Consider the following 129,023-nt stretch of genomic DNA (forward strand, 5'->3'; position numbering starts at 1 on the left):
AAACTTAACAAACGGTGAATGTGGCTCACTATCAGATAGATCCTCCTCAACTTCAAGCATCTGATGTTTGTTTTCCTTGTATTTTGTTTCATATGGATGAGCAAATGGAAGAGGATCACAAAATGCTACGCAGTCAACCAAGTGCTCATCAGTTTGGTACGCAGCAGCTTTTTCCAGCAATGCATCTGACTCGGTATTCTTCTTCATACTTCCACTTACAGCTTTTAGTATGCTGCCTGAATTCTGGCATAAACTAGAAAAATCTGAGTTAGTAAAACTTTCATCATTTGCTTCCAATAGGTTTTGCTCTCCAAGTCTGAGCCCCTCTTTACTGCTGTAAGCTTTGTTAGGAAGTTGTACCAATGATGGAGCAGGTATCAAGCCAGACTCACCTACATTAAAATGGCTTACAGGGGAATCCATGTGACAATTTAAAACTCAAATAGATGAAAGGTTTAGAAAAAATAACCATGAACATTCAATATCCACTCAATATTCACTAAAAATTCGCTCAGTATTCATGGCTTTTTTTCCTACTCATTCAATATTCATTCAATATTCATGATTTGTTTCCCCACTCATTCAATATTCATGCTTTTTTTTTTTTCTACTCATTCAATATTCATTCAATACTCATTCAATATTCATGGCTTTTTCTCCCCCCACTCATTCAATATTCATTCAATATTCATGTCTTTTATTTCCCACTCATTCAATATTCATTCATTACCCATTCAATATTCATGGCTTTTTTTTACCCCACTCATTCAATATTCATGTTTTTTTCCCCACTCATTCAATATTCATTCAATACTCATTCAATATACATAGCTTTTTTTCCCACTCATTCAATATTCTTATTTTTTTTTCCTCTCATTCAATACTCATTCAATATTCATAGCTCTGTTTTTCCCACTCATTCAATATTCATGTTTTTTTTTTCACTCATTCAATATTCATTCAATGCTCATTCAATATTCATGGTTTTTTTTTTCCCCCACTCATTCAATATTCATTCAATTCATTCATTCACAGCATTATAGCCATGTTCTTTAAAGTTTGGAAGATAGTGCCCCAAGTGAATGTTGACCAGGAATTGTCTGATATCAGTGCCACCGCCTGTGAATGACATGATGGCAGCTTACAAAAAAAGATGCTACTTATTATCTAGAATTGAACTACTTCTGTGCTGTATCATTAACTCCACTGAAGGATAAAACCTCTTCCGGTATGATTTCTCTAATGCATTTGAATAACTAAATCATTATTCAGACTTCCAAAGAGACATAACAAAAAACCAAAAAACAATCTTCACATTTACACCATGTATGTGTGTGGCATGATAGGAGGGAAAAGTTGAAAAATTGAATTTCTTTTTCTGATATGTATATAAAAAACATAGAGTATATGTATTTATGCGTGTGTATACGTACATCCGAGCACTATTCCTATGTAACTTTTGTTATTTATAACACCTCTTCTTCTTAAGAATGTATTCAACTTCAGTCCTTGGGCCGTATCTTTACCAGCTTTGATTTCTGTTCACAAAGGTTCCAAACAACAACACGCTATCTTCAGTAAGAAAGGCACACAAATAAAATCACTTAGGAGAGACAACTCTACAGGCCACTTCAGTACCAGCCACTCACCAGAGTTGAGAGGTTGGTAAGGAGTTTGTTCTCACCGAACGATTCCTCAGTCACTTCAATTCAAACAAGCTTGGATTAAGCTAAACAGATTAATAATCAGCTTTTACAGCAAGAATTTGATTTGTCTTTCCTCAGCCTGAGCAGACGTCTAAATCTTCACCATTCCTTTAAAGACTTGAAACATCAGAATTTCCTCAAGCTTTTCATATAAACCCCTTCACAAAACATAAAACTCAATGCTGCTACTCCTCACCCACATCTATACTCCTGAAAAGTATGTATATAAAGACATATTCTGTCTAAAAGTTGAATCTATATTCTTAGCATGGAGTAACTATTACAGAAATGACTAAGGCAAGAAAAAAAAAAATAGGCAGGAATTGTTTGTGTCTCAGTGCATCAAGCACTCGTTAAGAAAAAGAGTACACATACTCAAGCATATGAAAAAAACCCTTCAGTGCTAGCATTTCAAACTAAGTATTTCAAAATTGATGTTGAAATTGGTTATCTCAGCAGTTTCTATCTTTCTTGGTTTTGTGGTGTTGTTTAGGGTCTTTGACCCTGAGGTGTTAACGTGGATTTTCACTCAGTATAGTTCTTTCAATCTTTCCACCTTCAGCGATGACAAAAAGTCACTTAGGTAAGCAGCTTTTATTCACTTACACTTTTCTGTACCTAACTACTGTGTTTTCAACATGCAGCGGCCTGCTCTCTTCTAAATCATTAATTGGACTCTTGTCGTCTTCAGAATATTTGACAGTTTTTGACTTGGGTTCAGAGATTTTAAGTTAACCGTCTGGAACTGAAGCCTTCTTCAACTGCCTGTTCTGCCACCTGATCTATCGTCTTATTTTCTCTTTCCTGTACTCTGTTACTTTCTGATGTCCTTTACAACATGTAATAGCCATCGGTAGATTTACATCGTGATGTTTTCCCTGCGTGTGAGAAATCCTTGCTCTTTTCAAACGGTACTATGAGCGTGTGATACCCCAAATATATATTTAGCATCTGTCCATATCATTAAGGCTCTTGTTAAGGCAGTTATTTCAGCCTTTTGAGGGGAAGCTGCCACAGCTGATGGTTGTGCTCCGATTACCTGGTCAGTAGCAGTTACCGTATATCCTGCCTTACAGCCTCCTCGTCTCACAAAACTGCAGCTGTCGGTAAACCGGGCGTCTTCTGCATCTTCTAAGGGTTCGTCCTTCAGGTCCGACCGACCGGCTGGAATGCGCAGCTTCAGTTGTTTCAAAGCAGTCGTGTAAAACCAGTTCTCCGGGAGTTCTGCTAAGGGAAGATACCGGGTACACAGTATTAGTTACAACTATTACTGCATCACTCTGCTCTACCAAGATGGCCTGCTATTTCGGGGATCTTTGGGGTGAGAGCCAATGTCCCCTATTGCCTCCAATAAAGGAAAGGCTGTATGAGATATTAAAACTGTTATCCTTTGGCTTCAGATAAAAGCACATCAATACATGCAGTTGTGTAACATTTCCTAGATATTTTTAAACAATGTGACTTGTTTTCTTATAAGCTTTTATTCTCAAATGACAGTGATTTCCTGAAGATGCACCCTTAGCAGGTACTGAAATGTAACAAGAACACCCGTGTTACACAATATTAACTGCTGCTTCCCTAATAGAAATAGATCTTTCTAGGATGGTTCACTGTTTCCTTGAATTTACCATCCTGTGGCCATTTTCCCACTATGAGCCAGGATTTCATGTAATATTGGGCCTAATGTCAAGTTAATTGTAATTTTGGTTTGAAATACATTCAATGGCTTTTTTTTTTTTTTCCAGTATAATTTTTGTAACATTTGCATATTTTCATTCTTTCTCCTCTATATCTTTAACTTGTACCAAAGCTTAATCCTTCTTTGGTCAGTTGGGCTTCATTCATTATTTATTCAACATTCATATGTTCTTTCTTCCACGTATTCAATATTCATTCAAAACTCATCAAATATTCATGACTCCCCCCACTCATTCAGTATAAAATACTCATTAAATATTCATGACTTTTCCCACCCACTCGTTAAATATTCATTCAATTCTCATTCAAGATTCATGGATTTTTCCCCACTCATTCAATATTCATGACATTTCCCACCCACTCATTAAAATATCCACCCAGTACTCATTCAATATTCATGGGTACTTTTCCTCACTCATTCCATATTCATGACATTTCCCACCCACTCATTGAATATTCATTCAATACTCATTCAATATTCATGGCTTTTTTTCCCCCACTCTTTCAATATTCATTCAATACTCATTCTATATTCATGTTTTTTTTCCCCCCCACTCATTCAATATTCATTCAGTTCATTCATTCACAGCGTTATAGTCACCTACTTGAAAGTTCCGAAGATACTGCCCTAAGTTAATGTTGACCAAGAATTGTCTGATATCAGTGCCACCGCCTGTGGATGACATGATGGCAGCTTCATTCCAAATATTCCCCCTGACGGTCACATAGAATAAGTCACAACTCTCTTAATTTGTTGTCAGCCAGCCAACAAAAAACACCAGTTTCTCAGAGATAATTCTTTGAGGTTCTTTAGTTCAAACTGTTATTTTGTTGCTCTTGTTCTTTTTTAAAGACTGCAAACCTAGAGAAAATAAAAACAAAATTAGAACAAACAAACGAGGAATATCACTGTATAAAAAGGCTTGACTTCACATTAGTCTTGGATAATATTCTGAAAAGCTCCTTGCCATTTGCACAGTAATTTAAAACTTACTTAACTATGAAAACTTCAAGCAGGTTAGATGGCATAACCTCTCCCTTCTTGTATAATCAGCTCTATGAAGAAGACGACTTAAACAGCAAGCTGAAAGTAAAGGTATTACATATACCTTATTATCCAAAATATTCTCTTACAAAAAAAAAAAAAAAAAAAAAAAAAAAAAAAAGACGCTACTTATTATCTAGAATTGAATCACTTCTGTGCTGTATCATTACCTCCACTGAAGGATAAAACCTCTTCCGGTATGATTTCTCTAATGCATTTGAATAAGTAAACCATTATTTTGACTTTCAAATAGATATAACAAAAAACCAAAACACAATCTTCACATTTACACCATGTATGAGTGTGGCATGATAAGAGGAAAAAGAGAAGTTGAACAAAGCGAATGTTTTTTTTTTTCCTGAAATGTATATAAAAACATAGATTGTATATATATATGTATGTGTGTGTATACGTATATCAGAGAACTATTCTTATGTAAGTTTCTTTATTTATAACACCTCTCTACATTCTTAAGAATGTATTCAACTTCAGTCCTTGGGCCCTATCTTTAACAGCTTTGATTTCTGTTCACAAAGGTTCCGAGCAGCAACACGCCATCTTCGGTAAGAAAGGCACACAACTAAAATCGCTTAGGAGATACACCAAATGATTCCTCAGTCATTTCAAATCCAACAAGCTTCGATTGAGCTAGAAAGATTAATAAACGGCTTTTAGAACAAGAACTTGATTTGTCCTTCGTCTGCCTAAGTGGACTTCTAAATCTTCACCATTCCATTGTAGACTTCAAACATCAGAAACTCCTCAAGCTTTTCATAAAAAGCCCTTCACAAAACATAAAACTCAACGCTACTGCCCCTCACCCACATCTATACTCCTGAAAAGTATGGATATAAAGACATATTCTGTCTAAAAGTTGAATCTATATTCTTAGCATGGAGTAACTATTACAGAAATGACTAAGGCAAGAAAAAAAAATAGGCAGGAATTGTTTGTGTCTCAGTGCATCAAGCACTTGTTAAGAAAAAGAGTACACATACTCAAGCATATGAAAAAAAACCCTTCAGTGCTAGCATTTCAAACTAAGTATTTCAAAATTGATGTTGAAATTGGTTATCTCAGCAGTTTCTATCTTTCTTGGTTTTGTGGTGTTGTTTTAGGGTCTTTGACCCTGAGGTGTTAACGTGGATTTTCACTCAGTATAGTTCTTTCAATCTTTCCACCTTCAGCGATGACAAAAAGTCACTTAGGTAAGCAGCTTTTATTCACTTACACTTTTCGGTACCTAACTACTGTGTTTTCAACATGCAGCGGCCTGCTCTCTTCTCTTCTAAATCATTAATTGGACTCTTGTCGTCTTCAGAATATTTGACAGTTTTTGACTTGGGTTCAGAGATTTTAAGTTAACCGTCTGGAACTGAAGCCTTCTTCAACTGCCTGTTCTGCCACCTGATCTATCGTCTTATTTTCTGTTTCCTGTACTCTGTTACTTTCTGATGTCCTTTACAACATGTAATAGCCATCGGTAGATTTACATCGTGATGTTTTCCTTGCGTGTGAGAAATCCTTGCTCTTTTCAAACGGTACTATGAGCGTGTGGTGCCCCAAATATATATTTAGCATCTGTCCATATCATTAAGGCTCTTGTTAAGGCAGTTATTTCAGCCTTTTGAGGGGAAGCCCCCACAGCTGATGGTTGTGCTCCGATTACCTGGTCAGTAGCAGTTACCGTATATCCTGCCTTACAGCCTCCTCGTCTCACAAAACTGCAGCTGTCGGTAAACCGGGCGTCTTCTGCATCTTCTAAGGGATCGTCCTTCAGGTCCGACCGACCGGCTGGAATGCGCAGCTTCAGTTGTTTCAAAGCAGTCACGGAATACCAGTTCTCCGGGAGTTCTGCTAAGGAAAGATACCGGATAGACAGTATTAGTTACAATTATTACTGCATCACTCTGCTCTACCAAGATGGCCTGCTATTTCGGGGATCTTTGGGATGAGAGCCAATGTCCCCCTATTGCCTCCAATAAAGGAAAGGCTGTATGAGATATTAAAACTGTTATCCTTTGGCTTCAGATAAAAGCGCATTAATACATGCAGTTGTGTAACATTTCCTAGATATTTTTAAACAATGTGACTTGTTTTCTTATAAGCTTTTATTTTCAAATGACAGTGATTTCCTGAAGATGCACCCTTAGCAGGTACTGAAATGTAACAAGAACACCCGTGTTACACAATATTAACTGTTGCTTCCCTAATACAAATAGATCTTTCTAGGATGGCTCACCGTTTTCTTAAATTTACCATCCTGTGGCCATTTTCCCACTATGAGCCAGGATTTCATGTAATATTGGGCCTAATGTCAAGTTAATTGTAATTTTGGTTTGAAATACATTCAATGGCTTTTCTGGTTTTTTTCCAGTATAATTTTTGTAACATTTGCATATTTTCATTCTTTCTCCTCTATATCTTAGATACAGAAGTGCTACATTTACATAGCAGGCTTTATTTATATCTAAGAGCATATAGATTCTTAAGAGCATATAGATATGGTCTAACAAATACCTGATACGATTAGTTTTCATGTGGTTATTTCTAAAGCTATAAGGACTCATTTCTTTGGAAATAAGTGGAGGCACAGATGATCACAGAGACTATAATGCATATGATTCTGGTTTCCCTAAAATTCTCATTTGTGCTTTTAACTTGTACCAAAGCTTAATCCTTCTTTGGTTAGCTGGGCTTTATTCATTCCAGATGCACTATATATACAACACAATAAATAAATAAATAATCCACAAAAAGACCTCTTACCCCTACTCTTCGCATCAAAACCATCCCATAACTTCTATGAGGAAAACAACTCATCACTAAAAGGGAACAGCAATTACCTTGATGAAGTTTCAACTTTGCTTGACTCAAAGATTTCTGGTACCGGTCGATACCTTAATATAAAAGATCGACTTGTTCCTGGAAATACTGTCACACAATTCTGTGTACAAGAAACATAGGAGTCATTGTCTGTCATTTCTCCTTTAAACTTAACAAACGGTGAATGTGGCTCACTATCAGATAGATCCTCCTCAGCTGCAAGCATCCGATGTTTGTTTTCCTTGTATTTTGTTTCATATGGATGAGCAAATGGAAGAGGATCACAAAATGCTACACAGTCAACCAAGTGCTCATCAGTTTGGTACGCAGCAGCTTTTTCCAGCAATGCATCTGACTCGGTATTCTTCTTCATACTTCCACTTACAGCTTTTAGTATGCTGCCTGAATTCTGGCATAAACTAGAAAAATCTGAGTTAGTAAAACTTTCATCATTTGCTTCCAATAGGTTTTGCTCTCCAAGTCTGAGCCCCTCTTTACTGGCGTAAGCTTTGTTAGGAAGTTGTACCAGTGACATAGCAGGTATCAAGCCAGACTCACCTACATTAAAATGGCTTACAGGGGAATCCATGTGACAATTTAAAACTCAAATAGATGAAAGGTTTAGAAAAAATAACCATGAACATTCAATATCCACTCAATATTCACTAAAAATTCACTCAGTATTCATGGCTTTTTTTCCTACTCATTCAATATTCATTCAATATTCATGATTTGTTTCCCCACTCATTCAATATTAATGCTTTTTTTTCCCTACTCATTCAATATTCATTCAATACTCATTCAATATTCATGGCTTTTTCTCCCCCCACTCATTCAATATTCATTCAATATTCATGCTTTTTCTTTCCCACTCATTCAATATTCATTCATTACCCATTCAATATTCATGGCTATTTTTCCCCACTCATTCAATATTCATGCCTTTTCTTTCCCACTCATTCAATATTCATTCAATACTCATTCAATATACATAGCTTTTTTTCCCACTCATTCAATATTCATATTTTTTTTCCTCTCATTCAATACTCATTCAATATTCATAGCTCTGTTTTTCCCACTCATTCAATATTCATGTTTTTTTTTTTTCACTCATTCAATATTCATTCAATGCTCATTCTATATTCATGTTTTTTTTTCCCCCACTCATTCAATATTCATTCAATTCATTCATTCACAGCATTATAGCCATGTTCTTTAAAGTTTGGAAGATAGTGCCCCAAGTGAATGTTGACCAGGAATTGTCTGATATCAGTGCCACCGCCTGTGGCTGACATGATGGCAGCTTACAAAAAAAGATGCTACTTATTATCTAGAATTGAACTACTTCTGTGCTGTATCATTAACTCCACTGAAGGATAAAACCTCTTCCGGTATGATTTCTCTAATGCATTTGAATAACTAAATCATTATTCAGACTTCCAAAGAGACATAACAAAAAAACAAAAAACAATCTTCACATTTACACCATGTATGTGTGTGGCATGATAGGAGGGAAAAGAAAAGTTGAACAAATTGAATTTTTTTTTCTGAAATGTATATAAAAAACATAGATTATATGTATATGTAGTTATGTGTGTGTATACGTATATCAGAGCACTATTCTTATATAAGTTTCGTTATTTATAACACCTCTCTACATTCTTAAGAATGTATTCAACTTCAGTCCTTGGGCCCTATCTTTACCAGCTTTGATTTCTGTTCACAAAGGTTCCAAGCAACAACACGCTATCTTCAGTAAGAAAGGCACACAAAATCGCTTAGGAGAGACAACTCTACATGCCACTTCAATACCAGCCACTCACCAAAAATGAGAGGTCGGTAAGGAGTTTGTTCTTACAGAATGATTCCTCAGTCACTTCATTTCAAACAGGCTTAGATTGAGCTAGAAAGATTAATAATCAGCTTTTACAGCAAGAATTTGATTTGTCCTTCCTCAGCCTGAGCAGACATCTAAATCTTCACCATTCCTTTAAAGACTTCAAACATCAGAATTTCCTCAAGCTTTTCATATAAACCCCTTCACAAAACATAAAACTCAACACTACTGCCCCTCACCCACATCTGTACTCCTGAAAAATATCTACACAAAGACATATTCTGCCTAAAAGTTGAATCTATATTCTTAGCATGGAGTAACTACTACAGAAATGACTAAGGCAAGCAAAAAAACCAAAAAACAAACAAAAAAGAATAGGCAGGAACTATTTGTGTCTCGGTGCTTCATGTACTCATTAATAAAAAAAGTAGATGTACTCAAGCATATGAAAAAAAACCCTTCAGTACTAGCATTTAAAACTAAGTATTTCAAAATTGATGTTGAAATTGGTTATCTCAGGAGTTTCCATCTTCCTTGGTTTTGTGGTGTTGTTTAGGGTCTTTGACCCTGAGGTGTTAACATGGATTTTCACTCAGTATAGTTCTTTCAATCTTTCCACCTTCAGCGATGACAAAAAGTCACTTAGGTAAGCAGCTTTTATTTACTTACACTTGTCTGTACCTAAGTACTGTGTTTCCTACATGCAGTGTCTCTGCCCATGCCTTCTGCCAGAACACCTCCAGTTCTGTTTCTTCAGGAACTCCAGCAACCACATATCATCAGTTACTTGGATCCATCTCTATACAAACCACAACACACTAGATTATCTGCTACACAAACTCTGCTTCCACATTTGTACAACATTATTTCTTTTTGCCCCACATTTTGCAACATAGTACACAGCAAACCGACAGAGGAAGAAGTTCCTTGTTGAGAACCACAAAATGACAGCAATGCTAGGAGGTGAAGGCCAAGGCCATTCTCCGATTAAGCAGTCATCTCCAGCTAAAGCCCTTTTAAAGAAATCGTACAAATCTGGCCTACCAGTACAGCTTGTTAAGTAGCGAGTTCACTGTCATGTGTCGGTGTATCCGTGAAGAGGATTCTGTTTATTTTGGTATAACTGCTCTCAGATGATGCTGCAAGCAACATAGAACTAAATAAACCTACAAACAGGTGTGTGATTATATCACAGGCCAAAGAATAAATAGTAAATCATTTCTTATGTTGCAATGTTTTAGCCTGAAAAGCATACAGAAAAAAATGGAACCCAAGGACCACCTCACCCAAAACATTTAAAAGTATTTAAAAGTAATGACAATCATTGAAAAAGAATGCATTGGCCCAGTCTTTAACTGCCGCAACAGCGGGGTTTTTAGGAAGATTTTCTAACCCCTTTTTAATCCATTATGGGGTCCTTTTTCACTCTTCACTCACTCAATGTCACAAGAAATTTTTAATGTGACACAATTAACTTCACATTCATTTCAGAAAGCAAAACGTGTTAAGGACCTGAAGTAGCATCACCTGTAGGTCTGCAGAGGTTGGAATTCCCTTACGCATCAGCTGCTTCCAGTAAAATCTCTTAGCTTAAGAAACAGAGACAGAATAGATCCTTGTGCCTCCCCACCGCATTTTAAAATACAACACACCTATGAACGCTTCCAGCAACGTAACAAAATTATGCTTTGTGAAATATTAAGGTCAAAACAATATAGGTACACTTTCCTTAAAAATAAAGGTGCATCCTCCTAACTTTAACCTCGTCCGTTTCAGGTCACAAAAAGCATAGATCAACACTTCTTCCAGGACATGCGAAGGGAAGCTTGTAAATTTTGTATTCCTGCAAGGACTTCACAGCAAATCACGGACAGTAGTAGAGAATTGCTAAGCAACCTTTGGAAGAACGAACACCTAAATGTATCGCTGTCCTTGGACATGTTCTGGTGCCTTAGTTGTGAAAAATCCAACAAACAGAAAACATTTATCAGCTCGGTTCTCACAAACTATTCTCTCCACATTTTTTCCTTATCCTCTCAAAAGCTTGGATGACCTTACAAAAACTAAACAAGAACAGAACAGTAAAAGCTGTGAATGAAAACTCAAAAAAAAAAAAAAAAAAAAAAAAAAAAAAGGTCTAGCATTTAGCTGAACACTGAAAAAGTGCAATGGAAGATGAAATCAGCAAAAGCGTTCCTAAAAGTGAGGCAACTTAACTGGCAGAAAACCTAAACCACGGCCAGCTTGACAAAGGACGTGAACAGATTATGGGAAGAGCTGGGCCGTATCGGTAACCACTGCACCCCAAATAAAGGCCACCAAAACCTGCAGCTGACAAAAAAGGATCTGCCCTATGCATGGAAGAAAGAAGCAACTGGCTAGCGGCAATCCAACCACTAAGAAGCAGCTCCATGCAAACAGCAACAGAATGTATTACCAAAATTCAAAGAAGTTAAGAGATTAAAGGCAGATATCATTATAAAAACCAAGCAGACAAATTTTATTCTCAAAGGCCCATAGCAACAGTAAGGAGCTAACAAGCAATACATACATGACAACTGTGACTCCACAACAAAAAAAAAGTTTACTGAAACAAAATGACAGTTAACAGCAATATCATCTAGCTTGCTCCTGCCTCCAGGTCCTCCTCACAGTTTTTTCAGTCTTCCGCAGCAGCTTCTGAAACATTAGCGGGGACACCATTAGTCATGCGAAGTACCAAGCCCCCCCACCTGAAGGAAAAGGGAAACTCCACATTGCAAAGGAACTCGGCACGCGACCATGCGGCCAGTAACAGACATGAACCCCCCACACCTCCCAAAATCATGACGACAAAAACTGCTTTGAGCAACTTTTCTCACCTCTTTGACTCACGGCGAACTTCCAGCCGGTGCTGCGGGGGATCACAGAGGCGGGCAGACTGGGCAAATTGGGCCGGGCACACAAAAAGCAGCGGCCAAAGAGTCAGCTTCCCCGCTTACGGGGGACCCCCAGCCACTGCCTCCATTGCAAAGGGCCCGGGACTGCGGGGCACGCTTGCTCCCTGAGTTACAGGGCAGCCCCCATCCCTACGGCCGAGGGAGGCTCCTTCTCCCCCAGGTCCGGGGCAGAAACCCCACACAGGCTGCCAGCAGAGCACTAACGCTCACGCACCCAGAGCCTGATTACAGGCGGGTGGACAACACCCCTGGAGCCACAGAGCCCGGTTTTCCCCCCAGCGGCAGGAACAACTCTCAGAAGCCAGGCAGCGGGGCAAAAAGGGTAAAGGCTGCAGTCAGGATCCCAGGTCCAATTCCAGGGAGGGCGCAACGCCCAACCCCACATCTCGCAGCCCCGTGCCTCTGAAAGGCCGGGGCCACCTTCCCGCCCGAGTACGGGGGGTCTCTCAGAACGCAGCTCACCAAGCACGCACACGGGGGGCACGCACAGCCCTGCCTACAGGACGGTACCCCCACATCCCACCCTCCCCGTGAAGCCCCGGGGAGCGCGAGGCTCCCGCCAGCGCCTGAGTTACAGGCCGGCCCGCCCGGCAGCAGCAGCAGAACACCACCAACGTCATGCGTCACGTTTTAGGGAGCCAAGGGACCGGCCTCGACCCGCCGAGCGGGGAGGTCACCCCACACACAAACTATACCTCAACCTGCACCCTCTGACGGGACAGGGAGGGGTCATTCCCACCAACTGGATGACTAAAGCAGCCGGCTGCAACGCGGCAGCCTGCCCACGCCTGATTACAGGGGGGGCCGGCCGCTTGGGGGACAGGGGGCTTCGTGGCTTGGGACTCGCACAAGGACAGGCCCGAGCCCTGGCTACAGGGCGGCCTCGGCCACTGGACTACCGTGTGGCTCTGACCCGCACTAAGTAAAAAGGAGGGAGACGGGACACTCGCTGCGCTCGTGGCACTAAGAGGGAACACCCCATCTGTGGCATGCACCAAAGTCCTCCGATCCCCCCCAGGAAGTCGAAGCTAAGCTGCAGCCATCTTTGTGGAGGCCTAAAGGGAAAGGTCAGTCGCTCAGTCACTCCGCAAACACAAGCAAGGAAAGGGAGGGGAACACGCTCACACAGATGCGACTTTCCAGAAGGGAAGGACAACAAGGCGCAGCCGATACCTGGGAATAAACCCGCAACCACGAGCAACACACGAGAGCCTGTGACCCGGCCCTAGGCTGCACGGAGGCCACAGACCTCAACGTGCCAAGGGGCTTCCCAGCTACGGCCAAGGGCCAAATGCCCTGACGCACACCCCGAGTACGGGGCCGTCGCACTGACACGCCACCTCCAGGCAACGATGCCGAGGGGCTACGGGAGGAAGAGGGGCAGGGAAGAGGCACTACCCTGCTTACAGAGTTGCCTCGGGGTCCGGCGGGCTCCATTTCCCACTCAGGTGCGGAGAGGTGGCTGTCGCCCTCCGTTACAGGGGGCCACGCTCCCCAGGCAGACCAAGGAGCAGCAAGGCAAAAGGCCAAATACTGAAAAAGACCCGAGCCCTGATTACAGGGAGGGAACCCAGCACATAGCCGGCCTGGACACCTATGGCGCCGGCAACGCTCGACTCAAATGTGACTATGCCCCCGCTAACGGGACAGGTGCTTTGCCCAGGGTGCCTTTCTCCTTCCCCCCCTCGTCTGCACGCTTCGGATTCCTCTTCTTGCTCGCTCCTGCCTCCAGGTCCCTGGCACCGCCTCTTCTTTCTTCCACAGCAGCTCCTGAAACAAAAGCAAGGAGAACATTGCACCAGCAGAGCGGCAAGCCCCCCACCTGAAGGCAAAGGTAAACTTGACTACAAAGAGGAACTCAGCACTTGATCACCTAGCCAAGGAATGCTCTCCATTCCGCCCTTGCACTGTTTTTATTGGAAGAACTGTAAACCTCAATACAGTAATTGTTTTGTGCCATGTCAATCACTCTGCTATCTTGGATCTACTGAATTGTGATAGTGACCCTTTTACAGGGAGAGTTCTCATGTTCCTCTCCTCATCTGGTTGATGTGAGATTCACATTCACATAAACTCACCTTATTTCTCATTTAGTAGTTCATGACAACATTCCAGCATGAAGTTACAAGGAAGATTTCCCACTTGTTTCATCTATTACCATGGATCATCTTAAAGAACTATATAAAATTTGACATTCAAGCATCAAGTTTTCTCTGAACATTCTCCCTTTTTGTACTATAGAGCTTTTTTACCCATTTATCTTCTTATACCCAGGAGCCCCTTCCTCTTCATCATCAGTGCACATCTCGTGTTTCCCCCCATTCCTAACTCCCCATTACTGAGAAGGAAAGAAGAAAAAAAACAAACAAACAAACAAAAAAAAAAAACAGAAAAAGAAAAAAATCAGAAAAAAAAAAATCAGAAAAATAAAGTTTGTTTCAACACGGAGACAGGAGTTGATATTGCTTTATTTTTGCTGCTCACTGTTGCTTCAAAGTATTTTCTTCCACATGGCAGCGTGCCACTCTTACTGTGCCTTCGTCCTTCCTCTTAGAGCCCTTTCAGAGGTCGCTCCCCTCGGAGCCCGTCCAGACGCCCCGTCCCCTGCTCCGGCCTTGTCCGCCCACCCACCCGCAGTCAGAGAGCATGAGACGGGCTCGGACTCAGCTCCTTCCACTCACCAGCCATCGGAGCCCGCGTGGCTGCCCTGGCCCCGGCCCGCCTCGTCGCGGCCCCGGCCCGCCTCGTCGCGGCCCCGGCCCGCCTCGTCGCGGCCCCGGCCCGCCTCGTCGCGGCCCCGGCCCGCCTCGTCGCGGCCCCGGCCCGCCTCGTCGCGGCCCCGGCCCGCCTCGTCGCGGCCCCGGCCCGCCTCGTCGCGGCCCCGGCCCGCCTCGTCGCGGCCCCGGCCCGCCTCGTCGCGGCCCCGGCCCGCCTCGTCGCGGCCCCGGCCCGCCTCGTCGCGGCCCCGGCCCGCCTCGTCGCGGCCCCGGCCCGCCTCGCCGCGGCCCCGGCCCGCCTCGTCGCGGCCCCGGCCCGCCTCGTCGCGGCCCCGGCCCGCCTCGTCGCGGCCCCGGCCCGCCTCGTCGCGGCCCCGGCCCGCCTCGTCGCGGCCCCGGCCCGCCTCGTCGCGGCCCCGGCCCGCCTCGTCGCGGCCCCGGCCCGCCTCGTCGCGGCCCGGCCGGTGCCCCCCATCCCCGCCTCACCTCGGCTTTGGAGAGCGCTTGCCGCCCGTGCCGCCTCCTCCACCGCCTCCGCCGCTGCCGCCGCCTTTTCCTCACAGCACCCAGCTCCTTCTCACACGCTGAGGAGAACGCCTCACTCAGCTGCCAGCGCGCGCACCTTTTATAGCTGTCCCTCATGGGCGCGCCAACCAATCAGAACCCGAAATGCCGCTGTCGCCTCGCGCCGCTTTTCTTCCCGCCTCTTTCTCTCCCCCTCCGCGTTCCCGCCCTTTCCAGCTGCGGGCAGCCATGCCGGGGTCACCCGCAGGTCACCTGTGGGTCCCGGCCCCACTCGCGGCCGTTGCCGCCCGCCCCCTCATGGCAGAGCAACCCCACAGGTGCTCTCACTCACCGCCCCAGCACCTGGCAGAGCTGGCTGCGGGGAAATCAGTCCTTCACTTTCGGTGTTCCTTTTAGCAGCCAGTAATGCTTTAGGTGTTCCTTCCTGAGTTGAATGCAGCCGCAAACATGACTGAAATAAATATATATTTTAAAGGAGCTCTTCACCATCACACCTCCCCCCTCTGTCCCCACAGCAAAAAAAAAAAAAAAAAAAAAAAAAAAAAAAAAAAAAGTTATAGAAACTTCCTTGACTATTCTATAGCTTACCTGTTTACAGAAGAAAATATACGTGTTGTATGTGCCATTTAAAAATATTAGCTGTATATAAGCTCCTTGCCCTATGCAAGCTGTTTTTCCGCCTTGAAGCAGAGTGCACCTTCACAGCACAGAGCATCTTTAAGGGAATATTGTGTGAATACATCAGCATCCTTTATGCTCAACGAGTATCACCTCCTGTCGTTTTATGTGCTAACTGCAGAACTGAACAGTTTTCCCACTAACAATACCAATTCTCCCTAAAGGACATAAAAATCAAAATCATCAGTTGTCAAAGCCACAGCTATTTGAAATCCACATAAATGTTGGGGTTTTGTTTGTTTGTTTTGTCTTTCTCCAAGAAAAATAAGAATAATTAGAACAAACACTGACCTTCAGGGGGATTACAGACCAAAGTAAAACACAGGGCTGGCAAAATCGTGGTACTTCACGTTCTTAATTTTATAAAACAATAGTAGAATCCACTTGAGTAGCATGAAATTCAAAAGCCTTCTGTCATACTGGATCATCGTGCACTGGCTGGCACACGTTTGGAAAGATACTAAGATGTAACTCTGTGTTAAACACTGTTAATATACAATGTGACAGCCAACTGGATGAGGAAGAGAATGTAAACACTCAGAAGGAACAGACCCAGGACAGCACAGCTGGGTTTGGGTTAGGCATTGAGAGAATGTTCAGACAATATTTATACCTACTTTTAATATTCAAATTAATTTCCATGAGGACATCACTTAATTAAGGTGAGCTGTACAGAAGTCATCTCATTTCCATTTATATTCCATCCCATATTTAATATACGTTCTAAGAGACACTGCACTATGCTGCATTACTTTAATCGATGTCCTTTCCTGTTGTATTCAGGACTGTTCAAGTCTATAACTGTCATGTAGATCAGCTTAACTTCAGCCCACATAACCTTTAGAATACCTTAAGCTGTAACCTAATTCTCAAAGGTTTGTTGCGATGTATTCTAGTACCATTCGTTGCCTACTTACCACAGAGATACTCTTTGTGAAGGGTGTGCCCCAGACTTATTTCCACTAAAAAACAGAGAAACCGACCTCAAATTTCCCTCTCACCAACTCATTTCACAGCCATGCCTGTAAACGACAGTACAAACAAAGTGCTCGATGGGATAAGAAGCTGGAGAAGTGTCTTCAAATCTAGGAGACATGGAGCAGCATGCCCTCAGACATGCAGCACTACAAGCCCTGCGCATCCCAGAAGGCCTGCAGCGAGGTGAGCATTACCCACACAACAGTGGCTGTTCTAGGCCCTGATGTCTCAGTCAGACGATGTGGTAGGATCAGGGAGGGTGCATTTCTGGAATTCCTCCTTTGGGAATGAGCTTCCACCCATCATTGCACGTGTTTGCAGGCAACCGTGTGACTGCTGTCCCCTTGAGATGCTGCAGCTTCAGGATGAGTCTTCTCAGAAATCACAGGTGGCTTTGAGGCTGCATCTGAAAAGCACTTCTCCAGAAGCAGCTGCTTCAGCTGAATAGCCTTGGCAACAAGCACTGGCACTACTCGATAGGAAGGGGACTTGAAAATGAGTCTGAGCTGAGATCGCTGTGACTATCAGCCTTCCCAGTTCAAGAAAGGCTGTAGAGGACACACAGTATGAAACACTGCTGGGAAGCGCAGTCACAATTTGGCTATGCATTTATCTAAGCCAAAGACCCTCTCTTTCGAGCAACTTCCCTCTGCTTTACTGTGCAATGCCTCTGCTTCCTGCTCCCTTTCCTTGGATAGAAGTCAAAAACTGGCTTGCCCTTGGCAAACTAGTCAGAATTGATGTGTTGTAAATGGCCCATTGCACATAAAAATCTGGCAAAACACTCCACAGCTCCAAGGCTTTACATAAAATAAATGGGATGCAGGAGCATTCTTCACCATCCTCTTAAGCCTGCCATCTGTACAGACTAAAAATAAAGTGGCAGCTTAAGGAAAAGGCTGATAAAACGCATCTGAGAAACGCACAGAAAAGAGCTGTGGCTCCTGTGCTGAGCTAAGCTGGGGTCTACAGCCAGTATGGGGAGAGAAGTACTCAGGAGGGATGGAGGATGCACAGCACACAGGGAACACTGGGCAATAAATGTATCTCACTTCTGTAAGATTTTCCCCGCATCTCACATAAACACCTTTCAAACTACAGCCTTCTCTCCTTGTTATCGTTAGCAATTACTGCAGAAATAGAAAATTATAAGAAACTAGAAAATACTTATATAAACACTTTTTTGACTGTTCTTACTACACGCTTATATTACAATTGGAAGAATGACATTGAGAAGTGTAAAATCATTGAATAAGAAATCAATGAAGTCAGTGCACTGCTGTCTTCCATTACTCAAAATCTGAACACGATGAGCAGCAACAACTGCATCACATTAAGGCATGAACAGGTTCAAGGCTCACCCATCCCATTAGCAGAAATAAACAGGGCTTGCTTTCTCCTCACATCCATTACACACAAAACCCCCATCTCCCTACTGTGAGAGTCATGGTTTTATGGAGTAAGAATAAATGACAAAGCTACTGTGTTTCTGAGGAAAGGAATTACCCAGAAGGCAGTGGCAACCTAGAAGAACATAGGTGCCCTTCACTACAGTACCAAGCACCACGCAGCAGCTCTCCGTAGGAAGCATCCGTTGTACTCACGTTGGTCCCAGATGCAGATTGATGATGGGATGAACTACCTGTAACGAACTAACAAAGGGACTTAAAAACACAAAGATATTACATGCAAATGGTTCAAAAAGTTTATTGAAGATTTAATTTACAAAAATCATATCTCCCCTATGTGGTGTTCTATGCAAAATTGGATAAAATAAATTGCATATAAAACCCAACCCTAGTAATGCAAATACAACAGAGAAATGAGACCATGGAAAGGAAAAATATATATATAATCATGACGTACACATGACATTCATTAAGGATTGTCCCAACCATCCAAGAATTGGTTCAACACAATGCCTTCCAAGATACATTATATATTTTACCATTTTATACAGGTCTCCTATATTCCATTGGTCCAAAGTTACAGTTTAAAAAACCCCTTTGCATTCTTTCTTAGCTACCGTATCAGTTCTGCTTTTCTCATTGGATCAGAAGGTGGAAACAGACGGTACGTACATTTAACATGTGCACTACTAGATGCAATTTACTATCTTTGGTAGGGACCCTAAACCTGCAGAGAAATCAGCTTTCTAGAAGGACAGAAAGTTTGGTTTTAGTTTTGGCAAAGAACAGGTTTAAACCCATTGTTTAGTAGAACGCTACTGGCAGTTTCTGCTGAGCATACAAAAAGTACAGATGTCTCTTGCATGGCTTAAAAATTAAGATGATTTATAAGGGTTTCAAATCAAATTATTCGTATTAATATTCTTCAACTCAAATATGGTTATGTAAAATGTTACTACTGCACAGCAGGCCCGCCTGTTTCATTGTATGAACAAAGGATGCACTGTACACAAAATGACCGCGATTCCGTCTTGCCTTCTTTCCTCCCCTTTAAAGAAATGAGACTATTCCTTGTCACACACAATTGGATGCCAGTTTCCCTTTCAGCAAGTAGGAATTTCACTGAGTAACTCAACACTCGTACAGTAATTTTTTCAAGTTTTCCCGTGAAAGAGGGGGGAGGAATTGCAACAGAAAGCAAATAAATTGAAGACAATCAGTATTAAGAGTGTTTTGCTGTCCTCCTCTGGGATAACATGAAGAGAGGGAGCAAGATGAGAGAAAAAAAATAGAAAGAAACCAATGCAATATCCTAGAAACCTCACTTTAAAAGAGAAGGAAAAAGTAACCGGACTGTTTCCTTCGTAACATTAATATTCAGTAAATATCGGAGAGTACTCAATTAATTGCCATTAGCTGTAACTTTCAAGCATCCTCTTCGCTTTTCCACATACTATCAAGAAAACAAAAGGAAGAAATTATGCCCCTTCCCAGTCCTGCCCACCCCATTTGCTTAGTGGAAATGCAACTAACCTGCACAGCCATGATTTTCCGAGCTGAAAACACTTAGTGGAAGACTAACTAGACTTAAACACTAGGTAAATCTGCTCACTTATGAGTAAAACATGCAATCTTATGACAGACAGCTAATTGTCCTTGGAAAGGCTTTTTATGACAATCGCTAATTTGGCAGAGAATGTTTCCAAATGCATGAAAATCATTTTAAGAGCCTTAGTGAAGAACAGAGTAGTTACAATATATTAGCAACTTCTGTGGCATAAACATTTTAAAAAGCATCGGCAAAGTATTAAATATAAAAGCAATATGTATATACCCCTCCATTCTCAGAAAAGCATCATGATTTGTAGTGTATTAAGTCAGATTTATTGACTGGGGGATTAAGGCATAACCAGCAGACAACAGTCTCTATTGTCTCAGCTCCACGTAATTTGCTGGGAACAACCCGTATCGGCCTTTGCAGACACCCCTCCACCAGCCATCATCTATCATCTCTATGTTTGTAATGATGTCATCTGGATCAAAGGAGATCTCGTCATCACCCGCTGGAGAGAAAGCAGAAGAAGCTCAGTGTTCGCATAGGACTGGTCCCACTATACTCTCATTTATAGCCCACTAAAGATGCCACGAACACCCAACACCGTCCCGCCACCCACCAGGGCTGTGAAACAGGGCACTGGACAAAGACAAGCAGTACAGACAGCTGCTTTCTCATCCTCAGCGCTGACACCACTGTTGGCTCCCACCCGCTGCATTTTAGGTACACTTCTAACTCAGAGCAACAATCACTACATAACACCCTGAAAACCACTCTTTCTTGAGCTCTCCCCAGATTTAACCAGAGGAAATCTTAACTACTCACACCAAGGCTATAATATGAATGTTAACGCTTACTCAAAAAGATTTTTTTTAAACCTCTGTAATTTCTAGAAGCAGTGGATGGCAGTTTTCAGAAACATCTCAACGTTGCTGTTAAATCACTAACTGTCCTCTTTCTTATTAAACATTCCTAATGCTTCATCTCTTCACACATTGATACAAAAGACTACAAAGTGGTAGGAAAGGAAAAAGATCTTGACTCAGCTTTCCAAAATAAGAGTTTTTACAAGATGAACAAGAGCTGTGCTTACCAGCCTGATAATCGTAAAGGGCTATGGCTGTAATTCCAAGTTCATTTTCATATTCATCGTAAGTATTTTCTTCTGAGGGAGAGAGAGAGAAAAAAAATTAAAAGCATAAAGCATACCACCTATCATCCTGAGGTTTTTTTTTCTGTGGTATTCCTCTTGTCATTCTAATTCTAATGGCACACAGAAAGAAGGGAACAAACTGATGTACCTTCTGAGATGGATTATTTTTTCCTAAACCACATTCAATTTAATCCTGACAGGAAGCATTCTCACCTAGGCGTTTCATACAGTATAAAAAATAAAAATTATTATTAGCTTTATAGCACTTAAGAATGTGACAGACCAACAACTGAGCACAACATCCGCATGTAAGAATATTTAATACAAATTGTTACACATGCGTGTTTGGGGGTGTGTTTAATGAAGTGATGTGTACAGAATTTCCAGAGCAAATATAATTTTAGTAACCAGAAGAGATGAAAAAAACAGGAATTCAAAAGACCTGTATTCTTTTAGTGCCACTAGCTTATTAGTTTTATCTTCATCTCCTAACTGATGTTTGTTGGTGGGGGATCCTCAAAGCCTCAGCAGACAACGACTTCAGAAAATGAGGACTGTGCGATACTGACACAACTATCCATTGGGTCACTCCCCAAGGAACTAAGTCTTCATCATCAAAGGTTTCACATCAGAAACGAATACTTTACCTGCTTGGTAATGGTCTCCTGCTCCTGCCACTTCATAGACTGTCTCTGGTTCATATTCTGCCTCTCGCTGACTCACTGCTTCTTGATAGTCTGACTCTGTAGTTTTGTAGCCGGATTCTGGCTCATGTGCAGCTGAGTATGCTGTGCTAGAGTTCTTGTAGGCAGACTCTGCATCATAGGAAACTGCATCCTGCAATAAACAATTGTTGAGGTTGATCAGGATTTTGTTAAGAGGTTCCTACGCTTTGGATCAAAAACTAGGAGGGATGGTAACAAACCTGGTAGACTGGGCTTGAGGGTGTCTTCGTTTCAGCTGGTTGTGTGGTAGGGGATGGTGGTGGAGTTTGTTTTTTGGCTTTAGCTTGCTCCTTAAACAAAGAGAAAGAAAAGCTTCAGCATAGCTCAGTCACTTTTTGACAATCCTCAAATAACAGAGATAAATGTCGTATTCTGAAATAAACTGGAGCAAGAAGCAGAACAGAGCTGGACTGACTGCATCATTAGACCTGCATGGGGTTTAAAATGGTTATAAAAAAAGCCTCAGAAATACTGCAAAGCAGAGGAGAAAAAAAAATGTGGAACCAAGCACTGCACAGAATGTATGGATACATGAATTTAAAAACGAGTACACAATGTTCTCTGGCACATTTCCACAGGAGCTGCAGGGTTTCTGTGCTCAATACATTCACACTGTTCATTATCTGATTGGGTCTCACGTACCATTTTAGCGCAAACCTATGGAACTTGGAGCCCCCATGTTCTAATTATATTACTGATTTATTGTCCTTGATGAGAAATGATCCTGTAAACTCTTGCAGGTATGCCAAAAGCCTGCCAAATGGAAAGACTGAATAGCACATGCAAAATTAAATTCTATATACTGACAATGAGGGGGTTTGAATGTTCAGAAGAGTTCCATGTATTAGAAATGAGGTGGAGAACGTGACTGCTGAGAATAAGGAAAAGGCTGAGGTTCTCATATGTCATCACCTCATAAGAAGTAAAGTTCCAATCTCCAGAGCAAGAAGTGGTACGCAGCTGCTCTCCTCCTCCTGATAGTGGAGCCATGGTGCAATGGAATTACATGGCATTTCCTAAACCTAGAGGAATATACTGATTTTCCTACTTATCAAGCCAGAGGAAACATGAAGGGCACTCCACTACAGATGCAGTTGCCACCATACGTTAAGGACTTCCTTCTACCTTAAGGAATGGTAACCTGCTTGTGGCAAAGGTACAGAGCAAAATCATGCATAAAGCACAAAAAAGGATCAGTATGAAGTAACAAAGTCATGTGCCCTAAAGAGAGCGCCACATTCTTTAGACTATTGCATAAGAGGTGAAGCATTGTGTTAAGAATAACAAGTCTTCTGGGACACTAGTAAGAGTGATCCTTCCATTTCACAGTAGGCAATTGCTCTGAGATAATGAGTGAAGTTTTTGACTTGATACCCAGGTGTTCAAGGATGGGCTGCATTACCTATAAGGACTTAAGTGTAGAATCCCCTAGAAACAATGAAATATAAGTAAGGAAATAACAGTCCTCAGTCATAAATGCTGTCTAACAACTACTTCTGATATCTTGTTGATGATCAACAAAGCTTCAAACAGGCTAACTGTAAAGACCTAAAGATACCCAATCACCTTTTTCTGAGAATAAAGCAAAAGTAGTGATGACGGAAGGCAGTTATTGCCAGGTGATAAGATATTCCTTAGAGAGAACAGTGGCGGAATAGGATAAAAACCCAAGAAAGTCAATTTTTCTAGGAACTGATGTTTCTTAGCAGTTCTCAGCAGTAACTGGGAGCAAGGGCTCTCCAAAGTGATTCCATAGATACAGATTAGCCTTATCAACAGTGAAACACTTGCAACATCCATCACCTGGCTTCACTGTTCTTCCTTATCAGCAGAACTGTAAAATATCTACCACATTATATCCTGCAAGGAAAACAGTGTTGCTGCAAGTCATGAACTGTAACACTGCCCAGATCCAATGTGGAAGAAGGTAAGTGAAAAGAAAAGCAAGATCTCCTGAAGAAGAAAGAAGCTGCTCTTTTCAAGAGCAACTTACACCCCTCAAGGCTGCCTCCAGGCTGTTTCCAACAAGTGTTGACACCAGAGTTGACAGACTAAAGCCCTCTGACTGCAATTGTTGTACTGACGGCATGGACAAAGACTCAGGAGGATGAGGAGTGAAAAATCACATTGCTGGGGGGAAAAAACAGATGCCAGATCTAGACATTGGTGATGCATAAGCTTAAATACACTGGAGCATGGTGACAGTAGTTCAGGAGCACTGACAGTCTGCCAATGGCTAGAGGAGCTGTGGGGCTACCAGCTCAACAGCTACACCAGAAAACAGTGGCGATGTACTGACAGCACTATGCAATCATTTCAGTGAGCAAATGCCAAGGCATTCAGCTTTTCTCATCTGAAGAGCTCCCTTAACAACTGCTCAGATTGACACATCTCAGCTTCACTGCTCCCAGGGGAAATGAGAGACTCTCCTCAAGGAAAGCATTCAACCTCTCTTTTGCACGGTTGAGTGCCAGAGACTGGTGCCAATGCTGAGAACGACACAGTCTGAGCTGCCTAATGCTCAAAGAGGTGCCCCAGAGCAGGCTTCATGATCTTATCAAAAGAAAGGACTGACTTCTCAACTTCAGATCTTTCTTTTGTCTCCTCACAGCTTTAAGAAATTGGCAGATGCTGTGTTGATGGTGTTACATGTTTTTCCCAAGAATAGTAAAGAAACTGAAACAGTGCTGTGGGAAGGTATTTAAATTTCATAGCACAGAGAGATGGAGGGCAGCATTAAAAGAAATCACTGATACACAAAGATCAATTCCCACTCATTTTCTGATAAACATATGCAGTGACTACATGCTTTCGCTGTGCATCTTGAAGCCATAAAGTAAAAGAGGTCATAAATGAAAAGAAGGAGGAAAAAAAAGCAGCAATTGCTTTGACTGGAGAAACCTGATCCATCCTACAAAGCTAGAATTTGCCCAATTTCAAACAGAAGTCAAAAGGGAGTTAGCAGCTTTTCAAAGTCAAGCACCAAACAAAATACACAAGTCATGCTGTTTCAGCACAGGAAAACTACAAAGCTATTTCAGAAGCATTACTGGTCTGCATACCTGCGAGTAGCAGAGCTATGAAAACAATCATCAAATCAGGCAAGGTTAAATAGATATTTTATTTGGTACTATTAATTTTCTGCTATTGTGTAGTCATGTAACTGCCTTGCTGGCATAGGGGATAAAGTGGCTCAGTAGTGCTGATAAACAGATAAGCTATGCTGCTTTAGGCTAGTTTAATTGATGTGAAATACACACAGGTTTTAGTGCAGTTGCATTTTTCTTAGTCTAGGAATATCTGAGCTACATCATGCAGTTTTTCACACATATAAAACAAATTATTTACACCACGGTTAAAGCGGTGATGAATCAGACCATGCTGCTGCAGTGGGACGAACAACACATGCTCGCTTGCATCCTGTAACAGCTTCCTGCTCAGGGAAGTAGCTGCCACGTGTGACAAAGCAGTCACTGTAGCACTTATTATTAAATGAAGGACTGAACAGATTTGAGAAAACAGCTGACAGTCAGTCCTGGATTTCATGTGTCACACTGAGGATGCTGAGACAATTTCATATGCAAGAGAATTTGTTACTGAACTGTGTGGTGGACGGCATCCATTGACTCTAAACAAGAGTTACTTTTGAGGAAAAGTTTAAAAATAAACGAGGGGAGAAAATGAGAACTGGGAGGAGTGGGCGGAACTCTCTAATAGGCAGCTGAGAAGAGCAGTGATGAGGATCTCAAAGAAGTGTTCACTCTGCAGTGTCTCCTCAACATAAAAAGTGGCAACACTGAAGATGATGAGGATGATAGTTTTCGCTGTTCACCTCCCTGAGTTGTAAATACTTTTGACCAAAATCCATTCAATCTGTCTGCTAGTCATTCCTGCTTGTTGACACTACTAGCTCTAGCTGGAGCATGCTAGTTGAGCATCAGTACTGCCTACAAGTTCACTGTTAAATCCCAGTACAGGGAAATGGCTAGGTAGCGTTTACCCAGTGTTTAAAAGACCACTGTTTTTTGTGTGCTGTTCTTAGTCTTCTATTTCTATGAAGCAAGAAGTGAAGGAGAAAAGAAGGACTATTATAATGCTACTAACAGCTGCTTCCCAGCCCATGCCACGACAGTAAGTATGTATACTTTTAAGCAGGAGGTCATGAAATGAGAACAACAGCATGTATCCGAGGGGGAAACTGCCACAGTGGCTCTGGACAAATGCTGCTAACACAGCTTGCATGAAAGGTTAGAGCTGCAAACAGCCAGTCCTCAGTATTACTGACGCTGAGGCACCTCAGGCATCACAAAACACAGCTAAGGAACTAGATACAAAAGACTAGTCTTTCCACCTAGCAGCAGAATTTCAGTACACATGCAGATTCTATAAAGCAGATAATACAAACCTTCTGACTAAGCCATCCCCTGGAATTACTTTGCTTATGATTTACATGCAAAACACTAACCATCGTGCTTAAGCATGATGATGCCAAAAGTCATTTTCTGAATTCCCAAACCAAGATTTATTTAACCTCCGGAACACTATCTCCCCTCATCTCATGAGTGTGGAACACCAATGGGCGAGAATCACCTTCATCTTTGACAATACTGGTTCCAAAGAAACAGCATCACTGTCATCAGACTACCAGCAGTTAAGTGACAACATGTCTCTCTCCCTTACAAACTCCTTCATGCCCAATGGAAAGTTGTATTACTGAAAGGCAGAAGTACAGCAAGGCTAGACTACAGATATTAGCAGCCAAGACTAGCATGCTTCTTTTGGAATAGGCTAGATACAAAAATGACACACAATTAAGTATTACTCCATCACCACATTTGATGTCTGATATATACACAGTGCATGTTAATAGATGATTGGTTCTGCAAACAGACAAAGCACAGGCAGAAACACACACAGACCTCTAGAGCCTAGCTGTAACAAGGGAAAATATATTTACTTAAAATATGTTTTTCTCCCAACTTTACACCGAAACACACCAGACATGCTATTCAAATAGGATTTAAGACCTACTGACCTCCAGTTTCCTTCGAGCCTCTTCCTGTTCTTGTTTCTCCCTTGCCATTCTTTGTGCTCTCTCAGCTTCTGCCTTCCTTCGGTCTTCCTGTTCTTTCTCCTTGGCGAGGTTTTCAAAGTTAGCTCTAATGCTACTTGTTTTATTAGCAACTGTAACATTAGAAATAAAACACATTGTTGCTTAAAGTTCTCCGTAATAGAATGAATTTATGGTAAAATTTCTGTGAGGATTAACTATGTTTCTATAGCTTCTTCTCTTTGAGCTCACGGCTGATTTAGGAAAGTCATTCTATCTCTCTCCTCCTCTTCTTTCCTTCCAAACCCAAACCCCCTGTGCAACACATCTATTTACAAATCTCTGCAACAATTTTCCTTCCCTTCCTTTATGGTACAGTCTTCTTCCACTCTGCTTCCCTACTCAGTCTTATCTCCACTCTGATACTCAGCATTTTCTCCTCTTCAACTATATCAACGCTCAAAGATAAAATAAAACATTAACTTCTGACAGAAGGCAGCCACTAGCTGAAGTTGCCAGAGATCTGCAAATACAGCAGTTCTTTCCTCACTCACAATTACATCAGCAGTACAGCCTGGACTTCTGAAGATCATCACCTTCAGAAGGATATGGGTACTATGTCTTACCAGCTTCTACCGGCTTTGTTTTCTGATATGATGAGGTTGGTTTCTCAATATCTTCAAAAGTTGCTGCATTCTATCGTTAAAGAGAAAAAAAGTAAGTTTAAAAAGATACAAATTCATAAAGACGTTTCAGACAACTTCAACCTCGTCCTATTCTTTCATTAAAATTTTGCTTCATTTAGGAAAATCCATCTTCATGCTTCAGCTTTCCATACTTCATATATCTATAAATATTTATGTATACATATATCCACACACACTACATATATGTACGCATACATATGTGCATAAACCACCTGAACACTACAGATTTAACCATACTAACTTTTCATCCCTACAGGCTATTTAAGTCATTGCTATTTTAACCAACGTACCTTATCCATCCGATCTTTCTGTACGCCATACTTCCCACCAAATCCTTTTGAATAATCTAAAAAGCAGGAGAAAAGGGTCAGCATGGCGAGTTTTCCCATCCCCTTCAGCCAAATGCAAATAGCCATTTCAAATGCAAATAGCCATTTCAGCTGCATGCAAAGACAAAGTGACAGCCGCCAAAGAAAATGCAACTTGTTTTTTGATGCAGAAAGGATACATAACCACAAGAGCCTTCAGGTACACCAGCAGATGAGAGACTGCGGGCCACATGCATTCTTTGAGTAAACATGAAGCTGAGGACTGATAAGGTATCAAGCAAGGAGTAAGGGATGAGCCCTTCTAATGCATCACTTCTGTAACACAGCCTTTCACAGCACCAACTTTTAGCCTTCTGCAGTGATCGTATACCCTAAGTCACTTCTGCTTTGCTCAAAGAGTGACATCCAGTCTTTGCTGACCACAGAGGTGGCTTTTTTTAATTCCTTAACTTCTTAAATTCTACATACAGCAGGAAAATTTAACAAATCTCACGTTTGGAAGTTTTGGTTATGATATCCAACTGATGAATATTCATGTTATTGGTAATAACTCCTGCTATCCCTATGGAGAGGGGCAGTTCCACGAGACAGCACAACTATGACAACTCACCACCGAAGAACACGGTGGCCCTGCTGCTCTGTACCACCTGTGAGCTGCACACTCTTACTCTTACCCAATGCTGACTCCAGCACTTGTTCCACTCCAGAAGTGGCTAATTGACTAGTGTCATAAAAAGAAAGAAGTGCTAACAAGAGTAGCTTTGCACTGTTTCTAGAGAATTGTACTTAGAGAAACAACCAAGCACCAGAGCCAGTGCAGTAGAAGAAGCAAGAGTGTGCGGCTGAGAAACCACCTCTTTCTGGTGGCAATGAGCTGTTGAACTGTCTGTAGGAACAAGCACCAGACTCTGCAGATGGACAGGCTTTCCTATACATCCCTAAAATAAAATTACAACTACTGCTCTTCCTGTCAGCCCCAACATTGCTGGGGACTCCTAACCAGCTATTTGAGCGTAGTACTTGGGGTCAGCTAACAGCACATTGGACAAAGTTCGAATTTGTGTCACTATAGCACAGGAAAATATTGATTATCGGAATGAACAACCTCATTCTCTTCAGCTTTGTATGTATTTTCAGCCAGAATAAATATACTACACTTACATTTTCCTGATCCAGACTTCTCACTTTAAGATAACGGAAAACCAGGAATTCATGGTTTGTACCCCAACTATTTCACAATGAATAAAGAGAGCATTATAACAGTATTTGCTCACCCAAGAACCACAAACATCCCCTACTTCTTGTTTTAAAGACTACAATTACACAATCTTGCTAAAATCCACTGCTCGTTAAGGATTACATGCACGGTCCTTATCTGAATATTTTTCTACCAATTTATCCAAGCAAAATTTCACACTTAGGCTTTAGATCTGGTAAGCATATCATTTACACCATACTAATTATTATGTTGTCATTATCACACTGTATGTATAGTCATTAACTAAATGCATAATGTTTTAGAGCTGTTAACTAAACACTGGATATCCGTTCCTGAATACAGGCTTGTTTTGTGTAACATTTTAAGAATAAAACGGAAGAACACTGCTAGATCATGTAGGAACAGAAGCGCAAGAAAGTGCCTGCACATTACTAGCATCGATCTACAAAGAGAACTATTGAAGACTGTGTGAGAAGTGGCTGCACTATTGAGAAAGTAACAAGTGAAAACGGTGCCTTGTTGAGATTCATGCTTGGCTAGTTTCTCCTTGTAATCAAACCCCACAGCAGATGGGTCCTGCCTTTCTGTCTGTACACCAAATTTCCCTCCGAAACCACTCTTATAGTCTGAAAAAGCCACATGGTAATACATTAACATGAAAGGAGGAAAATAAAAGAAGTTTAGTCAGAGACACTCAAAGATCTTTTTTTTGCAATATTTCTCAATTACCAATAATTTCAAATGGTTAAAAAATGGTTAAAAATTTCTCAATACGCTTTTGTACAAATAAATTCAGAAGTTTCCACTTGAGACTAGGAAGAGATCAATGTAATTTATCACACATTGGAACACAATTCTGCAGTCACAGAAAAACAGCAATTCCAAACATTTTTCATACATACTGCATAATGCACTTGCATTTGATCAACATTCTGAACACAGACACACACATTATATTTACCAAAACAAAACAAGATACAAGAGGATTAGCAGTTAAGGATGAAATGAGCTTCCTTCATCACCATGGTTAATGCCTGAGCACTACACATCTGACTGTTTAAAGATGTGTTTAAATAGCATCCACAGACACTAGACATCAGATATCCCTGCACAGCAGTGTTTGAAGGAAGGAGCAATATTCCTGCTGTCACAGCAGCTGGAGGAAATTCTCACCTAAGAGCTATGACCATTTTCTACTGCTGCCTTAAAACAGCCATTTTAATGAACGATATAAAATGAGGGCAGAAAGCCAGGGATTCAGGTAATAACCCTCTAGCAACAAATCTAGAGCACCCAACTGAATAATACTTTGAGGATTGCTTTTAATTAAAGAACCTTTAGCTTAATGAATGTAAATTCTTTAAGTTAAAGACTAATTATAGGTGGGGAAACAACAGTTGGTCTGGAGCTTTTCATCTGGGTACCAACCTTCCATGAGAATAAATATCTCACAGACAATGAGATAGGACAGTATTAGATATTAGATTTCCTCTGCATGGAAAGTGGGGTGTGCAGATCCCAAACCAAAAAGGCAGATTATTTGGGAAGGCTTTCATGGAAGGCACAGTGAATTTGTGGCTTGAACAAATGAACTGATAAAGTAAAAAAAAAAGTAATCCAGGCTACCTGCAGACTTGTAAGGCTTCTCCAGTGAGAACTTAACTAAGTCCGAATTGTCAGGGACTCTGAAGCAGATGTGTTTAACCTGCTTGGCAGACACCAGTACAACCATTACACAGCAACAGTTCAAACACAGAAAAAGGAGATTCGTGTTAGCACTGTAGGACTGTAGCTAAAGATACCAGAGGAGGAGGGTTCACACAGGGGAAAGTGGATATCAGGGTAAATGAAAGGAGAGGCTAAGAATCTTGAACTGATATACCTTTCTGGGATTCGTGCAGCTGCACTTTCTCCTGGTGATCCCAGCCAAGCGCACATTTGTCTTGTCTGTCTGTCTGCACACCAAACTTGCCTCCAAACCCCTTCACATAATCTGTATGCGTGAAGTTTCAGAAAACATTAATACAGTTTATGACTGCAAGCAGTACTTAGAAAAAAATGGCAGATATGCTAATGGGTATGTTGCCCTATTGCTAACAATGCTTTCATTATTTTCCCCCTGATAAAGAAAACAACACCCATCTGGTAACTCTAGGACCGCAGTGCAAGGACGCACCAAAAATTCAGTGCAGATTACAGCATATAGACTCAATAATATTCAGAAACTTAAAGAATTTGATGTACTTTCTATCTAAAGCCATAAAATACACACATATATGTGCACAACGCAGATATATAAATAATGAAGGATTTGACACTGCCTCTGAAGACCATAGATCTGTACAGTTACACACTTATTTCAATAATACCCATGTGGATATAAGATCCTTTGGAATTCAGATCGTGAAACTCAGGGACAGTTTCCAATGCCTTCTTCTACATCTAAAGGAAACAGATCTACACACACAAAAGGCAAACACACATTTACTACCAACAATAAAAATCACGTCTTCCTAGATTGGAAAGGCTGATTGTTTTGAACCAGTATTTTTAAATAAGATAATAAAAACCTTTCTGTGATTCATGTTTTTCCGTTTTGCCTTGATATTCAAAGCCAACAGCACTTTTGTCCACTTTGTCCTTGTCAACACCATATTTACCACCAAAGCCCTTGGAATAATCTAGAGATAAGAGTGAAGAGTTTTGTTTGTAAGCGTTCAACAACAAAATGTTACCTTGAAAAATTGTCACAATCAGCTGAGCTAACATTAAATTACATATTAAAAGAAGTACTGACATCCCCTGTTAATTTTGATTCAGGACACTTGAAGTCATAAATTCTTCAGAACACATTCTCTCAGACGGAAAATAAAGTGTCAAGTGTATTTCAACTATAAGGCGATAGCAGCAGTTCTGTTACTGGACTCCCTGACAAAATTCTTAAGACACTCATAGGAAAAGTGAACTTCAAGAACCAATCAGCAACAGCACGTCTGCTTTTAAACAAACACCGCTCGCTTCTTCTCAGTTTTTCTAGAGTGCAATTATTTCTTTGAGATAAACAAAAAACAGATGACAAAAACATCAATTTTTCAATAAAATACTTGATTTTTGGATCAGATATGCCTAGACACGTGATTAGCAACCCAGTGTTCATTCCAAACACTGCTGACTCTGAACAATGTTTCATTACACCAACAGATGATACTTTTAGAAACACCCTGCTGTGGTTAAACTGCTCGCAGTCTCAGTATTTTAACCCATAGCTTTCCAAGTAGCAAAAAACTGTTGACAAACCTATGTGCCCTGCCTCCAACCTCATGTCAGAAGGATCATCACTTAAGACGAGTGAGAAACTGTTTTAGACTTCTTCATGAGAGACTGAAGTTTTCAGCAACATAAACTGTATAAAGTGATAATTTCCAGCAGGCTATGAGTACAACAGATGGAGGAAAAAAAATTTACAACACTGCCTGCCACGAATGCCTACCATGTCAGGATATGAATCCACGCTCACCTTTTTGTGACTCATGCTTCTCAGTTTTACCCTGGTAATCAAACCCCACTGCACTCTTGTCCACCCTGTCAGCTTGCACTCCGTATTTTCCACCAAAACCACTCGAGTAGTCTGCATTGAGAGGAAAGAACAAGAAAAATGAAATGAAGAAGCTTCCAATAACCAGCATATTCTAGAAATTAATGGGGGGGGAAGCCTGTTCTTTCAGCACTGAAATATTACTCTTTGGTACAGGAAATTAAGTTTATAAGCACAGCAAATAAGGAATACAGCAGCCCTGTGGTTTAAAAAACCTCCTCTTAAACCAAAGTTCAATAAAGTGAAGAACAATTGCTACTTTAAAATGTTCCAGAACCTTGCTTCTACAAGAGAAGTAAGACTCACAATGACGCACTATTTCCTTTCATTAAAACCTCACAAACTCATGAAATTACCTTAAAACTCATTCTGTCATCTTCTCTTCCTTCTAAATCTCCCAATATTTGATTAATCGACAATGATATATTGAGGCCTCGCTAAACAAGGCTCTTCACAAACAATAGAAGAATGAACATCTATTCAAATGATTTTTAAAACATGTATTACAGAGGCAATCACCTCACCACTTTACCTTTTTGGGAGGCATGTTTCTCAGTCTTCCCCTGGTACTCAAACCCAACAGCTGACTGGAAGAGAAATTAAAATGCACAATAACAAAGTATTAGACATTTGGAGAAAAAATGCTTGCACTTCAGTGAATAAACAGCGTGGAAAGTTCCTGTGTCTTTCCATACTGTTCTGACCTTTTGGATTGGGTACACAAAAACCCACTTAAAATATACAGGCTATATTCAATTACGCCACAATCAATACACACTTTTGTTTTTGTCATTCATTGCCAAAATAAAAATTTCCCAGCCAAATACTGTTGTCTTGCCAGGTTCAGCAATTTATTACAACAGAAGTTCCAAACAATAGATACGCAGCATTTCTACACAAGGGCTGTTATGCACTCTTGGCATGACATACCAGTGATCTTGCACAGTAGTTCACATTGCAATGCAAGACAAAGCTTCCCCGAGGCCTTCCATCTCTAGCAGTCACATTGATTTCACCCTCACCAAAAGAGCACAGACCAGCCAAAAGCCAGTTGTATGTTAACATCTCCATTCCCATGCTATTTCCCATGCTTTTGTTTTGCTTTAAGCAGAAATTTATCTCCTTAACAGTCCGTGATAGCTTACTGCTAAGCTTCAAACAACAGGGAGAACAGACATTGCAGTTTTTCAGCTGTATATACCAACTCATATACTCAGCTAATGTGTGAGCAGCTGTAGTACCAACAGAAATTGCTTACCTGGTCAACTCTGTCAGTTTGTACTCCAAACTTGCCTCCAAATCCTTTCACAGAATCCACTTGGGAGCAATGCTTAGAAAGCTTTGACTGGTACTCGTGTCCAACAGCTGACTAAAAGAAAGGGGAAAGTTCAGAAACAGGCAGCAGTTCTGTACAGTCCTGTATGTAGGAGAAAACGTGGCAATGGGTGACCTGAGGTAACAAACATGCAACTCTTCCTGCTGAAATCACAGTCCTTGTAAATCACTGGTCACTGAGGAGCCTGTAGGAGACTGTCACCATGCTACCTACCCAACACAATCAAGGGAAGTTCCCAGAGTTTGACAGCAATGACTGTATTTTATGGATGCTGTTTTACACTCTGCATTTTTACCTCAAACCACGGGCATGAAAAAAAAGAAAGATACAGGCAAAATCTCGATGGTGTCATCCAAAATTTAAATCAAGGATCATCTGCAGATATAACAGCCATGTTCCAGGCCCACTGCCTCCACCTGTGGCTGGAATGCAAGCTGAATGCAGCAACTGCAGGAGCAGTCGTGTTATGCTGCCACTAGCTTCAGGTAGGGCAAGAGGATATGTAATTACACACTTGAAAGCGCATCCTCCCCTGCTCACAGATAACACTTTCTAGTGTTACCTTAACCTAGAGCTTGGGTGCTCTCTTAGCTCCTGGGATCAGGGCTGGAGCCATGCACCTTGGGGGTGCTACATCCCACAGGAAGGTGCTCTCTTCAATGTCCGGTGCCAAAGCTGAGCACCAGCCAGAGAAACATGCACTTTGTCACTTAAATCTGACACTCGAGGCTGCTGCTCACATGTGTACAACCACCGTGTCTAAAATCCACGTGTAACTTAAAGGGGGAAGAAAGAGAGAGAAAGAGAGAGAGAGAGAGAGAGAATTTACACTGACAAATTGAGGCAGATAAGGCTAACGATGTTTTCATCACATGACACCAGAAAAAAGAATTCCTCACGGCATTTCATTAAATATAAAGCATCATAACACATCCCTTTTTCCAAAGTAAATAAATAAACTAGGAAAAAAAACAACATTTTTCTTCCAAGTTTGTATTTCAGAGTAAACTGTGCACTTAATTCCCAAGTACAAAACTCTGCAATCTTTTAAATCAGTGATGGAGTCCTGGCATATGGTGTTACATAGCTTTTCATTTTAGGACTGTGTCATGGTTTTGTACAGCAGCAAAAAGCCTTCCCTCCATGGGAAGTGATGAGATTTTCTAACTACAGCTGCAAGTAAGACAGCTTCATTTATTAAAATCTAAATTATGAATGCCTCCCACCGATACCATTTATATGGACACAACCATCAAGTTTTTCCTGATGGTTTATTTTAGCCTATGGGAAACAGTACTTCCTTTTGTTGTTTTTTTCTTTTCCTTTTTTTTCCCCATCAACATGGGAGAAGGATAAACTGCTGACAACAGTTTGAAGTTGCAGAATAGGCCTCAGGATTGAATCTGGTGATCGGTTCCTTTCTCAGATTCACTGGTTAGATTAGCCTATTTCAAAGGCAAAGGCCCTCGTATTACTTGCCAGTGTTCACATTTTATCACTGTTTAAGAGAGCTACCCTCTAATTGAAAAGAAGCAGCACACCCTTTTCTTCGCTCTGTGGCAACCTCAACGTGCATACAGCAGCTAGCACAGCAATGAAATTAAAACAATGCTAGATATATTCATGCATGAGGTTCTTTCTTAAGTTAGAAACACACATTTAGAAACCTGAATCTTGACTCCAAGCAAATCCTCCCAGGATGTAAGAACGCAGACTTGCTCTAACAACAGGGTAAGCAACACTCACACACGTGGATGTTGTGCACTTCCTAGAACTTTCATCATTCACAGATTCCTAATTTGCTACCTGAAATAGGTGTTCCTGGAACACCGTATGCTTCAGCTCACCTTGTTCTGTAGTAGAATCTTGACTAACATAAGAGAGACCACAATGTTGTGCCAGCCTTGGGTGGTTGCGGTCACATGTGGCCATGTTACAGCACTACGAAGTGACCTCAAAAATCAGCCACTGCTGTTTACAGCTTATACCACGTTCAACGATACTGGCAAAGCAGGAACAACAGCCTTCACCTTCAACCAGCTTAACTCATGTACGTGGCTGATCACTGACAAGGTGAAGCAAGGCTTAGACCGTCATCCTCATGATCCAGGAAATGATGTAGACTTACTTTATCCATGCGATCTTGTTCAACGCCAAATTTCCCTCCATAGCCATGGGAAGCTTTTGGTCCTGTTTCAAGCTCCTTCTCTTTGATGGTTTGGTGTTCTTGGAATACATTCTCTCTCAGCTGATGAATACTTTAAAGACAGGCAATTAGACAGCAAGATTTACAAAGAAAGGTCCAGAAGATAATTTCAAGAAGATGCAAAATAAATAATAAGTAGCTAGTTTACAAGTCAGACAATTTATATTTTTGAAGCTCTTCCCATTTTTCAATTCACAGAGCACTTCATATTCTGAGAATCAGAATTTATACCAGCGTAGAACACTGCCTGAAAAGAAGCAATGGTTTTAAGACTGTCACATAAAAGAGTATTTTGCTATTTGAAAAACCTTTAAATTCAATGCCATGAATTCATACATGCCTCAAATGCATCTTCTTATGTCCTAATTTAAATTCTTCCTAGTGCTTTTTACTTACATGGCAACTTTTCAGAATAGGGAACATCTCTTACACAGTCCCTATGGTAACGGGACTCTGATTCCAAACAAGCATTTTGGATGTAACTGCAACACCAAATAAGGATGCAAGGAGACATTCACCTCTTCTTCTTCAGGTGTCCTCTTGCAATGCAGGAACTTAAACTGTGGTAGCACAGATTATGCACAAGAAGGACAAACCCAGATGAATCTGTATATTAAAGCATTTCCGACCTGAGACTAAAGTGTCCCCAGCACAACTCAGCCAGCAGGTGTCAGCACTGCTCTCCACAGAAGGCAGAGCACAGCCACACTCATGACATTCATTCTCAGCTTTAAAACATGGGGCTGGATACCCAAGAAACAGAAAAGGAAAACAGAATCGAGGAGCACAGTCATGTATTTCCTAAATCACACATATCATAAATTGTTCTTAAGTCACAGGCACTTTTCATAATGGAATTCGGAAGAGGGACTGTTTGTTTCAGGTTGCATTCATTTTTTGAGTCTGTCACATGAGTCCATCTGTTAATTTGCCAGAATTTTTTCAGTTTGGTGGCAGTTTTCTAAACAAAGCTTGAGAACTAAGAGACTAAATCTGCCCTTAAAGTGTCAAATGCAGCTGCTCAGATCACCCAACACAAACCACTGGCAGCACTGGCTCTCGGGCCCAAAAATAACAAAGAAACTTTCCAGACACAAAGAAGCAGACACAACATCACAGCCAGTTAAAAAGCAAGATTGAAGAGTTCTTACATCACAGTTCTGATCTTAATTTCAGTTTTGAAAGTGCTGACGTAGATGAAAAACTAGTAATGTGGCAAATAATCAGTCTTCTACAGACAGTCTTGTTTTAATTATGAGGAGAACATGAAATGATTAAGAGTTGCCTGGGATTGTGGCTATTAATAGATTTCAAAAAGAGCTGCTTTACTTGATGTGCTCTTGATGGCCGGATCCTTTCACAGTTTTAGCCCCCCAGCGCTGCTCTTTCTCACTCACGTCATTCTGCGAAGGACACACAAAAAGCATTAAAAACCCAAAGATGTTACCGGTTATTCACAGCAAAACCTGCCAGAAATCGGCAAGATCCAAGAGTCAGAAAACCAACCACTTCTGCTTTCACTCCTTTACTTCTGCAAGCTCTGTGCATTTCCCATTGCAGAAAGCACTTTTTACCCAAAGAAGCTGCTGCTTCAAATCAGTCTCATGCACAAGTGCTGATTTAAATCACTTCCATGCAGGCTTCCTTGCAGCATCCAAGCAAGACAAGATAGCTTTGTTCATCCCACACAGAAAATCCTAATTCTCTCCTCTTTTGGGAAGACGTTCCTACCAGTTTGTCTTGCTTAGATAGACCCAGCCCTCCCACCCCCCAGTGCAGAATTTCAGCACGTTACATCACATGGTTGCAGTGAATTGATGAGATCTGAGAGCCATACCACGAAGTCGGGATCTGTCTCCCAGTCATCTGCTCCATCATCCTGGCTGACAGCAATGGCGTGGCCTGCGGTAGCCTTCCACATCTGCAACACCACCAGAAGCAACACCGTCACACTCCCACTGTGCAGAAACTCATTCTACCTTCTGTGTATACTGACAGAAGCACAACCCAAAGTTTCCAGCAGAGGATACAAACATCAGCCATCTCTGCAGTCGCTGGCTCTCAGGCTGTTCGAACCACCACATCCTTAATTTTTCTACTGGTACTGCACAAAGATTAGCAGCAAACAAAGACGAAATTTGAAAGAGACCAAGGAAGCCTCTCCTTGCCCAAATTAACGCGTGGTTTTTCTTTACACACTGATAGCGCCCTCCATACCTCTGCACTGAGGACTTTTGTTCAGGCAGCTTTCCCACTCCACATCCCCTCTGAAGCGTGCTGCTAATTCTGGACCCTGTGCACATGCTTCGAGTGTAGCAATAGCTGTTTTCCACCAGCCATTCGTAATGGTGAGCACAATACAGTGCTCCACGTGCTGCCTCAGATGTACAATGAGTTACAAGAAATCCAAACAACTTCAAGACCTTGCATATAATCTAGACACCCGTCCACTTGCCTGCAACAACACTGTATGCAAGTTGCTGCATTTCTTAGATAATCCCCCGTGAAATGTGCAAAACTCAGTGTCCCAGCCGACTTCAGGAGGAATAGAGGGCGAGTGTTGGTGTGATGACAATAGGAAGCAAAAGGCAAGCGATAACAACCTGAAACAACAGCCAGAGCACTCTGGGTATCTGTCTTTCTGAAATACTATACCCAGTAGCGTATCAGGTTGGGCACTTTAAATTAACACTTCTTAACATGACCAGGGAGCAGAGTATATCAACCTACCTGGTACAAGTGGCTGTATTTTACAGAGCTTATTCTAAAAAAGTTTTTTATATATATATATATATATATAAAGCTTTCTGTTCTCCCAGCTTTTCCAGGTTCATGAGTCAGAGAAAGGACTTCTTCCTGCATTCCTGTGCCACTAGAGTACTGTTCTTGGACATTCCATCATCCTGTCTACTTACCTTTACTAACGTGGACTATCTCTTTCACACAAACGTAACTCAGAAGGTAGAATGGAAATTCCCTTTTAAATATGTAACTTACAATTTGCAGTACAGTTTATACTACAACAACAAAAACCCTGCTTGCTCTGCAGTCTAACAGAATGATCCAGTGAGCCAGTTTTACTGAGCACATCAGAAATGCCAGGACTGGAAATAAGAACAAAAGTGACTGAGAAATAATCAAATCAACAACAGCAAACCACAAATTGCTCCGGGAGGGGTGTGAGAGAAGAACAGCGCACACCCTGACAAAGCAGCAGGTAAGCTTCCACTTCCTCTTGTTCAGGTCTCCCACCTCCAAATTCTTATGGCAGCTAAGAACTACCATTTGATGAACGACTTAATATCTAGAAACCTTATAAGACCAAGTATTTACAGTGAGAACCTTTAGAACGTTGGGTTTTTGTCCTTCTCCTCAGCTTCTCCCACTCTTCACGTGATCTTAACTAAAATCAAATTTCTCTCCAATAAGGAGCTGGAAAGCAGAACCACTCAGTCAGTGATGGAGCTTGTCGTGAGACACAAGCTCTCACCCACAGCCCAGTGCAAACACCAGTTCCCTTCCACCACACCCTGCCACACCACACACACGGTTGGTTCCTCAGTGTTGGGATCTGCAGTGTCCTGTACATATGTGTAGGGCTTCTCTCCTTCTCCAGGACAGCTTCCTTCCCCCGGTGTGCAGTTCAAGTACTCATTTGACTTTTCATCTTTTCTAATTCAGCTGCACTTGGTAGCAAGCACAAGGGATAGATCTTCAGGTCAGGATTTCTCTACCTCCTCAGATTCTGACAGACAGTAGCTGAAGAATAAAGGACTTCACACACACACCCTCATTGAGCCCAGCACCGCCAGGTTTTGGACTAAGCCATGCACAGAGGCACAAACACCTGCCCCCAGCCCATCCCTGCACGTCTCATGGCAGGAGCCTCGCTCGAGAACGAGCCAGCGGGATCAGGCCCAGTTTCCACAGCAGCCCACTGCTGCTCTAGCATCTCTTCCAAAGCAGGATGTGGACGAACATGATCTGTCTGTGAGTCAGCGACTCACATGGGCAAATTACTGAAGGAAAACCAGAATATTAGGTTCCCAACGGACCGAGGCTAGAAATAAGTTCCGAACCCACCGGATCAGCTCCATCCTTCGCCCTGCCGTAACCAATGGGAGCAGCTGGGCCCCCCAGCACCCTCCGAGCAGCGACCATCGGCAGGGCCGCGCCGGCACCGATGGAGCAGGGCGGGCAGTCTGCGGGCACCGAGGGGCCGCACAGCTCCGCGGGGCCTTTCAGGGGATGCCCGGACCGGCAGAACCCACCCCGCCCCGGCGGGCCGCACGTCCCAGCGACGGACCCTCACCCACCGTTCTCCGGGCAGCCGAGGGCCCTGGGCGACTCCCACCGCAGAGCCCGGCACCCTCCACCCTCCCTTACCCTGCTGGCTGCCGGCTGCCGCAGCCCTGGCTCCCGCGGTGCTTCCCGGGCGGACGGCGGCGGCGATTTCCGCTTCTCCCGAGCTCCCACTTCCTCTTCCCGCACGGCGGGGCGGCTCCAGGTGGGAGATGGCCGCCTGCACCGCCCCGCCCCGCGCCGGGAGCCGGGCGCTTCCTTGGCATAGGATCCTCGTTAAGCAGCGCAAATCAAACGAGGGTGGGCTGCGGCTTCGAAAAGGGCCTGTCAGGAATTTTCAAATCACATTCCAAATTGGTTTAGTTATAACGCTGCCTCTTGAGGGGCTTCCCTTCTCCCGGGGCAAGAGGCCCACACGTGATTGTTCACAGGGTCTCTGCATCCTATAGGTGCTGGAAAAAAGGCCCAAACCTCGTGTTTTAGGTCTGAAAGCAAGACACCGCCTTCCTGACAGTTAACTATTTACCCATCATTTGTAATCTTTTGGGGAGGGGGAAACAGGAGGAATGACATACCCAGTGGTGAAAAAAAATACACGTCTATACGCACACAATGTGAGATTGTGAAGTAATCCAACAGAGCTTGCAAGAATTCGGAGGCAGGAGCGTGACTTACCAGCTCCTCCAGTCATGTGAAGGCAGAGTCTGCTCAGCGTCAACAGGCTCGGTTCTTCCTGTGTGAAATAGAACTTACTCTATATTCAGAGTTAAAAACTGGGCTAACGTTACTGTAAGATACACGGAGGAGTATCAGTGCAGCACTTCATTCCTATAAGAATGTCCTATAAGACCAGGTGCTTCTACCTAAGTTAGACTCCAATTGCCACACTATGCAAACAACCACCATAAGTAAAACTGAGAACGCCCCTACTCGAGGTTAGCCAGTACACTTAAACCACGACCTTGAAAAATGAAATACATCATCCACTTGAAGGCAAAGTAGTTTCTGTGTTCAACAAAAGCATAAGCCCTCAACTAATTCTTCAAATCTAACAGCGTACCTGAAAATTAGTCCTGCTTCCTTCCAGACTACTAAGTTCCAACAGATCCCGTAGCAGCGCCTGCTCTTTTGAAGGCAAGAATCATTTTAAAGGAGGCCAAATTCATCAGGACTTCAAGCAGGCATAGGCCAAGCAAAAACTCAGCTTTGAATCATCTCCTTTCTGTCATGATAAATTACTGCTGTCCATCAGACACTGCAAAATTAACTTCTTGTCTTCTAAAAGTGGTTAGAAAAGACAGAGATGAACTCAGACTATCTGTTCTGATATTACCTGCCTTCTAAACTTGAAACAAACATTGAAAGTTTAAAGTTCTCAGATAACTAAAAAGTCTCTTTATTGCAGATAAAAAAAAAGAAGGGTTTTCACATTTTCAAACACACGTTTTCATAGCACTTCACAACCGAGGCCTTTAAAGACATTTGGCATGTACAGAAAAAATCACCGAATTGAGATTTATAAAGGTAATTCCATGTGCCTTTTACACACGCAGTCACAACATCTTTCTCAGTGGGGCATCATTAAAACAAAGTAGTGTTTTTCTCAACTTCTCCGGCATAGGAATAGCTTTTTGCCTTGTAATTCAAAGGAAACCAACACACAGTTTTTCAATTTTGTGAAAGCTTTTTCTATTTCACTCATTTATTCCAGCTCTCATGTTGATTCCATTGTTCCGTAACAGTCAGGGTTCACAGCCTTAAAGTAATAACCATATTTTCCCATTTCACCAGTCTATTCTGCATTTTCACTTTCGAGAAGCAACAGCACAGGACTTCAAACACATCTACCACCACACTAGTGACCAGAGATACAACAGTACTTTTTTTACCTGTTCAGCTAAACAGTGAGTCAAGATTTCTTTCCGCTGTTTCATCTTAGTTTTTTTTCCCTGGAAAGATAGCTTTTTAGAAAATATCAAAGTCAGGTACCAAAACAAACAGTCATTACTGAACAACGTTGACAGCATTGATCACAGTATTTCCATTCCAGGCATTCCACATCCTGCTCTGGATCTAGAGGTCGTGATGAAATATGCTGCAGTTACTCAGCAAGTTTATTTGTCTTCTCTTATACACAAGAAATAGCTTATGATACATCTTAATTGAAAGAAGCAGCCCTACTACGACCCAGGTTTCCATCGGTTCCCTGGACTCCCCAGATATCACTACTATCTATTTCATTTTATAAACAAAACAGCAATCGCTGCTATATGTAACAGCACTTCAATTTTCATCACACTGACCAAAATACACTGAAATTATATCAGAGTTTCATTGGAGGGGAGGAGGGCATTGTGGGGTGGGAAAAAAAGAAGTGTAAATCATAGCTCTAAGTACCGGCAGAGTAGGCAGTAATGCAATTTTCTTCTGAAAACTGTCAAGAAACTCTCAACACAAACTTGAACAATTCCCAAGCGAGTCACTTCTAATGCAAGTTTCTTCCTGCTGGAGAAGAGAAAAATCTTCATGTGAAACAAGATCTACAGGGCAGCAAGGAGTCATTAAGATGCTTTATTGACAAATATCCACTCACCGCAAAAAAGTATCTGCCTGCATACAATTAGATTTTTAGCTTTTCAATAGTGTTTTATTGGCAGTGGAAAATGCATCAGTACTTTATTGAAAGAAAGCAATAAATAATACTGTGATAAAAATAGTTCAAAAGTAGACTGTACATATTGTTACATAATCTGAAAATACACAAAAGATTAATAGAAAAACAGAACAGTAACAATGAATTTGTTTTACAAGCAAGTTAAAAGTGGAAAACAAAATAAGAAAAAAAAAAGACATGCTATATATATATTGTTGCATAATAAATAATGCACCATCTGAACAGAATCTTGCTGGCTTTTTAATATGCCATTGACAAGTGTTGGATACATTTTTCTACTCATACAGTCCAAAATGGCTACAACCGTTCAAACTAAAGTCCAGACAACTCTTTAGAACAAGTTTACAAAACACAAAATACAATTTACATAAGAAAAGTAAGGCCTTGATTAGGAGTTGCACTGCTTTAGTTCTCAGCACACTGTACCTTCATTTTCACTAGTCATTTGATGTGAGACTGCAGTGCTTCATGACTGGTCCATTAAAATTAGTTTTACCAGCATCTTTCTACAAGCGTTTTCAGTCAAAAAACTGATCTAGCACAAAAGCACTCGCTGTGGCCTGTGGATTACAACCAGGAATTACTGTGAAGTCTATCTTCCTCAGTTAAGAAAAACAGTTCTTGGTTTATGGCTTGTTCTCAGTCACTGTGAAGACATGCTATACAAATACAGCAGAGACAGAAGTTATGACCGAGTCAATCACTTGCAAAATGTGTTCCGTAGTGTTCGAGTTCTTCTCAGCTTTTCAAACAATTTATATTTTAAATAAAGACAAATTCCCACTACTTGACAATCCCTCTGTGGAAAGGTACGCTTCCAAAACGAAGAACAATTATGTACCATACCTTCAACAACAACATATGCTTGTCTGAAAAAAAGCTGGACTTGTTTTCAGATCTAGCTAACATTTCCAAAAGGCAAAATATATACTGCTTGGTGTCGTGATACTTTTACAAAGGTATTAAAATTCTTTTCACCTTCAGTTTCATTATTAAAAAACAATGATAATTACAGTAACTGCATAATTTACAAAAACCCTACATTATTTATAGGGACATATACATACAAGCATTACAGTACATTCAGTTGGAAAGACTAAAATTAGATTAAAAATCAGCAATGATTCATTGTAGACTGAATAGAAACAGAAAAAAAAGTAAGTAACTATATAAATGAAAAGTCACATAAATATAAGAAACATTTAGATTCTAAAATATTTTCTCTATAGTACTCATGAATTTATTCGCTAATTAAAAACTCTGTAATAAAATATCTCAAAGTGTCCATTTAAGAAGTATTAACAGGTTACGGTTTCCAAATGTTCAAAATGCTGCATATCACCGGTAGAAATAGTGTGGGTAAACTGCAAAATAAAGAAATAATCTGATTAGAACAAAATGTTGTTTACAAAAAAAAAACCAACAAACCCATTTGTTAAGTTCCTCACCAACATCTCAGTAGTGCAGCAGTCATGCACCGAATTATTGCCATGCCACGACACACACCATTTCATTGCAAATTATTAATTTCACTTGCAAAGTAAAGCACATGAGGTCAAGTACTTTTACTTCGTAGATTTTCATTCGAGGTCATCCGGATTATAATCCTCTGCACTGTTTCAGAATTTTCTAGCCTGTATATGGGTGAAGACTCTAAGCCTGGGTGTCTTAAAACTAAGAACATTAAGATAACCCCTGAGATTATATATACCGACAGATCCACATTGTCGTGAGTTGCTGGGAACTCTTTAGAGCTAAACTTGTATATTAAACAAAGGCTCAGGATTTGAAGAAAAGGCAGCAGCTATACATGAGTTGGTAGGGATGTTACTGGTGGAAAGAAAGAAGCTGTACACAGAAGAGACAGAGATGGACAATTTATTGCCCGTAGGTATCTGCTACCGACAGTAAGAATATTTGTTCATTGGATTTCTTCTGTATCCAACAGACAAAAAAATGTTAGTTTCCAAACTTGTTTGTAAAATAAGATTGTTTGATGAAAAAATATAGCAGAGGCTGCTGAAGAAAAATCAACCCAAATCCTCATGTAAAACAGAACGGAATATGTATTCACTGTTCAGAATACATCCATTTTTTGTTTAAATATCCTTTGTTATCAAGCTGCTGCTTCACTGTCACCACTGTTCCACAATTACCCAAATTTTGGACTGCAGGTAACTAAATCCAACCAAACTAAATAATCACAGTAGTATGGAGCATCTGAGAACCAGAAATCAATGTAGTTACCCTATAAAAATTCCATATAGAAGTATAGTGCAGTATATTTCACCAAGCAAAGACCGAAAGAATCTGAATCACAATACCACAAACTGAGTTTTCTTTCCGCTATATCCCTAATTTAGTTCCCTTCCTCCCCACTTTTGCTTCTTGTTTCATTTCACCTTTTGACTTCAAAGCTTTCTACAAAGTTACTTAGCATGAGTTACTTTCTGAGGTGGCTGAGAAAAAACAACTGAGGAATACAGCAGTGTACAAAAGTAAATGCTGAAACTCAGTTGTCCTGGTAAGAAATAAGCTGTGTTCAAAATGCAATCCACTCTCCAAATCTTAAAGCCTTTACAATTCATTCTATTAAAACACCTGACACTTTACTCGTAAATAGCTGCTTTACTATTACACCTATCAACTTTACTCACCAGGAGAAGGCTTTAACAGGAGTAGGTCCTTACTGTAGCAGAATCCAATCTTTGTGTTCCTGATACACTGCCTATTTCAAGAAGCATGGGAAAACATGCAGAACACAGCATGCATGTTAGTTTACAAAAAACATCACAGCAGTGTGATTATAGCTACTACACTCATTTAACTCAAAGGTTACAAGTTAGAAAACCTAAATTCACCGTACAGTTTATATATTAATCACTTCTAGTTTCTGCGGCTATCGAAAAGAATCCCCCAAAAAACCTGCATGCCAACTGGCACACAATCTTTAATGTAAACCAACTGACACTTTAGGTAGTAAAGGTAGTATCATCAGGTGTAAAGGTTGATTCTTTGACCTTTACTCCAATACACTCCTCAGAACTTGAGACAACTCGGACAGACTGTGAGGAAACTCACACCCTATCTATTCCAATCAAATATATTTTCAATCTGTTTTTCGCTTGTTTCATAAGAAAAAGAGAATTTTATTCTCATGCTATTAGACAGACTGCTTTTAAACTGACAATATAATTAGTATGACAGGCAATCGATTCTCACTTCCAAGTGCTGTTTCTTTTTCTTTTCGTACATTTTTTTGTTGCTCTCTCTTTTACTTTTCCCTTCACATAGAGAGAAGGGACGACCATCCATACATGTAAATTGTTTTAATAAACAAATTTAAAATAGCAGTTACAAATAAGCTCAATAGTTAAATGACCTCTGGGGGAGGGAGGGAAGGAAATGCACCTTTTTTCTCAAGTTGTAATATTCTCAAGATTATCTGAGAATGTTTATTCATAACATTTCCTGAATGCATTTCACTGCATTTCAGATGTGGGACCAGTTACATTGGTCTAATTGCTACTAATTCAAAACCACGCGTCATGTTACAAGACTCCTACCTAAATTTTCTCAGCTTAATATAAGTTCCTAAATAAAATTATCACTGTTATTCCAATGAAGTAAAAAGAACCTCCTTATCTAGTACAGTTCCTGAAATTACAATGCACTCTGTGGTTAAACAGTGTTACAAATACAACCATGCACAAGGCAGATGCTTTGACGGAGCAAAAAAAGCTAATTTGAACTTCATTTCCCTGTAATCTCAAGCAAGAAAGCACATCATGCTTAAAATAATCCAAAGTAAATACCATCAATCTGCATCTTCTTTGGCTGCATAGAGGGTGAAGACATTGAGGTTGTAACTCTGAAATTTGCAGGAAGAGTCTCTGCTGATCCAGCAGCTAAACCTCTTATGTCCTTTGGTCTAAACTTCTTTCTCCACGAAGGTGCTCGCCTAAAGCTCTTATCATCATCCTGTTAAAATGATAAACATGAGCAGTTCAAAAATTTAGGATTGTTACCAACATTAAAAGGATTACTGACAATTTAGGTAAATACACCATCATTGAAAGGCCTCATTTTCAACAGCGCAGGTGCAGCTGGTCACTGTTTTCAACAATATGTGCTCATTTGCTGGAGTGTAGGCTCTTCATCTAATTATGCCAATTCATGTGTTCGGTACATCTAGGAGACCCTTGCAGGTCTAATGTTTTTACTTCCTGATTTGGATTAATTTGTGTCATATCAAGCTAAGAATGAGTGATATGAAAAGGAACGTATCGTAAAAGAACACTTTAAGAACACTTCAGCTTAAGCTGAACAGTTGTTTGTAATTTTATATTTTGTTTTACAGGAGCGATGATACAACTACAGCATTTTCTCATGCTACACATTGCAGGTAATCATAGTGAGGAGAAAAGACAACTGAATGTAGTAATTACTGCTGTTCAGAGCTTTGGTTTAGCACTTTGGTAATTACAAGTTAAAGATTCCCAAATGATTTTTTTCTGCATTCACATATCTGAATCCTTCAGAAACACTTCACTATATTTAAATACAACAGTTTAATTAGCTCTGCCAAAAATGCCTTTTGCAACAAATGTCAATGCACAACATCCATTGTGATTTCTTGTCTATTTCACCTTTAGAAACAATTCTATCCTTTGACGGCTATTTTATATAATGTGTCGCATTTTATAATTAAAATTAGGAGACACATGCCTGCATTACTTGGAAAGTAATAATAAAATACTTTTGCTGCTCACTGTAACCAGAATAGAACACCCCTCCCACAAAGCTTCATCTCCTGCAGAGAGAAATCACTACTGAAAAGTAACTCAGAAAACTTTCAAGCTGTTTTCTGTTGATATTATTAAAAACTTCGCACAGATATATACTAGGCTATCAGGATGTGCCATACAAGGGCTACAAGTCTAGGTTCATATCTTTAAATTCTGGTACCCAAAACTGCACAAGACTCTTGAGGTAAGGCCACACCAACACAGTTTCTCATACATGGCTTGTTAGAACTTTATACTTGTCACATTAGAATGATGCTTGTATACTGTAAATCACTGTCTAATAAGAATTACTTTGATGAGCAAACATTCCTGGTCATCATCCCATACTGCTATTAGTAGACAGCAACTCAAGCCTTCATGAAATACAATCATCTGAAATACTGTTTACTATTAACTATGCAAAATACAGATAAACTTGCAAATCATCTCATGCCTTCACATTCAAAGTTACCTTACCAAAACACACAAAAACTGCCATATTCAGAAATTCACAAAGAATTTCCAAATCAATTTTTTGTCACAACTTGGTCTATAGATCAGCAAAGGTCTAGCTACATTCTTTGACTTAAGCTCTGATAAAAGTTCCTACAAACATAAATCAGCTCAAAAGCTCAAGAAACTTACTTCATCAAGTCTTCTGTCAGTGCCCATAACGAGAAGGTTATTAAATTCCCTCTCCAGAACAGCACGAGCCTAAAGTTTAAAGTATGAAAGAAAAAAAATCATTGCTAAAATGTCAGGAGCCTATATTTCCTTTCAAACATAACACAAATTGTTTAGGATCTTCTAATCAAAGTATTAAGCATTCTTAACAATTGAAAAGTAACAGTAGTTTAACTTTCTAAGTCATAACATCAAAGCTCACAGTGTCTTGCTCAAACTTATTACTTATTTCAGAATAAGATCTAGCAAACAACAAAAAAATGATACATTTTACACTAACTCTAAAATGGAATATGAGGAAAAGTTACCAACAGTATTCTTCATTCAAGCAGATTTAACAACTAGAACCGTAGCTAAGTAGAAAATAATAAAGCACAGCTCTGTTTTTTCTCTTTACGGGAAAAATGATTAGGAACAACTTTCCATTTCCAGTCTTTTTAGAGCCATGAATAAAAAGACATGCTCTTACTGAAGAAAAATAGTTGCTTCCATTTCTAACCTTTCTAGAGGGGAAAAAAGGACCCATCAACTACAATGTAATTCTTCCTTACCTGCGTGTTCTGAGTCGGTATTTGTAACAAGAGAGCTAATGCATTGTAATCAAATGTTTCATCTAAGGCCACAAGTGCACCATGAACTCCGCTCTCTAAAAGGTTATTCGCATATTCTTTGAGACCAATGGACAATACCCAATGGATCATTCTCTCATTGCTCCAGACAAGGACATCTGTGGAGGAAAGCACAACTTTTCTGAACAAAAAAACCCACAGTACTTTCTTGTTCTGTGTGTTGGTGTAGGGATTGATTTTCACATATGCAGAACTCATTGTGGTTAATGCTAAGCAGTAGCCCCAAATGAATTCTGTTATTTAACATTTAGGGTGCAAATTAATCTGCCCCTGTTTTATTTATTTTTTCTTTGAGTGCATGAGACGATCTGAATTGACAGCAACATTTCATGTTTGGAGTGCAATGGATTGTCTCCAGTCAGCAGTTTTTGCTACATCCATCAGCGCTGGATCTTGCACAATCTCCTCTCTCTGTCTATACTGGGAGATTAGTCACATTAGTTACAAGAAACGTACAGCTGGTCAATAACGTTCATGCAGGTAGGAATCAACATGTATCTAGTATTTCACACTACTATTTTCAAATGGCTTACCTTATCTACAAGAGACTAAATATATAATTTTTAATTTTTTTTACTACTCAAAAGTCCGATAGCAACTTAATTCATTTCCTATCGAAAGGGAACAGAAGAGCTTTATTATAGTGTTTTATAATCTTATTTACCTTTAAGTTCTGACAGCATTCAATTTAGTAGCACACACTTTTGTATACACGCTACTACAGTTTTCTGCAATTCTAAGTGGAAAGGAAATGTGTTTGAATTTTGTTGAAGGACATTCACACTGTAGCAGTTCAAAGATCAACATACTGTCAATACACTGCCACTTCTTTCAAAAAAAAACTCCACAAATTAGCGCTTGCACAGCACAAATATCAAGAACAAAATTGATGCTTTATTAATAGGTTCTTGTTGATTTGTGGGTTTTGTGTTGTTGTTTGTTTTTACACTACACAGGAGTGCTTACACCAATCAAACCAATACTTTTTTAAGGCAGAACAGCACAAGCAGAATGGATTTAGACTGAGGTCAAAACTTCAGTCATTAACCTTTAACTTAACTATTGGTCACCAACCTTTAATTTCAGATTGGCTTTCTTCTCTTTTTCTTTCAAGTTCTTTTCGATCATAGTTCAGTCTTCTTAGACACATAATTCCACACTGAAAACTGTTTCTGTTTAGAAAGGGGGAAAAAAAAGTTATTTAGAGATAAACAAAACACTTGCCGTAAATGTTTGGTCTCCAACTTAACCTATTTACCTGTGAAAACTGTCCACCATTTTAAGTTGTCCACGTAGATCTTTTTTAGTTAAGTGATCCAGCATTCGAGCATCAACGAGACATTCCATGAAATAGCTGCGATACTGAGGGAGCCCCAGACTAGGGAGCCATTCATTGCCAATCCACTCATGGTTCATATCACCATATGCTAACGTCTGTTTTTAAGAAGTAAAACATAAGCTTATTAAAATGAGAAATAACAATACTTTCTTTAAAATATGTTGTCTAAGAAAAAGATAAAACAATGCTTATGGAGCTTTTAGTTCTATACGGATAAACATGTCAAAAATATTAAACAGTACACGTAGGTTTTTGAAGAAGCAATCTTCAGGAAGAAAAGCAAGCCCAGACAGTCAGATCAGTAAGTAAAACTGCCCTCATGTATTTCATCTGACGGAGTATGAAAAAGAATAATGCAACAACTTTTAAAAACTACTGAACTACTAAAAACTACTACTGGAAATATTTTAGTAGCAAGAATCCCAGAACTTCACTTCAAGCTGAAAACAGGACCCAATTATATAAGCAGTTCACTGCTTAAGAACCAGCGATTCTAACTGTAGCCCTCACTATAAGGCTAGACTCCATTTAGACTCCACCTTCACACAGGCCTGCAAGTAACCATTTTTTTGTAGAACGCTTCAGAAAATAATTGAACTTGAAACTAGGTATCTAAACATTCCTCAAGCAACAAAAACCAGCGGCTCTCTATTTTCAAAAGAGAAAGCAAATATCTTATTTTAACTGCAAAAGGAAAAGCTTTTATTTCTTCTCTAGAGGAAGTATCTTCCAGAAAAAAGTAAGGTGACAAAGGAATATATTTCTTCAAGCCATCACTAGGTAACAAACTGAAACAGAACATTACTTTCGTAATAGGGATGCAAGCCATGGTTGCTAACACTGACAATCTACAAACGAGCACCTGAGAAAGTTAATGGGACTTGAACAGGTTTAAGCTGGAGGAGAGCCAAGCAAGAAGAGACTGTACCACCCAAAGATATAGGTCACAGGCAAACCCTGAGTTTTGTTTATATCCCTATATAAGAAACCTGAACGTTCTCAGTGCCAGAAAATACAATTAGGATTTGTCACAACTTGAAGGGAAAACAATTAATCAAGGAGGATTACATAATTAGTGCGCAGAAATCTTCTTAGTTGTCTAGGCTTAGTATGCAATATACCTGTGATGGCAGCCAGGTTGAGCAAGAACTTTCTGCATGCAACAGATACTTTTAATGGACTTGCGCCCCAAAGAGCCATTTCCCCATCAAAATATTCAAGGTTTTACATCATTAAATTTCATTTTGATCTACTATGTTAAACACATAGGAGACCACAATGCTCAGTAAGAATAAGTAACTTCATTTGGGATGTTCAAAAGCTTCAGAACAAATATTTTTGAAAGCTAATGATAAACAAAGCCCCTGGGATATTTTTCCTCTAACATTCCTATTAAAAACACCTTATATCATTTTTTGTGATAAACTATGTAATAAATATTTTACCCATTTTGCCATGAAGAACCATCAAATCTTGTGAGATCTAGAAAACTCACACTTCCAAATAACCTAAACATTATAACTCTGTACTCTGTAAACATGTAGTTTCCCTCTTTCGCATGTTATACCAAGAGTCACTAAATGAAAAAGCAAACAAGTAAAATCAGATTTCTTCGCGATAATTATGATGATAGATTACTTGTAGTCCATAATATTACATAAAGTTTCCAACCTGAGCCCAGCTTCCCTCCTCATCTTCCTGTTACGTGGTTAGAAAAGCAAAAGAACACGTGTATTAGTATTTAAGTTTAGTAAAGAGACAAAAGTTAAAGATGCACTGCAAACTCTAAGTCTACTGCATACAAAATCTACATAGTGCAAGCATCATGCATTGTGAAGAATACACAAGACACTCATTGTCCCATAAGAATTTGGAAAACCCGTCTATTGATTAACTTCTCTGGAAGAGAAATTTCTGCACAAATAAATCAATTTATCTCTTAGTTTAATCCAATCAGAGCTCTTTTTAACAGATTCGAGAAAAATTTTGTTATTTTGCATGGTTTCTGATTTTTGTTTTTTTTTAAACAGTCTTATCAATGTTGATTTCTTTCCCATCTGGAAAAAAAAACAAACATCAAGATTCAAATGACAAGGTTAATGATTAGAATTAGCCACAATGCAGAATCGTAATGCATTAATTTTTTAAAAAGATAGAAAGAAGACCAAAGGGCCCTTGGTTCAGTAGTTCAAAAAGTGGGAAAAGCACTCTAACAAACAGAAGTGGCAGCACCGTAAACTAACCGTTTGTTGTGTGGCTGTAAGATTTTCCATTTCTTCATGTGTTACCCAGACATTTCCCGTGGTCTAACATGACCCCACAGTGAACCAATCACATCCAATGAAAGGAAAGCAGTAACAAAGAGGAAAGGTTGCAGAACATATAAGCAATCAGTACACATAAGGAGCAGGCATGGGCAAAAGCAGTGGTTTCTAAAGTCTTAAGTATAGGCCAATCTATCTAACGTGACAGCACAGAATAAAAGGCAATTAACACAGATCACTTTTCTTCAAAGATATCACACAACTGAATGAGATAAATAACTTTCATTGATGTAATTAGCAGACAAGCATTTGACTGCGCTCTAATCCAAAAAATGTATTTGTAGTCTTATACATAACCCCAGAAACCCCAAAATAACTTCAGACTGCAGAGTGCACAGACTTGAGAGATGGAATTCAAACCAACTTTCAGTGTTTAAATTTAACACAGCAGAAGAGATAAGTGGACTCCTAATTTCACATAGTCTGAATTACTATTCCGAATGAAAGGGCCTGTATGTGCAGACTTAAAAAGCCTCCGTTTTACTATTAACCATTTTACAAATTTGTCTACATACACTTGTATGTCGTCTATATTATGTCTTGTTCTGAGGCTAAAAGCAGACAAAAACAGCAAGCATTTTAAGTATTTTTAATTGTATAATTACACTGATTGAAACTAGTCTTAAGGAAAGCACCATTTTAATTAATTTAAATTCCTGAAAAGGAAGAAATATTGTTCTCCCTACAATTTGATGTTTCCAGAAACTCTGACTTGAAGCTCAAATCCTTTCTGTTACATAATTATGAAAGAAGATTTAGAAATTCTAATGGTTCTGAAAGATGCCTAGTGCTCAATCGCTTTCCTTACCGTCCTTGAGGTGGGAGGGGCAGATGGACTTGTTAGTGACATGATCTCTTGAATGGCCAGTCTCAGCTTCAGTCTGTGCAGGGGATTACTAATTCCAATTTCACGCTGTATTTCTGTATCAGACAAGGCTGACATAATAGCACCACTTTTCACATTTGCTCGGCATGCAGCCACGTACCAGGCTGGCATCCCTACCCACAGCTGAAAGGTAAAAAAGAAAGTAACCAAGTCTGGAAAACACTCCAGGCCCCAAAATCTTAAACTCCTTAAAAATAAGTATATTCATTATTAGTCTATTTTAGAGGGACTGCTTACCTCTAACCATACAACTACTGTAGGCCCATCCCATTGTGCAAAAGGTAAGCCTTGTCTTCTAGCTTCCTCAAGCAACTCATGCCTATGATGATAAAAACAGTTATTAATAACAAGAACTAGTGCAAAAAGTCTAATTTTAACACTATAATCAAATTACTACCTTTTTGCAAAGAATCATTTTTCCTCACTTCCCAGCTTAACAGGTACAATGATACAACCACCACTAAAGGCAGTCACAAGAAATAGACACAGACTACATGGAGAAATCAACTGAACTGGATAGGAAATCTCAGTGTGGCAGGGATGCTGGGTCTTGCCTCTAAGAAAACTACAGAAAAACCAGTCTCAAGCCACTACAGATGCTCAGTCCAAAGTTGCCACCACAAGGTGGAGACGTCTGACTTAACTCTGACAGTTAGATTCTTGATTGAGACACTACTCAGAAATGAAACAAGTAGGAGGAAGAACCATCATATAGTTAGTTACACGCAGCCATTCTAGTGTACCTATTTTAAAATCCAACAGTGCTGGAACAGTTTTCAGCAATTAGCAGCTGAATAGTTAGATTTCACTTACAAAAAATAAAAGACTTTAAAAGCTAACACTTATCTGTATACTTCAAATATATACATGCCTCTAAAGTCAAAACAGAAGATCATCTGTTTCCCTCCTAGCACAGAACATACTAAGTTGATCCCACAAATAATCAGCCCTAAACACATTGCACTGCTTGGCTTTACTCAGTATTTTCCTGCTTTCAATCTTTAAATAACAAAGATTCTATAAAACATTGCTTGGTATGAAGATAATAAGATGCTTAATGCTGTATTTGCCAGAAAGGAATACAATGTTTTTTCCAAAGCAGTTCAATTTTGAAACTGGTGGTTTTGTTGTCCTTTTGGGTAAGTACAGTAACATGCTCACGCAGTGAGGGAGGTGCACTAGTGACAAAGGAGCACAGATAAGCTCAGAGAATCCCAAAGATGACCTCAGGCAGCCATGTGAACACTGCCTCCCCTCCTCCTGCTGGCTCAGAATGCTTTCTGGGACACTGTGGTTCAGACAATTGCAGCAGTAATTTCTTGTTGTTTCAATAGCCTCCCTGCATGCTTTAGGTTAACTATGAAACAGTAAATGATTTAGAGGTGAACAGTACAGGGAAAGCATTGAAAAAGTAAGGTGAGGTTGTGATGGAGTCATGTAACTGTATGCAGAAAACAGCTGTGTTGCTAGAAGGAAATGCGATGGTGGTAAATGTGGAAAAATAAGCAAAACAATGTTTATAGGAAGTTTAATTATTCAATGGATCCAAAAAGTAACACTTCCATGAAACAGAATGTTAGCTGCAGAGATTGTTCAGATACAGTGAGTTTTTATCTCTTTTACTTAGATGAGAAATTATTAAACTGAAATTTCAAGACATCTCTAGGGAAGAATTAAAAAGCAGCTGCTGTTGGCATTTATAAATGATGCATCAGCACTTTTTGCCTACAGCAGGGAACTCCATTTTTCCAAAAATTATCTTCCAGCTTCACCAGAAACACACTGTGCTCCAGTGACGCATGATCAAGCTATATAAATAGCATAACCGACATACCAATTTAGTTGCACATCATCCAATCAGACTTTTTTGTAAATGGGTGCCAAATCCATCCTCATATCATCTTTGTCTGCTGCAGTGACACTTCAATTTAAACAGACAGTAGATATATAGTCACCACCTCCAAACTTGAAAGCTAAGAGATCTCAAATGGGCAGCTGACTACTGGAATAACATTTAAGTAACAAAATCAAGGGATAGGCATCTAAAATTGGTTGAGTGTTACTTTGAATGGGAGAGAAAAACGTGCCGAGTTGTTTGATAAATTCAAAATGAGTCTAAAATCAACCACAGAGAAACTGTGGCCATACGTGAAGAGAAGCAAAGTCAAAAACGCAGCTGCTAGATGCAGTAGTGAACAAACCGGCCATTCCAAGACCATCCGAAGTAACCATATTTATAATGGCCCCCAGCAAGCAAACATACTCGGACCCACAAGGAAATGAAGCAGTTCTGTGCAACAGCATTGCCACTGGATGGGAATGGATAAATCTAGAACTCATAGCCAGATACTATTGCTGTATTCTAAGTTTCTTGAGATGAGCCAAAGGTAACAGATTTGGAAGAAGCTGAGAATAAAGAAAACATTAAGGAAAACACTAAGGAAGCAAAGAGAATGATAATGGTAGAAATGACAGTCATATGGTGTGAAAACTGAAATGCTGTAGTAGCAAAAATGAAATGGAATTACACTAACTTCAGGTAGATCAATAGTGTAATTTTCTTACGTACCATTAATAGATACGTAAACTTTGTGCAGTAGCCCTTGCCCTCCTCTTTAGTTAATACAGCATTAAGCTTGTAATGATGAACAGAAAGCACAATGACAGTCGTGGCACACAGTGTCAGCAGTACAGCTCACAGAGATGAACAGCACAAACAAAACATTGAAAGCAACTCACATTTAGACAGCAAAGAGCGTACTTTAAATAAATACATCTACCCTCAAATTGAGTTGCCGTGACTATCAACTACTCCCCAAGCAACTTTCAAAACCCAAATTACAAACTTTCAACAAAGACTTAATATTTCCATTGTAAAAGAAAAAAAACACACCATGCAAATTAAGACAAGACATATGGCTAGCATTAAGATAACACCGGATATATTTCAGCAACACACCTTCACAACAACTTCTGAATCTAATCTCTCTTCTCACAATTAGACTTTTTTTGAAAGAAGTTAGCACTTCTCAGACTATAAAATCCAAGCAAGATTCATCATAATTTGACAATAATCCTAGTAAATCAAATACAAACTTACCCTGATTTTGCACTACCACAAATGGAAAACAAAAGGAAAATAAAACAATAAAGAAAAATATAAAACCAAGATTAAACTGAAACCAAGGGGGTACAAAAACAGACAAATAATGCATATAATTTAACTTTGTCATTATAAGGTTGTTAGAAAAGACAATGAATGCTGCTCTCAGCAGAAAGTACTATTTGTCATAAGATTCTTCATCAATACAAAATGTAGGTACTGCACTGTGAATACGTTTCCATGTATAGCTAGCAAGTAAACTTCCAACTGTCACAAACAGAAGCGTGCACCTTAAGCAACCAATGACATGGCAGCCATTGTGTATACTTTATGTATTGGTTGTTAACATAATCAGCCCTTCAAAAATTTACTAAAAAATGCTGTGATCTACCTGCAACTATACTTACTGTAGTATCGAATTAAGACAGCATAGACTGCTCTACTCTAGAGTTCAATTTGCTGCTACTGTTGATAAAAATCTATACTGTCCCAAGAATAGGCCTATCGCTATTTGTACGTGACCAGATTAAAGCAATTTATTCAAGCAAGATGTGGTACAACTTAAAAGCTCTGTAGAGAAAGCAAAATATCACATTATAGTAATGTGTGATTGCCTTCACTGTAGAAGTTTGAAGAAAAACAGCTGAGCCTACTGTTATGCAAACAAAACCGCATTCCATTCTGACTTTTCAAACCAGCATGCTGCTGGTTTTCATTAGCAAAGTGACCAGGCATGATTTTTATTTGCTAATAGAACTTAGGTACTGCAAGAAATCACTCTCGCAAAGAACAATTCATCACACTGTCATTCTAACCTACATTATTTAGTCTTGGGAAGGCAAGTCAAAAAGCACAATATTTCTGATCTCAAACAGCTTTTTTTTAGCTGTGAGTAATGGCAGCTGGACAGAATAAAAGCACCAGAAGTATAAAGTATATGGCTAAGCTTTGGGGGGAAAAAGTATAAAGGAGGCCCGATCCTATTTACGCAATTCAGGTGTTTCCTGTATTACCATATAAACATCAAGTCAAAATTCCTAATAATATCTGTTCTCATCTACGCTTTGTTACATCTCTGCTAAGTCACGGAATAACGAAGCATGCAGTAGGTACTCAGTGGTGAACTTCAAATGTTTGCTCGGACAGATTTGGGACAAATTCCCATTACTAGAAAAAACTAACCACATATCTAAAAGGTGCCTTAAAGGATGTAGAGTCAAGAGTTCATTAGGCAGAGGAAATCAGGAGTATGTGATGAAAACAGATTTGAATTGCTGTAATATAAAATGAAAAATATCAAGATAATTGAAAGTAGAAGTGGAAAAAAAAAGCAACCAACACAATTAGCAACTACAACACAAAAGGAAACTGGTTCAGAGCCGCTTGTTACAAAAGACAAGCCAATACATACAAGGATGCCCTGTAGTGAACTTTTTGTGCTTTCATACTGCACTCTAACAACAAGCAATTGTCAAAGCACTTTAGAAAGTCTTCCAAATGAATTGAATTCAAAGCAGGAATTAAATAAAATACTGTAGGACAGTTTGATAAGAGTCTGCTTTTAAACAATAAGTATTCATCAACTAAATCCTTTCCAAACTTACCAAGACTATACTACCACTAATGAACTGGAAAAAGAGGGCTGGGGGGGGGGGAAAGAAATCAACAGAGGCTTAAGAGTCACAGCACCATACGGGGGAAAAATACCTGAAAACACAAAACTGATAACAAAGCATTTTTCAAACAAGGTAATATCTTCATAGAGGATTAAAAATATTTGATAACTTACTTTTTCTGCATTTTTCTGTTTTTCTCTGCCTGACCTCCAAGTTTGCTAAGACCTAATGCATCCTGAGAGGAACTATCTGCTTCTGCCATGCCAACTGCAAAGAAAGAAAAGGAAAAGAAAAAAAGAACGAAAAAGTCTCATCATCTCAGTTTTGGTCACATGGTTATAAATAAAAATCACTACTGCTTCCCTAAACAAAAACATCCTTTAATCCTTTGTAATTGGCATCATTTTTAACCAGGAAATTTCTTTCCACCTAAGTGGCAGATAAAAACTTTCTTTCTCCTTTCAGGCCCGTAAAAGACAAACCACATAAAACCTTTTATAGGATTATCTTACAGATGTGCTTGGGCTGAGAGTTTCATTAAGTATTTATCATAATCACACTTAACAGTCTTATACTAACTACCTTCAGTCATCAACAATCCTTAGGTGACACAACATATTCAGACCTACAACGAACCCCAAAAATGTATAAATGAGGACTGTAACTAGAACAGATACAGAAATAGCTGTGACTGAGGTGAACGGTGGAGTGAGGGCAAGAAGAAGAAAACCGTGTAAACGCTCTTCTAAATATTTTTTCTGTATTTCAGTCTTAATGGCAAAACTTTTCTATAAAAGACCTTTCCTGGTCACAGGACATCTCACCCATAGATCACATCTAAGCATTTGAACCAGGAAGTGTTATGAATGCTTTGTTGAAAATTCCAAGAAGTGACTGTACAAAACCAACTGGAATATTTGTAAAGTAAATCGCAATGTGTTTACCAGCCCTGGTAAGCATTTCACATTGATTAAAAAGCCTTAATTGACCTTTAGCAGTCTACAACACAGCTGGCAATTTGAATAATGGAGCTAAATACCAATTTTAGCTGCACAGTTTCATTTAACTGCATTTGGTTTTACTATATTGCCGGTAGAACACCTACAGAAAGTTACAAAATGTAAAGGAAGGGCTAACTCTTAAGACTTCTAAGGGTATGGAATAGAGTACTTCAAAGCATTTCCTTCATTAGAGAATTATGTCAAGACCAACATGGGAAATATAAAAGACCTGTAATCCCCTTCTGGGGGTAGTTACAGCCACTGCATTATTGCTCTGGTTTTCACTTCTCCCTCTGCAGATCATCTGCCCCAACTTCAAAAGCAGCTATTTTCCACTGACTCGATAGTACTGCTTAAGTCTGCAATCAGCTTTGCATCACACATGCCTACAGATGTAGCTTTATACACACTACCACCCCAACAGACAATTGTTCTTCATATCATCTTTGGTGAAATCAAGTCAAATAATCATAATAAACTACGTCAAAGCAGTTCATTTTACAAAAAGGACCTTCTATGTAACAAATACAAAAATGACTTGCCATATACTATTTTACCCTGGTGGATTGCTCATATATGCTAACGGCCAGAATCTTTGCCCTGCTAAATGAAAGCTTTGTTGGATTTCATATACTCCACAATATTAGTTGCGTTGCTAGCATTAAATATAACCTTCATAATAGTGCTAAAGGTCAACCATACACAAGTTTTCAGTGAGCAATGTATTTTATACAGGGACCACAGAAGTACGCTTTCACAAAAGAAAAAGACATACCAAAAGACAGCAATACCTGAAGCTCACACATAAAAAGACCTGCCAAAAGATTATGTCTAGTTTGATAAAAACACATGCACAGGCAACTAAACACTCTGTCAAATATAACTATTACTAACACATACATCCTAAAATTTAGTTTTTCACTGAAGAAAAAGAAAGGCAAACCAACCTTGTCCTAATGCTTCCTTGCTTGTTTGTCCAGGTCGTCCCTTTTCTTTCTTGCCAAACAAGCGGCCAATAGAGGATTTAATCCCCTTCTTTTTGGGGGCTTTATGAAGGGAGTCTTGGCTACTATTGCTGCTACTGGGATTACTTGCTTGACCATCTTGTGAGCCGGTTGAACTTTCACAAAAACAAAGAAAAAAGGAGTCAAACAAACTGGTTTATGTACACATTCACTGTCATTACATAGTGAAAGACAACTTCTGGTTTTCGTGAAAGATTAGTAGCTTACTAGTAGCATTTAATTTCAGATTTGATGAATATCATGAGAAGAAATAGATATACTAAAATAAACAGAAAAATATTAAACGTTAACCCATTAAACAGAACAAGGGAAAGAATAGAAGGGGTAGAGTATTTACATATTATAGAAAGGAACTTATTTAATTGAGGAATTAAGGTGTTTAAAGTGCAATTCCGGGAAGTCAAAACTGTCAGTAAAATTTCCTTACAAATTAAGCAGACAATGCAAGTTTGAAATGCTTGAAAAACTGCACGCCAACTGAAATTAAGTTAATTCTACAACTTTCTTATTTGTAGATAAACTGCAATCTGTGAAAGAGGATGTGAAGCAAACAACTAATGCAGACCTGATGCTAAAGGGATCATTCACAAAGACATTTCCAATCATGAAAATTTGTACTGTTTATTCAACACTCATTTATGTGGTCTTAGTCCTTCCTTTTTAGGGACATTTCAATATCTAGATTAAAATCTAAAATTGCAAAGCCGCTCAGCCTGGAAGAATTTTTACTCTAATGATGTGAAATAGCAACTAACATTACTAGTAGACCTGACTTATTCATAGCTACTTACTTTCTTATGTCCCTGATATCTTCATGGCTCACCGTATGCAAAGCTCCTTTTTGGACTCTGTCCAAACGCAAAGATCGAGGAGAAGAAGGTGGGGACGTCTCACATTTTATCGTCGCTTTATCATCTCGTACCTCTTCTCTAGAAGCTGGAGACTAATGGAAAACAAAACTTGAAGGTTTTGTCGGAATACACCAGAAACATGAAAGCAATGTTAACAACACAAAAAACATTAAAAGGAAAGTCAATGATTTCCAAGTTAAAGAGTTACTCTTGCCCTTACTGTTCCGCAGTTACCTGCAGTCTGAACTTCTGAATTATTTTCTTTTTTAACCTTCACTGACAAACTTCTACATTTCAGTTTCAGCTAGTGAAATGAGCAAGTAGCCATCTTTTGTTCATTCACGGATCTAACAACTAAAGTAAAGCAGCTCCATGAAACCAACATAGCTGGCTTCAGTTTAAGCAAACTGCAAATACTAACAAAAAAGTTCTGGGAAAAGCAGTTCTCGCTGTCATGTTTAGATAAGCATTAGCAAAACTACCAATTCTATCAAGTCAGTTTCTATGTACCTGTAGCCATGCCTAATCTTTTGTTTGAAGAACAGAAATTAAAATTTATTTGCGTATGCATTAATAGATCCTTGAAATTAAATATTGTTTCGTTATGATTGCAAAACAGCAATTACAAACAGAGCACAGCTGTACCACGTAGCAGCAAAAAAATTCTCAAAAACAAATGACCAAACCCACACCTCTATTAAGAAAAGTCACTTTACGCTTAATATCAAAGAACTTATAATCTTTACAGATAACCAGCAAATTCTCTCATATGCATCTGGTATCCATTAACAAGTTGAGAGGAGAGTAAGAAAATGAAGGGGCACAGCAGTAAATAAAGATTTTACCTTTCTACGGTGTTTCCTTAAATCACTAGGCTGAAAGATGCGTGCAAAGAAAATTTGGAAAAGCCATATTTATTGTAAACTGTAGCATAAGTTGAAATAACTACCACAGACAAAACATATTAGGAAGAATTTAAACAACTACAGCAACAGCACAGAGAAACCATAAGAGAATAAAGCACTCTTCAAATCACAGGAGCATTTAAAAATGTGTGCCTGAAGACAGAAAATGAGGAAAAATAATCAAAATTTATAGCTGATATAGTGGTACTATACGCGAAACCAGCACACAAGATGCACACTTTATCTTCAGTAAGAGAAACAGTAGAGCATTATGGGGCATGAGTTGTTGCTTTTAAAGCAGAGAGGATTCCCAGTCTTTTGTCAAGGACTATCCTTCTCCCCCTGAACATAAGCTACACGTAGCAACAGCAGGCATGGAACTTAATAACTCACCAACATTATTTCAAGCACCTTAGCCAATTCTGCAGTCTTGATATCATAGTATCATAGTATCGTGCGAGTTGGAAGGGACCTTAGAGATCATCGAGTCCAACTCCCAGGTTTCGAGCCCCCTGTGTAGCGAAGCGGCACTTCTACCCCCTGCTCCACAGGGGGGATTCGAACCCGGGCCCTTCGGTGCCGCAAGCAGCACTTTATACCACTGCTCCACCGGGGGCACACAATATATGGTATATATACCATAAAAAGCAGTCATACTTCAATAACTGTGAAAGAGCGCCAACAATGGCTCATTTTGACACAATAACACTGCTCCTTTTACAAAGTTTAATGTGATGGAATGCTTGATTCAGATTCTGCTACTAGTATTACCTAATGTTCCATCCACTCCAACACCCACTGGATTTCACTTCTTATGCACTTCTCAACTCTGCCACCACACAGATCAAGATAGCAACCTTGAGTTATGTGAACAACTTATTATTAGCCTGAATAACCTGATATTTGCCATCATTGTATTTGGCTACTTATTTCAAAGACTGTAAACCAAAAATGAAGTCAGTAAAATAGTCAGCAGCCTTCATAATATTTTGCTGTTTTGCTGTTAGGATTTTAAAATCAGTACCAACTTCTAATCATCTTCCAGCTAGAATGGATACAAACTACACAAAATTAATAAGTTTTGTTATTGTATTATGACAAGTTCTGAGAGAAATAACATCAGATTCATACCCAATTTTCTGGCTCTTTCCTCTATTAAATTTAATAGAACAACAATCTGAAAATGATTGCAATATGGAATGAAAGAGATCCATGGAAATTGCTGAAAAGTGCTATATAAGCTTCAGAATTAAGTTGATAGCTTTTAAACTAGATGAAGGGTTTTCAGCTAACTGTACTACCAAACACTGCTTTAGTTACCTAATTAAGCTAATGTTGCCATCATACTCAAAACTAATGCAGCTGTCAAAAATCATAAGAACTCATTCTGTCTGATAATTCCCAACAGCCTCTCCAAAAGTTTCTGGAATCTTCTGTTCAGTAATTCTAGAAACATAGCTTATTGTCTACATGCTTCAACAAATACTTTCATAAATCAGTTCCAAAGTATGAAAACAGACAAATGTACCATTGCAATTTAATTTGTACCCCCAGTTGCATTATGTATTAAGATAAAATATTCTTCTGATCTCATTTTCATAAACATGGCTGTTTTTACCTGATTTTTCTTTTAAAAGAGGTACTCAGGAGGTTTATTGTTATATTTATATCTCACTTTTATTGTGAGAGTAAGGATATAAAGTACTCCACCTCTTGATATATGTTAATCTGCACAAAATAAAGATGCTCTTGACTCTGGTTTCCTGATCTCAGGCATTATAACAATTTCTGTTGTTTGTGCTTTTTTTTGTTATTTTGTTTGTTTGTTTTTTAAATACAAGAATGGCAAATGATCCTTTTTTATGGAAAAAAACCTTGCATTACACACAAAATTATTACACATTCATTTCAAGAAGCTGGAAAAATAGGTGGCAGAAACACTCCTTTTTAAACTCCTACCAAAGACCTAGATCAGATATGTCAATCTGTTGCAGTCTGCCTGCCGTTGCAGTGTTGGTTAGCATCCCTTGTCCACTGAATCTTACAGTCATGATAAAAGTGCAATAATCCAAGACAGACTGTAGTAACCATTATGTTGCACACGTAACTATTAAGTACTGGCTCCAAATCTGGGGACAAAGTAATGTTTATAGAGAGAAGTATTCTTTTAATTCTGACATACGGAACATGTTTCACTGAGGAGTATATTAAGAAGGAGACAGTCTTGTCTAAAATTCATATAGACATAAAGGTGTCTATAACTGGTCTTATTTTTTTTTAACAGGTAGACTTACTGCACTGAGCACCTCCTAGAAGGATTAATTTTCCTAAGTAGATGTAGGAAGGTCAAAAGAATGTATATCCATCCTTCTCTGTTCACTGAACTGCAAAGACCAAGCTGCCACTACACCAGCCTCTAAGTCTAACATATTTATCTTCATGTTTAATAGCCTAAGAAAAGACACCAGCACTCAATAGTATCACAGCTGTGACATCTTACAAACTTAAAGATTTATGTAAGATGCGCAAATTATGTTTCAGTTGAATATTTAGCTGGGAAAAAAAAAAAAATGGCTAAAAGTAAAGCTTAAAACAGACATTAACTTGTTGCTGGAGTGAGTGTTACAAAGAATACATTTATTTCTTCCAGGAAGAGTAACAAAGAAAAATCATAGCAAAAGGAATACTTCAGTGTGAGATGCTGACCAGTAGAATTGAGTTCTCAATGTTTTGTTGGTATTTTTTTGTAATCATTTATTATCATTATTACAGAAGTTGAAAGGATGCAACAGAAAAAAAAACCAAACAGAAAGGGCAAATAGAGTTAAATAAGAAGCAGAGGAAGGGGAGAATCAAATGCATTTCCTACAGAAAAGGAACACTCACCTTGGAAAAATAAAGTTAGTGGATACTTACCAGTGTCATGATACCTAGTCTGTCCACTTCCCTAGCTGGACTATGCGGAATCCGCCTTGGGGTGGAGCGGCCACTGCCAGGTGGGGAAGAACCAGCAAGGGAACCACTTGCATAGGGAGGAGGAATGGAGCTCATGGACCGGAATCGACCGTGGGCATCCAGACTTCCACTACCCACTCTGCTTTCAATTTCTTCTGCACGCTGTTCTGTGTTTTCCTTTTCTTCCTGTATAAGCCTAAAAGAAAAAAGGGTTCCAAATAAACACGGCATTCAAACAAGTACCATATAAAGAGAATGGCCCACTCAAGCATTTTGAAAAGCAGTGGCACTTGACAGACAAAACAACTGCACCGAAAATTTGGTAATCCAATCTGAAAAGAGGTTGTAAATACTACAACTATTACCACCATGCAGGGGTTTCTGCCCAACTAGCAATACAATCCCTTCCACAAATGAGACCAAAGACCTGAAAGGAATACTTAAGTCAAATGCAATTCAGGCTTTTTTTTGTTTGTTCATCAATTCCCACTCTCCCAGTCCCCCAAAGGAAAGTGAATGAGCAAACAATTCTGTGAATAACCATATAAAAAGGAATTCTTGTGTCACAATTAATTTTCCAGTAAAAACATAACAGCAGATATGCCATACCTAATCTCTTTGTTAATTGCATCCAGCTGCTCCTGAAGCATCATGGCCAAAGTCTGAGCATCAGCCTGACCACTTGGTGACAGCAGATCAACTGAACTGAATATAGTCTCCCTGTCATCCTCACCATCAGACACATCGACATCGCTTTCAAATGCTTGTGCCACATTTGCCAATACACTTGCTTGCTGAGCTCGCTCCCAGTCCTGCTCATTCAGAGTTTGAACCTGTTAAAAGATAATTAAAAACAAAATCTCAGATATGAAACGTGACATTTCTACTGTTTTTCAAGATGTTTAATTTTCATTTTTTTTCTTAAAGTCCACTTGCATGTGGAATGCATCTATCAAGACAGTGATGTTTAGAGAAACATAAAACAAAAAACTATGATGCAGAATACTTGGCCTCCTATGGATAAGTACAGTTTTAAAACAGCCAGACTCAATAGTTAAAACACCATTATCTTGGCTATATATTTTCTCAACAGATTTTTGCTAATAAACACAATGAAAACGTTCAAATCAGCTTTATGTAAAAGGAGAACCTGCAAGACTTGGTTGTAGGACAGTGAATGTTAGATTAGTGAACCAAAGTTGAAATCCAAAGTGCAGACACACAAAGGAAGTACTCTTTCATATTATATTGCACAGATTTATCATACTTAAAGCAAATTGGACTTTACAGCCCCAAAATTGCAGTCTGAAATAGAATTATACAGCCTACTAGCTGTGTATTAGATATCCTGCTTCACTAAAAGCAAGCACATAATAAAACATAATTTCATATACAAGATCAAGCCCTTTTAATGCTGTGTAATCCTATTCCACCAACTCCTTGCAACATGTTAACTTCATCTAATCTAATCTGTTGCCAAATACTCGATTGCTGTCACTTCCTTTCAGAGTTCTATTACCTTTGAAGGCTCATCTCTGAGAGCTGCCAAACGCCCTTTCTGAGGACGCCTCAGCACAGAAGAGGTGCCATAAGAGTCTGCGTGACTGTCAGCCACCGATGAAGATGCCATAGGGTATCTGAAATCTGGTCGGCTAAGACAGGAAGAAACACTACCATTAGCAAGATGAGGAGAAGAGTGAAACAAGCTAAGAAACCCACCCCAACAATTTTTGTTGTACCCACAGAGCCTTTTTGTTGTTTGTTTGTTTTTTTTGAAGTGGTGTATTAGCTGCTTTATCTGCTCTATAAAGCATGTTTTATAGCTACAACTGAAGTGTTCCCATTTACAATAGGTAAAGAAAGGGTGTTTTTTGTGGGTTTTTTTTTCAGGAAATTAGAAAAAAAATAATTGAACTACAACTAGTGCTTGTACCTATGATGAAGTGATGTGGCTCTCAGTCTCACTTGGTCATTTTCAGCCCTTAATGCTTCAATATTTAAGACAAGTTTATCCTGTAAAAATAGAAAATATGCAACAATATACATTAAAAAACTCAGCATCAGATCCTAATCTATAAGCTAATACTTAGCCCATTGATCTAATTGTTATGAAACTCAAATGTAACCAGATTTCAAACATTGCCTTGAACAACACATAACCAAAATGATTATTGCTACACAGCGCAGCACCGTAACAAAAGGGCATCCAAGGATAACTCTTGGCTCTCTACACTGTGAAAAACAAGTCCTAAAAGCATCCACTTTTAACTCTAGCACCCATAAATGCTGTAAAAACTTGGAATTTAACAAAGCAAAGCAATGAACGAGAAAATAATAAAAGACTATGAAAAGTGACTGATGATAAAGATCCGTGCCTTGTGTGAAAACTAGTGACGTACATGAAAATTCAAGCACATCTCATAAAGTATTCTTAATATATTCTTCATTTTATTACAAAATCACAGCCTCTAATAGTTTGGCCTAGCTACTTTCTAGAACGATCTGAGGAGATGCAGTACATCTGTGATTTAATAATCAATAATAAGTATTATTTCAGAACAGTATGATCATAAAATGAATCATCACTACATAAGGAAGCAAAATGAAAGGCCCCACTGCTATTATTCAAGAAGTGAATTTGCCAGTTACTTTGCAATAGTGACTGGCTCTGTAATAACCAAGTCTAATAAACCTCACCCTCAGAATTTTAAGACAGCTTTATCAAACAAGCATCTTATGACATTCACTGCTTCAAGTGTACACCTAGAGGAAAATACCCACTGTTAAAGTATTTTTTTCTTACTGTTCATAGTTTTATGTATAAACAGTAAAAAAAAATACTACGTAATCTTTTAAACTCCAGCAAATTGTCAATATATCCATGCACATTCTTTGCATATATGTGTTAAACACTTTGCATATATGTGTTATGTCTGAGAAAAGAAATATTATCTATAAAAACATCACAAAACTGAAGCAAACTAATATAAAATAAAACACATCAGCCCACAAAATTGGCCTAAACAGTGTTAATAACATTGAGCTTTATGGGGTAAGCCAAATCTACTTCTGCTATGTGGCAACACAGCAATTATTTTCCAGTGTAACATTTCAGAAACGCATATTATACCTTCTCATGTTGAAGTTCCTCTATTTGTTTTTTTGCATTTTCAATTTCTCGAAGAAGTGAATTCTAAAACAAAACATATCAAATTATTTATAAAAGCTTACCACTCCTAAACCATAACCAGTAAGATCTACTAACAAACTCTGGTCATATTTTACAGATGCATTTTAATTTACCAGTTTACTGCTTCTGCTGCTTCACTTTGATCACATCTGAAAGCAAATCCTTCTACATACGCAGCCCTGTAAACGATGGATTTACTAACAGCAGAAACTCTATATGCATTTAATACAAATACCTTACTTGATCAAAAAAAAAAGACACCAAATAATAACTATGCAGGAAAAGAACTTTAAATTTGTTTGGTGTTCGGTTAGCGAGGTATTACTGGCTATTATCACTGAATTTTCATTTTGTTTTCACTTGTCTGATCAATGAAATCACTATAATGCAAGAGCTGTTCTCTTCACAATTATGTTGCAACTTTTAAACAGCTCCAGTAAAGATACTTACAACTACTACAATCTGTTTGTTGAAAGCAGTTCCCAAATTCAAATTAAGAATCACCCGAGAGCTACAGCAATCAAATAGATTTTTGACTAACATGACCACAGTAAATAATTTTAAACAAAAGTCAAAAAACTCCCCCTTCTAACAGTATATTTATAACCACCTCATGTACTCTCTCCTTTCCAAAGTTGCCAAAAAGTTCTGCTAAAAACATTTCCTTGAGATGAGTAATACCACTATTTGCATTTTAAACCTGTAATAAGCTTTCGTAAGTGAACAAACAAATCATTCTGGGAAAAGAGCTTCAATGATTAGAAGGAAAGTACTCAAATTTTATATGCATGTTTCTTTCCAATTTCTCACAGAAGAATGAGCTGGGAGATTACTGTTGCTGACAGTGAGGGACAACTAAATTTTCTCATTATTCATGAATGCAGTCCAGGTTTGAGGAGTAAAGAGCAGCTTCAGGTTAACTCTAACATATACCTCCCAGCATTAACCATAAAAAAAAAAAAGCCATCAGCTGCTTCTCAGAAATCAAACGTATGAAAACTGTCAGAGCAACATTAACAGTAAGGCCCATAACAAGAGTCAGAAGTACTGGGAGAAGCTAGTGATCTTGAAAATAGCAATCTTAAAACCTAGAATGCAAAAGTCTGCAGACTTACATGTTAGACAACTGACCTCCCTGTCCACAGCAGATGAGTTGGAACTACATGATCTTTAAAGTCCCTTTCAATTCAAATCATTCTATGATCACACAGGAAGCATCTTCACCGTTAAAAGACCAGAACCAGTAGGACCTACATTTGTACTACAGTACTTGATTTTTCTTACCCCCGAGAATGCAAAAGAAGGAAAAAGAAAAAACTAAATTTCTAATGATCTGAGGTGTGGGCAGTTCTACAACTCTCAAAAGACCAAAGGTTTAGGCTCAGGGATAAGAACTGAGTTAGCATGAATACATGAGAAAGTAAACATGCATTGAAGTCTGAATACATCATTATAAGCCACTCAGCTTTTACTGAGGCATTTCTCCAGATGGCCATCTCAGCCTCCAGTACAAGAAACCAACTGTTTACTAATCCAAGACAAAGCAATTTAGCAACAAAGTACTACTGGTAAAAGACACTTGTTTGGTTTTTTTTGACACAGAATAAGGCAATTCTTAAAGACAGGCATGAAAGAAAATCCTTAAGGACCTAGTTCCAAAAGCAGAAAAAAATCAAAGGTAAATATGTAGTAATTTTAAAGAGGAATTAAATACAGGAGAAGGCTCTGACACGTGTACTGACAACATAAGGAATAGTTCCATTATATTTGTATAACCTGTCCATCTGGGGAAAGAAAAAAAAACACACGATTGTCTCTACCTGCAAGAATCTCACAATGATTTAGAGTAACCAACAAAGACAAAAGCTGTGGGAAATAAAAGGAATCTGAACTGAAAAGGTCACAGTTCAAGTCCTTATTCCTCCGACTTCCTGTATTACCCTGAAAAAGCCTATTTATGCAGTCCACACCAGTCAACTAAGAAAGAATAAAGCATCCTAACAGATGTGATCTCAATGCATGTTTAAGGCCTATCCTCCACCCCTCCTCCCTCCCTACATCCCCCCCCAAAAAAAGACATTTTAAGAATATACTTCACATTACAAAATACAGGACTACATAATGTTCAACATCTAATCAATAAACATGCTGAAATGTGACATAAGGTTACCTTATCTTCCAAGGCAGCCATCCTTTCCTTGAGATGAAGCTGAAGCCTTTCATTAGATTCAGAGAGTAGCTTATCCACCGTTTCTGACAAGCGTTTATTATGTTCTTCGTTCATCTTCTCTCTCTGCCTAGCCTAAGATAAATGACAAAAATTAAAATTCTTATGACAAAGTTACTGAAATAACTTGGAATTTACAATGTCTATAATATTGCCAGGTTGTAAAGCGGTAGCTTTCCTTAATCTACATTTTCCTTTAATATAAATTAATTTCCCAAAGGGATAAGAAATACTGTGTGTACCTCCAAGATTCTATAAGGGAGTATAAGGGACACAAGATAGCAATGACCATCCGAGATCAGAAGTTTGAAAGTCTGAGCTTACACTTCAGAGCAAACCAGATTTCAAAAGCAATTAATTATTCGTAACCTATAAATCATTTTTCACATGCTCAGTTACTTCAGGAAGGTTTCTGATCTCCTCATCAGAAAGTATAACTAACAATGAGGTAACTCCAAGCTTAATTCAAATTGATCGTGGACTTTGACCTGTTCCTTGAGACTGAAAGTTAACCATACAAAGTGGTCCAGATCTCCCAACTACGAGTCATCCTGAACTCTGGTTTATTTTAGAGTTGAAACAAAACTAGCTTTGCTGAGTGGTAGAAACCCATGAAGAGAATCAGACTTTCAGCTTGGTTTCTGTGCCAAAAATATGTATCGTACCCTTTGCAGCTCTTGATTCTTTTCTTCTAACTGTGCTTCCATCTGTCTCAGTCGCTCTTCTATATTGCCATGCCTCTCTTCAGCCTGTCAATTTACAAAACAAAATCAGAATTTTTAATTAAAAAAAACTTCCAAAAAAATAAAACTACTGAAGAATGACTGCATATCTAACATGCAGTGTGTAACTGCCATTTATGGTAATATACAATGCAGAACTGATGTCTTCCTGTCACTAAGAGTACCTAGTGTGAGAGTTTGCATGTTACATGACAAGACCAAGCCTCTGATCACTAGATCCTGTGAATCAACTCTTATTTGCAAATGATTTTGTAACAGCAGATTTTCATTTTGATTTTCATTTTAATTTTCCCAAAAACCAACCCTCCCCCCCCAAAAAATCAAAACTAAACGCATTCTCAACTTCTCCTCTCTAGCTTAGACACTGATTTTTTGTTGATTATGACAAAGCAGAAAGCAGCAAGCAGAAATGAAGACTAATATACAAATTCTACCTTCCTAAGTTTGGTGGTAAGTTCCAACACCTTAGCATCTTTAGCAGCAGAGTTCCCAGGAGACAAAAGGTCAGACTACAGAGCCAGTAAGGGATGGAAAAGATAACAGGGAAAGAAAAGAAACTAAGACTTCAAAGAGACACACATACAAAAAGGTTCATTTATAGTCAACATATATATTACTTAAGATTTCACTATTCCATTTGTAGTCCCCTAAAAATCCCTGTACTACTGACTACCCATTACTTCTCTCATCCTACATAACCTGACTTGGTTAACAGTAGAAGAAAACTGTACTTCTGCTTCAAAAATTGCTACTTTTAAACAATATTTTAATGCCTATTACTGAAAGAACTGTAATAAAACCCAAAGCAGTAGCTTTAAAAAGCCCTTTCGTAGTACAACAGATCTAAGAAAAACTAATCAAACTCCAGAGAGAAATTAAAGAAACAGGACAAAGCACAGTGTTTCAAGAGATGAGAAGAAAACAGGGAGATAATCTCTGAACTCGCTGGGGAAAAACTAAAACAGACTAACAAAAACAACAGTAAGAACAGATTTTTTGTAGTGGGACACTAGCAGAGATAACACTGTCCCAGTTATCTCACCTTTGAAAGTGCTGCAACTCTCTGTGCCAGTTCAGCTTCTACCTCTGGTAAAGTTTCAGCTTTTCTCAAAGTCTGCTGCAGCTTTTGCTCAGCTAGTTCCAGCCGTTCTTGCAATTGCCTGTTCTTATCTTCACTCTATACAGGATTATGATCAGTAATTTTTAGTGTTAAAATGGGAATCAATTTTGATCAAAGATGAAGGTTAAGAGACAGTTTACTGCCTTTACTAGAACTAAGGACAACAAGCTATCCAAACTGGTTTCATAAACAAAGACAAGGCATCTTCCCTTTCAACATATGAAAGCCTTTGTCTTTTTTTTTATTGCAAATATTTTTTGCTTGGATTTCAAAAGTAACTCTTTCACTGAATATAATAATGGTACAGGAACTATACAGAAAATGTTACAAACTTCCAGCGTCAAGGCTCTGCTAAAAGCGAGTCGTATCAAGAACAAATTCCTTTGTATTTTAAATAACACTAAGCACGTCGCCAGAAAATTTATATTAAAATATAAGCGTGTACAAAACTTATTAAAAAAATTACAAACAGTAATTAACTAAGAATTGCCTGGCTTCCTCCAGTTAGAAAGCCATTGGCTAAATAAAGGACAAAACTCCTCCCTCTGACACAATCAATTCATTGAAATGCCCTAAAAAACACTTCTTCCCCAGTATATTTCATCTTCATTTCCAGGATAAAACTCTGTACAATACACTCCCCTCCCAAAAAATAATTATCAACAACAGCGCACTATAAATATTTGTTTTCCTAAAAGCAAATTGAAAGGCTTTAGAATAGTACAAACATTATTTCCATTAGCATTACGCTGAACAAAATGTACTGAGCAAATTACAACCTGTCGATGCATGGAGTCTTTAGTGGCTATTTCGTTTTCAAGTTTATCATTGAGGTCATGCACAGATGTAGCTTCACGTTGTGCAGCGAGGTAGCGTTTTTCAAGAGTTGTAATTCTCTCTTCCATGTCCTCCTTTTGGGCCATAGTCTACCCAAAACACAAGACAGAACTTAATCTCTAGTATTGGAGATAATTATTTACTGATCAAACTGAGGAGCGCACAAATATGAGCATAAATCATAACTTCAGCTAACGAGTTCAAAGCCTCTCTTGCACGTTTAAGATCACTGATTTTTATTTTACAGTCAAATTATTCTGTGAACTAAAGGTCTCTTTCAATTTAGAAAGGATACATCTCTTCCAGAGTTCACAGTAAGACATATGAATTTAAAGGTTAGTGATGGATGGGTGACAGGAATCATCCACTACCTGATTCTATAACCACATAAAACTTTAACAACAAGAAAATGAACTTCATGCATATACAGTCAGCATTTATGACAAGATTAAGCATTTTGCATGCTTTGAATTCACATAAATTTATTAAGCTAGAGATCCTAAGTGTCCACTTAATGATAGGTTAGTTCAGAAGACAAATTTTAAAATACAGGTCTTTTAAACAAAAAAGGACCATCATGCTGTAAGCAATTATGCCTTACCTTTAAACCAACCAACAATAAGGATGAACTGAGCACCAATGACAAATTTTATAAAGCAATTACAACTATGACTACCCAAATTTTACAAGTCTATTCCTCACCTCTCGTACATCTCTCTGCAATTTTGTGTTCATTTCTTCAGACTTTATTAAATCTTTTCTAGCTGTGTCCAGATCTTCTTCTAGCTCTGCTACTCTACTAGACAAAGCAGTAAGGCGTTCTTTCATTTGCATCTGTTCCTTGTTTTGCTTGTCAATGATGTCTTGGAGTTCAATCACTTTAGCAAGATTTTCATCATGGCACAAAGAACCATCAGAAGATCGCTATTAAGGAGAGAAAAGTGTTTATATATCACATAGAAATTCGAAAAATGAAAAGTTAACAGTAAACAACCCACCCCTGAAATAATTCTATTATGAGATAAACTGCAAAAACCTGAACAGGCTTTTTGATCAAATCTTCACTCAAAATCTTCTATTATGGTTTGCAATTAAAATATTCTGGTTAATCTTAAAATAATAATAACAATAAGACGGCTTGAAGCAAATAGCTCTTACCTTCCCATTTGTAGTTGGTGTATTTTCTTGTTCGTGATTTATATCCAGCATCCCATCTGGAAGCGTTTTTTTCTGATTATTTTGCTCTTTCAGAATCATTAACTAAAAGAAAACAAAAGCTTATGTAAGTTTCAAGTTTAATTTCCATCTCAATAGTAATATAAAGAACAGCTGCAAAAGCAAAGGAGCAAAACAAAGTTACTGATTTCACTGCAAGGTATGTATTAAGAAAATATGTCACAAGTACTCAAAAAATAAGCCACTGCTCCCCAACAGCAGTTGTTCTAAAACCACAGAAACTATTTTGTTTGTTTTTCTCAGGTTTGATTTTCTTTTTTTTACCCCCCTCTCTCTCCTTCTGCTCTTTCATAGTTACAGGATTAAAAACTACAGTCAACTCCACTTGGTAAAAATTAAAAGCACAAAACTGAAAGTAAATCTTAAATAACTGAATAAATGACAAGTATTGATTAAACACAGTGCACACCTGAAGAATACTTTTAAAAGAAACTTACCTCTTTATGCGTAGTACCTAGTTCTTCTTCCAATAAGCTACACCTTTCAAGTGCTACTCGTAACCTCTCTCTTACCTGAAAGAGTCATTTCAGTGATATCAAACTATTTGAAATAAGGAAATCAAGTTCACACACTGCCATTCTGCCACACACTCCCAGGTTATAAACAGTGCTTTATTTTTACTACGTTCAGAGATCAGCTTAATCTCAAGCCAGTAGTAACTACAGACACTACAAAAAAAAATTATATCTAAATAAACAACGAGTGTCTCACAATCTAGTTTTTTCTCCTTTTTTCAGTCATTAGCACATTATATTCCAGCATGACCTGTACACATAGGCAAGAATTAAGCATATCCAAAATTTACCCACCCTTTTGTAAGGTACAAAGCATGTGTGCTTTTCCTTATTCTCTACAAGGAAGAAGGGGTATATATCTCATGAAAATAACCTGGAAGACTTTGTATACAAATTTACAAAAGTTGTTCAGCAAACTATGAGTTGGCAGCAAAATTCACAATAAGTTTCACCATTTGCATTGCCTGCTTCTAACATCAGGTACAGCTGAAGGGCAGAGCTCCTTTAAATCAGCTTTATTTAATAGCTCAGTGTAAGCAGATTTCTTTCCTCCTGTTCTCTCTAGTCCACTTGTTGTTTTACACAATTAAAAGACTAAATCCTGATATTATACAGGTAAACAAACATGTGTTGCTCCAACAGATATATAAACCAAGCATGGTTTGGATGCAACATTAGCACAATTGACAGAATGATGGAATAAGCTACAGCACCTTGCTGCAGTATAACACCTTTTCTTATTATTCGCACAGTTATTAACAGAATTTTAGCACAGTCTCCATTTTAATATAACAAGTATATACAACTGTATGGTTAACACTAACAAGGGAAACATGAACTAGCATATATATTACCTTTTCATCAAGGGCTTTATGGTGTTCAAATAAAGATTTTAGTGCTTTGAGAACTTCTACTTCACTAGAAACTCCTGCTGGAGACTGAGCTTGTCTCTTCACGACAGTCATTCTGAGAGACCGCTCATGCCTGGAGACGAGACACTCCAGATGTTCCAGTAATAGCTATAACAAAAAGCAACAATGTTTATTCCCATTCTACAGAGCTACAGAAAACTGTGCCTCCTAAAACATGGCATTTTGACTTCAAAATTTCAAGCAACCATTAATTATATAAAGTCTAAGGATGCATTTTATTGACATTTCATTCATTTCACCCATACTAGAAGTGATACCAGAGCTAATATACTCCCTATACTCCATATAGTTTTAAAATCAGGTTTCTACTTAACAGACCCTTTCCAGTTCTTCCACCAATCTGAAGAACACCATGCTTGTCAGAAGGATATACAAATGAAATTCCCTTAACTGTTCTGCTGGCAGCTGTGTAATCGGATGGAAAAAACCACTACAGCTTGCCCACTAAACTCCTCTAATCTTGAGCTCGATATATTTTCAAAACTAACTAGAAAAGAGCTGAATAACAGATAGTACTGTGATCTTAAATGCCTTTTTCCTGATTCTGCACGGCAATATTTGAAGCCATACATAAGCTTCCAAGTATTCTTAACATACATTCACGCTCCCAGGATTACCCCTGTGCAAATAGCAAGGTAAGAAAGCATTTAGCTTTTCAAACTCAATATTCTTTTCTTTTTTTTTTCCCCCCTCCATTTCATTGGATGCTAGAAAACCAGCGATCTTGGAGAGAAAACAAGGAACTAACCCTTGTATTATTTCTTTCAGCTTTCAGTTCAGCAATTTCTTCTTCCCTTTCAAGCAGCTGTTCCCTGCAGACATTTAGCTCCTTTGTAAGTGCTGCAAATTCCTGAAATAAACCAGACAAATGTAAATACATTAAATACTGGGCTGTAGCAAGAGTGAAACTTGTGAACACTTGACGTAATTTCTTAAAGAATTCATTTCAGATGTCTAAAGCCAATACAGTTGTACAGTCACGATAAGCAGGCTTAAGTTTCAATGCTTAAAACAGTTATAAAGTAACAATAAAATACACTGGAACGGTACTTTGATAACTTTCTTCTGTCTTTCCAGGTAATTACCTGAGCTAGGGTAACCCTGCTGAACGAAGAGAAAAACCTGTTTCTATTGCACCTGCATATGGTCTCAAAGGTTTGGGTTTTCTGATACAAAGATATTTTACTGAGCAACTGGAATAGCTACAACATCCTAAACTATTCCCATTCTCTAGCAACAATGTTACAAGAAACATTAAAGGCATTGGACCAACTGAAGGAGCACACTCCGGATACAATGTAAGATACAACTACATAGTATCATTCGGTAAATGCGGAGCATTCCATTCCAGTTTAGTTTGGTAAAATTTCAGGTGTAATCTGAAACATGAAGGACAATTATTAGCAGTAAGCCTAAACATGAATGAGGTCATACTTTAGGGGACAGCGCTATATGAAACAGACCACTTTTGTTAACTATGTCACATAGGATAAGAAAATAAACACACATCAGCCAACCAAGTAGCTGGTGAACGTTACAGAAGATAGAAAAGCTAGTAAACTAATTAGTCTTCTCTAATTCTCTACTTTCTATAAAGGAGAAAGATCAATCACGTCTGTTAGACAGCCCGTAAGTACAGTTGCACTGCTAAGACAATCAAGGTAACAATAAGAATATACCATGTAAATACACTGTGCATAAAAGCTGCTTCTCCAATTTTTCCAAACTGCAAGATATGCTGCTCAACTGACAGCAGCTGCATATCAAGTAAAGGCTTAAGATGGAGCTGTTTTGTAGTAAAATTCAAAGTGACAAAAAGCCATGCTTAAAACAAAAGAACACATCAACTATTTATACTAGTACGTCCATTGACTAACTTGAAGCTAAAACAAGCAGCCTAAAAATGTCTTTATTGAATTAAATAAAAGACTGGTTTGGACTGCTTTAATTTAAAACACATACATGACTAAGAGAATTCTTTTGCACGATATATTGCCTAAAGTGAACTCCTTCAGGATTACTAACACAGTAGGTGCTAAGAAGTTGTCGTGAACAAAAGACAGCACCACCTCAGATACAGAATCCCTCATCATAACCACTCCTGCTAAATAAAAACTTATCACGCATATTCCAATCAAAATTTGTGAGCAAGATTAGTTCACCTTTACATCTCCAAAGTGATTTTCACCCTTAATAAAACTGGTTTATGATTTTTCAAGAAAAAATAATACTGAAAATATACATGCTAGGGCATCCTGGTCAGTAAATGTGTAACTAATGACAACTTCAAACATACAAAACAAAAAATAAAAGATTCTTGAACACAAAGTAAACCAAGAAAGGGAAACCCCTCCCCAAGCTTTACAGGAGCTGGAGGAAAAATTCAATCTGCTTTAAGCTCTGCCTACAGAATTCTCCTTCCTGTTGGAATTTGTACTGCACCCCCAGTAACTCTGTGGGACTTTCCACAACTCCCAGACAAATGACAGCATACATCTCTTTTGCTCCAGATGCAAGCACAGGTAAACCCAGCCGAGGTTCTAAAGGTGTAGTTCTTCTCAGGCCCATCCCACTTATCTTTGTATATTATGCAACTGACTGTTTTCAAGTTGTAATGAAGCACTAGAAGTACTAAGACTCAAAGTATTTCCAAAAGAGCCTGATACAAATTTATTTTATGGGCTGCTCTTTTCCAAACAAATGAAAATGTCTCCAAGTGCCAACAGCAAAATCCAGAAGCATGGAGACTCAGAAAGGACATCAGGCTGACATGGTGAGCTCTACATTCTTCTAGACTATGTACTGAGGACATAACACTGAAAGCAGTAAGGAATACCAGACACTGTTTTGCCACTTGTCCTCAACTTAGTATCACTACATGGTGTTAATAAAAATGTTACTGAAGACAACTATGAGCTCTGCCTACAGAAAAGCAGTGTATATTTCAAAGGAAGTTGATTCACCCTTCAAATAATAATTACAGACAGTTCTGTTCCATTGCATTCTCCTGTGCAAATATAAACTGTAGCACAAATATATCATAATTCTGACATGAACCATCACACTGTGAGGTGACCCAAGAAGAACAATGTACATGGGAATTTATACTCTGCTGCTCCATAAACAGACTGACACGTATTTCTAGCATTGCATAATACATTCATTGCTGTTTGTTTTTACAAAATGTATTTGCTTTGAGTCCCATAAGCTGCTCTATAAAGAACACTCAAGTGTCCTCAGTTTCAGCTGATGCTGCCAAAAGACATGTCCTTTCTAGTTTAAATCACTCTCTGCAGCAGTAGACAATTTGTGATTTCTTCAAGCAGTTCAAAAGGAAACTTCGCAACTTCATTACCTAAAAACATTCTGATTTGTCTCACCTTCTTCTCTGGCACTAAATCAATGTACAGAAACAAATGCAAGAAACAAGAAAATCCATAAGCAGCTTTTTTACTTCTCCAAATACCATATTGCTTAGTACTTAAAGAGAAGCTTGAGAGAAGCTTGAAAGTTGCAGAACTGAAGTTCTGCTTTGCTTCCAGTTGCAATCAAAATAATAAATACTGTGCTCTGAAACTGACAGGAGTGGGGACTCAGAATAAGCACCACAGAGCACTTACTGCAAGAAACAGTGTGCCAAATATACTAGATATTCTCTGTTGTTTAGAGCGCACTGGCAAAAACCCATGTAGTAAACTGAAATGCTTACTCAAGAAAGTAACTTTCTGAACCAAACATGATACTCAATGTCAGAAAAGAAAACCCAGCAAAAAACTAAACTCAGTAAAGTAACTCTGTTGCTGTTCAGCAATACATTTTCTGGGTTTTATCCGCACATTCCAACATTTCTTCATCAGGAAGAACTGACCTTCACCCCCCAGTGTTCTAAACACCACAAACATTCTTCCAACAAAAAGCACCAGCTGATCTAGCTGTCAAGGCCTGTAGAGTTGCTATGCCTGATCTTATACTTGACTACTTAAAAGATGATAGCAGTCCAGGAATATTACAACTTTCAGGTAACAGATTTTCTTCACCTTTATTACAAGTACACTTTTACAGGTTCCATGGATAGTACGCTGCAAACCATTAAACGCTACATGATAGGAAAGATGACATTTCTGCTGCGGAAAGATTTAAAGAAACAGGTGACCCCTGTGAGTCTGACAACATGAGTTGTATAGCAGGGATGCCCTTCCTATGATAACTGCAGAGAACAGTAGGGTTGCTTGGGACTTGCATAAATGAAAGACATTTTCGCACAGAACACAAATACTACTCTTAAGCAAATAAGGATTCAAGATTAAGGGTAACAAGGTGACTAGAATACCTGTTTTAAGGATAAGAGGGTAAGAAAAGCTTTTAGCTCATCAAGAAAATATTATGCATTAAAAAAATATCTTCTGGCAATACAAGGGTGAGGATGCAACTGTTGCACCTCTAGGAACATCTCTGACCCAACTATGTGAGCAACATTTACCTATTTAATTCTTAAGTGATGTTCTGTTTTACTCTTAACATTCTGTTCTGTAATCTGCACATCAAACAACCTACACAAGTATCCAATATGCTGAAAATATAGTAAGAACAACAGAGGGAAAATCCAGGCCATCAGGGATGAGAAACCAAGATAAATATGAGACAAGTTTCAATGGTGTTATTCATATTACATGCAATCCATGCTTACTCCAAACAGTGTGCATACAGAAATGAGAACCGTCATAAACAAAACAAAGTAAACCTAAATATCTACACTTAACAGGATATTTGATAGTCAACTCATTTTAAACCTAAGGGTTATGGGCAGCAGCAGTGGCCAATATCCCAACATTACAGGTTTTAAAATACACATTTAATAGAACTTAACTGTTTAACAGAATCTGGAGGGGTCAAGTATCAGCAAGCAAGTTTTGCAGCTATTGACTCACACCAGTTCACCTTTTTCAGCTGTCAGGATTATTAAATAATTCAAGAGCAGAGCTACAACTCAAAAGCACTTGCATGTTTTGATCATTAAAATCCTGCCTTCCAAGAAAATGCAGAAACCCCAGAAGATACAATAACCAACGTAAGCAGTGCTTTGCCTATCCAGCCCAATAAATCCGATTACTTTCAGCCTTTCCAATATCTATGGCACGCTAGAATGGAGAAGACAAAAATTAGTCTAGAATGGATAAAGGAAAAAAAAAAAGAAAAAAAAAAGAAAAAAAAAAAAAAGAGAGAGAGAGAATTTGCTTTTCACCCAATGAAATTACTTTCCAGTAAGCATCAAACACTGATATGGTTATGTCAGATTCCTGAGACTGAATTTAAAAGATCTTTCACGCTCAAACTGGCCGAGAACTGACCTGCCAGTAAGAACAGTGCAGTAGACACTGCCTTTAAAAATATCAACCCTCCTCTCCTATTCCTCATTTTGCTTAAGAGGTTTAAGTAGCTCTCAAAAAAAAAACCCCAAACTCCACCATTAAAACACAGGTGCAAATTTCTTTAACTGTAACAATTTTTCTCATGTTCCAGCCACTGACACTGAGATAGTTTAAAAAGTTTAGTATAACTCTTGATCAGCTCCCAGAAGTCTAAATTTCCTTGAATCAAAAGCCATTTTTCCCCTCTCTAACAAAAACTAGCACTGCATGAAAACAATAAAACAAGCACTGCACCCAGTTAATGAGTAGTTACTAATAAATTCAATGCATATTAAAGTTAAGCATCTTTTATCATTCCAGTTCTCTCTTTCAGTAGAATATTCTTGAATTTCACTTCTTGGATTAACCTTTCTGGGCTTTGTCAATAATGATGCTCCACTCTAAATGTGCAACTAAGTTTTAAATTGTTTACAGTTGTATAATTTTACTGCTCTGTAATGAAACACACTGTTTTCAGTCCACTTCAGAGCTGGAAGCTCCAGTGTTTGACAGAAAACAATGTGTAAAAGAACTCTAACTCACAGTCAAATGAATGCCCAAGAGTAAAACAGGAAAGTACACAGCAAAACCAAATATCCACAGCAATAAACAGGTTTCCAGTTACTGTCTTGACTGATCTGCTCTCATTTACATGTAGCGTTCACTGAGCCTTAACTACAAAGCACTAAATCTGGATTTAATTGCTAGGAAATTTCAGGAAGTGCTGCATGTTGAAGTACAAGGAAACATACATGAAGTTGAACAATATTTGGCAGTTTTGCAGTTGGAATGCAGAATTCACAGAAAAAGGAGGAAGGAAACACATCAGTTCCGTGTTCTCTTCTAAAGCTCTTCTTTCCCTTAATAACATTTCTGACAGACATTTCCTATTGGGGCATGGAAGTGCAGAAGTACTGAAACCCAAACATGGCAGAATCTTTAACCTCTTGAAAGATCAGAGGTCCTCCTTTCACCACACTAATTAATACCCAAAGTTCACACGCACTCTTTGGAAAGAGAGCCTGTAAGCTCTAGCACACAAACGGAGCTGTAGGTTGAAGGCAGGCAAACAGGAACCACCTACGCTCAACTCATTAAATGCAGCCAACAGAAGCCATTTAAACTAGCAAAATCATTACCATCTCTGCTATCAAGTTCAATTTTCTCTAAGTCATGCAAATCATCACTGTTATGCATATAAGGCTAAGGGCAAAGCCCAGTTCAAAAATGTATCTTGGTGAACCATTGGACAGCCAATAGTCCCTGATTATACATATCATTCTACAGTGCAAAGTAGAACTAAGCCCTAGCAGCATTCTACTTTTTCAGTGCTCAGTGCACCTCGTTTTAAGCCTGCACAATTCAGCACAAGGAACATAAGAGTATTTAAACAGGCCAGAAAATATCACCCAGTTACTCCTGGTTTAGGTCTAATTTTGCAGTTTGCTAAGTTCCTTCCTATAAGACAACCAGCCTTGATATCGCTGACAGGTTAAGAATCTGCTTTTTTTTTCAATTCATTCCTTCACCTCTTCATCAACTTCAACAAATCACCGTCAGCATCTGTGGCCTGTTTCAAACTATGGTGGATCACAGAGTCTACTTTAAGTTAACTCAGAGCAAGCAACACCTACCTTCAACTCAACCTTTTTAACAGAGACTTATAAACTACTTTTACAGCTACAGAATTGTGTCAAAGATTCCATACTGAATCAGCAAACAACTATACCAAAGCAATTCCACCCCATCCCCAAAGGCTTTTTTTCCAAACACTCAGTACACGTGGGGGGAATCCTGTCACTTAGTTCTCAGCAGCATTCAATAAGAATTATCAAGAAAGAAACTGACCGCTAATTACAAACCCAAGTTGCAAATTCTTTTTTGCAAAGTAGTTGCAAAATGCTGCTACTGAAGCTACATTGTGAATCTACAGATAAAAAGTTCAGCAGTACAACAGCCAGCATGCAGCAAGCACAGAGTATACAGAAGCTGTCATCAAAAACTTAGTATCTATTCATACACAAAGATAGTGAGTGTATGGCCCACCCAATTCCAACACCCTGCCATAGGCAGGACCAGATGGGGCTGTTCAGGGCCCCATCCCACCGCACCTTGAGGACCTCCAGGGACAGGGCATCCACAGCTGCTCTGGGCATCTGAGCCAGGGCCTCACTGCCCTCTGAGTGAAATTACAAGATCCAATAAATATGCATCAGGAAAGCTTCAGTCATCATGGAGAAGCAGGCTTTTAAGTATAGGGTGTGTTTGGCTACTTTGTGGGGACTAGTCAGCACTACAGTAGTCCTTTCCAACAGTGCGCAAATCTCAACATTCATATTCCAAAATAATAGTTCACCTTAATGCAGAAACGCTTTGAAAAATATTTAGGGGATATCTGGAACAAATATGGCTCTCAGATACAGTCTGAACTGGTGAATTTGAAGGGCTTCACAATGTGAAAGATCGCACTCTTGCACCTCTCGTTGAGTCTATTTCCAATAGTAACTTATACAGTGAGTAGTAAGACAACTTCTTAGTTGTAGCTTTAGGCACCTCCATTTTTGGAGCCCATGTCAGTAAAAAACTTATCCACACCCATATCCACCATGGCAAATGGAGAATATAGTTGTACTTAATTAAGAGGAAGAATCTTGCTTTACCAGTTCGACAAGATACGGGACAAAACCAGCCTCCATATTTAATATGACATATAGAGATTTCATTTAAGCTTTTCTTCTCCATAAAGTTGGTAAAGATCTCCTGGGATGCTGCAGAGGATTTCATAATGCTTAACACTCCTCAAAACTGTACAATAACTGCAAGGTATCTGAGAAAATTTAACAAGAGTCCCAACACTGTTAGTGGGACCCTCCATTATGGAGACTGACTCCTACAGCTGTAACAAGTTTGTAGTAAACAACGCTGAGCTGTCAGTTTCCTTAGGCAAGAAAAGGATACCAACTGCAAGCATACCGCACTCACAAGGAGCAGGACAATTCTTGCTCGTCTAACATTTAATATTAAATTCCTACAAGTTAAGAATTAAATATCATTTAATCCTAAATCCTGAATTTCAGGATCTTAATCCTCACAGAAATAATAATTCACTTTGTTTCAGAAATAGACCCAGATAAAGATTCTTTATGCACGATTATTTCAGAAATGGGTACTCTCCGCCTGCAAAAACTGTAAGCAGGAGCTGAGGCTCTGCCCTGCCTTATTCCAGCCATTAATTTTGCCTCTAGCTTCCATGTTTAGCTCTGGCCAGTAGTTGTAGAGTACGTTTTTCACACTGTGTTACAAGGGAGTGCTTGGGAATATCTGAATAAGGCTGGCCGAGCCACTCTCGTTAAACAAGCTTCAACATGAATTTCCCTTCAGTGCTCCGATATATATTTATATACACACACGCACACTTTTTTTTTTTTTTTTTTTTGCCAACTGATGAAAGTTCAGTTTTATAGTTTCAAACTTGTTTAAGCAAGTAATACTCAATCAGGACAGACAGATGCCTTCAGTACGTAATTCAACTTGCAGGCCCTTTACATTTTGTTTTTCTACCTCTTTGTATTCAATCACTCAGTTTACAAGCTAAGTGAATTTACTAGCTGAATCTAAATACTCAAATCTGCAATATTAGGAATGAAAGCAATTAGACCATTCTATTAGAAAAGATTACTTTTACAAACAAAACCTACTTTAAAACCTGTTCAAATAGTATAATCCATGTCCAATACTTAAAAACAAAAGCTTAACCCAGTAACAGATTGTCAACATTTGTTTTATGCTTATATTAATGTTTTGTTGCTTGTTTGTTTTGACTGCACAGGAGACATTCAAAACAAACAGTTCCATCAAATCTCATAACAACCAACTGAACCCAAAAAACATGTTACCTCACAAAACACATCCAAGGACATGAACGACGTTCAACAGTGAGGAAGGAAAAAAAGGAGAAAAGAAGAATCTTAACATGCTGTGACCAGCAACAGGTACTGCAGCAAAACATGGATTGGTGAGGAGCATGGCCTGCAAAAAGGAATAAGCTCCTGTTCCACAGTGGGTTACAAACATGGGAAAGATGACACAGCCAGGAAACCATGAGGCCTTGCACTCACATGAGAGAAAAGACAAGCTTGGCCCATTTCTCCTCTGCTGCCTTCCAGGACAATTCTTTATAACCGTTACACAGAATACAGAAAGTGTTATGCAGTCTCTAAAGACTACAGTTATAAGGAATCAGTTGCACCAATCTAAGTATCAGCATAAAATTACAGCAAGAGGAAAGGGCAGTTTCTTTAATGCGTGGCACTGAAAGCTAAAACCCTAAAAAGCTTTTTAATTCCCCTTTTACTAGGCCTAATCCCCTATTTCTTGAAACAAAGACTCAGATTTGAGAAGACAGTACTGCTGAACCACACCCTCTAAAGACATTCTGAAAACTCTAGCTGCATGTTCTAAAAGAACGGGCTGCACCTGCCCCATGTTCTTCAACACAAAGCTAACAAACAATGTTATTGATCTTCACAGACTTATCCCTAACAACTGTACCAAAGCGCATGAAAAATATATTACTCCATAAAAACATTCACAGCAGTATCCCAAGGCAAAGGAAGCCAAAAGGAAAGGAAAGGAAGCCAAAAGTCGTTCACCCAAAACTAATACAACAGCAAATACAGCTCTGGAAAGAGATTCTAAATTAAGATGTTCCACTAAAACATGCAGATACACATAAAGACCCCAACCACACTTTAACATATATATGAGGTCTGAAAGACTGTCCTCCACGCATGCCCTTGTTTTCTAACCATGGTATCTAAGGTGGAAATTCATTCTCTATATTCACAGAGTTTAGAGTATCTGAAAAATTCCTAATGCCAGAGGTAGCAATTCACACAACAAAAATCCCAATTGAGTCTTTAAATGACCTTTGAATTACATCAAAATTCTATTACTATGTTTCCAACTAATGATGCAAGAGGTAGCCCATGCCTTAAACCCTAGAAGAAGCAAGAGACTGAAGTGTGAGATGTCAGTCAGGGCTTCAAATATGACATAACAGAACCTTAAAGGATATCACATGACCAAGAATACAGGTTCCCCTCGGGAACAGTAAATCCATAATTTTTATTCGTTCACAAACTGTAGTGGAAAGTACAGCTGTAACAGAATTTAGATGCAAAAAAAAAAAAATACCACACTTCAGGTATCAGATATCTCATTTATGGGTAGAAGGGCAGAAAAAATGAGTTTAAATTATAACACTCTATTAGCAATAGTATGTATGGCTACATTACTTCTGTGATGGACATTTAAGTATCCACATGTCAAACCCACAAACCCTCAATTTAAACCTCACCATCAACCAAGTCACTTGTTCTTCCAAATGCACACTTCAGAACTTTTCTGCTCAATTTTGTTTCTGAAAATTGCTTAATATTTACAGTTTGACTTTTTTTTTTTTTTTTTTTTTTTAAATCAAGCAGTTTGTGTTCAGCACACGATAAAACAAACAAGCAACTTCACTTTCAGATCTCTCTCCCCCTTCCCAGTGGCTTGTTATAGGATCACGCTTGAAATCCATATGTAGGTTTTAAAAACCAGACAAATCAAATTGGTTACTGTTTACTGCGGTAACCAGTACCGTTAAAATAACAGGAATTTACACTCCTTACCGAATGAACCGTCTCCACATTAAAGAAAGTTTTACTGTTTACACAGAGGATTTGGGTAGCCAGAATTCCTTTTCAAGTAAGTAAAAATAAATACTAATTCTCATTACAGGAAGTTGTCAGCATTGAGAAGACAATGATTAAACTTCACTTGTGCAAGGACTCAACTATATCTGTAGTTCGAACTTTTGGCCACACAGCCAGCTGAAGTCTCTACAGACTGACAAGAAAATACTTTGTTTCAACTGCACCTCCAGAAAAATTTAGACTTGTTTTTAAACTGTGAAAACTAATCAGTAACCTGAGCTCATATAATTTGATTCTGGTACTGTGTGCCATTTGGTAAAGCTGAGGTAAGAAAGAAGAAATGATTCTTCCTAGAGTAAAGAGTTTGTTAGCCTGTTGTGCACACCTTCTACTCACTTCCATCAGATATTCAACCCTGCATTTCTTTTTAAGGAAGAAGTTATGTTTTCAAATGCAGTGTTTCTCTACAAGACATTTAAGGTGCACAGGACTGAATTTGATGTGTATTTATATAGGGGAAATATGATCATTAAAAAACAAGCAGAAATTCCTAGACAATTAAAAGACAAATGGAACTGGGTAACAAACTGTACCATGTGCTAGCAAGAGAAAGTAAAGTATGGCACAGCACAAGTCAGAGCAGACCAGCACAGTTGCTCTTCTACAGAAAGGAATCCAAGGCTGCCTATTTCACTGCTGCAGAAGATGGAAAGCCAGCATGGGTTCATGAAGGGCAGGTCCTGTTTGACCAACCTGATCTCCTTTTATGATCTAGTGACCCATGTGGTGGATGAGGGAAAGCCTGCTGATGTGGTCTACCTAGACTTCAGCAAAGCCTTTGACACTGTCTCCCACAGTATCCTCCTGCAGAAGCTGGCAGCCCATGGCTTGGATGGGTACACTCTTGGCTGGGTAAGGAGCTGGCTGAGGGCCAGGCTCAGAGATTGGTGGTGAATGGAGTTCAATCCAGCTGGCGACTGGTCACAAGTGGTGTTCCCCAGGGGTCGGTGCTGGGGCCTGTCCTCTTCAATATCTTTATTGATGACCTGGATGAGGGCATTGAGGGTACCCTCAGTAAGTTCGCAGATGACACCAAATTGGCTGGGAGTGTGGATCTGCCTGGGGGTAGCGAAATGCCGGGTCCTGCACTTCGGCCACAACAACCCCAGGCAGCGCTATAAGCTTGGGGTGGAGCGGCTGGAGGACTGTGTGGAGGAAACGAACCTGGGAATACTGATTGATGCTCAGCTGAACATGAGCTGACAGTGTGCCCGGGTGACCAAGAAGGCCAACAGCATCCTGGCTTGCATCAAAAACAGTATTACTAGCAGGAACAGGGAGGTAATTGTCCCCCTGTACTCGGCACTGGTGAGGCTGCACCTCGAGTACTGTGTTCAGTTTTGGGCCCCTCACTGCAAGAAAAACATTGAGGCCCTGGAATGCATTCAAAAGAGGGCTACAAAGCTGGTGAGGGGTCTGGAGCACAGGCCTTATATGAGGAGTGGCTGAGGGAGCTGGGATTGTTCAGCCTGGAGAAGAGGAGGCTCAGGGGAGACCTTATTGCTCTCTATAACTTCCTGAATGGAGGTTGTAATGAGCTAGGAGTCAGCCTTTTCACTTGTGTAGACAGTGATAGAACTAGAGGCAATGGTTTCAAGCTGCACAAGGGTATATTCAGGCTGGACATTAGGAAATATTACTTCTCAGATAGGGCAGTCAGGCACTGGAATGCACTGCCCAGGGAGGTGGTGGAGTCACCGACCATGGGGGTGTTCATGAAACATTTGGATGTTGCGTTGAGGGGTATGATTTAGCTGGGAAGTATTGGTGATGGTCGGACTGGATGATCTTCTAGGTCTTTTCCAACCTTGATAATTCTGTGATTCTGTGAAAACACTTTGGGTTTTTTCTAAGAGGATTTTTTTCCCCCTTGTTTCCTCTTAACAAAACTACACAGACATTCTACAGAAATTTTGAAGCTTTTTGCCACATGGCATTTGTTTAAAATCTGTCCTGAAGATATGTGACAGTGCCTAACACTGGGAGCAAAAGGACCTTTTCATCACAGCACCGTGAAGCACTCTGTAGATGTTTAAAAGCCAAATTCTATTTCTAAGCATCCATAAAACAGACGAACTACAAGGAAATATATTTTGACTGTTCTTATTCGTTTGCTCCCAAGAAAGTCACAGTTTATTTCAAAAGCAACCAAAATTATATTCCAGTTAAAAATTTCACTACCACCCTCAAAAACCATTTCCTGAGCAGACACGAGTATAAACACATGAGCATAGTTCAAGGCTAGCCACTGTGGAATAGCGGAAGATTAAGCAATAAAGCTTCTCTGCTTGAAAACGTTACAGCTTTAGCCACTGTAAGAACAGGCTCCACAGCCTTGGTACAGCAGCTAGTCAGAAGGAGCCAACTTGCAGAAGAGCTTACAATGAAATGCAAGGTAAAATCCAAAACAGAGAGAGGCCGTGGACAAAAGTCTGGTCGCATTAGCTTATGGAGGATCTAAAGGAAAACAACATTAAAGTCAACCAGAACAGTACTTTTAAGAAGTATTGTAACCACAGTCCCCCTCCAGTTCAGAATATTTGAACCAAAAGAACAATCTCCTCAAGTGACCTACAGTCACATACTCAGATCACTATAACAATTATCCAGAACTTACAAAATGCAGAAAAAGTGTCTGCATGCATTTCTGTGAATAAAAATGTCCAACAAGGGAAAAACTCCACTCAGCAGCAAAATAATAATTCTTTTTTCAGCCTGGAGAATGCAAAAACATTTTTCCTGGCAAGCATCTCAACACATTTCCTCACTCGCATCTGGAGACTACATAGACAAACTGGAAGGGGAAAAAAAAAAAAGCACTTAGAAAGCTATGAACACTCAGATTACCCAAAACACACAATCTAAATATTTCCCTTCTCAGGAATTGTGGATTGAGATGCACGCATAAACAAAAATGCTTATAATAATTTTAATACATATCAACACCTACCATCATTCAGTCTCACACACCTGAAGATGCGAACCATCTTAACTGCTAAAAGCAGCCTACATAACAACACCTGACATATACCTTTAAAAGAGGAAAACACAAACACCAAATCAAGAGGAGTGATGTGTGCTAATTGAGTTCTGGGACAAAGGGCTAAGATGAGAACTTATGGAAGTTAAAATTACTGATGGGCAGCTAATAAGTTCTCTTCAGAGATTTAAACTCCCTGAGAACACTTAACTGTACATGATCTACATACTGACTTCAGTTCCTATGCTATGTTCTAGAAGGTATTTTCTGATTTTTTTAATCTGGTGTTATCACATCATGCACAGTGAATACTTTCCAAGCATAATTCAGTAAATATCAGATGGGGAGTGTTTGTTATCTTCGATCTTTTGATGATTACTCCATAAGCACCTGACAGTCAAGTTTCCACAAGACCATTAGCTTTAACGCAAGCATACATACCACAAACAAACCTATAGTCTTAACTCCAAATCCTATAGCGTCAATAAAGATAACATTCACATTTCCCAAATAAATACCAGAATGGAGAAACTTAGCATTGATTCCTCTGTGGTTTTAATCATTATGAACTCCTAAGAGAACATTAACATGTTTTTCTTTGTTACTAACCTTAAAAGAAAGCCAAGGGCTTCTTCTTTTTAAGATCTAGAGAGAAACTGGAAGAAAATAGCTGCACTGAGATTCTAAGTCTTGGAGCAATCATCTTAAAAGAAGTTTTGAGGCATAATCTTGAAGAGCAGAAAAAGAGCAGGAGGGCTGGCAGATGAAAAATTCTCTATTTTCAGGACACCAAAGCAAACACTACTTATTGTACAGGTGACTACAGGCAAATTAGCATAAGTGAGTATATATGCAAAGTTTACCTTGTCCTAAAAACACTACATGCTTTACGAACTGCTTGCTTTGGTTATAACTCTTCTCACTCAAGCTTATACACAGACTGCTGGTCAGACTACAAGTTAGATGACAGCACATCACAGGTTAATAAACCCATTATCAGATATTTCCACACTGAAGAGAAAAATAATCAACAGCTCATCTTTCAGAGCCACATCCATAAATCACCATTAAAAACAAACAAAAAGCATTTTTACTTAGTCACCAATACCATCCTTCTTGCTGATCAACCAACGAAACTAAAAACAATTGCTCTAGACTATTCATTTTATTAAAGGGATTGACAGAACATGGTAAGAGCAGTAAAGTTTCAGTGAACTTGCACAAACGCATTTAAATGAAAAACTAGGAAGCCAAAACAAATGCTGGGAGTCTGGTCCTGAACATATGCTTTTTGGACACAAGCTGTCTCTTTCTGTGCCTATTAATGAAAAAACATTAGGGAAGCTGTGGTTTATTGTTATAGTCAGAGAAGAATTCTAAACATTAACCCATACCTCCATCTGACTTCAGCTAGTGTGGGTAAGGACGATCCAGCCACTTACTAACAGTAGCTCCAAGCAAAACTCAGCAGCTGAACATAAACAGGAATAAAATAATACTTGTCTGAAAAAAGAACTGAAAGATTCGTGTTCACCTCTGCTGTCACAATGCTGGGTGAGAAATGGAGGCTATGTCTGTGTGACACACAGCTGCACAGCTAAAAACCTTTTTAGATCTCTATCAATCCTGGGTAGACTGCTGAGACTAATGGCTTTCACTAAGAAGCCAGAATTGCATCTTGCTGAAGTAAGAACAGGCTACGTCACCTCAAGGCTGAGTAGTTGTGAATACCGTAAATGAAGCTGCACTTAAAACATTCAGGAAATTTCAGCTACTGCAAAGTTTGGCAAACCCCTCACTTAATGTACTTTCCGCAGCCGTGTTCTTCATATCTACGCACAATTCAAGACCTCAGTTCTCTGTCTATGACATCCTGTATTATTTAAAACTTGCCTGGAGGAAATCCAAATAACACCATTAATAAAGTGACAACTAAATCCATAAATTCAACATTACTAAACAACACCAGGACAGAATCGAGACTAAAAGTTTAGATATTTCTTGCATGCGAGACATCAAACTATTTGTCAGACTAAGAAAAATCATTATGTAGACAGATTCGAAATTAACTGAACATAAATATAAACAGACATACTCTCTTTTTTTAATAGAAGCATGTAGCAGTGATAAAATATTCACCATAGATAGAATGCAACTAAAGATGACCTAGCAGGGATTCGTTTTAAATTAAGATAAGATAGGCATCCTAGTAAAGCTGAAGCCAAACCAAAATTACAGGCAGCTTTTTTCCATATTAAATTCCATATTACAGTAAGCGTTCTTAACTTTTATACACACATGCATGCATTGAGCCTCCAACAGAAAATTCTCATCTGTCCCTAATCTTTGCCCCCCTTACATACAGAGCTTCTGAACGCAGAACAGAACCATGACAACAAACACAGGAAGAAGTAAATTTGACTTACAAGCTGCTTTGCACAACAAATGGTACGATACATTTCAGACCTAAAGGTAACCACCGTATGATTAAGGTGGGTCTGTCTTACTGTACTGCTTTATCACAAAAGCACTGTATTTGTTCATTAGCGCTCACAGTTCTGTAACGTATATAATTATCCTGATAAGAACTGCTGTGAATTCATCCATTGTACAGGTATGAGTCTAAATTAAATGGCGGTCTTCTCTATCCAAAACAAGCCTGACGCTGGCATTCACAGAAACATCTACATGGAATTCACCAACAAACTGAAGCCCAGTCTGCCACATCTCAACACCACAACTGGTGGTCACCTGGAACTCATCAACCTTACATTCAAAACATTAGTTTGAAATGCACCAGTGTCCTACGCATTTCTCAGATTAATTTACAAGTTCTGAGCCTGCTTATCTTAAAATATGTAGAAAACACATTGGAAGTACATAAAGGGCATGGAAATAACAGAGTCAGCTATTCATCTGACCATAATTATATCATAACTGAATGTGTTTACACTGAAAAGACAAGTTAGTTAATTTCTCAAAGTAAAAAGTGCATTTTCATTATTTCTGTGGAGAATACAAGGAAGAATGGAAGTGGTTTTCAATTCTTTCATGGCAATTTAATGGCATCCAATTCATATTTCAAGGTCAGAGTAAATGTTAACCAAGGTAAGAGATAATGCCCAGGAAACAAAAAGCACTGCTAAATTAAACAGAAACCAGTTCCTTTATCAGGGCCATGTTGACAAATTTTGTTTCAAACCATTCGTACAAGAAAAGCTTGTCAATTTTACAAGTGAATGTAACAAAGCACACCTATAACAGAATGCTCTTCTCTTTGTGAACTAGACAACCAAAACAAAAGTCTTCCTGCTCTAAATAGCTGATCTAATTTTATGAGAACGGGAACAGATGCCTTTACATTACTAGCTGCCCGTCATACAACAAGCACATTAGAAGAGTCTCTTCAGTGTTTTAGAGAAGGGAAAAATCACTGCAACAGAATAAACTGTAATTATTTTTATAACTTACACACATGTTCAAATACACAAGTACTGATATGCCATTTTGATATGCTACATACACAGAAGTACAGGCTCCTTTACTATACTACAGAAACTCAGTGAACACAGGGAATTCAGAGCAGCAACATCATTAGAGACAGAGTGCCTTTATACCAAAACCAGAGTTTTGGTGTAGAAGCAATCTGTTATTCCCCCCTTAAGCCATCCTGCTGCCCTTGTATACAAGAAATTTCCATCAATCATCAGAATGGTATAGCTGGTTGATTCAGCTAAAAACATAAATGATAGAAAGTGCACCTACAAACAAGCCAGTTCAATACTCCTGAGGACAAAGCATCCCAGAATTAACTACAAAGACTAACTACAAGTACACACTAAGCAGCATGAGAAATAATACATTTGTTAGATATCGACTCAGTAATTCACACCATTATACTGGTGTTCGCACAACCACTCAAACTGATCTACACATCTTTCTGCTAAACTGAAAATATCTACTATGATTAAAAATAAAGGAAAAAAAAATAGCACTGTCAAGTAGCCCTTTTTTCCCCTGAAAAAATAAAGTAATGCAGTTGTCAGTAAAGTTATCCTGCTTCTACCCCTACTTGAAATCCACAGTTGAACAATGGGTCGTTTGAGACAGCAGTTCAAAAGAATGTTCAGCTTGAAATAATTAACAAAAAAGTTTGACTAGTTCCAAATACCGTAGCCAGCAGAAAGTTCTCCTACTGGACACTTAACAGAATTTCAATTAGAATTTTGTCAGATATTTACTAATCTGAAGTAACCAATTAATTGCCATACTAACAACAAGGGTTTGTCAAACACAGAAGACACTTCTGATCCGCAACAAGAATAATGAGTTATTTTGTGAATGTAACTTTTGAAAGCACCGTCAATACTCACTTTCCAAAATCATCTCAGCTTAAGCATGACTGAAGACAAAACTGGCACAGTTTCACATCACGACAACATAATTTTCCAACAGCAATCTACAGAAATGCTTTCTTGCAGTGTATTTATATGAAGTTGTGACTGAACCATGAGACTTGCTTCCCCACTGATCTCATGTGAAAACATACAAGTGTGACATACGTGAAACTGGGAATTGTTGAAATGTTTAGAAGAAACATTTACACACTGGTAGCTTACAAGATTTAAGAAGGAAAACTGAGAATGAAAAAGGTAAGATGTAATAAGGCTTAGAGAGCTTTGGTGATTCTGCTCAGCCACACATTCAAGTGTAACTGTTCACAGATCATACAATTGGTTAATGGCACCCATTAATGCAGCAGACCTGGAAAAGCAGCTAAAGAGAAGCCACAATAAAAAGCAACAGAAAAACAAGACTGGTTTTTGCCTGCAGCACATGATTTAACACAGGGAGCAGCAAAGGTTGGAAAATTTCTCCTTTCTGATTTCCATCATAACACTGTAATACAACAACATTAACATTTATTACTTTTTAGCTTCTGTCGCCGAGTAATTTCCAGTATTATTAACCTATCAACAGTCATAGAGTAGAAACAGGAGAGTTTAAAACTACTGCTTTAAACGGTAACTACAGTATTTAGGAACATATAAATACTTGTAATAGTTTACCTGTTTTCTTGTAACAACACATGCAAGCCCAACGTCATCGTGACAAACCTGGGACAACAACCAAGCAGGCTAGAAAGTGCAAGGCTGTCAATAGTTAACTGACAACTGAAAGTGGTCTCTGCTTTGCCTACAATGAAAAGCTTTCCAGAGTTCCAAAGTTCAGTTGGTTTTTATTTTATTTATTAAGACTGGAATGGAATAATGAAGAACAGAGAAGATCTGTAGATGCCTATCATCTCTCAACTGCACACTACCGCCCAACATGATATGTTAAGTACTACAAGCTATATGTGGGCAGACTGCATCCTCCAGAAGTCAATTTTGTTCTGATATTGTTACAGACATGAGTTTGTCTGCTTCATTCCCCCAAATGGTCTGTGTGTATCACTTAAGCACACAAATGAAATGAAACAGCAGTAAGAAACAATGGTGACAGAAAAGTCCATTAGGTTCTATTAAACAAAGCAACATAGAAACGACCTCTTACTCCTGAGCCAAAGAAATGCAAGAAATGGGGAAAGTACACTGGAGGGAATGGGCTGATGTTCTCTACTCATCTTGCTTTTCTATCTTTCTCAAAAAGTGAGCAAGCACCGATGAATACTTCAGGAACATACTAGGTTGGATTGATCTCCCTCTACCATAACATGTACGGTAAATTGACTATACAAGACAACAGTAAATTCAGCAAAGAAAAGTTACCATGAAATAGCTTCCTTTCAAAACATCCGTACCTGTGGAAGTGCAGTATTGAGCTGTCTCTGCAAGGAATCTCTTTCATGACCAACTTCATGCAGCTTGCCCTGGGTCAGTGCTAGTGTCTCTTGAGTTTCTCTTAGTGTTTCCAGAAGGCGATCCCTTTCTTCCAGCATGGATACCATTAACTGCTCAAAATGGGAATCAGCATCTGACTGTAATGGGGAACCTGAACCATGGCCTCCATTTCCCCCAGAGGGAATCTCTGCCTCACTGATGGTTGGCATCACCTCACACATCATCTTGAAACAAAACAAGACAAAACAAAGACCGTACATTTAAGTCAAACAAATCTAAACAGGATAAGCAAAGGGACTCTGGATACTATCCATAATATCAGCTTAGGTCTCTCAGTGATAGCATCAGCAACAGTTGCCAACACCTTAGCGTTTGCCACTACTTCATTAAGATTGTGGGTGAAAAGGTAGACAATCAATTTAATCAAGGCATCACTTCATAATGAGAATCCTGTGACATCTTGCAGGACCAGATTTTTACAGCTGTTTTTCAAACTATGAGCTCACTTTAATGGACTTATATTTTTGTTAAGAGCAAACTGCTGCTGAGATCTTTAAAAAACAAAGATAAGGCATGCAACAAGCCACCAAAAATCATAAACTTAAACCAGTTACTGATTAAATAGCATATTTTGAGAATCATTATATGTTTCTCCCAAGTCTTCAAACATATAAAGATAATATCTAAAAGACTACTCTGAGCTTATGCTGCTGTCTTGTAGAAACCCGCTGGTAAATGAGATACATATAAATTAGAGGTAAATCCACATAGTCCAAATTTGGGAGATAAAGACATGAAGAAAGATAGAAAGAAAAAGATCATTACAAAATAGTGGCAGCTGTCATTGTGAATAACAACATAAAAGTATTTGAAAATAATTCAAGACAGAGTATGAAAACAATTAATTATACAAATGCAAGTATTTTACTACAGTCAAACTGAAAGGACTTCTAGGAGACCCTAACAGATCACAAACAGCTAAAATAGCAAGCATTTAAAAACCATGGAAAAACACCCAAATGTTTACAAATGCTTAATTTCACTCTTTCACTGAACCACTTGAGACTTACGAAGTTCTTTAGACAGCCTCATTCAACATCAGAGATCTGTAATGGTTAAAAAATGGTTCGCTTAGTTATCAGTTTGTTCTCAGCATTAATCTCTACACCCATTCCAAAGAAAAACTAAACTTATTCAGAGCTTTTTAACAGAGTTACACCCCCGAATCTGCTGAAAGGTTCTGAACACCCTTAAGTGCTCTGCAACATCTTCACCTATGATTACCACAAGCCCTGTACTTTCAACACCACTACATTATTTACCTTGCTCAATAAAATCAAAAGGCTTGGAAAACGGGCTCCAGGTTTCCAGCAGTACCGGTTCTTCTTTTTTTAGTAGTTTTTTGTTAATCTCCAAAATCTTGCGTACTGCAAAGCATCCATTCAGCTACAGTCCAGCATCTGTTTAATTGAAGCACCCCGTGTACGTGAAAACAAATAAAATCGCCCAATAAAGAGCAGCTCCAATGAAAAGCAGCAGCAACCACAGCTAACTAGCCAAGTCCCCAGCACAGAAGAATGTGAAAATTAACCTCCCGTCTATTGTTGGCCCATAGGTCCTGCAACAGCTGGGATGGGGGAATCATGTGCAGAGAGAAAAACGTAGTCCGATGCACTGGTGCAAAAGCTTCAACAGTCCATGGCTCGGAAATCCCACTCGGGTCACAATCGCATTATTAAACAGAATACAGACAGCATGGGAAAACGGCTCGAGTTTTATCGCAAGGGATTTGGAAAAGCCTCCTTCCTTTTCTCTTCTGCAAATTCCAACTGGAGGCTCTTTCAGTTTCCTGGGTCTCCGTCCAAACATTTATAATCCCAGCAGCGAGGAGCTGATATCGGCTCGGAAGACGCGAGGAATAGAGACCCGTCGCTTGCACAGCCTTCAGCCTTCCATCCGACGCGGAGGCAGCTCCCAACCGGCTCAGGCCCCGAGGAGGAACGGGGGAACGCGACCGTGCGGGCCTCGCCGTTCCTCTCCCCAGCAGCGGCCCACCGAACAAAGATGCTGGGCGAACAGACGGAGCCTTCTGCCCCGCGCCGGGCCGCGCCTCTATCCCCGTTGAAGGCCCTCAACCGCGAGCCAGCCCGCGGAGGCTCCGGCGCCGCGAGAGCCGAACGAGCTCCTCTTTTCGGGCCCTACCGAGCGGTCCCTCCGAGCCGGGCCCGGCTCCGCCCGCCGCCGCCTCCACGTCCGTGGCGGCCGATAAGCGGCCGGCCGAGGCCGGGCAGGGTGCCTCCGCGTCCCGCGTGGCGCGGCCCGGGGAAGCGGTGAAGAATCCGCGCTCCCGGAGAGCCCGGATCGCCGCCGGCCGGCCCGCAGCTCCGCGCCGCGCCAGCCCCGATCGCCGCCGCCTCCGCGCCACCGCCTCCCGCGTCTCCCGGCGCCCTCTGCGGCTCGTGCATAAATCAGTGCCCACAATGCACCGCGAGAGGTCGGCGCACGGCCCGCCCTTCTCTCCGCCCGCGTCTCTAGCCTCGGAGCGGCGGGTCGGGTTTGGTTTGGCTCCGGCCTTTCTCGCCGAGAGCCTGGAGTTCGATCCCGTTTGCTCGGGCGCCCTTCCCTGTGCCTACAAGCGACGCTCCCGCCGCCCACGGGTGCCCGCCCGAAAGGAGGGCTGCCCCGTCTTGACGGCAGCGCCCTGGGATGGGAGGCGTGTTCGCTGAGCAACAGGGCAGGACCAGAGTCACTTGCCAGCTCCAGAGTGGCCCCGTCACCGCTGGCAGTGACGGCCGGAGCGGCGTTCCCCCAGGGGCTCGGCGTGTCGCGGCACGGCCCTGCCGGGCTGGTCTGCCCGCTGCTTGCAGTAGCCTGCCGGCGAGGCCCCAGCGTTGGCGCCTCGGCCTGCTCTCTGCCCTCAGCCCGCCCCCTCGCTTCGGCCTGCCGTCTGCGACCTGCACGCTTTCAGCGAGCCTTTAAAGATCTGGGAGGTGGAGCGGTGTGTTTAGGTCTTAACCTCTCAGAGTTGTGGCCGTGGTTTTCTGCAGTGAAACAGCGTAACTCGACAGCTCTGACATAAGTAATATGGTCAGAAGAGCCAGCTGCTCTCTGCTGCTCTTGCCCGCACAGGACGGGAGGTTTAATAGTGATGAAAACAGTGTGCTGAGCTTCCTTTCAACACTAAGCTGCACTGTGTACACAGCCCAACCCAGGCCCCACCAGCCAGAGGTGGCCTTGCTGGCATGGCCCGTTCCCCGCAGGAAACAGGCTGTGGGTGCACTGACATCATAATGTCTTTTTTTTTTTCCACGTGACCTGTTTCCAAAGCAGAATATATGCATTTTCCACGTCGTTTTCACTCCGTTTTTTTCTCCATTTTTCCTGAGCTCTGCGAGAGAGTTGTGTTACTGCTATGAATAAAGCATTTGCATTTTGGTTCCTGTACTTGCTTTTATAGTGCAAAGCTCTGAAAAGCACCAAGGGCCGGTTATACAGACCCAGGCACGTCATGCCAAGAAGCAACAGTCCCCATGCTGAAGCTTGTGTGGTTTTGTGCCTAGATTATGTGACACCTCATTTGTAAATGGAACATATTGATACCCTGCAGTGAATAGAAAGGACCATTAATTAGTCACTCTTCCCCAAGCACAGAAATCTTTACAGTTACCAATTTACTACACTGTGCTCTTTTTCTTCCCTTTGGTATTTGAGTCTTTAGGGCGAATTCGGGTCACGTTTTTAAGCTTTCCTCCCTCCACAGCCATGAGGTCTCGATTTCTTTTTCCCTTGAGGGTTCTGTTGTTATCACATGACTCTGGGAGCTGGAAATTTAAGGAAGAAGCCAAATACTACGAAGCACATTCAAATCACGAGTTCTGCCAAATGCTGGTTAGCACAGTTAACACTGAGGGCACAATTTAAACACAATTGGAAAAAAAAAAAATACTGAGATCTATCTTTTCGGTATAGAAATGTTAAGGAAAAAAGGGTAAAATCAATTGTGCTGTTTCAGAGGAAACTGCCCAATGCTATGAATTAACCTGTGTTGTCCAACAGCTTCAGTATGACTTATAGTATTATTCATAAGCACTGATATATTCATATTGAAATATCTAGAAGCCTGTATGTGTTGATTTTAACATAGCCTGCTTAAAGTAATCCCAGGAGGGGAGGAAAGAAGGGACATTCTTCATTTGGCCTTCTCCTTTTACTGGTTACTGAAGGTATCAACCCAAACTGAGGGTTCTTGTCATATATGTATCAAAACATGGACACAACACAAACTTCTTCAAATAATTCTCTGCAAGGAAAATAGTATTTTCACCTGCAGCAGCAGAACAGCCATTTCATTACATCCACTGATCTATTCTAGGTCCAATTTATGCAGTTTCTAGATTTCATGCTTACACTTGCATGAAAAATGTCTGGAAGCAAAGAAGAGTATTTCAGATTAATTCTGAAAGGAGGAAAAACATATTTTACACAGAAATCAGAAAAGATATATGAAAACAAGTCTAATTTTTCTGTCATTCTCCAAACGTTACTAGGTATGGACCTCTGCGGCTGAAAGGTTGTGCCTCAACTACCATCACAAAACAGACAGTGGAATTTTTTCAATAAAAAACAATTACAGGATGCTAAATGAAGCTGCCACTGACAACGAAGAGTGTAGAACTCCAGCCAAAGCTTTTCTCACTGCGGTTGTTTCAATGAATCCAGAAATACAGCTATTCAGAAAGGAACAATTTTGGGACCATAATAACTTTTGGAAAAGTAATCAAAAAAGTACAACTACAAATTTCAAAAGACTTTCAAGTGTTTAATGGAATTATCTCATTGCCACTAATTGGCAACCAATAAGCTATTGCAGCGTGGAAACAGAGATCCAAATGTGAGAGCCAGCACAGGCAATTGGTGCTTAGTGTTGAGATCTCTGTTTCACAGACTCAAAAGCTGTGCCTTGCCTCTTATGCTAAGCTGGGATCAGAATTTTTGTACCCTGTGAATATGTTCCTCAGCTGTGTCAGCTGTGGTGGCAAGGACAACAGTCAAGGGATACCTTCGCTGATAGGACAGTGCTCATTGTTTTGTCCTCATCCTTTGGGAGTCAGAGTTTAAAGGCACTGAAGGTGTTTGTCCTGACTCTGCCTCATCAGTGTTGCAAGTCCAGGAAGTCCTTCCAGGTGAGAATGCAGGTGGGACGGTACATACTAGCAAGGGTGAAATCCTTACCTGTTATCTTGATTACTTCTGCTGTACCAGTTCTGTGGACAGAGCACTTCCATCTAAGGAGCTGACAACCAGCCTCTTCAGAATCATGTCTTCAAGCAAAAGCAAAACTGTCTGGAAAAGAAAAAATGTAGAATCTACAGCTGTAAGAACAAATATTATTTCATTTCAACTTGTCATACACAAAGAAAAATGAAAACTAATAAATTTCCCTAGAAGGAATACAGCCTGGCTTGATTTTCATTTAATATATGAGTCAAATGGAAGGTTTGTGAGTGTAAGGATAAAAGGTTGAACGCCATAGGTACAGAACAGACAAACTCTATAAAGTTGGACACTGTGTTACATGCAGTCAGACTAATTGCTCTTAGACCATGGCTATGTGGAATATATTCATAAGTGAACTTCTTTATCCACAGAGATCCTGAAAGATATCATTACATTTTCTCTGTTTGGGGTGACACAGACTGTAGGGTTTTTTTTGCTTTCAAAACTAAATGTTGTTTTGGCTTTGAGTGGTTAATAACAAAACTAAACAGTTCTACCAAGTATAATCATGCTTTATTATGAAGGCAGAAGAAAGAATATAACACACAGTTCTGAACTGGAGAGTAAATATATAGGAAATTAATCCTCACTTCAACCAGTTGGTTGACAAGGCACAGGCACTCTCATTCAGCTTTCCCAGCACATCTCACCTGTGGCCAGACTTCCCTTCTAGGAAGCAAAAGGTGTGATCTGTAGACTCTCCTTAGCCTAAAGGAGTTGCCACCAAAGTCTTTGTCATCTCCAAGTCTTCTATTACCCCACACACAACTTTTAGAGGAGAGATAGAAACGCTAGTGGTTTAAGCACTTTCTTGATGTAATAGGTTTCAGTCTCCAGAGCCTCAGGTAAAAACAGAGTTCACATGGCATATTAAATGTCTCATATAAAAGGGAGGCACTGTCTCCTCATATATAAAGAACCAGGCATTTATTCATGCCCAAAAGGATAGCTTAGTCCAGAAGAAAACTCAAATTCAGATGATCCCATTCAAGAATGTGCCTCCCACACACTCTACTGCAAATGTCTTTGTCAGGCACTCTGCTTTCTGAGTGCTATACTCAAAGACTAGACCTTACATACAGCAGAAATTTCTAAGGCACCCCCAAAAGATCAGGATTTCAAAGCCACACTGTGTGGCTCCTTGTGTGGAGCCTAGCATAGGCCAGGGAGATGAGCGTAGGTAGGATCAGTGCTTCAAAGTGCTACTGAATCATCAGATCTTTGTGTAACACCTCTGTCTTGCACATAGTACACATGAAATACCCAGGATAGAGTCAAGAAAATTCCCAGGTATTTCCTGTACAACACCAATATACTTCTTGGCATTTCTCTTTATTTGCAGTACCATAAAAGTGGTTTCCTTCTTCCTTCCACCTAGGCATGCACCCCAAGACACACTGTATAGCATCAAGTGTGAGCAGCTTGAATATTTTTACTGAATGAGCACGATGACTTTTTTATTAGTTCACTGAGAGGGCTGGCTGCTCTCCCACGGCATTTAGTGAGGCACTATGCTTAGAGACATGATCAGTATGAGCCGTGCACTGAAGAAGCTGGCAGCAAAGTCATTGCTTTGGAGACTGGAATTTGATACCCAGTCAGTCCCCGCACCTCGTAACCACACAATGAAGTTCAGCAAAAGATGGTAAAAACAGAGCAGGAAAAATAAAAAAGGGAAAAAAAAAAGAAAAAGAAAAAGAAAAAAACCCCTCAGCTTTCCAGTCACATGATAGACACGGCCCCAGTGTTTATCCCATCCGAGCAGCAACAGCCCCTTCCTGCCCTCCCCAGCTGGCTGAGAGCAGCAGCAGCCCCTTCCTGCCTTCCCTGGCTGGCTGAGGGAAGCCACCTGCTGCCACTAGCCTGCCTGCACCGCATCGCATCACCTGGGGGAGGATCAGGCCCCACAGGCTTCTCCCTCCTAAGCTGAGCCTGTGGCACTGTGCTCAATTCCTCATCCTTTCCAGCTGCCCTACTGGGAAAATACCTTTTGAACACATCTCACTCATTTCATGCTAAAATGAGAGGATTTTTGCCGACAGCACCAATTACTCTTCCATCAGCAGATGCATGGCCATTCTTCTACCATAACAAATGCATCCAGAGGTTGCTGAGCAGAAGAGCCTCTTTGCCTGGGGGGAGAAGCAACAAGAGGGGTGAAACCATATGGTGGTCTATAGAGTAGAGGACAGAGCAATTAATGGCTATGCCAGAGTGTAGGGGTAAGCGCACTAGAAAATGTGTCAACCCTTCAGCAACAGAAGTTGCAATTACTAGAAACAGCGGCTTGCCGTAGTTCTCTACATCAACATATTATTTGTACAGTATAGATTTAAATGGATTTATGTTTGATTTATGCAGGTGTAAATCAGATCAGAGTAAACTGCTCTGAAATCTCAGAGGGTTTTCAGTTGAATTGCTTCATCTGATAGGAAGAACAGCTTCCACAAAAAAGACAGCTCTGAAGACATGCAGAAAACTTTTAAGAGAGCAGATGAGCTTAAAGTATGTATTTTAATAGGAATCACATAGTATTTATTTTATTGGGTATGTCAGTACTATAAATATTTTCTAAATTCAGCTGCTGTTCCTACAACCAAAAATGCATGTGCCCACTCAAGTACAAACCCACTGAACTGGAAAAAGTTTGCAGATTACTTTCAGCTCCAGTTGTGCAGTTTACAGCACAGAATTGTTGCAGCTGTTGTCTTTTATGTATTGATCTACAGTGACAGAAATCCCCCTGAGCTACAAAGACTTTCTAAAGAAAAGTATCAATTAGTTTAATCTCGAGTGAAATATATCCCTAGTATCTAGTGCAAGAGTAGTTTACAGTAAGTAAATATACTGATTTCAGTACATCTTTAAATAGACTGTTTGAATATAATGAATGACATCTACTTACAGTCCCTTTCAGTTATAAGTTCAGGGCAATAGGGCTGAACATAATTTAGTTATACTTAATATATATATGTATATAAATACATATATAAACACACACACACATATATATATATCAGGAAATTCATGTGGCATAGCTGAAGCAAAAAGGTCTGGAGTCAAGGATTCAGAAACAGCTGTGATACTGCACCTCCTGACTCACTGGAGCAGGTCTGGATACATTCCACCTGGCTGATCACCTACATTCTGAACCCATTTACCCTTGCCTGCCTCTGTAATCAGTGGAGTGAGAGAGCTGCTCCATGGGAGCGATTCAGACCTTTGGTGTGGTACATGAATCACCTGTTTGGGATGCTTGTTTTCTCACTGGCTGCAGTGGGAGCCTAGGGCAGCTGCACTCTGGTCGTGGGAGACACAGTTAGGTCTCTGGAGCAGCCAGAGACAAATCTGGGGCTTGGATGCCAAATACATGTGAGAAATGGCACAGGTTGTTTGTAGGAAAGCAAGTAACATGAACACAAATGTCTGTGGAAATAAAAAGTACTGTACTGTAATCAGCTTCTCTGCTTTGTGTTTTGCAGCCTGAGGCTTGCCTGCCTTACTCATTAATTCTAACTGGTCTGGAATTAAACAATTATATTTGCACAACTGGTACCTATAAATACAGAGACATGGCAATCTCTGAGGATATATAAAAATTCAATTACCAAGAAAAAGGAATTATATTTTTTGTTTTTTTATTGTAAAACACCTTGTATACTCATGTGCTGATCCTAGAGTAAGCTCTATAGACAGTCTTTCAAACTTCTAAATACTAAGAGGGATTGGGAGTTGATTTCTATTTCATTTCAGAATTGAGGCTTCATCTCTTTAGAATGTTTTAGGAAAAAAAATAAGATTTTAATAACAAACACACAGGGAGTTTTACAGATAGTCTAAGTAGCTTAAGAAGGATTTGCACACAAAGTAACACTTCTGCTCCTGTAAGTTAGAGTTTGCAGGATATATACACATATATTTAGATTGCCTGCTATGCAAGGGCTCCTACTGCTTCAAGTGGCTTTGGAGTGGGCACTAAGCAAACTGAACCATGATTTCTATGTACTCAGCATCCTCTACTTCTTGCTGTTATAGGAAAGTAGATAAAGGCATTAAAAAAAAAATAGAGAGAGATCTCATATAGTATTTAATCTCATTTTTAATCCTTAACCAACTAGTTTTCAAGATGTTAACATACCCTTCATTAGACACACATTGCCTGCATGAAACTGCATGCAGCAATCACTATCATCATTATTCAGATGCATGCTGAATTGGAACTTGTGTATGTGAAGGTAATAATGTTGGTAAGGTATTACTCCCAAATTGTATGTGTGTAAAACAGACAACATTTTGCTGTGCAACCAGCTTTTGCTTATAAGCAAATGAAAATGTAAACACTGTTCTCAGTGAATCACTGGTTTATGTACACTGGAGTTAAATCACAAAATCATAGGGGTTGGAAGGGACTTCTGGGGATCAAGTCTAACCCCTCAGTGTTTGTTTCCACCATTTTATAATTCCCCACAGTCTTGACAAATATTTGCTAAAAATATTAATTTGTAAAATGAGTCTGCTGAGTTAGTGAGTAAAAACGCAGCCTCAGAATCAATTCACACAGAAAACTGTAACAGATTAAAACATTGAAAACTATGGATACCTGCAATGGCACCAGTGCATACTGCCAAAAAACATACCTCCAGTTTCAAGGTTATCCCAAGGATCAAATGAAATTATCTGCCAATAGATATTGTGTATGAAACTGCTGCCAAAGAAAGGTCATTACCCAACATCATTTTTCTGTTCTGATTAATAGCAATTCTACATAGGCAAACAAGTCATCTAAAACTAAATATCACCCTTGGCATTTGGAGAGGAAGAGGGTTACTAGGTCAGAGTCTGACACAGAAAATAAGTATAAGCCATATAGTGGTAAACATTCAGCTCAGAATACCTAGTAATAGCCTTAAGCAGCAGACTGACTTTTAAAAGGAATCACAGTCAGAGAAGAACCCGGAGGGAAAGCAGACAATATTTTAGAAAAAGGAGATCTACTTATGCTGGATGAACAACAAAAATAACCCACACTGGAAACAGTGCTCAAGTCAACTTGAAACAAACACTAAGAAAAATAATGGGAACACAGCAAGCACTGCATCTCCTCTTCTGCAAAATTTACATAACTTTTTTTTTTTTTTAAGTACATTCCTTCTCTGTTTGCCTTTATGCTGGTCTGCCCCACCATCTGGTGATATTCCAATACTATAAACTCTTTAATTTAATAAGCAAATACAGGAAAGTTGGCACATGTCTGTCAATATATAAGCCAAAACAGTTGCTCTCATCCCTTTCTTTTGAAAAAATGCCATGATTTGAGCAAAATGCCTTGCAAATCCATAAATCCAGAGTATATGGAACATGACCTGGGTGAGACATGCATTGGGTAGCAGACTCTGTAGAGCCTTTCAGAGAAGGTGGAAAGCCAGCAGAGCCCTCTGCACCTCACCAGCTGCAATGATCATCCCTACCACTGCATTCATATTTGTTTTAAAGAAAGACAGTTTCGGGGTTCCTGTCAGAAATCACCATTTTAGTGCTGCTGGGATTTTCTTATGTAGAGATGTGTGCATCAAGGATGTCCAGGTCACTGTTGAATAATCTTTTTTAACAATAAGAAAAACAAAATGAGGCTTTGTGTCCCATTCTTGGCTTGCCACTGGCTGTGTGTTAGTAGCCTGACCACGTGTACCTATCTCGACACATCATCTCCTCTATAAAACTTGGAGTCATGCAGCACGTGAAGGAGATTCAGTTATATATATCCATATCAGGAAAAGGTTCTTCACTAATAGCATGGCTGGGCATCAGAACAGTTTCCCAGGGGAAGCGGGCCTGGCACCAAGCCTGACTGAGTTCAGGAAGTGGCTGGACAACGCTCTCAACAATATAGTGTGATTTTTTTGTGCTCCAATGTAAAACCAGGAGCTGGACTTGTTGATTCTTACAGGTCCCTTCCAACTTGGGATACTCTATGATTCTGTCATTTAAAAACTGAGAAATAGCTTTTGTATCAAGGTCTTAAAGAGCAGTCTTTTAACTCACCTTGGCTGCCAACAAAAGATATGCAATTGTGTTTTGCCAAATAATACTCTTAGTCACTTGAGTTCTCATTTTGCCTTTTTGTTTGCCTAAATATCTTGTTCCTTTGTTTGGATCAATCTACATAGCTTTTATCAAACATCAGTTAATTAATGTAGGCGGGTACTAGGTAAAAAGACACAATCTAGCTGCTGAAAATAAGATTACAAGGTGTGTAACTTGCAAAAGAAAGAAGAGGAAATGCAGCTCTCTCCTCACTTTTTCTTCAATTATCATTATTTCTAAGAAGTTGTACAAAAGGTGAAAAAGCCTTGTCATTGTCTTATTCCTAAGCCACATCAATTAGTTGATCTTTAAGTAAATTGAGAATAGTAATATAAAAACAAAACATTAAAGAAATGGCTGAAAGCCATCCTGTGTAAGATGCAAAGGGGAATAACTCATAAAAATCAGCAGCCCTGCCTTTGCTCATCGATACTCTAACAAGCAGAGGAAATGATTTATTTCAGAGCTGAACTCCTTGTTCTCCTGAACATGGCTCATATTAAGGACACTATGATCATCTATCTGCACTGTAATTCACTTTTAAAAGAGTCTACATAAATATTTACTCATGAACAGGCTCTAGCTGTGGTCTGTAAGTGAAGCTGCCATAGGACATTCATGCTGGTGCATGGAGGCAAAGAATGCTGGGATCTTTCCTTGTGTGCTGCACATCATCAGTCAGCCAGTACTCCCTATACAGGTGAGACACTCCTGTAAATCCACATAAGCATAACACCCTTTTGTCCCTTAAACAACTGTAGATGATAATACCTGCAACTTCCAGGAATTATTTATTCATACACAAATACAAAATACTTAGTTCAGCCAAGGAGAGGTTAAGTTGGTAGTTTCAGTCAGGTGAACCATTGCCCTTGCCACAAAAGGAACTTGGAGCTAAATTGTTCTTTGTACTCTTTGCCAATGAATCCTAAGACTGAAGCAGCAGAGACTCACCTATCTTCTTCCTTAATCATTCACAGACAGGCTGGGAATCGGGCTTGCTCCACTGACAGCTTGGGAGTGAGCAGCATCTGCACCACAGACAACTCATCTCAAAGTGTGCACAACAAGGAGAGATTCTTCCGTTCACTTTGGTCACACACACTGTTTCTAAAACGTGGATGCTTATTAAAGAATTGATGTTGTCTCTCACTCTTACAGGAAGCAGCTGTAATGAGGTAAAGAACAGAGGGTTAATGTCAGCATCACTGATTTGTATTGGCCTCAAGTGTTACACTGAAGGAAAATGCTGATTGTAATAGCAACCCATGACTGCTCTAATGTATACTAGGAAATAAGCCAACTCTTGCATTTAAATTTGTGAGACTGAAACACGGCTTTAAAATTACTTTTCTGTCTGATCTTGAAGATGCAGCAGCTGGCCCTGCATTTGTACTTGGTATTTAGTGTTGGCCCTGAAATGCAACACAACTGTTTTAGGCAAAACTGGGGCTGATCTTGGAGATTTTCAGAGGGATATATTTCTTTATAGCTTACAGTGATAGACGTAAGTCTGAGAAACAGTATTGAGAAATAGCACTGTCAGGAAAATCTTGTTTTCCAGATGATATCAACTAGCTTTATTTAAGGGTGTGTGCGTGTATGCATATGTATACATATATACACAGAGATATGCGTATGTACACATACACAAGCATATGTGGATTGGGGAGGCACGTCATTCTCATATCTAACACTTTCTTTGTCTCCCATAATAAACTGTACAGCTTTCTTTCACCAAAATAACATAGATCAAGTTTGATTCCACTATATCATTAAGCCATATACCAACAGGTTCACAGGAGTAACTGGCAGTTACATACTACACTTATTGCTGCACATCCATGAGCATCCAGCTAGTAAGGAGATTTTTTCAGTGACACTTATACAACAAAAATAAATCCTGCAGTAGTATGTTCTTATGGTAAAAAGATTAATCAAACATCAGTCCAAATAATCAGTTGTGAATTTAAAGTGTTAGGTAACAAACCTGGCAATGCTTTGTCGGACTGGGCTTTGTAGGAAGGAGAGGATGCAGAGCAGTCACAATGGGGAAAGCACTGCCACCTTCCAGTGCACATGGAGAGCATCTCATACCGTTATCAGTTTGTGACCAAAATGCTGCAGAAAAGTCTATGTATACAGTCTTCAGTAAGTTCTTTATCAAGGTTTATGAGAGCACAAAGAAAGGCTTTTTCAGCTCCCATGGCTCAGTTTGGTTGCATGGTTAGAAGCTGTTTTGCCTGATTTCAATAACACCACCTCTGTGATAACAAAATACGTGACTGAAAAAAGCCAGCAGCTGCCCACTGTGTCTCTCTTTGGGAAAACAGGAAGCTGCCACTGCTGCTATAACATCTGACATGATAACACTTCAAAAAAAACAGGATAAAGGTACTGGGCCAAATCTACCAGTGCCCACTTTCCTGCAGTTGAGGCTGTCATATCCTATCTGAAACCATTAAAACCCACTGGAACAGGCTGTCTGATCAGCTTGGGATGATTCTAGCAATGTCAATGTCCTCTTCAAACCACCAAGAAAACCAGTATTTGTCTTCCCTCTGGCTTCTGTATGATAATCATTCAACATTTATGATGTGCGAGAGTATGAGTTTGTAGGAGGGAGATAATGGATGAAAGAAATCTTTAAAGGAGAAAAAGAGACAAGCCTATGAGGCACCTTAGGTACTGTTTAAGCAAAAGGAACTGATCTAATTTCTCCATAACTCCTTCTCAAATTCCTCTAAATTAACCTGTGGGAACTTCTCAGACCTCACAGAACAAACTGAGCTCCCCATAGCTCAACCCCGAGCAGCAATCATCTCTTTGCTGGCAGGTCATGCAGCAGGAGGAGACTTCACAGTTCTGAAGTGCTGCTTAGGATCATGAACACCTCCCTGTTCAGCACCCACTTGGTACACTTAACCCACTAAGGAAACGAGGGCCACATCCACAGTATTCTTCTTAGAGTGAAGTCCACTGTTTTTGGGTACCTCCTGTTCACAGTCAGGTAGTTACAGTAGCATATGACAGAACTGCAAGTAGCCGTTAGCTAGAAATGTACGTGCTGTTTTTCTTAGCTCACATTAGTTTTCATTCATCTGCATATATATGAGTTACTTCATGCACAAACACGCAGTTGGACACACAGGTCTGAGTTTTACAGCCCAGGTTAGATAGAGAAATGAAAGCACCATGTGCTCAGTTGATGTTTAGGAAATGTCAAAAGCAAATGCTTTAAATTTCTAGGCCTGTGCTCTCATCTTTCCTATCCCAATGGGGCAGAGAAGGGAGAAAATCAAGTCAGGAATTCTGCTCAGCTTGGAGCTGGGCTTTCTGACATGGTCAGCTACCAGTGTCGGCAGCAAGTTTCCCAATTAGTAACAGCTTCCCAGCATTATTCAGCTAGCTGGATAGCCAGAAGGGAGCATGCTGCAGCCACATGCCCAGTGCTCTCCCGTGCAAATCAGTTGCCATGGGAATAATGGCTTTGAGGGTAATTCCAGCTAACCAGGGTTTCCCACACTAGGGACTTCACGGCCAGGAAGTTGTGACTAAATTCTGCTCCCATTTAACATAGCATAAAGAAAGAATACAGGACTTAGAACCCAGAAACCATGGGTCCAGACCTGCCAGGTGCTGCACCCTTTTCATTCCTGTTTTCTGTGCAATTTTTTTTTCCCCCCAACTTTGGCACTATGCCTGGAAGCTACAGGAACCAACTCTCAAGGAGACTATTGGTTGGGGAAAAAAAAGAAAAAAAAGCGTTTAGCTCTAATGGTCAGATATTTTGTTCCCTTCTTTTATTTTAAAGATGGATGGAGATGCGGGAACCTTTCTTATAAAGAAAAAACAAAAACAAACACAGATCTTTCAAAAAAGCAAATATTAAAAATTCTGAACAAGAGTGGGGAAAAAATGAAGTAATTTTGTCCAGAACTATAAGTGCTTATGCAGTTATCTGCTTAAAATTTAAGAGGTTATGGCAAGAATAATTTGGAGGCTCAATTTTGTCCAAGGAGGTTGTGGATGCCCCAGCCCTGGAGGCATTCAAGGCCAGGCTGGATGTGGCTCTGGGCAGCCCAGTCTGGTGGCTGGTGACCCTGCACGTAGCAAGGGGGTTGAAAATACATGATAAATGTGGTCCTTTTCAACGCACACCATTCTATTATTCTATGATTTTTATATAAAATGTTCCTTGTAGTTTATTTGCTCACTGTACATAAATCTGGTGCCAGGTTTGCACACAAACACTTTCCAACCAGCATACAGAATTACCGTCATACAGCACTCTAGGCAAATCTCTACAGGCAGAGTGGCAAAGCTGTTAAGTTGGGCCACAATAAGAAGCACTCGCTTATATTAAATTGTGCAGATTACTTTCTAGAGCTAATAATCCAGCTGTGATCAACAGGAATAATGGAATCATGAAGCAGAAGTGAATGAAAATTGTGAGCATTTTTAATTGCAATGTTATTGCTTTATATAAAAGGCTGTACCAGCAGACTCACCTGTAAATCTGTTGTCAGCAGAAAAGCCCCATTGAATGCTTTACACATCTCCTTGACAAGGCTCCAAATTTCACCTTCTGTAATTTCACACAGCACAACAGCCTGATGTGAAGGCCTGAACGCTATGAAGTAAAAATGCCAGTTTCAGAACCTTGTGACACAAAATTAACATTAAGCTACTTTTCTTAGCAAAGGTACTTACCACATTGTACTAGAGATAGAAACCTCGAGAATGGCTTTACAGTGCATTATACAATACACATTAGATAACAATATCAACTTCTTCAGAGTTTTAGAGAACACAGTTTCAAAAGCTACTCTGCTGCAACAGCAGAGTATTCTGTAGACTGAAAGCTGTCCTTAGTACTGAGCAGTCAGGGACGCGAAATTAACCTTTCATTTGACAAACTAAACTCGAGGCTGAAAGTAGGGAAAGCTGCATCACCATTAACAAGCAGGACTGTGAGCACAGACAACAATGAAAAAACACCTCCATCCCCAATACTTATGCAAGCACAGGAATTATTGAATTTAAACTTAACTAGCATCAGCAATGCATTTTAACATGTTTAACAATGTTTTGGATTTAAACGGTCTGTTTTAAGAAGCGAATGAGTAATGCTCTTGAGGGGAAGCAGTGGAAGAAACAGAAACTCATGCCTGTGTAGTCATTAAAAATGCCTGTAAGTTTACTGCACAGAAGCCGTCTTTCTTTATTAATCCAACTTTCCTGGCAGCCGTGTACTTATGTGCTTTCTTTCTCCTAAGCCTACAGTACCCAGAACCCATTGCAAAATACCCCCCTCAACATAGAGTAAGCCTCTGCTATGAAAACTGTTACGAAAACAGAGATTCTTCCAGAATTCTTGTGCCACTCACAGGCATCAAAGCCCAGAACCTCTCATCTGACCCCCATGCTTACTGCTTTTATGGAATACAGTTGAAACAGTGAACTGGTTTCTGTAGTTCTATTGGTTCTATCCTTAAAACTAGCAATAAAAACACTGGCAGAGGAAAGAAGTAATAAATCATAAAGGGAAAACAACTTGGAACAATATTTTCCATGCTGGAACATATTTTAAGGACATAGGTGATCTGTGCAGGGAATGGGAAGAAAAACACAAGCCACTTTCTGGCAATCATGGGAGAAAAAAAGACAGCGACTAGAAATTAAATTTAAACTGAAAAATAATCAGCAAGAGTCTGAATTAAAGACGTGCTGAGTGCCAGCAAGAGCTCTGAGGTACAACCTGTGTTACTAAGCCGTCTGCGTTAGACAATTAACTGAAGCAATTAGATTTCATAAAGTAGCCCATTATTTTAGGAGTGAAACAAAATCTGGAGTAAATGCAGCTTCTTAAAAATAATAATAAAAAACAAAATTAGCATGCAACATACAGTTATGGACATCTTCAAGCATCAAAGGAAATGGCACGCATGTTGTGAAAGCGACTGTAAAGGGACATGAAGAAAATAATCTGCCAATATCAGATTCTCCTGAAATACTTTTTAGTCTCAGAGTGTTTTGATGCGTTGTTTTTTCATGGCTGTAAAATAGAATATTCTCAAGAGACAGAAACAAAACCAAACACTTCAGTGATTCTCACAGCTATTTTTGCAGGTTATCGCAGAGAGAATTGGACAAAACAAGTAATTAAGTTACTTGCCGTATGCATTGAAAGTGTTACGTGCTTACTAATATTCTATTACTGGTACAGACTTCAGAGAATAACACTTCTGAATGCATCCTCTAGAAGCCTGCAGGTTTAGTATAAGGTGTAAACTACAGTTTGAATTAATTATAAAACAACTACAGTGTCCTTACCACAGCATGACTAGTAGAGAAAAAGGAAGAAAACCATTTTTAATACAGTTACTCATAAAAGGCCTACCTCCCATGCATACAATGCATTCAATTTTAGGCTCCTAAGGGTTGGCAGAAATTTTTTTCTCATATACTGTCACAGGTGAAAGCACTCAAAGCTATTGCTACTTCCCCCCGCCTTCCCCTCCTTTCTGATGTTCCAAGAAGGGCATAGTAACACAAGGTTTGTTTACCACAAGTCCTTGCATTAAGTATTAAGTATCCCCACCATTTATTTTCTCCTCACTAGACACACAGCGATCCTGTAAGACAAATCCAGTTCCATTTCATTTGCTTTTAAAGAAATATTTTTAATGAAATAGGCACATGACAGGGTATAAAACTAAGTACAAATCCTTAAGTTTTACATTTTCTAAGGCAGGAAATTTCTTGCAGATGAATGCTTGGCCACAACTGCTATTCCTAATGACTCTAATAATACCCCGATTGCATACAGTAGGCAACATACTTCTTTTTAATATTCCAGATAAGTGTATCTTTGGTAAACCAGAATATTTATGACAAGTAGATAAGGCAAACATATTAGCAGACGGACTAAACTTGGATCTGTTGCAGACTGCTTTACCACAAACATAACTCATTTTGCTAAGTTCACTTCTTTTCCACTCTGTTCACAATGATCATTGTACGGTGACAATAACGTAAAGATGGTAGTAAATATCCAAAAGGTTATTGCATGGTGACAATAACGTAAAGATGGTAGTAAATATCCAAAATGTTATTTGCAGGGAAAACTCACCCGTATGGAAGCCTTCAGTCTGCTGGGAAACACTGAGGCAATCTCCACTGAGGAGCAATATCCGAGAGATGCTGCCTTAGTGGTGGTCAGTCCTAAAGGTCCAGAGGAGGTGGAGTCAAGCTCCACTCCTCCGGGAGCACAGCTAAATTACTCTCACCTGTGCTCCCACAGCTGACCCGACACTTGCCTCAGCTGATTAATCAGAGGTTCAGGCTGTGATTACCAATTTCCCATACAATCATTAAAATACATGAAGTAAAAAAAAGAAAATAATTTAAAAAAATAAAATTAAATCTTTAAATACTGCAGAATGGGGATAAACACTATGAAAAACATCTCTAAAACTTGTGAGCTGAAGTGCAGCATTTCATCTCCTACCAGAACTTTGGAACTGAGAACTGATGGTGACAAAGGATTGGAGCAAGCACCTAAAGAACTGCACCTACCAAAAAACAGCAAACTTTCATATTCCCCATTGTTCTTTACTCATATATAATCACTAATATGATTTAAATGATCCTTGCAAGCACTTTTAAAAGGAAATGCCCAAATAAAAAGTTCACATTACAGTAGTTTCCATTAATCACAATCAAGTATTCAAGGGTAATCTTCTAAACTAGAAGCATCAACTTCAACAAGATCTTGAAAATTACATTTGTAGCAACAGTTATACAGAGTAGTAATGTAATACTACACGCTGATACTTGGCCTTCACAGTAACGGCATCAAGCAACAAGAACAACAAGCTTTCACCCTCCTCTACTAAAAAGAAAACATTTTGCTTTCTAAGTTTCTGTTACAGTCTGTGCTTTTCTTGTGTCTTTAACCAAGACCACAAATAACTATAGTTTACTGATGAGGTGAGCTGCAGCATCCAGCAGACATATCCCTGATATGGATTATGAGATGACTAGCTTAAGAAAATCTTAAAACATTCAAGGCAATAAAATACAAAAAGTCTGCTGTAAACATCTGTAAGGCACAATTTCTTTGACAGTTTCAAGTGAATATCGAGGTTTTCCACCTAAGAATCTAGAAGCACTTCTGTAGTGAGCAGGTGACAGAGCATTGGCACAGGATGCCCAGACTTACTGTCTCTCTCCTCTGGAATGTTGCCTGGGCCTGGCACTGGACAGCCTGCCCTATGTGGTTGTGCTTCAGCAGGGTGGCTGGACCACATAACCTCCAGAGGTCCCCTCCAAGCTAAACCATTCTGCGATTTGGTGTATAAAGGCACTTGATAATTAATTTCAACAAGATCGTTTTTCAATCCAGGCGTATTTTCTGCCAAAAAAAATCCTCACTACAGCAGTTTTGAGTCCTATTGCACTGCTGTCTTACAGGCTGAGATGACAGTCTTCTTTGTATTCTTTTACTGATAGCAAAGGTGTTAAAAAAATATAGAAGATATTACCTTATGCTATTCAAAACAAAGAGAAGACTCACTACATATCTAAGAGCTCAGCCTCCTTCTCCCTTTCATACTAGTTACAAACAGATCACTTAAAAAAATGTATGTATATATATGTATACACACACACACACACACACACATTATTTACATATATTCCAACCTCCTAATGAAATTTTCAGTTCCCTCAGAAGTGTCCCATGGACGCAATTACAGACAAGGCACTTGTAAAGAATCTGCAATAAACCATATCTTATTTTCAGGTGGGAAGCAAAACAAGGTCTCAGAACTTCTGCAAAGTGAAATATTTGTATTCTAAAAGTTAAAATCTCTTAAGGGAAGCACCAACTGCAAAGCACTGCCTGAAATGGATTTGTTTTCACATTAGTTATAACCTGATCTGAAATTTGCTGTTAATTTTAAGGCACTTAAATTAAGGGCAGAATTAACAGAGCCAATGACAGTGATTTGAGTTCAGACAATCAAAAGGCACTTTTGCTTCTTTTTTTTTTCCTTCATATCTGTGATGTGAAAGTGTTTTTATCTTGATTTCACATGTTTTCTGTGTTCAGACGCGAGAGATTCTGTTCAGCTATGTCCGCCACCAAGTTCATATTACAGTCTCGAAGAGCCTTTATTAGGTCAGTCACCTTTGCATCTTTCCCCTTCCATTTCTGCCACTCCCGAAGCGACTGAACCAACTGCTCCCGCAAGTCATGTGGATTGGCTGCTACTATTCTGTCCATTTTCACATCAGAAAGGTTAAGTTTTCGCATCAGCATTTTCCAGTCTCTCCCAACGTTTTCACATATGACTTCGATAACTACCTTCTGCAAACCTGAAACAGTAGAAATATGTTAGTGATGATATGCAAAAAAATATTTTTATTAAGCAAAACACTATTATTCTTGACTTATCACTCATAACGAAGGTCTCATCATGCCTGAAAAGCTACTGCGTGTACTGGGAGCTCCAAGTACAGAGCAGAACTTCCAAGTGACCATCAGGCTGAAGGCTGAGACCTGGGACTCCCCAGTCTGGAAAAGAGAAAGCAAGAGAGGATCTAATAACTGTTCGTAAGTATTATTTGAACTGCAGGAGTCAGGTTGACAGGAGTGGATTCTTTGCAGTGGTGTGCAATAGAGCCAGGGGCAACATGTAGCAAGTGGAACACAGGAAGTTCCACACAAATACAAGGAAGAACTTCTTTACTGTCAGAATAACAGAGCATGGGAACAAGCTGCCCAGAGTGGTGGAATCTCCTTCTCTGGAGATATTCAAGACACACCTAGCTGCCTACCTGTGCAACCCTGCTGTAGGAAACCTACTTTAGCAGGGGGCTGGACTCAATGACCTCTAGAATTCCCTTCCAAACCCTACGATTCTGTGATCGGGGCTAAAGGAGCAGCTGTTTACAGCATATGCTGCCCTCGTGGTACGCTTTCAGGGTACAACACAGTCCCTGCAGCAGCAGTTAAGCAGCAGCAGCAGCACCGTTAGCAGCAGCCACAGATGGGAACAGAGGGCTGCCGTACCCCGAGCACTCTCAAGTCTCAAACACGAATTTACTGGGATTCATTGGGTAAAAAAAAAAATAATAATGAAAAAATAAAAAAGTTGCACCTACGTCTCTCATTGATGTCAGGCCGCTCATCAGGAGCGCTGGCTTCTCCCTCCTCTATGAACTGAGTCAGCCGTGAGACCAAATCTTCTCTTTTAATAGTCTTAAACAAGCGTTTAAGCAAGTCTACGTCGTGACTTGAAATCAGCTGCTGCTCCATGAGGAAGCTGAAGAGCTCCCTGCCGCTCTCGACAGACTCCAGTTTCCTTTTCCCAATTTTATCCTTGCACAGAAACTTCAGTTCGTGCAGCTCGCTGGCAGACAGACTGGAGGACAAAGAACTCAGCAGAGCCAGGAAGGGATCCATGGGGCTGAGGCCCACAGCGCAGCCGACACCGAGAAACGGACAGGCTTTAGGGCAGGCCGCCGGAACCGCACCCCGGCGGCGAGCTTCAGTCGGGCTTCCGCCGCTCTACCGCTCAGCCGAGGGGGAAGTGACGTTATGACGGTGGACTCTCCTTCCGCCGTCGGAAGATGGCGGCCCGTCCTTCTAATGCCCGCGATAGTGTAACAGCTGGGCCGTGCCGTTTATGTCTGGAAGCAACGGGCCTCACGTGTCTCAAATTTATTACGAGGAAGCAGGCCCCCTCTGCATGGGACTGCTCGGACACCTCCGCTCCCCACCTTGGGAATGTTAATGTTTTACCTACCAGCTAAATGAATGAGAAATATATGGGGTTATACACTGATGAAGGGACCCAACAGAGAGTAAGAAGAGCAGTATCAGTCCCTTTCTCAAGCAGACACTGCTACTTGCATTATGTCCCTGGAAGCTGCTTAGGAAAGGAGCCTCTGCCCTCTCTGTGCTGTCTCTGCTGCTCCCAGGGGCCTGCGCCATTCAGTAGCAACACAGGACTTGTCATGGTGGTCTTATTACTTGCAAAGATTAATTGTGACATGAAATAACTCCTGACCTTTAAAACACAAGAAGCAAGGCAAATTTTTAGCGTCCACATTTTAAGACCAATTTTCATGCAAGGTGAAAGGTTGTGAACTTGTGTTGAATGGGAAAGTTCAAGTTCATGCCATTGTTTTGTACATCTCTAAAGTTCAAAGCAACCACACTTGTATGTCTCATGGCACAGATAGGTAATTCATGACTTCCCTTGTTCCTTTGGTTGATTCTCCAAGCTACCCCATTACAAGACTGTTTCTAGTACATCCTTCAATTTATTATCATTGTAATACACAAATAGCACTATGATTCTTGCCATAGATTGCAGTCACAGATACACAAACTTGGAAGATATCATTTTCCACATCTTCTTCCTCAGTCTCACATTCCAAGCTAAGGAACAACTCCTACTACTCCCAAAACATTTCTAAAACTCCCACAGGCACAAGTTCTCCTTAGATAAAATTGCTAGATTTCCAGCATCCTGTTTCAGTCTCTTATGCAGAACCAGTCTTGCATATCATCCATAAAGCCAGTATATGGAACTCGCTACAGACATGAAGTCCATCTGTGAACTAAACCAGTTTGAAACTGGTTATTTTTGGAGTCCCTAATTGCTACAAATTGGCTATTGCAAGGTCCCATGGGAGGAATGAGCTGTGCCAGTGCTCAGGGGTATGTTTTCTCTCTGCAGTCCTGAAGATTCTTCAGTGTGGAGGAATGAACGTGAATAAAATGTGTAGTGTGATGCTAAGGAGGAAGATGCGTGGATTAATTTAGAAAGCAGACAGAAGTCCCAGTTGCAGTGTAAGAAGTAAAACAAAACAAAACAAAACAACAAAGAAAAAAACCTCTATAAAGCAAAAACGTGCAAGGAAGGACCAAATCACGTGACGCATAGCTTGCGCTGAATTCAGAAACAAGCCTACATGAAGGAAGCCTACATAAATCAGTGTAGTTTATACCCTTATCCTCAGCCCCTGGATGTGCAATTGAAATCAACAACAGCTGAGATTTTCATAGGTTTGTATGAACTCAGTGGCCACATTCTGCACTGATGTATGAGGAGGTGTGAAAGCAATCCCATATGGGCTTGTAGTTCTCAGGGAATCTAAATTGGTAACAAACACGGAGCTATACAATATAACACATCATTTAAGACATAAGTCACTGCTTAAATGCTACTGAACTCACTTTTAACGTCTGACTTAGCAATGTAGTAACACCGTCGGTTATGTCTGAATCTGAGCTGTTAACCACACATTCACAGATGAAAATCCTGGAGCAACATGCTTTCCTCTGGTCGTTTCCTTTAAAAGCGGTTTGGGGTGGGGTTTGCAAGGAAAATATTTGCCAGGGTCAACAGATCATAACGGCGTCTCATTAGAATAAAATTTAATGGAAACGATTTGTTAGATCAGATCAGATTTCAGCGGACGTTTCCCAGAAATTAAACGATCCGGTTCCTTACGACATCGGTTCCTTGAGGCATGTCGATTCCTTCCCAAATGCTGCAGAGGGAGCTCGAGGCTTTGGAGTACATCGTGCTGAGCTTTTTCACTTCATCTCCGCTGAAGGGGCTGGGCGAGGAGGGCAAAATGATTCATTTCTGCCGAGTCTTAGAAAGGAGTTGGTCACCAGGACAGACAGGAACAAACACATTTAAAGAGTGGGGAAGCGAGGCAGCGACACACGGGGCTGACATTCTCAGGGGTTGTGCAGTCATGCCATGTGAAAACCTGGGGGCGGCGTTTATAACTTACTAAACAACTGCTTTAGAAAGCTGCAGATTAATTTACATGCCTGTAAGAGTAAGAACGTTCTAACAAAATATACACGGCTGTCCTGACTGTAGGGGATTGACTCAGCTTTCACAGGATTTTGGAAAATGATCTGTGCTGATAGCGACCTTTCAAAATCTAAAGGGAGCCTAAAGGAAGAAGGGGACAGACTCTTTAGCAGGCCTGTTGTGACAGGACATGGGGAAGTGGTTTCAAACTAAAAGAGGGGGGATTTGGACTGGCTATAAGAGTGAAATTTTGTACAGTAAGAGTGCTGAGGCAGTGGCTCATGCTGACCAGAGAGGTGGTGGATGCCCCGTCCTTGGCAACATTCAAGGTCAGGCTGAATGGGGCTGTGAGCACCTGATCTAGTGTAGGTGTCCATGTTCTGTGTAAGGGAGTTGGATCAGAAGGCTTTTAAAGGTCCTTTCCAATTCAAACAATGCTACGATTCATTCCAGCTAAGGCAACTTGAATTTCTTGTTGCCTTCCTTCTTTACTCTGGAATCATAGTCTAATCTGCAACACAGCTGTCAAAGTGTGTGACATTTTCTCTAGGAGCTCTAATTCAATCTGATGTAATCTAATTTGCTATTAGTGGTCATTAGCAAGCATATGAGCAGTTAAGTCCAGCTTTGATGACTGTGTTTTCTCTAATACTCTCAAGCAATTTACTCCTCATATGACAAATAGCTTTCTGTAAATACTAACAGCCTGCCATCTCTTTTCAGCCAGTTCCTTTCATCTAACAAGGGATGTGCTTGTAGTGTGCAGTTGACACAGCAGAACTAGTTTTAAACAAGCTATTTCAGATTCTGGTTGCAATACATCATGCTCAGATTTGAGATAATATTGCAGATATTCAAAGAAATGCCTCTCCTGAGGCCCATAGCAAGGGCTACACATACAGAGTTTCCAATATTAATCTATGTATTTGTTTTCTTTGCTTTTGTTTTGAGCCATATACTTGCTGCTTTGCATGTACATACTTTGTTTACCTTTGATATGTTTGGAGTTTAAATCATTGCTATCATGTCAGTCCTGTCCCATAAGAGAAAAGCTCAGCTCCTGGGTTTGTGAGGTGCAAAGAATGCACTTCTGTATGAATTCCTGTCTGGTTTTACAAAGCAGGAGGTGAAAGGATCATGACCGGATCTTTACAGACTTGTAAAGGCGTCTTACTGATGTTGTAGTTGCTTTAAGTAATATGCAGGATGAAAAGATGGTCAACAGGTATCTTCAGAGGTGTAAACTGAAATCAAATTAAAGAGAGCTTGATATTCTACTGATGTTTCTTTACAAGCTGCTTGTTAGTACTCTTGAGGTTGTCTGGGCTGACTATAGAATTGGCAAAAGGTATTTTTATTATTTTTTTTTTTTTTAATAAATGGAAGCAAAAAGGAGAATGTCCATATGGCAAAAGGTAGCATCAACATTCAAAGCATTCCATCATTATAAGGTAAATCTATGTGCTGCTGCCCACCTTCCAGATTGATTGAATTTGTGCTTTCAGAAGTCCTGCATCTGGAGAGGGGAGTAGTCTCATCGTTTTGAACAGGTAATGAGAATTGTCCATGGAAACCAGGGTATTTAGGTGAGGTGCTCTTTATGAGTGAAATAGCTTTGATACATTTTCTAACTTATCAGAGAATTCAGTAATGAATAACTCAGGGGGATTATAAAATTCTCCTTCCTGTCACTTCTGAAGAACAGGTAAGATGAACTTCTTGGCAGAGACAGTTTTAATCTCATGGTGAATGAACTTGAGTTCCATAAAGTTTCTTAACAGACTTATTCCATGTCTCACATTCATTGTTCTCAAAATCATAAAACATTTTCATCAAGGAAAATACAGTTTCTGCAGTTCTGTTCTTGGAAGGTCCCTTCCCTTCCTTTTTTATTTTTTATTTTTTTAAATTATTTTTAATTTATTTTTTATTTTTTTATTTTGGGAATAAATCAAACTGTTCATATTTCCTTATGAGAGATTACCTCTGTTACTACACTGTTTCATATAGAAAGAAATGCACTTCAGTAAGGAAACTGCTTATGAAGGGACCTGGGATCCTAAGAGAGCACTGTCCGTGATAAAAGGGACTACAAGAAATGTCAGATTATTGTGGGTTGAAGAAGAGAAAATTAGAAGCAGACTGTGGGAAAAGCAAATAAGTACTGAAAAGTACGTTAACTCCAGCATTGTTGTACATGGATAAAAAATCTGGCCACGTAACAACAACAACAAGCAATAAGTTGTTAACAGATACTTGAACTTAATATTGAAACAGAAGAAGTGTTGATATAATTCTGTTGATATAATTCTGTTGTGTTGTTGTTGGCAGAAGACATTAGTTTAACTTTAGGGAAAGGGCAAATTGTAGACTTCTGTTTATTTTCTCCAGCAAAAAAAAAAAAAAAAAAAAAAAGCCTTCTGATTTGGCTCTTTACCTATTTTTGTATGGACTTTTCATCGTACTGTGTGAGTATGAAATCATTCAGACAAACATTTCACATGTCAGTAAAGCTATGTGTATGTATTACCCTAGCACTTTTCTTTCCACTAAACCGTATCTATTACTCAAGCTACATAACATTAATTTTTCAGTTGGAATAACAGAGAAAACAGAAACGAGGATTGTCTACAGAGTCATGTTATTGTGAAGTAAGCTGGGAAGAAATAAGACCCTGAATATTAGTGAATTATCATTAAATCTCCTTTGGGGCACTTTCTTTTCCCTTTCTATTCAGTCCTGCCTGGACTAGCTGACCTTTCTGACACTGGAAATGCCCACACTCTGAGGGCTACCTCAGCAGCATAGAACAGCCATGTGATGTAGATATTCTGAGCAACTTCCTCATGAAGATGAAGCTACAGCAAAATATGATACAGGGATGCCAAAGCTCATGTTAATCTATGCTGAAGCATGTCCTCATGCTTGTCTTCTGCAGCGCCATGCAGAAGTTGTGTGAGACTGAAAGAAAAACATCTCCACTAGGGTGGTGCAGGGCCACTATGCTTTCATGGTGCACATTTGTCACTCAGCCCCAGTGACTCTCATACTTCTCTACTGGAGACCATTCCATCATGCAGTGGTGCGCTGAATGACTGGGTGGGAAAGAAGCGAATGAAGGTAAGGAATGATGTGAAGGTTGCCATTAATCCAGGGAAATAATCCAACAGTTCTGATTGCCAGGCTCCTAAACTAATATTAATTAACTTCTGACAAGCATATACATTTGTTTTTTATTTTCCTGGGCTATTGTGCTGCCAGTTCCCAAGGCCAATAGACATGAAATGTTAAATACTTGCTACACTAAGAAATATTTTTTTGGAAAGAAAATAAATGGAAGAATTTATCTTCAGTTTCTTTTACAGTGATAATAAAGATTAGGTTAGTTTAAAAGCGTAAAAGAGATCAGTTTTGCACTAGTTTGTATAACTTGGCATTGTTTCTTATAAGCATGCAAATTGTCTTAGGACTTCATCCTCCCCCCTAAAGAAATGGGGTTCTTTTTCTTTCCATACCAAGTACAGCACTGCTCAGTTTTTGTTTGTGTATATTCCAGCTTTAATTTCTTCTGAATCCATAGGCTCTGTTTTGGAGGTGGTTGTTGTTACCCTGCCATTTGACTGCAGAAGGTTTCATGACAAATGAAGCCTTCTTTTCCAAACAGGTGCCTGCATCCATTCTGCAGAGCAGCCTGTTCACTGACCAGAAAATATCTCAGCTTCCAACTATCTCCCAGAGAAATTACAGTTTTACCTTAACTCAAGTAAAGGAATCAGCCTATCCCCACTTGAATTATCCTTGTGCTTAACTCAGTTTTGAGCTCAGTGACCACAACAAACCAAGAGGGGAATTAATTTCATAAGAAGTATTGACTCAAATACCTGTGGCTGGCAGTAGAATTATCCGTTGGAGTAAAGACTGGTGGATTTCTGTTCTTCCCTTCGAGAATATGCCAGTGGAGTGTTTTCCTTCTGAGTCATTATCTCACCGTCATTGAAGGTGGAAGGTGCAAGTTTTTTTCAAATCTGATTAAAGAGGGAGTGCCTTGTCTGCCCCAACACAGTGTGGCTATTATCTGGAGCAATCACTTCCTTTTAAAACGTGAATAGTTTTATGCAACCATTAAGTGACACAGGATATGACTAGGTTAGTTACTCACCGGAATTTAGAAATAATAAATAAGAAAGTAAATCTGGTTTCATTGTACCCTTCCCTTGATTGTTAGGTGTAGGGGCATGGAAAGCATTATTTTCTGCTCTCTGAATAAAAGCTTCGATTTGAGCTAATCCTCAGCACTGCAGCCAGATCCACATACAAGTTAGACTTAATCTGCAATTCATTGGAACTGCGGAAAATGTGATTTATTCCCAGAAATGAGAAGACAATAAAGGAGCACGACTTTCTGAGAAAAGGAGTGGTTAAGATAATACAAGCTATAGCATTTATATACTTTGCCTGCACTCTGTACACCTTTGAAGAGAGTAAGGAGAAGTTGCACACCCTTCAGCTTTGTCTGCCTATCCTCAAAAGTTTATGTACTACATTTTCTTACTTTCCTGAGAAGTTCTTGTTCAGAGACACAACCGTAGTAAAGCAATTTGCAGTATGAGATCAGATCTGTGTTCACATCCTCTCTCAAACACATATATACTTTTGCCATTTTTCATTAATTTTGAGTGTTACTTTAAAGCGGAGGTAGCCTTTATTACATCTATGACAAGTACCTGATCCTGGAATTAACTGGCATTTCTTACCTACAAGAAGCTCCAGTGGTGTCTACCAGCTTAGCTCTATAGCTCAATTTGGTCAGATCTAAAGGGCACACGTTTTAAAGATGTGAAGAAATTTGTTTTCAAAACTAAAATTCATAGAAATAAAAGTGGAGGAATTGAGTGGGATTTTGAAGCTGACTCTCAGTTTTAGTTCTCTCGTTTTCTGACACAAGGAAGAAGATACAGCTGAAATTCACATCAGACTACTCTCAGGACTGCCGCTGTTCCTTTCCCTGCTACCAGCTCCCTCAGTCTCCCTACAGTACCTGTGTAGAGTAAAATACCAAACTACTGGCAGGACTGTGACCTAACTTCCACCAGGCTGTAGAGCCATCTCTTCACAACCTGAGGATTTTGTGCTTACTTAGTGGCACAGGGGAAGAGCAGAGGAAAGAGAGCAGCAGTTTAGGACCAGTTTGTAATTTAACCTTGGCACTGCGAAAAGTAACTCGAGGGAAACTTAAATGCTTTCAAAGTAAAAGCAGTCTAAACCTCAGGTCTCCAACTCCCTGGTACACAATCTAACATATAAAACATGTTTGTCCCCATTTAATACAGAATGAGATTTGTTCTTCAGGAATCGCCCACTTTGAGTGAAACTTTGGCCTCTAACCAATCTCCTCACCCAGTTAACCTTCAGGCAGGGCTGGAAACTCAGTTTCTTCACTGGGCTAATCCTTCCCTATCAGTAAACTTGGAGTAGGCTAGTCTGCTGAGATTTATTGTTTTCCCACTTGATGGCTAATTACCTGTGAGTAGTTATATTTCTTTACCTACAGATGTTTTTGGAAGATTAATATATTAAGAAATATAAGCAGCTCTGTTAATTATGTGTTCTTACCAGGATAGATAGCAATTCCATACCTGTGAGTACAGCAAAGCAGTGATGCAATGCTGTGGTTAGTCATTCACCTGCACGTTGTCTGCAAGGCTTCAGAAACTTAGCTGCTCAAGGGGCTGAGAGTATGGTCTGACTTCAGTGTTGGAAATGGCATGAGAGCTCATAAATCGTTCTGGTGCATCAGAGTTATAAATCATTCTGATGTTAAAAATAACTGTGTTCCTGAAGGAACGTGTGAGGAACAAAATGATTGCACTGGTCTAATGCTGTGGCCTCTAAATTGTTGAGCCAGAATTTAAGGTTGATCTGCAAAATAATAACAATAATAACAAAAACAATTACTGTTTGGATGACTATGTCGCCCTTCTGACCCCTGAAAAGAGATGCCTTTCAAGTGGAAAAGCTGGCTGGCATGCTCCCAGTGAAAAGCATTGGTTTTGCTGGGCCTTTTTATTTTTGATTGCAGAGGCTCATGGTATTATTTGCCATATATATTCAGTGGAGAACAAGTCAGCAAGTCTTCACTGAAGCCTGTCCTTACTGCGCGTTCATTCCATTTCTTACCACCTTCTAGCTTTTACCTGTATATAAGATCAATAGTATTGTACTGCAATTGAGATTGTGTGTTTCTCAGAAAAGATTGGCAAAGGATACCTGATAACCTGCATACAGGATGGTCTCACTTTAGGAAGCAATTCTTATTCCAGACAATTTTTTTTTACTGCTCTAAGAAAGTTTGCTTCACTGTACACATCTAACACTTGCTTGGAAAAATGGATTTCATTAAGCTTTAACATTTCTGAGCACAAAACTTTTTGTCACATTTTGATTCTTTTCCTCACAAACATCTTGATGGATCCATTAGCCTTTTTTTCTTTTTTAATGAATTTTCTCATAGGTGTGGAACTAAGCAAAATGAAAGTTGTGACCTTCAAATTTGTGTAGCTATATACGTTTAAATGAGCATGAAATGCCTTTGATTTTTGGAATCGTTTTCCTTATGGAGGCAAATACAACAGCGTATATAAATCTTTAGTGCCTGCACAACTTACCTGAATCAATGTATTTTGGCTTTAGCTAACCCTTAAGGTTATGAAAGTTGCATTGTAGTTGTTACAAGTGAAACCAATCACTCAATAAGCAATGCTTAGTCTTATGTAAAATATACTGAAGTCAGAGGGAGATAAAGAAAACATTTTCCTTGGCTGCAAGTAGCCTTGAATTAGGTTGCATACAAGGTACTGAAAACCAAGGAAGAGCTGAAAATTAAGAAGCCATTCTACTGGTTTCTTCTTCTGAAATGCCTGTTTGGTTAGAAAAGGAGGAGGAAAAAACTAACTTTTTTTTTTCCTCTGCTGTACTAAAAATGGCATATTGTGTTTGGCCATGGAATAAATAGTACTCAAATGTGAAAAGAATTGAATCAGAGTTTGAATGAGATCCATGTAAATTTTAGGGCATAGTTTCTTCAGTGGCAAAAGGAAAAAGAACTGTTTACTTTGAAAACGTCATAGGAAAATATAAATGTGCTCCAGTGATTAAAAAACTTGAGGAAAGTTCAGACCGCTGAGGTAACAAGACGAAATGTAAATTGTTTTATTATCACTTATTGGAAATGGCAACAGCCAAAAAGATCATTAACAGCTCAGCACCGGAGAGCACTGAGGGTTTAAAATAGAAACCTATCTGTGCCTTGACTTGAGACTTATTCACCCTTAAGCTATTTAAGACTGCAAAATATTTGTAATACGGTATCTTAGAAACACAGTGACATCAAAATCCAGAAGATTCAGACTTGTACTGTCAACACAACAGGGTGCGTGTGAGTTCCTCCTCAGATGTACCAACTGAAATTCTGCTTTTTCCACAAACTTTGGTTAGCAAAACGCACACGCTCTGTTTTAGCAATTGTTCTACATAGCCACTTCCAGCTATAATCTTTCCTACTATTCTCCTTATCTGCAGCTTTTTGTCAAGACCTCTGCTCTTTTATAGTGATTTCCTGTTTGATAGACTGCATTGTTTTGTTTTAATCAAGACTTCTGTACTTAGACCTTTTGGCAGAAGTATGTCAAGCACAGGTTTGCATGCAAGCCATAGGAAGTCATTCACAAGATGAATAGCTATTCCCTCTGGCAGCTGCAAGTCACATCCAGCTGCTTTTAGTTATTCCTTGGTCACTTCCAGTTCCTTGCTTCTCTTGTGTTATTGTTCTTCCCGTTTTCTTCCCCATCTCTTCCATTACACCAGTTACCAGGCAGGCAGTGATGTACCAGCTCCTACAAAACTTACTTAGAATGATAAGTATTGTTTGACACAGATTGTTGCTTAAGTCAATGCATCTTTTGAAGAAAAAAAAAGGTCTCACCTTTGTTTGGAAAACAAACAAATCCAAGCACAACACAAACCAACTGCAGTGCTTGACAATGTGGTAAAGCTTACAGCCTTTAGGAATTGGATTTCACATCCATTATCCCTGAAAAGGACTCTTACCTACCAAATACATTCAATTACAGTTAGAAGCATTAATATTTTCTGATAAAAATGAAGAATTGGAATGAAGAATAATTCTTTTCCCTCTCACAGAAAAGTTAGAAAGGAGAAGTCTGGAAAAGGCAAGTGGGGTTCTGTATCCAACTCTACTTGCACAAAACCCACTGTCCAATAATAGTGGCCTACAGTGCAACTTCAGGGCTGCACTCGGTGCACTGCCCAAGGAATCACTGGGTTTCATTCCTTCAGTTTACCATTTATACTTCTCATAATGAATACATTCTTCAATTTAAACAAACAAACCAAGTAGTACTCGCGTTATAAGCCCATTTTCAAACGTCTTGGTGAAAACTCTTACCAGTTACATTCTGCCAAATGCCTAAGACTGACATCAAAAGAAAATTACAGCTCCCAGGTTAAGATTGGTCACTATGTATGCACCATCCATATCTATCCTAGAAGTCAAATGAGTCTTTGTGCTTATGGAGACAGAAATATCTAAAGCAAGATGCACTGAATTTCAAAGTTGGATTTGATAGCACTCTGACCCAAAGAACTAAGACAGCCAGAACACAAAACTTGCAATCTCAGTTGTCAAGAA

The 129,023-nt window shown here is 39.5% G+C and overlaps 3 protein-coding genes across 17 annotated transcripts; all 3 read right to left on the reverse strand.

The window, feature by feature from the left end:
* Positions 1–18,640: 18,640 nt before the first annotated feature.
* CTTN (cortactin) lies at positions 18,641–40,752 on the reverse strand. Of its 4 annotated transcripts, XM_072337498.1 has the most exons (17): positions 40,620–40,752; positions 38,071–38,154; positions 37,563–37,636; positions 36,156–36,285; positions 33,950–34,060; positions 33,224–33,278; positions 32,614–32,724; positions 31,667–31,777; positions 30,979–31,089; positions 29,612–29,722; positions 27,839–27,894; positions 27,468–27,537; positions 26,827–26,975; positions 21,992–22,081; positions 21,714–21,903; positions 21,007–21,078; positions 18,641–20,421 (listed from the first exon to the last, which is right to left on the reverse strand). In XM_072337498.1, the coding sequence occupies exons 2-17, from the start codon at positions 38,152–38,154 to the stop codon at positions 20,285–20,287; spliced, it is 1,662 nt and encodes a 553-aa protein (XP_072193599.1). In that variant the 5' UTR covers positions 40,620–40,752; the 3' UTR covers positions 18,641–20,284. The 4 variants fall into 4 exon arrangements, with proteins under 4 accessions (XP_072193599.1, XP_072193601.1, XP_072193600.1 ...); XM_072337500.1 differs by lacking the exon at positions 31,667–31,777; XM_072337499.1 differs by lacking the exon at positions 29,612–29,722.
* Positions 40,753–43,087: 2,335 nt separating this feature from the next.
* Positions 43,088–97,566, reverse strand: PPFIA1 (PTPRF interacting protein alpha 1). 10 transcript variants are annotated; one of them, XM_072337259.1, is made up of 33 exons: positions 97,427–97,561; positions 97,175–97,210; positions 96,065–96,328; positions 76,863–76,964; positions 76,037–76,201; positions 75,105–75,179; positions 74,590–74,691; positions 74,134–74,355; positions 73,374–73,520; positions 72,517–72,651; positions 71,909–71,983; positions 71,397–71,480; positions 70,675–70,806; positions 68,445–68,507; positions 67,248–67,327; positions 66,834–66,966; positions 65,924–66,147; positions 65,276–65,510; positions 62,300–62,329; positions 61,395–61,546; positions 60,526–60,698; positions 58,751–58,844; positions 54,096–54,177; positions 53,781–53,981; positions 52,892–52,954; positions 52,320–52,346; positions 50,568–50,743; positions 50,384–50,481; positions 49,232–49,407; positions 48,642–48,710; positions 47,025–47,190; positions 45,867–45,937; positions 43,088–44,573 (listed from the first exon to the last, which is right to left on the reverse strand). In XM_072337259.1, exons 3-32 carry the CDS (start codon positions 96,326–96,328, stop codon positions 45,879–45,881), a joined length of 3,804 nt encoding a protein of 1,267 aa, XP_072193360.1. In that variant the 5' UTR covers positions 97,175–97,210; positions 97,427–97,561; the 3' UTR covers positions 43,088–44,573; positions 45,867–45,878. The 10 variants fall into 10 exon arrangements, with proteins under 10 accessions (XP_072193360.1, XP_072193359.1, XP_072193364.1 ...); XM_072337258.1 differs by lacking the exon at positions 97,175–97,210 and having other exon boundaries at positions 97,427–97,566; XM_072337263.1 differs by lacking the exons at positions 71,909–71,983; positions 97,175–97,210 and having other exon boundaries at positions 97,427–97,566.
* Positions 97,567–108,344: 10,778 nt separating this feature from the next.
* Positions 108,345–118,144, reverse strand: FADD (Fas associated via death domain). Of its 3 annotated transcripts, XM_072338187.1 has the most exons (4): positions 117,639–118,144; positions 116,662–116,849; positions 111,977–112,098; positions 108,345–108,633 (listed from the first exon to the last, which is right to left on the reverse strand). In XM_072338187.1, the coding sequence occupies exons 1-3, from the start codon at positions 117,937–117,939 to the stop codon at positions 111,991–111,993; spliced, it is 597 nt and encodes a 198-aa protein (XP_072194288.1). In that variant the 5' UTR covers positions 117,940–118,144; the 3' UTR covers positions 108,345–108,633; positions 111,977–111,990. The 3 variants fall into 3 exon arrangements, 2 of the variants coding, with proteins under 2 accessions (XP_072194288.1, XP_072194289.1); XR_011903744.1 differs by lacking the exon at positions 108,345–108,633 and having other exon boundaries at positions 111,974–112,098; positions 114,601–116,849; XM_072338188.1 differs by lacking the exons at positions 108,345–108,633; positions 111,977–112,098 and having other exon boundaries at positions 114,133–116,849.
* Between the last annotated feature and the right edge of the window lie 10,879 nt (positions 118,145–129,023).

The sequence above is a fragment of the Excalfactoria chinensis genome, chromosome 5 (genome assembly GCF_039878825.1).
Source record: "Excalfactoria chinensis isolate bCotChi1 chromosome 5, bCotChi1.hap2, whole genome shotgun sequence".
Classification (NCBI taxonomy): Eukaryota; Metazoa; Chordata; class Aves; order Galliformes; family Phasianidae; genus Excalfactoria; species Excalfactoria chinensis.

What these genes read in the sequence shown, in the direction of transcription:
- CTTN (XM_072337498.1), bottom strand. Translation starts at nt 38,154, where the DNA reads ATGTGGAAGGCTACCGCAGGCCACGCCATTGCTGTCAGCCAGGATGAT. An exon ending in AGGAGACCATTACCAAGCAG is followed by an intron (nt 21,079 to 21,713) that starts GTAAAGTATTCG and finishes TCTCTCCCTCAG; the next exon opens with AAGAAAATACTTACGATGAA. An exon ending in CCTTTACGATTATCAGGCTG is followed by an intron (nt 20,422 to 21,006) that starts GTAAGCACAGCT and finishes CTTTCTCTCCAG; the next exon opens with CGGGTGATGACGAGATCTCC.
- PPFIA1 (XM_072337258.1), bottom strand. Translation starts at nt 96,328, where the DNA reads ATGATGTGTGAGGTGATGCCAACCATCAGTGAGGCAGAGATTCCCTCT. An exon ending in AAGACTCCATGCATCGACAG is followed by an intron (nt 72,652 to 73,373) that starts GTTGTAATTTGC and finishes AATCCTGTATAG; the next exon opens with AGTGAAGATAAGAACAGGCA. An exon ending in GACTAGGTATCATGACACTG is followed by an intron (nt 62,330 to 65,275) that starts GTAAGTATCCAC and finishes CGCATCTTTCAG; the next exon opens with CCTAGTGATTTAAGGAAACA.
- FADD (XM_072338187.1), bottom strand. Translation starts at nt 117,939, where the DNA reads ATGGATCCCTTCCTGGCTCTGCTGAGTTCTTTGTCCTCCAGTCTGTCT. An exon ending in GCCTGACATCAATGAGAGAC is followed by an intron (nt 116,850 to 117,638) that starts GTAGGTGCAACT and finishes CTACTGTTTCAG; the next exon opens with GTTTGCAGAAGGTAGTTATC. An exon ending in GGAAGGGGAAAGATGCAAAG is followed by an intron (nt 112,099 to 116,661) that starts GTGACTGACCTA and finishes TTTACTTCATAG; the next exon opens with CGTTCAGGCCTTCACATCAG.